General features: G+C 46.7%; 4 protein-coding genes, 1 long non-coding RNA gene and 1 pseudogene across 7 annotated transcripts in view; 4 read left to right on the top strand and 2 right to left on the bottom strand.

Moving 5' to 3' along the window:
• Positions 1 to 21,715, bottom strand: part of SPPL2B (signal peptide peptidase like 2B) — a 99,082-nt gene extending 77,367 nt beyond the window's left edge. For both annotated transcript variants that reach the window (XM_034755333.1, XM_034755334.1), the window contains exon 1: positions 21,554 to 21,715. In XM_034755333.1, coding sequence (XP_034611224.1) covers positions 21,554 to 21,613 — 60 coding nt within the window. In that variant the 5' untranslated portion in view covers positions 21,614 to 21,715. The remainder of the gene's footprint in view (positions 1 to 21,553) is intronic.
• Positions 21,716 to 21,749: 34 nt separating this feature from the next.
• Positions 21,750 to 32,200, top strand: LSM7 (LSM7 homolog, U6 small nuclear RNA and mRNA degradation associated). Its single transcript, XM_034755335.1, has 4 exons — positions 21,750 to 21,835; positions 22,898 to 22,988; positions 26,011 to 26,082; positions 31,950 to 32,200. Exons 1-4 carry the CDS (start codon positions 21,830 to 21,832, stop codon positions 32,090 to 32,092), a joined length of 312 nt encoding a protein of 103 aa, XP_034611226.1. The 5' UTR covers positions 21,750 to 21,829; the 3' UTR covers positions 32,093 to 32,200.
• Positions 32,201 to 33,804: 1,604 nt separating this feature from the next.
• On the top strand, positions 33,805 to 44,088 carry LOC117868934 (kelch-like protein 23). Of its 2 annotated transcripts, XM_034755331.1 has the most exons (4): positions 33,805 to 38,049; positions 39,108 to 39,519; positions 42,584 to 42,785; positions 43,034 to 44,088. In XM_034755331.1, the coding sequence occupies exons 1-4, from the start codon at positions 37,128 to 37,130 to the stop codon at positions 43,250 to 43,252; spliced, it is 1,755 nt and encodes a 584-aa protein (XP_034611222.1). In that variant the 5' UTR covers positions 33,805 to 37,127; the 3' UTR covers positions 43,253 to 44,088. The 2 variants fall into 2 exon arrangements, with proteins under 2 accessions (XP_034611222.1, XP_034611223.1); XM_034755332.1 differs by having other exon boundaries at positions 42,584 to 44,088.
• A 3,842-nt stretch (positions 44,089 to 47,930) lies between these two features.
• Positions 47,931 to 53,462, top strand: LOC117868965. The gene is made up of 3 exons (XR_004643746.1): positions 47,931 to 48,093; positions 50,973 to 51,087; positions 52,917 to 53,462. It is a non-coding gene; the product is annotated as an uncharacterized LOC117868965 (long non-coding RNA).
• Positions 53,463 to 73,363: 19,901 nt separating this feature from the next.
• Positions 73,364 to 130,087, bottom strand: LOC117869001 (ceramide synthase 4-like). Its single transcript, XM_034755452.1, has 11 exons — positions 129,888 to 130,087; positions 109,152 to 109,269; positions 104,055 to 104,173; positions 99,149 to 99,206; positions 98,650 to 98,700; positions 96,043 to 96,135; positions 89,829 to 89,957; positions 87,717 to 87,823; positions 80,324 to 80,477; positions 73,900 to 74,099; positions 73,364 to 73,546 (listed from the first exon to the last, which is right to left on the bottom strand). The coding sequence occupies exons 1-11, from the start codon at positions 130,082 to 130,084 to the stop codon at positions 73,435 to 73,437; spliced, it is 1,338 nt and encodes a 445-aa protein (XP_034611343.1). The 5' UTR covers positions 130,085 to 130,087; the 3' UTR covers positions 73,364 to 73,434.
• A 1,982-nt stretch (positions 130,088 to 132,069) lies between these two features.
• On the top strand, positions 132,070 to 132,247 carry LOC117869116 (annotated as a pseudogene).
• The last annotated feature ends 11,932 nt before the right edge of the window (positions 132,248 to 144,179 follow it).

Genomic DNA, 144,179 nt, shown 5'->3' with positions numbered 1-144,179 from the left:
TGCTGGGGAAGTCTATGAGAGACCGTGTGCTGTCTCTAAGCACAGCGGCACTCACCAGAAGGCTCGTTCAGACGGCAGCAGCTGCCAGCAACTCCGTCCTGCTCCTGAGCTTTGTCCCTCCTCCCCCTCTCTGCGAAGATGGGATACAGGCGGAATGGAAAGGGACACCCTGACATCAGCACCCCCAACCTCCACTCTGCACAACAAGCAGGAAGGTCCCGGGAGCAGCTGGCCAGGGGCTTCAAGGCAGAAGCAACATGGCTGCAGAGCAGCGTGGGAGGAGGGGGGTGGCCAGGAGATGGAACCTGAACACACATCACCGGATGTGCGCAGCCCTGCTAATCAAGTGCATGGCACTAGACTGACTCTTGGGTAGCCTCGCAGCCACGCACCTTACAGCTGTTCAGTATTGAAATTTTAAAAAGCCAACAAAAGCATGAACAAAAATACAGTCAAGCAAAGATGGGTATGCAAGAGAAAGAAAAGAGTAGGGTAGGTTCTGCTATTTGGCTCTCCACCATATGAAAGCACAGCATTTGTTATCCATCTGATTCCTGACATACACTCTTCTCCAGATGACTGGAGGATAGCTAATGTGATGCCAATTTTTTAAAAGAGGCTCCAGAAGCGATTCTGGCAATTACAGGCCAGTTAGCCTAACTTCAATACCGGGCAAAGTTGTTGAAACTATAGTAAAGAACAGAATGATCAGACACATAGATTAACATGATTTGTTGAGGAAGAGTCAACATCGTTTTTGTAAAGGGAAATTATGCCTCACCATTCTACTAGAATTCTTTGAGGGGGTCAACAAACATGTGGACAAGGGTGGTCCAGTGGATATAGTGTACTTAGATTTTCAGAAAGCCTTTGACAAGGTCCCTCACCAAAGGCTCTTAAGCAAAGTAAGCTGTCATGGAATAAGAGGGAAGGTCCTCTCATGGATCCATAACTGGTTAAAAGTTAGGAAACAGTAGGAATAAATGGCCAGTTTTCAGGCCGGAGAGAGGTAAATAGTGATGTCCCGCCCAGGATCTGTACTGGGACCAGTACTGTTCCAACATATTCATAAATTATCTGGAAAAAGCGGTGTGACGAAATTTGCAGATGATACAAAACTACTCAACACAGTTAAGTCCGAAAGTTACAAAGAGAAGAGTTACAAAGGGATCTCACAAAACTGGGTCATTAGGCAAGAAAATGGCAGATGAAATTCAATGCTAATAAATGCACAGTAATGCACATTGAAAAACAATCCCACTATACATATAAAATGATGAGGTCTAAATTAGTTGTTACCACTCAAGATAAGATCTTGTTTTCAGAGAACAATGACTCCATCGACTCAATATGCGGCAACAGGCAAAAAAGCGAACAGAATGTTGGGAATCATTAAGAAAGGGATAAGATAGAGAATATCATATTGCCTCTAGATAAACCCATGGTACGCCCACATCTTGAATACTAAGTGCAGATCTGGTCACCCCAATCTCAAAAAAGATATATTGGAATTGGAAAAGGTTCAGAAAAGGGCAACAAAAAATGATCAGGAGTATGAAACAGCAGGGGCGGCTCTATGTTTTTTTGCCATCCCAAGCACGGCTGTCAGGCAGCTTTCGGTGGCGCGCCTGCGGGCAGTCCGCTGGTCATGCAGATTCGGCGGCATGCCCTGCGGGAAGTCTGCCAGTGCTGCGCCTTCAGCATCCCCACCACCAAATTGCCGCCGAAGCCGCGGGACCGGCGGACCTCCCGCAGGCATGCCGCCAAACACAGCCAGACTGCCACCCTCACAGCGACTGGCAGGCCGCCCCCCGGGGCTTGCCGCCCCAGGCACACGTTTGCTGCGCTGGTGCCTGAAGCCATCCCTGTGAAACAGCTTTCCTATCAGGAGAAATTAAAAAGACTGGGACTTTTCAGCTTGGAAAAGAGATGACTAAGGAGAGGTATGATAGAGGTCTATAAAATCATTACTGGTGTGGAGAAAATAAATAAGGAAGTGTTATTTACTCCTTCTCATAACACAAGAACTAGGTATCACCAAATATCAGGGGGTAGCCGTGTTAGTCTGTATCTACAAAAAACAACAAGGAGTCTGGTGGCACCTTAAAGACTAACAGATTTATTTGGGCATAAGCTTTCGTGAGTAAAAACCTCACTTCTTCGGATATATCCGAAGAAGTGGAGATTTTTACTCACAAAAGCTTATGCCCAAATAAATCTGTTAGTCTTTAAGGTGCCACCAGACTCCTTGTTGTTTTTGTAGATACAGACTAACACGGCTACCCCCTGATACTTGACACCATGCAAGGCACTAAATTTAGCCGTATGGAGTGGAAATCCATCAACCTCAACAAAAAACTTGCACAGATACAGACAGACATCATCTTCCTCTCCAAATGCAAACAGATGGACATCATACCAAAAGGACTGAAGGTAAAAAATCCATTGCAATCAACATACTACACTGAGTATGGTGAGAGATTGTGCCACACACTCTCTCAAAGAAACTGAGGAACCACCTGATCAGCATCCTGTACAGCAGACAGGAGAAGATCAAGAATGAGCTCTCAGAACTGGAGACTCTCATACAATACCAGCCTTCTACACAAACTTCCACGTGGCTGGACTTTACAAAAATGAGACAAGCCATTTACAATGCACACTTCACTTCTCTACAGAGGAAAAAGGACTGTAAGTTATCTAAACTAATACCTGCCACTAGGGGCTATAACAATGGTACCCTCAACTCATCTAACAACATTGTCAATCTTTCCAACCACACACTTAGCCCAGCAGAAGAGTCTGTCCTATCTCGGGGACTCTCTTTCTGTCCCACCGTCCCCACGAACATGATACAGTTCTGCGGTGATCTGGAAGCCTACTTTCCTCGTCTCCGACTCAAGGAATATTTTCAACGCACCACTGAACAGTGCACTGACCCACAGGAACCCTCCTACCAACACTACAAAAAGAAGAATTCTGCGTGGACTCCTCCTGACGGTCGAAATGACAGACTGGACCTCTACATAGAGTGTTTCCGCAGACGTGCACAGGCTGAAATTGTGGACAAACAACATCACTTGTCCCATAACCTCAGCCGTACAGAACGCAATGCCATCCACAGCCTCAGAAACAACTCTGACATTATCATCAAAGGGGCTGACAAAGGAGGTGCTGTAGTCATAATGAACAGGTCAGATTATGAACAGGAGGCTGCCAGGCAACTCTCCAAGACCACATTCTACAGGCCACTATCCTCTGATCCCACTGAGGAATACCAAAAGAAACTACACCATCTGCTCAAGAAACTCCCAGCTACAGTACGGGAACAAATCTACATGGACACACCCCCAGAACCCCGACCAGGGGTATTCTATCTGCTACCCAAGATCCATAAACCCGGAAACCCTGGACGCCCCATCATCTCAGGCATTGGCACTCTGACAGCAGGATTATCTGGCTATTTGGACACTCTCCTCAGACCCTATGCTACCAACACTCCCAGCTATCTTCGAGACACCACCGACTTCCTGAGGAAACTACAGTGCATTGACGTTCTTCCTGAAAACACCATCCTGGCCACCATGGATGTAGAAGCACTTTATACCAATATTCCACATGAGGATGGACTACAAGCTGTCAGGAACAGTATCCCTGATGAGGCCACAGCAAGCCTGGTGGCTGAGCTTTGTGACTTTGTCCTCACCCACAACCACTTCAGATTTGGGGACAACTTATACCTTCAAGTCAGTGGCACTGCTATGGGTACCCGCATGGCCCCACAGTATGCCAACATTTTTATGGCTGACTTAGAACAACGCTTCCTCAGCTCTCGTCCCCTAGTGCCCCTCCTCTACTTGCGCTACATTGATGACATCTTCATCATATGGACCCACGGAAAGGAGGCCCTTGAAGAATTCCACCTGGACTTCAACAATTTCCACCCCACCATCAACCTCAGCCTGGACCAGTCCACACAAGAGATCCACTTCCTGGACACTACAGTACAAATAAGTGATGGTCACATAAACACCACCCTATACCGGAAACCTACTGACCGCTATACGTACCTACATGCCTCCAGCTTCCATCCAAGACACATCATACGATCCATTGTCTACAGCCAAGCCCTAAGATACAACCGAATTTGCTCCAACCCCTCAGACAGAGACAAACACCTACAAGATCTTTATCAAGCATTCGTAAAACTACAATACCCACCTGGGGAAGTGAGGAAACAGATTGACAGAGCAAGACGGGTACCCAGAAATCACCTACTACAGGACAGGCCCAACAAGGACAATAACAGAACACCACTGGCCATCACATACAGCCCCCAGCTAAAACCTCTCCAGCGCATTATCCACGATCTACAACCTATCCTGGAAAATGATCCCTCACTCTCACAGACCTTGGGAGGCAGGCCAGTCCTCGCTTACAGACAACCCCCCAACCTGAAGCAAATACTCACCAGCAACTACACACCACACCACAGAAACACCAACCCAGGAACCTATCCCTGTAGCAAACCTCGTTGCCTACTCTGTCCCCATATCTACTCTGGCAACAGCATCAGAGGACCCAACCACATCAGCCACACCATCAGGGGCTCATTCACCTGCACATCCACTAATGTCATATATGCCATCATGTGCCAGCAATGCCCCTCTGCCATGTACATTGGCCAAACCGGACAGTCCCTCCGCAAAAGAATAAATGGACACAAATCGGACATCAGGAATGGTAACATACACAAGCCAGTAAGTGAACACTTCAATCTCCCTGGTCATTCTATCACAGATTTAAAAGTCACTGTCATTGAACAAAAAAACTTCAGAAACAGACTTCAAAGAGAAACAGCAGAACTAAAATTCATTTGCAAATTCAACACCATTAATCTGGGCTTGAATAGGGATTGGGAGTGGCTGGCTCACTACAGAAGCAGCTTTTCCTCTCCTGGAATTGACACCTCCTCATCTATTATTGGGAGTGGACTACATCCACCCTGATTGAATTGGCCTTGTCAACACTGGTTCTCCACTTGTGAAGTAACTCCCTGCTCTCCATGTGTCAGTATATAATGCCTGCATCTGTAGCTTTCACTCTATGCATCCGAAGAAGTGAGGTTTTTACTCACGAAAGCTTATGCCCAAATAAATCTGTTAGTCTTTAAGGTGCCACCAGACTCTTTGTTGTTTTTGTAGATACAGACTAACACGGCTACCCCCTGATACTTGACACCATGCAAGGCACTAAATTTAGCCGTATGGAGTGGAAATCCATCAACCTCAACAAAAAACTTGCACAGATACAGACAGACATCATCTTCCTCTCCAAATGCAAACAGATGGACATCATACCAAAAGGACTGAAGGTAAAAAATCCATTGCAATCAACATACTACACTGAGTATGGTGAGAGATTGTGCCACACACTCTCTCAAAGAAACTGAGGAACCACCTGATCAGCATCCTGTACAGCAGACAGGAGAAGATCAAGAATGAGCTCTCAGAACTGGAGACTCTCATACAATACCAGCCTTCTACACAAACTTCCACGTGGCTGGACTTTACAAAAATGAGACAAGCCATTTACAATGCACACTTCACTTCTCTACAGAGGAAAAAGGACTGTAAGTTATCTAAACTAATACCTGCCACTAGGGGCTATAACAATGGTACCCTCAACTCATCTAACAACATTGTCAATCTTTCGAACCACACACTTAGCCCAGCAGAAGAGTCTGTCCTATCTCGGGGACTCTCTTTCTGTCCCACCGTCCCCACGAACATGATACAGTTCTGCGGTGATCTGGAAGCCTACTTTCCTCGTCTCCGACTCAAGGAATATTTTCAACGCACCACTGAACAGTGCACTGACCCACAGGAACCCTCCTACCAACACTACAAAAAGAAGAATTCTGCGTGGACTCCTCCTGACGGTCGAAATGACAGACTGGACCTCTACATAGAGTGTTTCCGCAGACGTGCACAGGCTGAAATTGTGGACAAACAACATCACTTGTCCCATAACCTCAGCCGTACAGAACGCAATGCCATCCACAGCCTCAGAAACAACTCTGACATTATCATCAAAGGGGCTGACAAAGGAGGTGCTGTAGTCATAATGAACAGGTCAGATTATGAACAGGAGGCTGCCAGGCAACTCTCCAAGACCACATTCTACAGGCCACTATCCTCTGATCCCACTGAGGAATACCAAAAGAAACTACACCATCTGCTCAAGAAACTCCCAGCTACAGTACGGGAACAAATCTACATGGACACACCCCCAGAACCCCGACCAGGGGTATTCTATCTGCTACCCAAGATCCATAAACCCGGAAACCCTGGACGCCCCATCATCTCAGGCATTGGCACTCTGACAGCAGGATTATCTGGCTATTTGGACACTCTCCTCAGACCCTATGCTACCAGCACTCCCAGCTATCTTCGAGACACCACCGACTTCCTGAGGAAACTACAGTGCATTGACGTTCTTCCTGAAAACACCATCCTGGCCACCATGGATGTAGAAGCACTTTATACCAATATTCCACATGAGGATGGACTACAAGCTGTCAGGAACAGTATCCCTGATGAGGCCACAGCAAGCCTGGTGGCTGAGCTTTGTGACTTTGTCCTCACCCACAACCACTTCAGATTTGGGGACAACTTATACCTTCAAGTCAGTGGCACTGCTATGGGTACCCGCATGGCCCCACAGTATGCCAACATTTTTATGGCTGACTTAGAACAACGCTTCCTCAGCTCTCGTCCCCTAGTGCCCCTCCTCTACTTGCGCTACATTGATGACATCTTCATCATATGGACCCACGGAAAGGAGGCCCTTGAAGAATTCCACCTGGACTTCAACAATTTCCACCCCACCATCAACCTCAGCCTGGACCAGTCCACACAAGAGATCCACTTCCTGGACACTACAGTACAAATAAGTGATGGTCACATAAACACCACCCTATACCGGAAACCTACTGACCGCTATACGTACCTACATGCCTCCAGCTTCCATCCAAGACACATCATACGATCCATTGTCTACAGCCAAGCCCTAAGATACAACCGAATTTGCTCCAACCCCTCAGACAGAGACAAACACCTACAAGATCTTTATCAAGCATTCGTAAAACTACAATACCCACCTGGGGAAGTGAGGAAACAGATTGACAGAGCAAGACGGGTACCCAGAAATCACCTACTACAGGACAGGCCCAACAAGGACAATAACAGAACACCACTGGCCATCACATACAGCCCCCAGCTAAAACCTCTCCAGCGCATTATCCACGATCTACAACCTATCCTGGAAAATGATCCCTCACTCTCACAGACCTTGGGAGGCAGGCCAGTCCTCGCTTACAGACAACCCCCCAACCTGAAGCAAATACTCACCAGCAACTACACACCACACCACAGAAACACCAACCCAGGAACCTATCCCTGTAGCAAACCTCGTTGCCTACTCTGTCCCCATATCTACTCTGGCAACAGCATCAGAGGACCCAACCACATCAGCCACACCATCAGGGGCTCATTCACCTGCACATCCACTAATGTCATATATGCCATCATGTGCCAGCAATGCCCCTCTGCCATGTACATTGGCCAAACCGGACAGTCCCTCCGCAAAAGAATAAATGGACACAAATCGGACATCAGGAATGGTAACATACACAAGCCAGTAAGTGAACACTTCAATCTCCCTGGTCATTCTATCACAGATTTAAAAGTCACTGTCATTGAACAAAAAAACTTCAGAAACAGACTTCAAAGAGAAACAGCAGAACTAAAATTCATTTGCAAATTCAACACCATTAATCTGGGCTTGAATAGGGATTGGGAGTGGCTGGCTCACTACAGAAGCAGCTTTTCCTCTCCTGGAATTGACACCTCCTCATCTATTATTGGGAGTGGACTACATCCACCCTGATTGAATTGGCCTTGTCAACACTGGTTCGCCACTTGTGAAGTAACTCCCTGCTCTCCATGTGTCTGTATATAATGCCTGCATCTGTAGCTTTCACTCTATGCATCCGAAGAAGTGAGGTTTTTACTCACGAAAGCTTATGCCCAAATAAATCTGTTAGTCTTTAAGGTGCCACCAGACTCTTTGTTGTTTTTGTAGATACAGACTAACACGGCTACCCCCTGATACTTGACAACATGCAAGGCACTAAATTTAGCCGTATGGAGTGGAAATCCATCAACCTCAACAAAAAACTTGCACAGATACAGACAGACATCATCTTCCTCTCCAAATGCAAACAGATGGACATCATACCAAAAGGACTGAAGGTAAAAAATCCATTGCAATCAACATACTACACTGAGTATGGTGAGAGATTGTGCCACACACTCTCTCAAAGAAACTGAGGAACCACCTGATCAGCATCCTGTACAGCAGACAGGAGAAGATCAAGAATGAGCTCTCAGAACTGGAGACTCTCATACAATACCAGCCTTCTACACAAACTTCCACGTGGCTGGACTTTACAAAAATGAGACAAGCCATTTACAATGCACACTTCACTTCTCTACAGAGGAAAAAGGACTGTAAGCTATCTAAACTAATACCTGCCACTAGGGGCTATAACAATGGTACCCTCAACTCATCTAACAACATTGTCAATCTTTCCAACCACACACTTAGCCCAGCAGAAGAGTCTGTCCTATCTCGGGGACTCTCTTTCTGTCCCACCGTCCCCACGAACATGATACAGTTCTGCGGTGATCTGGAAGCCTACTTTCCTCGTCTCCGACTCAAGGAATATTTTCAACGCACCACTGAACAGTGCACTGACCCACAGGAACCCTCCTACCAACACTACAAAAAGAAGAATTCTGCGTGGACTCCTCCTGACGGTCGAAATGACAGACTGGACCTCTACATAGAGTGTTTCCGCAGACGTGCACAGGCTGAAATTGTGGACAAACAACATCACTTGTCCCATAACCTCAGCCGTACAGAACGCAATGCCATCCACAGCCTCAGAAACAACTCTGACATTATCATCAAAGGGGCTGACAAAGGAGGTGCTGTAGTCATAATGAACAGGTCAGATTATGAACAGGAGGCTGCCAGGCAACTCTCCAAGACCACATTCTACAGGCCACTATCCTCTGATCCCACTGAGGAATACCAAAAGAAACTACACCATCTGCTCAAGAAACTCCCAGCTACAGTACGGGAACAAATCTACATGGACACACCCCCAGAACCCCGACCAGGGGTATTCTATCTGCTACCCAAGATCCATAAACCCGGAAACCCTGGACGCCCCATCATCTCAGGCATTGGCACTCTGACAGCAGGATTATCTGGCTATTTGGACTCTCTCCTCAGACCCTATGCTACCAGCACTCCCAGCTATCTTCGAGACACCACCGACTTCCTGAGGAAACTACAATGCATTGATGTTCTTCCTGAAAACACCATCCTGGCCACCATGGATGTAGAAGCACTTTATACCAATATTCCACATGAGGATGGACTACAAGCTGTCAGGAACAGTATCCCTGATGAGGCCACAGCAAGCCTGGTGGCTGAGCTTTGTGACTTTGTCCTCACCCACAACCACTTCAGATTTGGGGACAACTTATACCTTCAAGTCAGTGGCACTGCTATGGGTACCCGCATGGCCCCACAGTATGCCAACATTTTTATGGCTGACTTAGAACAACGCTTCCTCAGCTCTCGTCCCCTAGTGCCCCTCCTCTACTTGCGCTACATTGATGACATCTTCATCATATGGACCCACGGAAAGGAGGCCCTTGAAGAATTCCACCTGGACTTCAACAATTTCCACCCCACCATCAACCTCAGCCTGGACCAGTCCACACAAGAGATCCACTTCCTGGACACTACAGTACAAATAAGTGATGGTCACATAAACACCACCCTATACCGGAAACCTACTGACCGCTATACGTACCTACATGCCTCCAGCTTCCATCCAAGACACATCATACGATCCATTGTCTACAGCCAAGCCCTAAGATACAACCGAATTTGCTCCAACCCCTCAGACAGAGACAAACACCTACAAGATCTTTATCAAGCATTCGTAAAACTACAATACCCACCTGGGGAAGTGAGGAAACAGATTGACAGAGCAAGACGGGTACCCAGAAATCACCTACTACAGGACAGGCCCAACAAGGACAATAACAGAACACCACTGGCCATCACATACAGCCCCCAGCTAAAACCTCTCCAGCGCATTATCCACGATCTACAACCTATCCTGGAAAATGATCCCTCACTCTCACAGACCTTGGGAGGCAGGCCAGTCCTCGCTTACAGACAACCCCCCAACCTGAAGCAAATACTCACCAGCAACTACACACCACACCACAGAAACACCAACCCAGGAACCTATCCCTGTAGCAAACCTCGTTGCCTACTCTGTCCCCATATCTACTCTGGCAACAGCATCAGAGGACCCAACCACATCAGCCACACCATCAGGGGCTCATTCACCTGCACATCCACTAATGTCATATATGCCATCATGTGCCAGCAATGCCCCTCTGCCATGTACATTGGCCAAACCGGACAGTCCCTCCGCAAAAGAATAAATGGACACAAATCGGACATCAGGAATGGTAACATACACAAGCCAGTAAGTGAACACTTCAATCTCCCTGGTCATTCTATCACAGATTTAAAAGTCACTGTCATTGAACAAAAAAACTTCAGAAACAGACTTCAAAGAGAAACAGCAGAACTAAAATTCATTTGCAAATTCAACACCATTAATCTGGGCTTGAATAGGGACTGGGAGTGGCTGGCTCACTACAGAAGCAGCTTTTCCTCTCCTGGAATTGACACCTCCTCATCTATTATTGGGAGTGGACTACATCCACCCTGATTGAATTGGCCTTGTCAACACTGGTTCTCCACTTGTGAAGTAACTCCCTGCTCTCCATGTGTCAGTATATAATGCCTGCATCTGTAACTTTCACTCTATGCATCCGAAGAAGTGAGGTTTTTACTCACGAAAGCTTATGCCCAAATAAATCTGTTAGTTTTTAAGGTGCCACCAGACTCCTTGTTGTTTTTGTAGATACAGACTAACACGGCTACCCCCTGATACTTGACTACCCCTCTGAGAAGAGGGGTCTGAGCCCCTCTCCCTGCCCCCTCTGTAGTATATGAAAATGCATCCACACAACCAACCCCATTCTGTTGACTTAAAGGGCTCTTAAAATCAACTTCTGTACTCTTCCCTGATGAGGGGAGTAGCACTAAAATCGACCTTGCTGGGTCAAATTTGGGGTAGTGCGGATGCAAATCGACTGTATTGGCCTCTGGGAGCTATCCCAGAGTGCTCTATTGTGACCGCTCTGGACAGCGCTTTGAACTCTGATACACTAGCCAGGTGCACAGGAAAAGCCTCGGGAACTTTTGAATTTCATTTCCTGTTTGGTCAGCATGGCAAACTCAGCAGCACAGGTGACCACGCAGTCCCCCCAGAATCGTAGAGCATAGAATGTTTCTACGCTCCCCCTATCATCGCCTTCCCTGAGGTTATCGCAGATTAGAAGGTGAAAAAAAACACACTCGTGATGACATGTTTTCCGAGCTCATGCAGTCCTCCTGCACTGATAGGGCACAGCTTAATGCATGGAGGCATACAGTGGCAGAGGCCAGGAAAGAATTAAGTGAGCGCGAAGAGCAGAAGCAGGACACGAAGCGTCTGTTGGGGGAGCAAACGGACACGATGAAGCGTCTGTTGGAGCTGCAGGAAAGCCAACAAGAGCACAGACCCCACTGCATCCACTGTATAGCCGCCTACCCTCCTCCCCATGTTCCATAGCCTCCTCAGCCAGACGCCCAAGAACACGGGGGGCAAAGGGGGAGAGGCTCCAGGCACCCAGCCACTCCATTCCAGTCGATGGCCCAAGCAACAGAAGGCTGTCATTCAAACAGTTTGATTTTTAGTGTGGCTACAATAAGCAATGTGGCCTTGTCCTTCCCTCCTCCCCCACCCCACCCAGGCTACCTTGTCCGTTATCTCATTTTTTTTTAATTAATAAAGAAAGAATGCATGGTTTCAAAACAATAGTTACTTTATTTTGAAGGGGGGAGGGTGGTTGGCTTACAGGGAATTAAAATCAACAAAGGGGGCGAGTTTGCATCAAGGAGAAACACACACAAGTGTCACACCGAAGCTTGGCCAGTCATGAAACTGGTTTTCAAAGCCTCTCTGATGCGCAGCGCGCCTTGCTGTGCTCTTCTAATCACCCTGGTGTCTGGCTGCTCAAAATCAGACACCAGACAATTTGTCTCAACCTCCCACCCCACCATAAACGTCTCCCCCTTACTCTCACAGATATTATGGAGCACACAGCAAGCAGCAATAACAATGGGAATGTTGGCTGCGCTGTGGTCTGACCTAGTCAGCAAACACTGCCTGCGAGCTTTTAAACATCCAAAGGCACATTCTACCACCATTCTGCATTTGCTCAGCCTATAGTTGAACTGCTCCTTACTACTGTCCAGGCTTCATGAGCCATGGGAGCAAATGGTAGGCTGGGGTAGGTGTGACCGCGCGGTGCTGCTGGCTGGGAGAGCAGCCTGAGGCAGAAGCCTCCAGCTTGCATGATATTCCAGGCAGGACTGAATCTCCATGAGATGAAACTTAAAGAAGAGAATGACCTGGAGTCTCTGGCTCCCATTCAGTGCTTTAAGAGGAGGATAGCCATGTCTGTCCAGGCGCCCCTGATCGACCTCACCGAGGTCTGCCAGGAGCACCCAGGAGATGTACGATGGCTACCAGTCCTATTGCACCGTCTGCCACAAAGGCAAGGAACTGCTGCTGGGTAGCAATGCAGTACCGCGTCTGCCAGCAGCACCCAGGAGACATATGGTGACAGTGAGCTGAGCGGGCTCCACACTTGCTGTGGTATGGCGTCTGCATGGGTAACCCAGGAAAAAAAGGCGTGAAATAATTGTCTGCCGTTGCTTTCACGGAGGGAGGGAGGAAGGGGGACCTGACAACATGTATCCAAAACCACCCACGACAATGTTTTTGCCCCATCAAGCATTGGGAGCTTAACCCAGAATTTCAATGGGCAGCGGAGACTGCGGGAACTGTGGGATAGATACCCACAGTGCACCGCTCTGTAAGTCGATGCTAACCACAGTAGTGAGGATGCACTCCGCCGACTTAATGCGCTTAGTGTGGACATACGCAATCAACTGTATAAAATCAGTTTCTAAAAATCGACTTCTATAAAATTGACCTAATTTCGTAGTGTAGACATACCCTTAATGCCTCACAATCTTTAATGCATCTATCCTCACAAAACCCCTTTAGAGAGTGGGAGCTTCACAAAGGAACTTAGGTGTGGTGACACTGAGCATTGCTGTGCCTGGAAAATGATGGAGATTCACAAAGCCTGAGATCAAAGTTATATTGACTCAAAATTACATTAGCATACAGCAGTTAGTACAATGCTTCTGCAAACGCATACATGGCTCCTTGTGTTGGCAGTGTACATATTCACCAGGAGTGCTTGTACCAATGCAGAGCGCAATGCACCTTGGGCCGATATCCCACTACGCAACTTGCCACCATCTAGTGCCCTGCCTTTTGCAAAGTTCTGGCAATGCATGATGGTGCCAAAATGAGTCATGTAGGGGTGACTGGGAGCATGGGGTCAACTTCCCAGTTTGCAACTGTCTCCATCCCATAATGTTATCTTTATCCCATCATTTTCACACCTTTTTTTCCTAAAATCCCACAAACTTGTGTGGCCCTCCTCACTGTCTGCCATCTCTGACAAAAGCATGGAGCCTGCATAGCTCTTCACTATTGTCATAGAATCATATTAAGATTAGGGTTGGAAGAGACTTCAGGAGGTCATCTGGTTCAACTCCCTGCTCAAAGCAGGATCAATCCCAACTAAATCATCCCAGCCAGGGCTTTGTCATGAGCATTGCAAGCTCAGGGAGCACAATCCTGTAGTAATCGCTTCTCGGCTCTCTGTGAGCTAAGGGGTGAAAACATTATCTACAGAGCTGCAAGAGAAACTGAACGAGTAGGGAAAATTATTATTCCTTGGAGAACAGTTTGCTGTTGGACATGGCAAAAACCAATTCAAGGTTGTTGGTGGCATTCATGGAGCAGCTGCAGATGGTGGAGCCCGGGCCTGAGAAACAAGTACTGACTGACTGCATCACTGGGTAATGCAGATTAGGGACGATGAGCAGCAGCTGCAGAACTTTCAGATGTGCACAGCCATGTACCTGGATCTGTATGCTGAGCTTGTCCCAGCCCTCCAGCACAGAGACACCAGAATGAGAGCTGCACTGACAGTGGAGAAGCCAGTAGCAACACCACCCTGCTACTGGTCCGTGGGAAATCAATTTGGAATTGGGAAATGCACCATGGCTGTGACTCTTGGTAATGTGCAGGACCACAGATGGTTTTGAAGCAATCGGGTTTCCAAAATGCAATGGAGTGACAAACAGCACACATATCCCTGTTTTGGCACCAGCCCATCTTGCCACAGAGTACACCAACAGAAAGGGCCACCTCCATTATTCCAATGAGGTAAGAAAGAGTTTTAGGGCCATTTCCACAAAGGTCTGTACTAACTGAAGCCATATCCCCCTACACTGAAAAGTGCTCCAAGGCCTACCGTAACTCATGGACTCAAGCTCCATTTTTTGTTCCTTTTTGCTGCTTCTTTTAGTCTATTTTCATATAACATTTCTGATGCTTTCAGTGAATCAATAGTACTTGATTTGTAGCTGACATTGATCAAACCACACAAATTGCAGATTGAGAGCTTAGTGAGACCTATCACGCTATTTAAAAGAAGGAAGAAAATATACACATGCCATCTAGAATTAATATTCTTTGAGATAACAAAAGGGACCGTAAGAAAGAGTTGCAAGAAGTGTGCACGCACCCACACGTGAGACAAAGGTAAGCTGCACATCCATTTTTAGACTATTTCCAGGATTTGGTCCTCTGCTGTTATGCATGGTCTGTGGAAACTTCAGTTAAGGATGCATTAAGGCAGGGGTCGGCAACCCTTCGGCACACAGCCCATCAGGGTAATCCACTGACGGGCCGCGAGACATTTTGTTTACGTTGACAGTCCGCAGGCATGGCCCCCCTGCAGCTCCCAGTGGCTGCAGTTCACCGTTCCTGGCCAATGGGAGCTGTGGGAAGCGGCAGGCCGCAGGGACGTGCTGGCTGTAAATACCTAGGAAGGACAGATTGTTCAGTAGCTATCAAAAGGTAGGGTAGAGGAAGTTATGGGGAAAAAATGCACGAAGAAGAACTTTGCATTACTAACACTGAAAGTACAGCCCAGGTCAGGTTGACACAACCACAGAAAATCTTAAAGTTCAGGTCTTTCTGAAAAGTGGCTATGTAAAAACCGCATTATCTTACTCAGTAAATCCATTCAGAGTCAAATCTGTTGACATCACATATCTGTTGTTTACCTGCTGAAGGCATTGAGTTAATGACAACATAATTTACCCTGCAGAATTTATTACTGGTGATACTTAAGAAGGTAAAACTTGGACTTGACTCCAGGACCCTTGGGAGAATCTGCAAGGCTGGCAGTTAGAAAGAAAAAAAACATCCTTTTACTTTTATCACCAGCTTCTCTCCTCAATGGCTTGCTGCTCAGAATACCAGGTCTTGATCTTCTGACATATCTAAATTAAAGCCAGGATCTGTTTTACTTCATACTATTCTCTGAACGTCCATAACAAGATCCTGTGACAGACATACTGACAATATCATGTAATTTCCTAAACAAACCTTATGGAATTCAGAAAAAACTTTATTGAAATAATGAGTCTGGATAGCTCAGTTGGTATAGCATCAGACTTTTAATCTGAGGGGCTACAGTTCAAGTCCTCAGTTAGGTATTAGCTTTGAGATATAGTAGCTGAGCAGTTAAGACCCTGGACAACAATTGTCAAGGTTGTGAGCTCAAGTCTCACTTGATCTCACACTGAATGGCCAGCTCCAAAATGGGGCCCAGTCAAAACTGGTTGGATGTGATGCTGAGCACATTACTCCCTTGTGTACTACTGGCTATGAAACTGACTTGCCCTAACTGAAAGAGCCATTAGCTCAGGGGAATCCTGACTTATTGAATTAGGGTTAATATCTTTGTATTAAAACTGTATGTGTTATTGTCACACTGCATATACTGCCTCCGGTATCAAGCCTTTGAATTCCCCAACTCCTCTCCCTCCTCCCCGAGATTTTCGGAATTCCTTTGGGTGAGAGTTTGAAGGACTGTTCCTGCCAGAATCCCTGTTAGGGTTGGGGGTAATTCTCATAAGTTTAATAGCATGCATGTGGGTTCTGCTATTGTTTTTAATGTTCTCTCTGTAATGCTTTTCACCTTAGGACTAAAGTAGGCTTGCATAGGAAGTGACTTGTTAACCATCTCTAAAAAGAAAGCAAACAGTGTCTTTAGGCAACCTGTCTGTGCGAGAAAATACACAGTGAAGGCAAGAAACTGTGCAGCCTGGACATACTCCAGTTGGAAGAGAAAGAAACAAGGATCTCCACCAAGAAAGGCAACAGCTGGGGAGCTGAAAGCATGAGAATGGGTGCCCTTGCTGGACCCCTGAGGGGAAATAAAGGTGCAGTTGCCCTGAACTGTGACTAAGGCAGGATTGGTTTTACTTGATACTATTCTCTGAACATCCATAACAAGATCCCAGGAGAATTTAGGTCATAATAAGAAGGCAAAGAGAGTGATTTTCCTCATTATGTCCAGATGTTACTCAAGAGACAATAGCTGCACAAAACTTGCTTCATGATAACAATAAGCAGGACTGAAACCAGCTGTTTTGTACCCTTAGCAGTCCCCCTGATGTAATGAATTACTAGGGTTATTTATTAATATTTTCATAGCACCTAGGAAGCCCAAGTTATGGACTATGATCTGTGTTTCCTCAGAGCTGCGTGGTCACACGGCCACCCAGGAGTGCTGCACACTTGATTTGCAGAGCCACACATGGCAGCTTGTGTGTTCAGGTGCGCGTTGCTCCTGCCCTCTGCCTTGGAGCCCATTGCCAGCTGCTCCCGGCAGAGCGGGGGTGTGTGTGTGTGTGTGCGTAAGGGGGCGCTGATATCAGGGTGCCCCCCATCCATGTACCCCATCTCTGCAGAGCAAGGGGGGGGGAGATAGGGCTCAGGAGCAGAGAACTCAGCTGCTGCGGTCTGAGCCTTCTGGTGTGAGTGTCTTAAAGAGACAGCACAGGGTCTCTCAGACTTCCCCAGCAGCCAGCACACACACATTCTGTGTCTGTGTGTGTCTCTCTCTCTCACACACATATACAACCACACACACAGTCTCTTTCAAACTCACCTCCCAACACATACTTGTGTTGTTGTTATTGCTTGGTACTTCCTGCAATGCACATATATTCTCTGTAATTTTATTCTTTCAAGGTGCTGTTATTTTAGGTTTTTGACTGATCAATGCATTTCATAATTTTATTTCTCTCTTATGCTTAAATTTAATTCTTTGAGTTCTAAAGTGCCTAACCTGTCATGGCTGGAGTAATTATCCCTATGGTAACTTTTTAAAAATATATACTATATCTAGGTTTTTTGTTTCTACTGGTGGTGCACATTTGCACATTAAATTGATATTGGTGCCCATAACAAAATTCATTCCAGACATGGATGGAAAAAATTAGAGAGAACATGGATTATGACCCCATTGTATTTAGGCATCATACAAACTCAGAACTAAAAAGATAGATTGTAAGCTCTTTGGGGCATGGCCTAAGTATAAGAAAATATACAAGAAATGGTTGCAGACAGGTGGGTGAGTACAAGGAAACAGAGACAATAATGGTCAGTATCATAAGCAGTGGTCTTAGCACATCAGCAACCTAACCATTGTCAAGTTTTTTTGTTTTTTTTTGTAGGCATCACAGCAAAGGAGAAATTTTAACGGGGTTTTGTAGGAGAATAATGACTGTGTTGTGCTGATGTTTATTCGGAGCTCCTCTCAAATGTGAGGGATAGCATGGAAGAAAGCAAGAAGGTGCTTGTTAGAAAATTTAACAAAGACTGAGAATTTCAGAACATCAAGAAAAAATTTCCACTGGTGTACTTGTGCAGGATTAAGTATTCTGATCCACACCTCCTTCTCCCCAGAGTACACAGGCAGGACTCCCATGAGTGGGAAGGGAAGACTATGTTTTCAGGAACTATTGAAAGACATAGAATCATAGACTTTAAGGTCAGAGGGACCATTATAATCGTCTAGTCCGACCACCTGCACAACGCAGGCCACAGAATCTCTCCCACCCACTCCTGTAACAAACCCCTAACCTATGTCTGAGCTATTGAAGTCCTCAAATCATGATTTAAAGACTTCAAGGTGCAGAGAATCCTCCAACACGTGACCCATGCCCCACGCTGCAGAGGAAAGCGAAAAACCCCCAGGGCCTCTGCCAATCTGCCCTGGAGGAAAATTCCTTCCAACTCCAAATATGGCAATCAGCTAAACCCTGAGCATGTGGGCAAGACTCACCAGCCAGACACCCAGGAAAGAATGCTCTGTAGTAACTCAGATCCCACCCCATCTAACATCCCATCACAGGCCATTGGGCATATTTACTGCTAATAGCCTAATTTTGGCAATTAATTGATCTTTGACTATCTCATTATATCATCCCCTCCATAAACTTATGGTTTGTCAACACTAGAAACCTAAGCTGAGGTATATTAGGTTGACTTACAGCCACCGCAGTCGAATGTCCACACTATCCTTCTTGGGACAGTGGTGCACATCCTAACCAGCAACAGAGGGTCCTGTGGCACCTTTGAGACTAACAGAAGTACTGGGAGCATAAGCTTTCGTGGGTAAGAACCTCACTTCTTCAGATGCAAGTAATGGAAATCTCCAGAGGCAGGTATATATCAGTGTGGAGATAACGAGGTTAGTTCAATCAGGGAGGGCGAGGTGCTCTGCATTGGCCAAACTGGACAGTCACTACGCAAGAGGATAAATGGACACAAGTCAGATATCAGGAATGGCAATATACAAAAACCTGTAGGAGAACACTTCAACCTCCCTGGCCACACAATAGCAGATGTAAAGGTAGCCATCTTACAGCAAAAAACTTCAGGACCAGACTCCAAAGAGAAACTGCTGAGCTCCAGTTCATCTGCAAATTTGACACCATCAGATCAGGATTAAACAAAGACTGTGAATGGCTATCCAACTACAGAAACAGTTTCTCCTCCCTTGGTGTTCACACCTCAACTGCTAGCAGAGCACCTCACCCTCCCTGATTGAACTAACCTCGTTATCTCCACACTGATATATACCTGCCTCTGGAGATTTCCATTACTTGCATCTGAAGAAGTGAGGTTCTTACCCACGAAAGCTTATGCTCCCAGTACTTCTGTTAGTCTCAAAGGTGCCACAGGACCCTCTGTTGCTTTTTACAGATTCAGACTAACACGGCTACCCCTCTGATACTTGACATCCTAACCAGGAGCACCTCCACCAACCTAAGATGGGCAGCATGGGCAGAGGTGAAAGTAAGCCAGTATGGTCCGGTACGCTGTGCTGGACTGGACCGGCTTCTTCGGCAGTGATTTAGAGGGCCCAGGGCTCCCCACAAAGGCCGGAGATCCAGGCCCTTTAAATCGCTGCCAGAGCCCTGGGACCCTGGCAGCTGGGCTCTGGCAGGGATTTAAAGGGCCCGGTGCTCCTGCCACTGCAGGGCGCCCCGGGCCCTTTAAATCAATGCGGGAGCCCTGCCGCACCGGGGTAGCGGTGGCAGGGCTCCTGTCATGATTTAAAGGGCCCGGAGCTCCACAGCGGCCAAAGCCCCGGGCCCTTTAAATCGCCCCTGAGCCCTGGGGCTCCCAGCCGCCTCAACCAGAAGAGGCGGGGCCTTTCAATATTTAAAGGCCCTGGGACTCCCAGCCACAGCATGGAGCCCCAGGGCCTTAAAATATTGAAGAGCCCCGCCTCTTCTGGTTGAGGCCCTGCCCTCACTCAGGACTTCGACATACCGGTAAGTCCTTTAAGTTACTTTCACCCCTGAGCATGGGAAGCTGAGAACCTGGTTCTCAGCTCCATTGACAGTTCCCTGCCAGAAGTCTAGCTGCCCCACAGGCTCCCAAGGGGCTGCCCCTCCCCTCTCTGCTCCCCTGCCAACTTCTGGCCCTGACTCCCAGCCGGGAGCAGGGTCCACCCACCCAGCTCTCCAGGGAATCAGGGGCTTTCTTGTCAATTTCACAGCTCCTGCCATGACATTGACAGGACAGGGGATGTCTACACAGTGTCTACCTCACTCAACTATACCAACATAAGCCTTACACCTCTCATGGAGATGGAGTTATTATGTTGGTGTAATAGGGCACTTACATCAGTGGGAGGAAGGCTGGAGTGTAGACACTGACATAGTTGGGTCCACATAAGCTACATTACGTCTACCTCTGTAGCACAGACCAGGCTTAAGAAAACAGTAATAGGATATCCCAAAATGTATATGGCATGACGGAGAAGAGACTTATTGAAGTCCCAGTTTAGCAAGGTCTCTCTTCCCTCCCACATCTAGGCTACCAATATGAGCAGCACCACTGTAAACTCTCTAGTGTAACTGCTCTAAACCAATGGGAGAGAGTTCTCCCATTTACTTAATTAATCCACCCCCCAAAGAACTGCGGTAGCTACGTTGTCGGGAGAGGCTCTTCCGCCAGCATAGCACTATCCACACAAGCGCTTAGGTCAGTGTAACTTATGTCGCTTAAGGGGGTGGCATGAACCCTGAGAAACATAAGTTATACCAACTTAAGTGGTAGTATAGATATAGCCTTACTGTAGTTTTATTATTGCAGTCTGGTGAAGAAGCCGGTCTTTGTACCTGAACCCCATTTTGCAGATGTCTCCACGTTTTTCTGTCTCTGTATAGGACTGTATATGGTTTTCATGGCTTCCTACAAATCAAGGACATTTCAGCTTTGACTGGTCTTGAACAGACATTGGGCACTGAAAATATCGGTCGATTCGGAAGTCTTTTGTTCAGGAAGCGCCCAGTGCTACCAGCTGCGGCAGTGACCCCACGTCACCCACTTGGAAGGGCAGGTCGCGGCCAAGACTCTGGTTTGGAGGGGCAAACCCTGGCTCCCCTCAGGCAGAGCCCTCCGCTGGGTGCACAGCGAGACCCCCGTTCCGGGACAGGGGCTGTAAGCCAAGGACCGAGCTGTTCCCTGCTACGAATCGGGGATTCGCCTGCCCCCTGGGTGCGGGGCCGCCGGGCCAGACGAGGCAGCTGGAGGCCGCGCGAAGGCCGCGGGGGCTGGGGGGGCGAACACAGTCCAAGAGCGAGGGGCTCTGCCAGGCCGGGGGGAGCCCGGTCGGAAGGCGGAGTCCCGCAGCGACAGCGCCCGGGCGCGCCGCACGGAGGGACGGAGCCCTGCGCGCTGCCTCGGGGCCCAGGCAGGGGAAGCGGGGCCCAGGCGCGCCCCGCCTCTGTTCCGTGCCCACAGGCGGAGCCAGGGACTCACCTGGGCGACAAGGAGCAGGAGCAGCCCAGGCTGGACCCGGCTTGTCGGCGCCGCCACCATCCCGAGAGCCGCCGTAGCCCCGGTTGTTCGCGAGCAGAGCCGGGACTGGCACCACTCCGGCCGTGTTACCCAGCAACCCGGCCTCTCAGCCCGGAAGTCCCGCCTCTGGGAGGGGGCAAGCGGGCGAAGCGGCCAATCAGAGGACGGGGCTGTGACCCAGACTCCGGAAGTGTCAGGGTGAAAGAGCAGAGGGCTGAGGTGCTTGGTGGGCGCAAGATGGCGGTGAGTGGCGGGAGAGCCGGGGCTGGCCCGCGGTGGGGACTGTCCTTGTCTCTCCCGAGCGCCGGGGCGGGGCGGGGTTAGTTCGAGCCCTGCTAGGGGAGGCCCGCGGAGCAGCCTGAGCGGGTGGGAGGAGGCTGTGGGAGCTCTGCCCCGCCCGGCTCCTCCATGGAGTGCGGCGGGCCAGACGCGAGTGAAGCCATACGGGGGGCTCGGCCCCGCGCTCTCTCGCTAGGTCGCGCTGGGTGCGAGCGGAGGTGAGTCCGCCTGGGGTCCCGCGGCGAGAGCCTGCCCTGAAAAGCCCCGGCTGTGGGGGGCGAACGCTGAGTTGCGTTACTGGCGGGAGGGCCGCGTGTGGCGGAAGCAGCAGCACGGCGAGTGACTGGTGTGGCACAAGCAGAGATGATGCCAAACACAGGGGGGCGCCGCAAAGCAAACCAGAGTGTAAATTTCCCTTAAGAAAGTTATAAGGGATGAAGAAGAATCCAGTACACTGAAAGTCCCCTTTCCAAAGGTTTAGCACGTGCCATGAGACTCTTATAATCGATCACTACTGTCATTCCTGAAGCTAGTGTGTTGAGGTGTGAGAGTTTTATGGCTCAATTTGGAGATAAAGATGTTACTTGAATACTCCCTCCGTTTGGTAAGTGTATTATATGGTGGGATTGGTTGGTTTGTTGTGTACGTTATACTCCAGAGTGGGGTGAGGCTTTTGGTAGCCTGCCTCGAATTCGAAGGGCCTACTTAATGAAGCAGGTTGCATCTTGCATGGCCTAAAATTCATGCGCTAGTCTATCTAGATCCAAACAAAGGTATGTTTGTGGGGACTTTCAGTTTCCGTGGGCTAATCCATAATTTGAAGGCACTGATAGTTTATGCTGAAGAGCTCCCTTGCAATTAAGCAGGGCACACTTTCACCATTCTTCTTCTAAGTATTAATAATGTATTATTAATTATTTTTATTGCAGGACCCCTTTGTGGCAAGCACTGGCCAAACATGTAACCAAGAGATGGTTCTGGTTTACTTTTTAGTTATGTAAGCTCTGCTTCCTTTTTTTCCCCCAGGATAAAGAAAAGAAGAAGAAAGAGAGCATTTTGGATCTCTCAAAATACATTGACAAAACAATTCGAGTAAAATTCCAAGGTGGTAGGGAAGGTACGTTTCAAACTGAACTATGCTGATAGTTTGCAGATCATCACGCATTTGTGGTATAATGAATCCCACATCCATAATCCTAACTGCTTTTTGCCTCCTATAATCCCTCCATGTGCTCCAGTAACACCACTGCATCTTTAGATCTCCCTGGTGCTCACTCTTATCTCCCCCTCTCCCTTATTCTACTTAACCTCTCACTCTCTCTTTCTCCCATTTTAAAAATATCATCCTTGTCCCCACTTGCCTCTCCAATGACTGCTCTGTTTCCCTTCTCCCTCTCATCTCTAAGCTTGTTGAATGCCTGTCTACAATTGCTGTCTGAAGTTCCTCTCCTCCAGTTCAATCTAAGACTCTTCAATCTGGCTTCCACGCCTTGCACTCAACTGAAACTGCTCTCACCAAAATCTGTAATGACCTTTTCCTAGCAAAAAACTCTGAACCAGTTCTCCATCCTTTTCCTCCTTAACTTGTCATTCATCTTTGACACTGTTGGCCATACTTTTTTTTTTTTATTTTTAAACCTTGTCCTACCCTGGCTTCTGTGACTGTCCTCTCCTCATTCTCCTCCTGCCTCTCTAATTGCTCTTTAAGCATGTCCACTAGATGTCCAGTTGGGGGAGGAGGGACTTTCATAGGTCTCTTTCCTTGATTTCTTTCTCTTCTCTCAATACACCTTATCTCTGAGTAGTCTCATTCACAAACACAAATTCAGCTACTGTCTCTGTGCTCATCTCTCAGATCTACCTCACTACTCCCAACTTCTGTTCTTCTGTCCAAATTAAAATCTTTGCCATCTCCCCAAGGATGTCTAGCCATCCATCCTTTCAAGCTCAACGTGGTTAACAGAGCTCTTAATCGTCCTCTCAAGCCTTCTCCCCCCACCTTCTTTCTCTGTCACTGCAAGCAACATCATCATTCTGCCTGTCACTCATGCCCATGTCACAGGCCTATCATTTTTTATTCAAACCTCTGTCTAGGTACTCTATATCTAGGTGTCAGAGTAGCAACTGTGTTAGTCTGTATCTACAAAAAGAACAGGCGTATTTGTGGCATCTTAGAGACTAACAAATTTATTAGAGCATAAGCTTTCGTGGGCATCCGAAGAAGTGGGCTGTAGCCCACAAAAGCTTATTGCCACAAATACTCCTGTTCTATATCTAGCTGATGCATCTAAATATTGGAGATTCTTTCTGCATAACATCTCTTAAGATAAGCCATATGCATCCAAGCAGCTAAAACTCTTGTCCAGGCTCTCATCATCTCATGTCTCAATTACTATAGCATCCTTTTTTCTCTGGCCTTGACAAATGCAGTCTTGTCCTGTATCCATTCAGAATGCTGCCACAAACATCATTCTCCCAGCCCGTTGCTTTCACCACATCACCCCTCTGTTTGCATCCCTCAACTATGACTCGCCTTTCTCTAACACCTCAAACATCTTGTCTTCACTTTCAAGGGCCTTCACAGCCTATCCATGGTCTACCTATCACCTCTCATTCAGTATCGAAATATTGACTCCCCTCTCTCGTTACCAAAAGATGCCAGCCTCCATCACCCACTTGTTAAATTTTCAAACAAGCATTTTCATTCTTTCTTCCATGCTGCCCCTCACTTGTGGGAGATGCTCACCATAAACCCCCATAGAACTGTCTCATTATCCTGCTTCAAATCTCTCCTTAAAACTCCCCTTTGCTGTGATGCCTATAAAGAACTTGATAACAGTTAGCCCATTAGTGCAGTGAAACTGCTGCCTAGCGTATTTGCTGGTATATGGTTTGTCATTTCCTTGTACTCCCAACTATCTCAGTTTGTCTGCTGCCTTATATTGTAAACTCTTTGGGGCATAGACTATCTTTAGTTCTGTTTTCGTACAGCACCTAGCACAATGGAGTCTTAGCATGACTGGGGGTCTTGGACATTATGGTAATACAAATGGTAAAACTGGCTTTTACAAGGCGGGGAAGTCAACTCATGTGATCCTGCATAATGTATTCATTGCCCAGCCTTGCAAAATCATTACTTTATGTACTTTAGTATGAACAAGGTACTTGGCTCCTTACAGTATATACACATGAAGGCAATGCCTGTGCCACAAGAGCTTACATTCTAGAAAGATGCACAGGAGATGGGATGCATTGGGCTGTTTAGGGGGACTTACTGTTGTCGTTTTTTTGTTTTGTTATAACCAAAATATGAAAATTTACCAGCACAGACACAATCTACTCTGACTTATGATGATGTCAATTAAACAATTACTATCCTACTAAACTACTTTTTTGCTCTAGTAAGAACATGGACAGTTCATTTTGTGAATGAAAGACTGTGCTAATCTACTGACCACACAACTAGAATGTAAAAGTTTCACTAGTTGAAATGGCTTTTTCTTTGCTTTTAATTATCTGAATAACCTGAAAGTTCTAGAAGCAACTTGTCCTGCTTCACTGTCTTTACTAATGACATCTTAATATGAAGAGAAGGGCATCCTCCATTCCCTCTCTCTCTCTCCCAGATCAAGCACTTTTTGGTGGCTGCTCTCATTTGTTTCCCCTTCCCAGTTTGGGAGTGGGATGGAATTTGTTATTTTCTTACATCTTGGCTTTGGGATTTTTCTTCCTGTTGCTACAGCAGGGGTCGGCAATCTTTCAGAAGTGGTGTGCCGAGTCTTCATTTAGTCACTCTAATTTAAGGTTTCGCATGCCAGTAATACATTTTAACATTTTTAGAAGGTCTCTTTCTATAAGTCTATAATAAATAACTAAACTATTGTTGTATGTAAAGTAAATAAGGTTTTTAAAATGTTTAAGAAGCTTCATTTAAAATTAAATTAAAATGCAGAGCCCCCTGGACTGGTGGCTAGGACCCAAGCAGTGTGAGTGACACTGAAAATCAGCTCGTGTGCCGCCTTCGGTTGCCTACCCCTGTGCTACAGTCTTGTAAAAAAAGCTATGTGTATTTTAGTTTCTAACTGTTTTTTTTGTTTTTGTTTTTGTTTTTTTGTTTTATGTGTGTGTGGCATCTTCAGCTAGCGGAGTCTTGAAAGGATTTGACCCTCTTCTAAACCTTGTGCTTGATGGCACTATTGAATATATGAGAGGTATGGAACATGCCATCTGAAAGCTTAGAGTAACTATGGAAGCTGATTTTGTGTTGTCACGGATTCATTTATAGATAAAACGCCCGAGTCTCCAAACTGAATAACCAGGAATAAGGCTGCAAGTTTGTCATGGATTCTCTGACTGTCCGTGACTTCTGCAGTGGTTGGTGCTGGTTCAGGGGCTGCCTGAGCCCAGCAGCAGCAGTTTGGGTGTGTGGGAGGGGGCTCGGGTAGGGGATTGTGGGGGGCGCTTACCTTGGTATCTTGGGGTGAGGGGCCCCACTGCAGCTCCTAGGGGCGGGGGGTTCTCTGCACTGCCTGTGCCTGCACTCCCCTCCCCCCACAGATCCCATTGGCTGCGGTTCACGGCCAATGGGAGCTGCAGCAGCTGGCGCTTGTGGCAGGAGCAGTGGATCCCCTGACTCCACTGCCTAGGAGCTGCAGGGATGGAGCCAGTAGGAAGTCCCACCAACCCCCTCCTTCCCCCAGCACTAGCCGGGGTCCCAGTTCACACGCCGCAGCCCCCCTTCCTTCCCTCCCCAGCACTAACAGGGATTGTGGGGTACATGCTGTGCCCCCCTCCCCTTTCTTCCCCAACACCAGCAGGGGTCCTGGGCCACCTCCCCCAGTACCCATCGTGCTCCCGGACCGTCCCCCTAAAGCACCAGCGGCCCTCCGCCCAAGTTTTAGTCAGGGCGACCCATTAATTTTTGTTTACTGCCTGTGACCTGTCCATGACTTTTACTAAAAATACCCATGACTAAAACGTAGTCTTAACCAGGAATCACTACTAAGGGGCAGATCATCTTAACTGCTGTGAATCAATGTCACAGGTAGTAATTGCTTGATATCACTTCCTCCCACTAAATAAAATAAAACGATTTATTTATTTATTTATTTTAATTTATATCGCTTCCTCCCACAAAATGCCTTTAACACTTCAGGTTGGGATCTTCAAAGAAGCTAATGGAGTTAAACATCCAGGACCTACTGAGATTTCATTAGTCTTCTTTGAAAATTCTGGTCTTAGCTGTCTTATGAACCCTGGGGCACTCTTGTAAAATGACCATCAGCACAAACAGGTGATCCACTACAGCTGACGCCTGCTTCCTCTTTTTGTTTAAAAACAAAACTCTTGCTGTGTTATGATCTTTACCTTGTTCTTTAGCATATCCTGTGATACAGCATAGAATATCAGGGTTGGAAAGGACCTCAGGAGGTCATCCTAGTCCAACCCCCTGCTCAAAGCAGGACCAATCCCCAACTAAATCATCCCAGCCAGAGCTTCGTCAAGCCTGACCTTAAAAACCTCTAAGGAAAGAGATTCCACCACCTCCCTAGGTAACCCATTCCAGTGCTTCACCACCCTCCTAGTGAAAAAGTTTTTCCTGATATCCAACCTAAACTCCCCCACTGCAACTTGAGACCATTACTCCTTGTTCTGTCATCTGCTACCACTGAGAACAGTCTAGATCCATCCTCTTTGGAACCCCCTTTCAGGTAGTTGAAAGCAGCTATCAAATCCCCCCTCATTCGTCTCTTCTGCAGACTAAACAATCCCAGTTCCCTCAGCCTCTCTTCATAAGTCATGTGCTCCAGCCCCCTAATCATTTTTGTTGCCCTCTGCTGGACTCTTTCCAATTTTTCCACATCCTTCTTGTAGTGTGGGGTCCAAAACTGGATACAGTACTCCAGATGAGGCCTCACCAGTGTCAAATAGAGGGGAATGATCATGTCCCTCGATTTGCTGGCAATGCCAGGTCATGAGCATCGTGCTATCTAACTTTCAGGAGCGTACACAGGGTCAAAAGAATGCATGTTTATTGTGTCACAAAGTATCATCTGTCCAGTTGGCCACAGTTTTAGAATAACATTTTAACTTTTCAGAAGTATATTTAAAAAAAAATAAATCTGTGGAATGCTAAAAATAATTGCTAAGTGTGGTGACTACAAAAAAGTATAGTATTTGATGTTGCAATATCCATACACGAGAATGTTCCCCTACTGATGTCTGATCCAGTCCTACAATTCTATGACTGGACTGCAAGGGACTTGAAGAAGTCATCTAGCCCTGCACCCAAGGCAGGACTAAGTATTACCTAGACCATTCCTGACACGTGTGTTTGTCTAACCTGCTTTTAAAAATCCTCCAACAATGAAGATTGCATCACCTCCCTAGGCAATTTATTTCAGTGCTTAACTACCCTGACAGGAAGCTTTTCCTAATGTCCAATTTAAACCGCCCTTGCTGCAATTTAAGCCCATTGTTTCTTGTCCTATCCTCAGAGGTTAAGGAGAACAATTTTTCTCCCTCCGCCATTATGGCTAAATACTAGGGATGTGCAAATGTAATTCTTACTGGGTGAATGAGGAATTTATGTATAGAAAAGTCTGTCTTCCTGTAGTTTTTGGTCGTAGAATCTCTCTGCAAGAGTGACGATTTAGGGATTGGGGAGTTCTTTTGTCATCTGGACACCAGTTCTTAGGTGTCTCATTTGATAAGAGCTTTTAATTTCTACCATCTGAGGAATCTGAATGGTATGACCTTCAAAGTAAAGTTCATAGATTACAAGGCCAGAAGTGATCATTGTGATCATCTAGTCTGAGCTCCTGTATAACATAGTATCATAGAACTTCCCCAAAATAATTCCTAGAGCAGATCTTTTAGAAAAACATACAATCTTGATTTAAAAATAGTCATTGAGGGAGAATCCACCACAACACAGGGTTAATTACTCTAGTTGTTTGGAAATAAGGCGTGTATTTTTAAATCTGAATTTGTCTAGCTTCAACTTCCAGTCATCGGATCATGTTATACTTTTCTCTGCTAGATTGAAGAGTCCCTTATTAAATATTCCCCAAGTAGATACTTGTAGACTGGAATCAAGTCATCCTTTAACCTTCTTTGTTAAGCTATATAGAAGGAGCTCCTTGAGTCTATCATATTAGGCATGTTTTTTATTCCTTTAATAATTCTCATGGCTCGTCCCTGAACTCTCCAGTTTATCAAAACCCTTCTTGAATTGTGGGCACCAGATCTGGACACAGTATTCCAGCAACAATCATACCAGTGCCAATTTATAGAGGTAAAATAACCTCTCTGTTCCTATTCAACATTCCCAGGATAGCATTAGCTGTTTTGCATCCCAGGATAGCATTAGCTGTTTTGGCCACAGCATCAAACTGAGAGCACATGTTCAGCTGATTATCCACTATGACCCCCAAATCTTTTTCAGAGTCACTGCTTCCCAGGATAGAGTTCCCCATCTTGTATGTATGGCCTACATTTTTGTTCCTAGATGCATACATTTAGTTATAGTAGAATGCATAGTGTTTGCTTGTGCCCAGTTTGATCCAGATCGCTCTAAATAAGTGACCTTCTTTATTTACCACTCCTCCAACTTTTGTGTCATGTGCAAACTTTATTGGTGGTGATTTTGTTTTTCTTCCAAGTCATTGATAAAAATTAGGTCTGTCAAGCGATTAAAAAAATTAATCGCGCTGTTAAACAGTAATAGAATACTATTTATTTAAATAGTTTTGGATGTTTTCTACCTTTTCAAATATATTGATTTCCGTTAAAACAGACTACAAAGTGTACAGTGATCACTTAATATTTGTAATCAAAAATAAAAATATTTTTTACCGGAAAAAAAAAAAAATATATATCAATCAATTCACCTAATACAAGTACTGTAGTGCAATCTTTTTATCATAGGGTGCTGTTTACAATCCTTTGCTGCTGTAACTTCTAGTTTGGACTGCTCACAAATAGTCTGCAGCATGCAAGTGACTCCCAGCTGTGTGTGTGTGTGTGCTGCAGTCAGGCAGCCAGCCATACCTTGGCTCTACTGCAGGGTGACCCTACCACACTCCCAGTTGTAGATTTGTTTTCCCCGTGCATATATGTCTTGTATTTCCCAGCCCTCTCCTAAAACCATACAAATTCATATAAAGTTTGTATTTCTTTAATAGGAGTAATATGCACAGACCTGCTTACCCTAAATGGAGTTTCACAGACACTTCAGTGTAAACACACTGTATTAGATAAAACAATAGAATAAGTTTTAAACACAATTTATCTCTTTGTAGTTGAGTACAAGTAATAAGGAATAGAAGTCAAAATGGTTACAAGAAAAATAAAGAATAAAACACAACTGCTGCACAACTTAAACTATATTAAATTCAAAGCAAAGTTTTTCTCACCATATAATCTCAGAAGTCTTACAGACCAACTTTTTAGGTCAGGACCCCTTCCCCTGTTCATTGGTTGCTTCCTTTGTTCCTTTTGGTGCAGTGAATTGATGGGCGCAGAGAGAGAGAGAGAGAGATGATGTACCTTGGGGTGTTTGTCCCTCATTTTTATAGTGTCAGTCCCCCTCTTAGAAAACATTTCCAGCTGAGATTCAGGAGGCAATCTATAGGAAAGGATATTCCCTTCTGCTTGTCCTCACCTATTTGAGGTTTCTTTGTTTACCCTTCCTATACGATGACTCTAATTTGCATTTAAGCAATAAACAAACAGGGCACACATTCCTTTGTTTGAGACAGATGTGTTGGCCAACCTCAGTTTGGAACATGTTAACACCATACAATGGAGTCTTATAACATACAGTCTTAAAACTTCACATACAACGTTGTCGCACGCATTTTATCAGGACATGACAACAAGTAAAGTCTGAGTTTTCAAGTGATCCCTTGCAGGACACACTTTGTACAAAGATTATTACAATAGCGTGTAGGGTGTGGACGTAGGTGCATTCTGTCACACATTGTCATTGTCACAGCACAGGATATGTGCAGCTTTGAATCCTCAGTTATCAGTAACTTCATTTTAAGGTATGTTGCATGTTTGAAGTTACTAACGAGTCAAGATACTCAAATAACAGACTTCAGTGGAATTATTTAAGCAAAGATTATCAGATTAGTACAGCACTATGCAGAATACAGAAAGAATTGATAAATTACCACATTTATGTAAGGGAAAGAGCTGGCCTCTGTTTCTCTCTCCTCGCTCTCTGGTGGGATGCTGATAGTCTGCACTCCCCAACCTGACTTCCAAGACCTGGGTTGTTGTTGTTTTTTATAAGTTATGAGATCAAAAACTCATTATTGGAGGGGGAAAAATACTTTCCCATGATAATTTTACCATGTATTCTTGTTTTTCTACTTACTAATGGAATTTCTTTTGTAGTCCTCAGCTTACCTGACCGAGTAAAAAGGAATCTCTAGTCTTATCACTATTACTAACAGCTATGACAACTGACAGTTCTGAATGAGTTAAAACCTTTTTCAGTGGTCATTATTTCCACCATTACAGAACCAATGTGCCATAACAAATATTCCTTATTGATCACCCAGATTTTTATAACCTACTCCTAGACATTTTTTACTAGCTTGAGAGGTCTTTTCTTTGGACACTTGGATTCCCACAGGCTCGCAGATCCTGAGAAGAATTAGATACAGCCCAGCCCTCAATCACCTAAAATTCCTGAATACCAGTCATTCACAGGTTAAGAACCAACATGCTGGGCCTTAGAACTTAGACACACTCTTGCTAATATTGCAAAGATTTTAGGAGAATAGTTAATATGCAAATGAGTTTAATAAAGAAAGAAAAGAAGAGTAACAGTGAGTGTTTAGAGGTACTAATAGGAATCAAAAGTTATAAGACTAATACTTAGTCCTGCTATTAGTGCATGCGACTGAAGTAGATAACCTCTCAAGGTCCCTTCCAGTCCCATATGATTCTATGAAGAATGATAGAGGAAATTTAATCTGTACTCTATAAAATAATTGTTGAATTCTGTTTCTTTTCTTAATGCTGTCATTGTAATCCTAAACCCTCCTGGATGGTTTTCTTTCAGATCCAGATGACCAATACAAACTAACAGAGGATACCCGTCAGCTGGGACTGGTGGTTTGCAGAGGAACATCCGTGGTTCTTATTTGTCCACAGGATGGAATGGAAGCTATTCCAAACCCTTTCATTCAGCAGCAGGAGGGCTAACGTTTTCTTGGGACTCACTGAAGCCTCAAGGCTGCAAATCATTGGAGATAATGAACAGCGTATGAGAAACCTTCCCATTTTGGGGAATAGATTTTGTTTTTTTTTGTTTTTTTTCGTTTTTTTTTTTTAAATGTTCATTTTATAAAGGGCAGAAGGACCTTGACCTTTTTACTTTGCCATTTCCCACGGTGATAGCAGGAACACTGAATGACAACTGCAAAATAAGATCTAATTTTGTTCAATAAAGAAAAACTTCATTACTGATCTAGTCAGTGTTCAAATTGAAGTCTTAAAGGTACAGGGAACCCTTTCTGTATTCTGGGTTTAAAACGACTGATTGGAAATCATAGTGGTAGCCAGCAGGCACGCGTGAAGATTGGGTCCAAAAGAGTAATTAAATACGCCCAAAACCAAGTTTTCATAGTAGGGAGACAAAGTGGGTGAGGTAATATCTTTTATTGGACCAATGTCTGTTAGCGACAGACAAGCTTACACAGAGAATTTCTTCAGATCTGTTTTTTCCATCCTGTTTTCGTTCCTCTAGGCAGCAGAATTCATAGGCAGAGACCATTTCATAGAGTATCTTAGGCTCTGTACTAGTGATTTCTTACCTGCCTGCCCACCCTGATACTTAGACTAGGTCTACACTACCCGCCTGAATCGGCGGGTAGAAATCGATCTCTTGGGGATCGAATTATCGCGTCTCGTCGGGACGTGACAATCAATCCCCGAATCGACGCTCTTACTCCAACAGTGGAGGTGGGAGTAAGCGCCATCGACGGGGAGCCGTGGAGGTCTATTTTGCCACTGTCCTCACAGCGGGGTAAGTTGGCTCCGATAGGTCGATTTCAGCTACGCTATTTGCATAGCTGAATTTGCGTATCTTAAATACACACACACACACACACACACACACACACACCCCGTAGTGAAGACCTGACCTTATAGGGAAACTAATTTGAGTGTTTACTGACTTGTTACCATTCTTTATAAACACCAGAGCTAAGAAGGGAATCTATTAATTTCTCGCTCTTGTTCCAAATCTTACCTTCTTGGAATTCTTCTACATAGCAGATTGGACAATGGGGAAAGAACATTGGTTTTGTCCTGTATGCTTTATTTTAAAATTTAATTTTCTACTACAGGCAGTCTGGTAGTACTAGGTTACTTTGTAGCTTGCACACATACTCCCACTTGTGATTTCTTCTTGTTGACTTGTAACTATGCATTTCTAAATAGTGGAGAAATTGGAAAGGGTCCAAAGAAGAGCAACAAGAATGATTAAAGGTCTTGAGAACATGACCTATGAAGGAAGGCTGAAAGAATTGGGTTTGTTTAGTTTGGAAAAGAGAAGACTGAGAGGGGACATGATAACAGTTTTCAGGTATCTAAAAGGGTGTCATAAGGAGGAGGGAGAGAACTTGTTCACCTTAGCCTCTAAGGATAGAACCAGAAACAATGGGTTTAAACTGCAGCAAGGGAGGTCTAGGTTGGACATTAGGAACGTTTTCCTAACTGTCAGGGTGGTTAAACACTGGAACAAATTGCCTAGGGAGGTTGTGGAATCTCCGTCTCTGGAGATATTTAAGAGTAGGTTAGATAAATGTCTATCAGGGATGGTCTAGACAGTATTTGGTCCTGCCATGTGGGCAGGGGACTGGACTCGATGACCTCTCGAGGTCCCTTCCAGTCCTATAATCTATGAATAAACTTTATACATGATACATGGGAATACTTCAGAGCAACTGTGAATAAATAAAAGCTCTTATGAGGCTAATTTGCTGCTCTTGTGCTTATATCAATTTTAATCTGGAAAGCCAGTCTTGTAAACTCAATATAGCATATAAAAGTCAGCTAGAGTTCTTTCTGGCTCATGCAGCATCAATAATAACAATGCTGCCCATATATATGAAAGCACAACTTGGTCTGGGCAGCTCCATTGAACGTGATTTTGCATGGTTCTGAAGGTAAACTTCGTTCTTTAATTGGAACTTGGTTATGTAGTCTTGCTAAGGTAGGAGCTGAAATAGAATTTACTCTGTTTTGTAGCTGCATGGACTCTGTATTTTGAAGAGTGGGGACTTCTAAATCTCCCTTTTTTGTCACTAGAACGTTGACAGTCTCTGAATACACATGCGAAACTTCAGGAAGAAGAAATTCCCTGTTGGTGTACCACTAAAAGGCTGTTTACAGAGGGATAAAATGATGAAGGCATTGGATTTTAGTTTTTATAAGCTTTTGCTAGTTCTTGATCAAAGCTGTGCCAATTGTTTTTTTTTTAAGCTCTTTTCTGTAATTGTGATACTTTTCAGTAGTTAACAGGAGTTTTACGTGTATAACATGCTATGTTATAGAACTCACAATGTACTGGGGCTTCTGCAGAAAACCCCCAAAACTGGTTCTGTCCTACAGCCTTATGTAGACTAATACACACACAAAACTTTGGAAACATACGTGATGCAAACCTACCAAAGCAAGGAAATGAAAAGTTAAGTAGCTTAACAGTGCATGCGTACCTTCTCCAACAACAACCAGGTACCTCCCCTGCTGACTGTGCACCAGAACCTTAACTCTGCCACATCTCTGCATCGATCTTGGAAGAGCATGCCAACCATATATGGCAGTGGTGAAGAAGGCATAGAGATGTTTGCGAGCAGAGAGCGTGGAGGGGAAGGTGAAAGGAGACCAAGTCTGATGTACATATGGACTCTGCTGTGGGGCCACCACTCCATTTGGAAATGGAAGTCAGTGAGGAAGGATGGTTCCTATAGTTGCTGAGAACTCCCAGAAATGAGACTTTCCCTGTTTCCTCTGCCCCATCTTCATTCTACATTTGTGGGACTAAGTGAAAGAATAAGGATCACTGCTTCTCCATGACCTTGGCTCTGTTTAATGATGGAAAATGTGGTTTTCCGTGGAAAAAGTTGATTTTTCAGAAATGTCAATTTTGCCTACAACTATCCATTTTCCTAATGGAAAATTAAAACATGTAGTTCCGGGGGGTTCAGTGTTAATTTATATCCGTCTAAACTGCTGCAGTGTGTCATGGTGCATCATGGGATAGTTAGTCTAGCAGGGGACCTTGGCTTGTAAAGAAGAATGGGACCATGAGCCAGGTGAACTACACACTCCTAGGAGATACCAGGGCAACTCAAGCAGGCATCAGTTAATATTGACTCTTAATAATCAGATATTGCCAAATCAAATTTTTTCTGAACTTTTTGATCTGCCAAAAGTTTTGATAGTTTGACTTTTTGTCCCAATTGAGGATGAAAACATGATGAAATACTGGAATTTCCCATGGGACAGAAATTATGTTTTCCAATCAGCTATAACACCTATCCCACCCTGTCCCTTGACATGGATAGATGAAGAAAGTTGGATCAGTGTGTGGAGTACTACCTGGTTCTTTTGAAAGGCTCTCAGATACCATGGTGATGAGCTATAGTATAAGTATTTAGATGGACCTACTAATAGACCAGCAATATGATGACCCAGAGCGCTTCTAGAGAATAATATTGCCTTTGCCAGTGCTACTGGCAACAGCCAATTCCACCTCAGGTCACATATTTTAGAATCTGACCATATCAGCTGGGAGCTTATGCACTTTACATTGACTGACAAATTACAACTGCTCTCTGGGGCAGCCCTTGTGTTATTAATGAGGAGTTGGGTTGGTAGAAAGGGATAGTGTCAATGTTAAAGTGCAGAAACCCAGTCTCTCCAAGCTGTAGTAGCCTGGTATGAGTTCTGCAGTGCACCCGCAGAGCTCAATTTCAAGGATTGGTAAGAAATCTGGAGGCAGACTTACATCAGAGCACCCAGCATCATTTAAATCCATAATGTCAGATTGATTAGAGTGAGGTTCAGAGTAGGAGATAGTTGAGACCTAGTACCAAGGTCCTTAGAAAAGGGCTCTTAACTGCTAAAGAAACATTATTGTGAACCTCATGCTAGGAGACAGTTTCTCCTTAGCTGGAGGAACAGAGGGGGACTTTCTATTGCAGCTGGCTTTCTGAGCCACATTCACTTTGCGGAAATACCCCCATCTGTGAAGACCTAGCTAATTGGGAACAGTGAGGGAGGGCACATTCACACTGTTCTCTGTGAGAAGTAGAGTGGGGTTGGTGGGATCTGGATCCATTCCAGGGCACCTAGATTTGTGCCTCAGTTTAGTTGGTTGCTTGTGTTTATCCAGTATTAAGTTGCAGATTGATCTTCATTTAGAGAAAGATCTGGGAGTTATGACTTATTTCCTGTTTTGTTTTACAACAGACTTTCTGCAGTTGAGAAAACTGGTTGGCTCCTTTTGGTTTTATTTTGTGAAGCCCACATCATTCTGAACTTCCTCTGCTTCCCAGAACTGCAGAGAGATCTGATGGTTTAAAAACACACAATTAATTCCTCAGCTGTAGCTTAGTCAAACCATTTAACCTCATTGTGGTGAAAAGGAGCTGGGAGTTCTGGGCTCTCTTCCTAATCTAAGATTTATCCTGGGGGCCAGGGCAAATCACCTCCCCTCTCTGTGCCTCAGTTTCCTTGGGAGTAGAGATCAGCTGCCTATCCACACACACAGACTGGTTAGGGTTAGTTAACTGGATTTTGTAAAATCTTGAATGAAAGCCACTGTGTAACTGCCAAGTAGGTATTTCTTATTAAATTATGGAATTTGTCTAGGGTGTGCAGGTTTTTTTTCCACTCACTCACCATCAGGCTTCTGAAATCCATCAACCCCTCTGAAGGGGCTTATTACCCCTTGCTCTTAATGTTTATAAACTAGCCACAAAACTTCAGTATTGATTTACAGCCGTACTGCTGCAGCTGCTGAGGGGTCTGAGAGGAGCAAAGTGGTGGCAGAATAAGCTTAGGGAGAGTGGGAAAGACTGAGCCAGACAGGAGCCTAGGAAGCATGGTCTATTTTTAGGACAAGGCTGGCATATCACATATTTATCAAAGTCACAGTTCCAGATGCCTCACATGAGCAAAGGGTGCTGAAGGGCTGAGTTAATTTTAACTCCTCCAGCTGACAACTAACATGGACTGTGCGCAGGAACCAGAAGGGCTGAGACTTCGGGCAGAACCAGTTACCGACACCATTCTTGAGATTGGACAGAGACTTTTCCAGGTCAATCGTGGTGCATTATCTCTCCACAGTCGCTATTTTGAGGCCATGTTTTTTGGGGGCACTAGAGAGAGCTCCGAACACCACATAGTGATCAGAGGAGTAGATGCAGAGACTTTCCAAGCACTTCTCGAGTTCACTCGCACAGCCAAGGTGCTCATAACTCTGCACAATGTCACCCGCCTGCTGGAAACAGCCGACTTCCTCCAGTTTGAGAGAGTGAAAAGGATGTGTGAGAAGTTCCTGGAGAGGGAGCTGCACGTTTCCAACTGTCTGAGCCTGATGGCCTATGCCCAATGCTTTGCCTGTCCAGAGCTTCATGCATCAGCTCTCAGCGTGGCTCTCACGCACTGGACGGAAGTGACTTCTCAGGAAGAATTTAAGAAGCTTCCCAAAGAAATGTTGCTGCAGCTCCTGCAAAACAATGACCTCTTTGTTCCCCAAGAGGATGTCGTTTTTGATACTGTGATGAAATGGATAATGCAGGACCCAGCATCTAGGGAGGAGGCCTTCTTGGACTTGGTGGGGCAGGTCAGGGTAACCTTCCTGAGTCTTTCCTTCCTTGATATCTTGGTGAAACAAAGCAAAAGCCCTGGAGAGAAGGATTCCTCTGCCAGGCTGCTAAAGAAGTTAGACAGCTGCCCTCCGCTCAGATGGAGGAACATGGAGCTGTCTCCTTGCACCAGCAGGAGCTATGAGACCCTATATATTCTGGGAGGGAAGCATGATAAGGAGCAGCAAGAATTATTTCAGTTTCAACCTAAATCTGGCACCTGGCATCTTTGCTCCCCGCTGCAGCGCAGGAACCTCATCCAGTATGCAGTGGCAGCAGTAGGTAACTCTCTCTGAGATGCATGTGTACTCAGAACTCTTTGCAACAAATAGTGCAGGTGGCACCTAGCAAGAACTGGGCAAACTCAGAGGAAGTCAGGGTTTGGAGCCTTGATTGCGGTGGGCTCAGATTCTCCCCCCATTAAACCATCAGTGCTGTTAGTGACTTAACTCAGACCTAAAGTTCTCTTTGGTTCAAAGACCTGTTAGTCCTGGTGGCTTGGCTGTAAGGGGTTTGTATGGGGACTTGACTGAAAAAAGGAAATATTCATTCTTTCTGAATGTGATGATCATGGGGCATAAACATTAAAGCTATGACTCTACTCCCACTTACATCAGTTGTGCAGAGTAACTCTATTGTATAGCTTCCTTCTTAGGGCCAGAGCCCTCTCTGTCACAGTGATGATCTTCGGAATTAACTGCACGGACCTGACTGTGTTACACTGAGTGCATTACTCTTATGGGAGAGTTATTCTATTCTGTTAGTCTGACACATCTGAGCAAATACTGAAACAAATGTAAACTGGTGTGACGTTTAGTGCAAATTAAAGGGCAGATTAACTCTGTCTATCTTTGCAGCCATTTTGTGATGGCTTTGGGGTGATCAAGTTGTAATGGGATGAATACCTGTGGAATGCACATTTTAAGCTTAGTACTCTATAGAAAACCTTATTTTCCAGAGTTAGCTTCCTCCTATCAGGGAAGAGAAACAAGGCCATCTGACTTACATGACCAATCACAATGCAGGCAATGCAGCTAAATTTCAAATACCAAGTGTCAAATATTTGCAGCAAACTGTTCATGTCTCATCCATATTAGAAGCTGAAGGAGAGATTAAGACTCCAGTCCTGCACTCTGATCTACATGGGCAGACCCCATACCTACCTGGAACCCCATTGATTCCAAGGAGAACTTGCTCAGGTGCAAGGGACTCCACACAGATCAGGCTGCAGGAAGGAAGCCTAAATGTGCAAATTGCTTGAGGGGAAGTGGGCAGCAGGATATGCATGAGGATGGCTGAGAGATGCCTCTGCCTGACAGTTCTTTCCATTCTATCCCCAGGGAACTTCCTTTTTGTGACGGGAGGTTATTTCCGAGATGAGTTTGTGTGGTACAGCGTGGACTGGGTGTTGATCTATAATTGCTGGGACAACAACTGGCTGGAAGGGCCTGCTATGAAGCAGTCTCGCAACAGCCATTGTGCCGTAGGGGCTGGGCTCTATCTGTATGTGCTTGGAGGGAGCACAGATGAGGGCATAATCCCAGATGTGGAGCGCCTGGCATTAATGGACTCGCAATGGCAAAGCATGAGCCCCATGGTTCAGCCTGTGGAGAGAGCAGGTGCAGTCAGTGTGGGGACCAGGCTTTACGTGGTCTGTGGCCTGGATGAAAAGGGAGATGTGTATGGTGGAGTGCAGAGACTGGACATGGAGAAGGATGTTTGGGATGTCATCTCCTTCTCACCACTTCCCAGGTGAGGAACTCTGCTCTGGGATGTGACTCCCTGAAAAAGATTTCACGGGGTTTTCATTGAAGTCAATGGCAAAACTCCTACCGACTTCAGTTGCGCTGAATTTCTCCTCTGGTTGGTCTGGTATGATCCATCTGATCATGCTGGTTTCTGTTTGTAACCTTTATTCTCACACTTCTTATCAAACTGTCTGTACTGGGCTAGCTTGATTATCACTTCAAAAGTTTTTTTTTTTTCTCTTAATTAATTGGCCTCTCAGAGTTGGTAAGACAACTCCCACCTGTTTATGCTCTCTGTATGTGTGTGTATATATATCTCCTCAATATATGTTCCATTCTATATGCATCCGAAGAAGTGGGCTGTAGTCCACGAAAGCTTATGCTCTAATAAATTTGTTAGTCTCTAAGGTGCCACAAGTACTCCTGTTCTTCTTTTTTTTGTTTGTAACCTGTATCTCGTCAAGCTGTTCCATCTCTTGAAGGGATAAGGTGATGTCCAGGATAGGTTCACAGCAGCACTTAGATTGGCCCCTATTTTCTAGGGTCGCAACTGTTCCTCTTTTTAAAAGACAAAATTAACTTTATTATTGTTCATACTATTCTCACCTCCTTGTAAAGCACTCGCAGATTAAAAGTGCTATATAAGAACTAGGTATTATTGATTGATTTTATTTATGAATTTCTGTTACAGTGACTCCAGAGGCTGCACTCAGATCAAGCCTCAATGTGCAGGGTGCAGCTCAAACCTATAGTAAGAGGCAACCTCTGCCCTAAAGAGCGTACACTTAATTTAACTCCAGATGCACCAAGTGAGTGTTACAAACAAATGTGTGGAGGGAGCAGGAAAGAGGGGGCATGAGTCAGACACACCTGCTTCTGCCCAGAACAGTGCATGCAGTTTGCTGAGGGTTTATTTCCTTCTCTATTTAAAGATAAACCTACCAGTAGTAGAAGTTCCAGCTCAGCCCCCCGGCCATTGTTGTCTGGCTCTCAAATTAGTGCGAGTCAGAATCAATATAAAAGGGACAATGCCAAGATGAAAATCACATCACAAAGATTTGCAAAGTAAAGAATCGCATAGCATTTAGTTCAAGGGTCCTCAGACATTTCATTGGCTGCCTTGACAGTATTTTAACAGATTCTCTTGTGGCCACATCCTCTATTCACCATCCTGTGAAACATGTCCCCTCCCATTCATGGGTCCATACATTTCATGGCCAGAAGGGACCATTATGGTCGTGTAGTCTGTCCTCCTGCATTGCATAGGCCAGACAACCTCACCACTCCTCCTCATATCTAATCCAGCAACTTTTAGCTGAGCTACAGCATAGTTTTTAGAATGACAGCCAATCCTGATTTAAAGACTAGAAGTAATGGAGGATTTACAACACCCCTTACTGACTTGTTCCAATGGTTATTCATTCATTGTTAAAGTAGGCATTTTATTTCAGTTAGAACTTTGCTAACTTCAGGCAATGGCTTGTGATTGAATTAGAGCATATTTAATAGAAAGATTGATCTTGTCTTCATTTAAAAGCTTCAAATGAAGGCGAATTGACCACATCCCTTGCTAATCTGTTCCAATGGTTAATTACACTCGCTATTAAAAATGTGCATCTTATTTCCAGTTAGAATGTTGCTGACTTCAACTTCCAGCCATTGGATCTTATGTCTTTCTGCTAGACTAAAGAGCCATCTAGTATCAGATGTCTTCTCTTTGTATAAGCCCTCGCTAGATTGTAATTAAATCACATAATCACCTTCTCTTTCATAAATTAAATAGACGGAGCTCTTTTGAGTCTCTGAGTGTAAGGAGTATTTTCCAGACCTTTGTAACATTCAGTTTCCAAGGTGGGGGCTCCTCACTGACTATATGTCCTGGGAAGGTGGTGTGACTCCTTGTAAACTGATACTTGTTTCCCAAAAATTTAAACCTGACTCCTTACAAAGCTTTAGGATCCTTTCCATTCCTACCAGATGTTCTTTCCATGTTTTGTGGGAACAAATGAAGTCCTAGGTATGTTAGTATGTCTTTAATTATCAAAACTTGGGTTAGACCATTAGCTACCCTCTGAAATGTCCTTGATGCATTCATGAGTCTGAAAGGTGTTCTGCAGAACTGAAACACTCCCTAGGGTATCACAAAGGCAGTTTTTTCTCTATGCTCAGGTGCCCCTTTAATCTGATGACAAAGGTTGAAATTTACCTCTGTGCAGGGCCAGCAAAAAGCTGATGCACTGGTGTGAAGGCCTCATGCTGTCCTCTGCACAAGTGAATTTCATTCCAAGAGCAGACCTATTGAGAAAGATTGTAAAAACAGCCCCAAGTTGCTGTTTTGGACAATCACCGCACTTTAAAATATGATCACCAAAGGCTGGCATTATTTCTATTGTTTACTTTTTTACTTTCACTGGACTTGGACAGTTACACTAGACTGCTCAGTTTCTAGTCAGTTTCACTATCTAGTGCTCTTGCCCTAGCATTTCGCTCTTGTTTGGGGCTGCAGGGGGATATTTAAATGCAAAATAAAAGCAGTATTCATTGAATTAAAGAAGAAAAGATAGGCAATTGCTATTAAATCCCAGGCCCTAAACTACCTGACAGTGTTCCAGGAAAGATTAATAACTAATTAAAGGAGTCAAGTATCAGAGGGGTAGCCGTGTTAGTCTGGATCTGTAAAAAGCGACAAAGAGTCCTGTGGGACCTTTTAGACTAACAGAAGTATTGGAGCATAAGCTTTCGTGGGTGAATACCCACTTTGTCAGATGCATGTCTGACCTCTGATATTTAAAGAAGGTGATTTTTCCCTGAAGTGGATGGTTATTATTGAAAGCTAAAGAGTAGCAACATTTCAGTTAACTTCTGATGCAAGTAAAGCAGAGAGTTGATTAGTAAGAATATTGCAGAGAGGGCCTGAGATCTTCACTCACCATCATCAAACTGAGTTATTCTCAGCATCTATACAAATTGTTCAATGGTTTTCCATTTAGAGGAAACTGGATGCATGCTGGGAGTGCTGACCTTTCTCTTTGTGTCCTCCTGAGATCACCAGTTTTCCTTCTCCCTAGGTATGACCTCTGTGTTACAGCTCTGAATGGAGCACTCTACACCATAGGAGGAGGAGCCTTTCGCTTTGATATGGACACAGATGAATGGACCCAAGTGGATGAAGAGTGCCTGACTCAGAAATTCTTCATGGGATGCAGCACTGCGAATGGCCGAATTTATCTCCTGGGACAGAGGAAGGGGAACATGGCTGTCCCCAACATGGTGCTCTTTGACCCTTACACTGACACATGTCAGGTGGTAGATAGCAAACTCCCTTGCCCCGTTCCTATTTATGGGTGTGTCTCTATACGAAGATTTGACACATGAACTTAAGCAAGGCTGGACCCAGGTCACCATACAGAAAGGGAGTCCAGTGTGTTAACACTTACAAGGGCTGATATTTATTGTTTGTAGAACTTGTAGACTCTTGAAAACATCATTTATTCCTCTCCTGATTTTGTCTTTTTCAGTTTGGCAAATGCTGGTGTCCTTTGTCCTCAAGGAGCCTACAGGCAATGGAAGATTTGCTCCTTTCTTTATCAAGACATCTCCACTGGTGTCAGCATGATTCCATGAAAACATTTGTTAGCAAACTCGCTAACTTGGCCTCCGCAGTAGCAGCAGAAGGAATAACAGCATTGCAGGGTCGGTCAGAAACATGGCTGTTGGTTTTTTGTTTGTTATTTTGATTTTACCAAATGACAGGACAGCAGCTTCTCAACTGCTGAAGAGCACTCCAGGCAGCAGCAGGTAGAAGGCATCTGTCCAAAGAAAACCAAATTTCAGTCATTGAAAATTGATTCTTTTATTTTCAGCCCATAGGGATGACAGTACCTAAAATGCAAACAGAGCCATGACTATACAGACCTGAGCTACTTCATGCTTCACTCCTCTGGGTTCCTAAGGAGCCTGGGCAGGGCCCTGATTATATTGGAAGGAAAAGAGCAAGCATATGGTAGGATTTAAACTGATTCTTTATTCAAGCCAGTGCCCTCATCACCTCTGTGCTGACTCAGCTCCATGTGTAGTGTCACTCAGGTTTTAGGTAGCACCTAGGGAACCCTGTTCAGAGCTGCTGTTGATGGCTATGGAGATAGTTCTACAAATGACAAGAGGCCATCGGCTAGCAAATAGGAGTTGAGCCACATTCACTTTGCGTTGTTCTAATCTTATGGTGCTCAGACAGGGGATGAAATCCTGGCCATTGATGTCAATGAAATTTTGCAGTTAGCTACAATGAGGCCAAGATTTCACCCAGGATGGGTACATCGTCCCTCCCCGCTGCAACATTTCTGTTTATTATTATGCATGAGGCTGCTTGCTTCACAGCTGAGTGACATTTTCTGACTGAAACTGTTTCTCTGCAAAAAATGATTTGGTGTCACGGAAATGTTTCAATAATTTGTGAGACAAGATGGGTGAGGTAATATCAACAATTTGTGTTAGTTTCACCGAAGTTTTCATTTTGAAAACAAAGCTAACAAACTCCAAACAAGTCAAAACATTTTCTTTTGACATTTTCAAAACAAAATATTTAAATTTTTTAATTAAAAATAACTTTTTGTTACAAAATTTCCTTCAATTGTATTTTTAAAAAAGTTTTATAAAAATGCTCAAAATCAAAGTGAAATGTTTTGTCTGAGGCCAAATGATTTTTTTAACCTCTCAATTTGCCAAAAGTATCAAAAAATTGTTTTGGGGTCAATTCAACATGATTTTTAAAAATTGGAGCTACCACCAAACCAAAAAATCAGTTATTTGCCCAGCTCTGTCCGCACCATGTATAACGAGAGAAATAAGACTTAATTCCTAGTCATGTTTGAAAATTTACCTGCACTTTGCTTGTGCACTAGCTGCTCCCTAAGAGAGACACTCCAAAGATGGTAGTGTCAGAGCTTATAAATGATATAATTTATAATGACAGGTTTCAGAGTAACAGCCGTGTTAGTCTGTATCCGCAAAAAGAAGAACAGGAGTACTTGTGGCACCTTAGAGACTAACAAATTTATTAGATATCAGAGGGGTAGCCGTGTTCTGCCTCTAGAGATTTCCATTACTTGCATCTGAAGAAGTGAGGTTCTTACCCACGAAAGCTTATGCTCCCAATACTTCTGTTAGTCTCAAAGGTGCCACAGGACCCTCTGTTGCTTTTTACAAATTTATTAGAGCATAAGCTTTCGTGGACTACAGCATATATATGCATCCGAAGAAGTGGGCTGTAGTCCACGAAAGCTTATGCTCTAATAAATTTGTTAGTCTCTCAGGTGCCACAAGTACTCCTGTTCTTCTTTTTATAATTTATAATGTTAAACATTATGATCTAGAGCTATGATGGATAGAAAATTAATTAGCCATAGAGCAACGCATGTGACTGTGAATGCAAGCAGACTTCAGATTGGCTGGGTAAAGAACAAAACCTTCCTTTCTGTATTCTGAATTGTGCTGTATTAATCTTTGGCTAGTAATCTTTGATTAAATAAATTCTGATTGAGATGGTTGTCTGACATCTTGTATTATTATTTTTAAAGTTCAACTATGTAACAGTGGTTTGGAGGGTGGATATCAAAATGTGGTTCTTATCTTACTCATAGACTCATAGACGCATAGACTTTAAGGTCAGAAGGGACCATTATGATCATCTGGTCTGACCCCCTGCATGCTGCAGGCCGCAATACCCTTCCCTGGACTCTTCCGTTGAAGTCCCCAATCCTGTGTTTTAGTGACTTCAATCGGCTGAGACCCTCCTGCTAGTGATCCCTGCCCCATGCTGCGGAGGAAGGCGAAAAACCTCCAGAGGCTGAGCCAATCTACCCTGGAGGAAAATTCCTTCCCGACCCCAAATATGGCAATCAGTAATACCCCGAGCATATAGGCAAGAGTCTCTAGCCTGACCCTTGTTGGCCATTATGCTATTCATGTACCGTTGCTTGGTTTTCCTCGGCTACTATGTTTTACCATTAAACCATTCCCTCCATAAACTTATCCAACTTAATCTTAAAACCAGACAGGTCCGTCGCCCCCACCGTTTCCCTCGGAAGGCCGTTCCAATATTTCACCCCTCTGACGGTCAGAAACCTTCGTCTAATTTCAAGCCTGAACTTCCCCCCGGCCAGTTTGTATCCATTCGTTCTCATGTCCACATTAGTACTAAGCTGGAATAATTCTTCTCCCTCCCTTATATTAACCCCTCTGATATATTTGAAGATAGCAATCATATCCCCCCTCAGCCTTCGCTTTGTCAGACTAAACAACCCAAGCTCCTCTAATCTCTTTTCATACGACAGGTTTTCCATTCCTCTGATCATCTTAGTCGCCCTTCTCTGCACCCGTTCCAGTTTGAGTTCATCTTTTTTAAACATTGGAGACCAGAACTGCACACAGTACTCCAAATGAGGTCTCACCAGCGCCTTATACAACGGAAGCAGGACCTCTCTATCCCTACTAGATATACCTCGCCTAATACATCCCAAGACCGCATTGGCTTTTTTCACCGCCACGTCACATTGTCGACTCATAGTCATCCTGCGGTCCACAAGGACCCCTAGGTCCTTCTCCTCTTCCGTTACTTCTAACCAATGCGTCCCCATCTTGTAATTAAAATTTTTATTAGTCATCCCCAAGTGCATCACCTTACACTTTTCACTATTAAATTTCATCCTATTTCTGACACTCCAATTCACAAGCTCATTCAAGTCTCCCTGCAGAATATCCCTATCCTCCTCCGAGTTTGCAACTCCTCCCACCTTCGTATCATCCGCAAACTTTATCAGCCCACTCTTGCAATCGGTCCCGAGGTCAGTTATAAATAGATTAAATAAAATGGGTCCCAAAACCGAACTTTGAGGCACTCCACTAGTAACCTCCCTCCAACCCGACAATTCACCCTTTAATACGACCCGCTGCATTCTCCCCATTAACCAATTCCTTATCCACCTCTGGATTTTCATATCGATCCCCATGTTTTTCATTTTAACCAATAATTCCTCAGGGGGTACTGTATCAAATGCTTTACTGAAATCCAGGTATATTAGGTCCACTGCATTTCCTTTATCTAATAAGTCAGTTACTTTCTCAAAGAAGGAGATCAGATTCGTTTGGCACGATCTGCCCTTCATAAAACCATGCTGTAATTTATCGCATTTGCCATTAGCCTCAAGGTCCTCAACTAGTTTCTCTTTCAGAATGTTCTCCAGCACCTTGCACACTACTGATGTTAAACTAACAGGCCTATAGTTACCCGGGTCACTTTTTTTCCCTTTCTTGAAAATAGGAACCACATTGGCTATTCTCCAGTCTAACGGGACCACCTCCGAGTTTACAGATTCATTAAATATAGTCGCTAATGGGCCTGCTATTTCCCGCGCCAATTCCTTCAGTATTCTCGGATGAAGATCGTCCGGTCCACCTGACTTAGTCCCATTAAGGCGTACTAGTTTTGTTTCTACCTCGGATGCGGAAATCCCCCATCCTGTATGCCCCTCTGTAACGGTGCTAGTATCCCTAATACCTTCAATGGCCTCATTAAACACCGATGCAAAATATTCATTGAGATATTGCGCCATGCCTAGATTATCTTTAATCTCTAATCTCCTCTCCGGCTATATCTTGGCTCTGCAATTGATTTCTGTTCAATTATGAGCAATTCATGATACATAGTTGAGTCTTATTGACCCCATTTGTACCTAAGGGACCCAAATTGCGTTAGATCCACTGAAAAGAAAAACTTTTTCACTAGGAGGGTGGTGAAGCACTGGAATGGGTTCCCTAGGGAGGTGGTGGAATCTCCTTCCTTAGAGGTTTTTAAGGCCTGGCTTGACAAAGCCCTGGCTGGATTGATTTAGTTGGGGATTGGTCCTGCTTTGATCAGGAGGTGGGACTATATGACCTCCTGAGGTCCCTTCCCAGGGCCGGCTCCAGGCACCAGCTGACCAAGCACGTGCTTGGGGCGGCACCTGAGAAGGGGCGGCCAATGTTGGGGTTGCAGGGGGCGCTCGCGGTGTTTTGTTGTTTGTTCAGCGGGGCGGCACTCGAGGGTTTTTTCTTTTTTTTTTTTTGGCTGGGCAGCGCGGGGGATGTTTCGGTGGCGCGGCGCTGGGGAGTATGGGGGTGGGATTCGGCGGTGCGGCCCAGTGCTCTGGGGGTTTGGGCGGGGCAGGAGTTTGGCCGGCCTCGTGCTCGGGGGGTTTGGCCGGCCCGGCCCGGCGCTCAGGGGGGCAGGGGTTTGGGCGGCACAGCGCTCCGGGGGTTTCAGCGGCCCGGCGCGGCGTTGGGGGGGCACGGGGGTTTGGGCGGCCAGGCACTGGGGGCGGGGGGTTCGGTGGCCCGGTGTGGCGCTTGAGCGGGGGGTTCGGTGGCCCGGTGCGGCGCTCTAAAAAGTTAGAGCCTGCCCTGTCCCTTCCAATCCTGATATTCTATGATTCTATTAAAAGCACAGATGCTAGAAGGCTCCAGCACCTGCACCAGCACCAGGACTTGCCTCATGCTACCATGTCCAACAGTCAATGCAGCTACTGGACAATGCTGGGAGGAGGTGAGTGATGGCTCATCAATGCACTTCTGGGATTGAAATGTACATGGGCCTGTTCACTCAACCCCCATGCATCCATGGGGTCAAGAGAACGGATACCCTGGCAATGGGCAATTCCAGTACCTATGAGATTGCACTGGTCTCTCTGTTAGTTTGCACTTTTCCTGAATATTACAATGGCTCACTTACGAGCAGGGCTGCCTTGGTTTAGTTTTAATACATTATCATTTAACTAAGATTTTCGTTTTACACTTCGCTGCTGTGCAGGTGCTTGGGAAGCAAGAAAGAGGCAGGAAGTTTTAATAAGCTTTTAATAATCTTTTAAATTCTCTTAACATCACATCAAAGCAATAGTAGATAGGTATGTACACTACAACACTCACATTCCCCCATGAAGCAGCTGATATGGGACTCCATTCATAAAGAATGAATAGAGGGTAATGTAATTAATGCAAATCAACATGGGTTTATGGAAAATAGATCCTGTCAAACTAACTTGATACTTTTTTTGATGGGGTTACAAGTCGGGTGATAATGGTAATAGTGTTGACGTAATGCATTTAGATTTCTGTAAGCTGTTTAACTAGGTAGCACATGATATGTTGATTAAAAACTAGAATGATATAAAATTAACATGGCAAATACATTAAAAACACATTAAAAACAAGTGAACGGATAGGTCTCAAAATGTAATGATAAATAGGGAATTGTCATCAAGTGGGTGTGTTTCCAGTTGGGACCTCCAGGGATTAGTTCTTGTCCCTGTTCTATTTTACATTTTTATCAATGACTTGGAAGAAAACATAAAATCATCACTGATGACGTTTGCAGATGACACAATAATTGGGGGGTGGTAAATAATGAAGAGGACAGGTCACTGGTTCAGAGCAATCTGGATCACTTGGTTAAACTGGGCTCAAGCAAACAATACGCTTTATAATGCAGCTATGTGTAAATGTATACATTTAGAAACAAAGAATGGAGGCCATACTTATGTGGTGGGAGACTCTATCCTGGGAAGCAGTGACATTAAAAAAGATTTGGGGGTCATGATGAATAATCAGCTAAACATGAGCTTTCAAAGTGACACTGTGGCCAAAAAAGATGATGCAACCCTGGGATGCATAAACAGGAAACTCAAGTAGGAGTAAAGTGGTTATTTTATCTCTGTATTTGGCACTGCAGGAATACTCTGTCCAATTGTGGGGTACACAATTGAAGAAGGATGTTGGTAAATTGGAGAGGGTTCAGAGAAGAGCCATAACATGGGCAATGGGTACCATAGGCTGGAGGAGGCTGTGCCTCCCCAAACAGCCAGGTGTGGCCCTGCTCATGACCCGCCACCAGCCCCCTCTTGCTTCCTGCTAGGTGTGCGCTGGCAGCTCCAGTCCCGCTGTGTAGTGACCCCGGCTTGGGCTGGGGCAACGCCACCCGCCCTCAGGGCTGCTGGAACAATTTGTATAGTGGGGGTGCTGGGAGCCATTGAACCAAACTGTGGACCCTGTATATGATGGAAACCACTTCAAGCCAGGAGGTGCTGAAGTACCCCCCGCAGCCCTAGTTCCAGCACCTATGCCTGCCCTCCCGGCGCTCTGGGGCTGAGGGGACTGCTGCCACATGTCACCCGCCCTTCCGGGTCTGCGGGGGCCTGTGGTCACACATCCTCCCAGTGCTCCAGAGCTGGGGGAGCTTCAGCCTCTCAGCACTCTGGGGATGCGGGGGTGGGGGAGTTGTGGCCATATGCCACCCACCCTCCCAGTGCTCCAGGGCTAGGGGGGCTAGCCTGGGGTTGGGGTGGGTGGCTGTGGTGGGGGGGCTCTGGGCTCCAGCGGGGAGCACGGAAAGGGGCAGGGTCTCGGGCGGAAGGGACTAGCCTCCCCCAGCTGGTGATTCACAAACCACCCATGAGCCACAAGAATGATTAAAGGATTAGAAAACATGCCTTACAGTGCTAGATTCAAGGAGCTCAATGTATTTAGGTTAACAAAGAGAACGTCAAGGGATGACGTGATTACACTCTCTATGTTGGGAATAAATATTTGTTAATGGACTCTTCAATCTAGCAAAGAAAGTTATAACATGATCTAGTGGCTGGAAGCTGAAGCTCGACAAATTCAGAATGGAAAGAAGTGTACATTTTTGACAGTGAGGATAATTAACCATTGGAACAATTTACCAAGGGTCATAATAATATATTGAGATATACCTCTCTCAGAGAGCTGGAAGGTCATTGGGTCCAGCCCCCTGCCTTCACTAGCAGGACCAAATACTGATTTTTGCCCCACATCCCTAAGTGGCCCCCTCAAGGATTGAGCTCACAACCCTGGATTTAGCAGGCCAATGCTCAAACCACTGAGCTATCCCTCCCTTGAGGGAATTATGGTGGATTCTCCATTACTGACCATTTTAAAATCAAGGTTGGACATTTTTCTGAAAGATCTGCTCAAAGGGTTATGTTGGGGCAGGTCTCTGGCCTGTGTTATCCTCAGGGATCAGATTAGGTGACCACAGCAGTCCATTCTTGCCTTGGAATATATGAATCTCCCAATGTGATGCAAGGTGGTTTGTGCACAAAGCATCCCTCCCTTCCCTTACTCTCCTGGACCCTGCATCAGTGATGGCAGGTGCACTTTCTGGTTGCCTGTACTTGGTCTGCAAACAGCCGTGTCTGAAACCCACTTCTGGTAGGGGACATGACCAAATGTGCCCTGGTGATTCTGCACCCCTGCAAAACTCTATGGGGGACACTGAACCAGGGGCACAAATTAGGGCTGTCCTGAAGTCTGTGTAGAGGTTCACACTGGCTCCCAGCAGTCTCTGTGTACAGATCACACACCTATGGTACTCTGAGGTGTCAATTCTCTCCTCTTACACCCATGCAGCTCCATAGGAGTTACAGAGGGCAGAGTGAGGATTTCCAATGGGCATCAGTAACTGAGGGCATTTCTAGCTGCCAGCTTCAGGAGAAGGAATCAAAAACCAGCTCGCCTGAGAGAGGTAAGGGGTCCAGGGTAATGTGCTAAAATGATTTTACTACTTCCTGGAAGGGGAGACAATGAGTAGAGACATAGGCGCTGACTTCGTGGCTGCTCTGGGGCTGGAGCACCCATGGGGAAAAATTAGTGGGTGCTCTGCACCCACCGGCAGTCAAGCTCCCCTCCCCCACCCCACCTCACCTCCTCTTCTGCCTCCTCCCCCCGCCTGAGCGTGCCGCATCCCTGCTCCTCCACCTACCTCCCAGCGCTTCCCCCCGGCCACCACTAAACAGCAGTTTGGCCGCTCTGGGGGGGAGAGGGAGGAGCGGGAACATGGTGCGCTCAGGGGAGGAGGTGGGGTAGAGGCAGGGCCTAGGTGGGGATTTGAGGAAGGAGTCCTAATAGGGGCAGGGAGGGGGTGAAGTTGGGGTGAGGATTTTGGGGAAGGGGTGGAGTCAGAGTGGGGCCGGGGACAGAGGGGGGTCGAGCACCCACCGGCAGGAGCAGAAGTCGACGCCTATGAGTAGAGATGGGAAACTGCACCTTAACCACTAGATCCCTCACCTTTGGAGTTCTACAAGGCTCAATTCTTTCTTTGCTCCTGTTCAACATCTACACACAGCCACTGAGTGAACGGTCAAATGACATGGACTCGTGCCAGCAGTATGTGGATGACATAGCTCTAGTCCTTCATCACACAGGACCATGTCACTACCACCATAGCCCAATGCTTGGATGAGATCAGCTCTTGGATGAAGACTAGTTGGCTGAAGGCAGAGGGGATGCTGGTGGGAAGAGGAAAGCACTTTGAAGGGTGTGCAGGCACAGTGCAGCCTCCTTTGGCTCACCCAAGGACTCCAAGCTGTCAAGAGGCTGCTGTACAACTATAAAAAAACTCTAGGGCCCTGATCCTTTCCTCTCAGATCTGCTTAAGCTTCATCAGGGCAAGTTTTAGATGCAGGACCGAGGTCTCCAGTCCCATCTAGATCACCTTGATATTGGACACTGCATTGTAACCTATGGACTAATACTAAAAGAGCTTTCTGCAGCTTTAAAGCTCACCATCTATACTATGAAACTAACCCAAGAATCATAGACTATCAGGGTTGGAAGGGACCTCAGGAGTCATGTAGTCCAACCCCCTGCTCAAAGCAGGACCAATCCCCAGACAGATTTTTGCCCCAGATTCCTCAGTGGCCCTCTCAAGGACTGAATTCACAACCCTGGGTGTAGTAGGCCAATGCTCAAACCACCAAGCTATCCCTCCCTCCAAAATTTGACTCTGGTGGGACTTGAACCCACAACCTTGAACGACTTTGATCTAGTGCTACACTAGACTAGACCTCTAATGCACTATCCATTATGCCACAGAGACTTCTTATAGTGAGCTGATTCACGTCTGTATGTAAACTGATCTTTTAACCAATACTTTCTTTTCTTTTTTATTAAAGTTTAGTTTAGTTAATAAGAATTGACTGTAAGCGTGTATTTGGGTAAGAACTGAAATATTCAGTGACCAGGTGGGTAATGTGTCCCATCATTTGGGATTGGTAGAACTTTTTCTATGATTTTCAGTAATCATTATATTTGACTTCGCTGTCTGGCTGGGTTGCTATAAGGGAACTGTGTTTTTGGCTTCTGTGCAACCAGTAAGGTATTGTAGAAACTGTTTTGCACTGGCTTGGTAAATCTAAGTATTGGAATATCCACCAGTTTGGGGGACTGTCTGCCCCAATATTTGCAGTTTGCCCTAATTGAGCAATCTCATCATGGCCGCCCTAGGACTCTGGTTACAGCTGGCTTCCCATAGAATTTCGGATCAAGTTTTAGGTCTTTGTCCTTAACTTCCAGGTATTTGAGAGCCTGGCCTGAGGGTGTCTAAGAGAACCTAGAGCCCTGGGATGAAGACCATGGTCAACAGCTCCACTACTCAGAGAGTTCCATTGTGTCAACCGTAAAGGTAAAGCTCATATGTGTGGGAGCCAGCCCAAGGCTGTGGGATGAACGCCCCAGGAACCAAGGGCCACCACAAATGTCCCCATCTTCATGCAAGGGCAAGGAGCATTTCTTTGACCTTGCCTCCTCTAGCAGAAACAGACAGCAACATGTGTACGTGTGTTCAGAGAAAATATATACAAATTCCAAAACAAGACACTCCCTGCACATCCTTCTCCCCTGGGGCAAGGATGAGAACAGACACATGACCGATGTTAGTAATGTTGCATCATGCCCTGCTGGAGGCACTCAGATACTACTGTGATGAATACCATATAAGAACTAGATAGACTACAACAGGATAGACTGAGCTGGGCCATTCAGAGTGATCACTGATCAGAAACTGATTTTAAAAACCACTCAGGGCTAGACTCAGTGGGCAAAACATATTGTTGATTGTTTTCCTCACACTCATAGATTCTAGGACTGGAAGGGACCTCGAGAGGTCATCGAGTACAGTCCCCTGCCCGCATGGCAGGACCAAATACTGTCTAGACCATCCCTGTTAGACATTTATCTAACCTACTCTTAAATATCTCCAGAGATGGAGATTCCACAACCTCCCTAGGCAATTTATTCCAATGTTTAACCACCCTGACAGTTAGGAACTTTTTCCTAATGTCCAACCTAGACCTCCCTTGCTGCAGTTTAAACCCATTGCTTCTTGTTCTATCCTTAGAGGCTAAGGTGAACAGGTTTTCTCCCTCCTCCTTATGACACCCTTTTAAATACCTGAAAACTGCTATCATGTCCCCTCTCAGTCTTCTCTTTTCCAAATTAAACAAAACCAATTCTTTCAGCCTTTCTTCATAGGTCATGTTCTCAAGACCTTTAATCATTCTTGTTGCTCTTCTCTGGACCCTTTCCAATTTCTCCACATCTTTTTTAAAATGCGGTGCCCAGAACTGGACACAATACTCCAGCTGAGGCCTAACCAGAGCAGAGTAGAGCGGAAGAATGACTTCTCGTGTCTTGCTCACAACACACCTGTTAATACATCCCAGAATCAGGTTTGCTTTTTTTGCAACAGCATCACACTGTTGAGTCATATTTAGCTTGAGGTCCACTATAACCCCTAGATCCCTTTCTGCCGTACTCCTTCCTAGACAGTCTCTTCCCATTCTGTATGTGTGAAACTGATTGTTCCTTCCTAAGTGGAGCACTTTGCATTTGTCTTTGTTAAACTTCATCCTGTTTAACTCAGACCATTTCTCCAATTTGTCCAGATCATTTTGAATTATGACCCTGTCCTCCAAAGCAGTTGCAATCCCTCCCAGTTTGGTATCATCTGCAAACTTAATAAGCGTACTTTCTATGCCAATATCTAAGTCGTTGATGAAGATATTGAACAGAGCCGGTCCCAAAACAGACCCCTGCGGTACCCCACTCGTTATGCCTTTCCAACAGGATTGGGAACCACTAATAACAACTCTCTGAGTACGGTTATCCAGCCAGTTATGCACCCACCTTATAGTAGCCCCATCTAAATTGTATTTGCCTAGTTTATCAATAAGAATATCATGCGAGACTGTATCAAATGCCTTACTAAAGTCTAGGTATACCACATCCACAGCTTCACCCTTATCCACAAGGCTCGTTATCCTATCAAAGAAAGCTATCAGACTGGTTTGACATGATTTGTTCTTCACAAATCCATGCTGGCTGTTCCCTATCACCTTACCACCTTCCAAGTGTTTGCAGATGATTTCCTTAATTACTTGCTCCATTATCTTCCCTGGCACAGAAGTTAAACTAACTGGCCTGTAGTTTCCTGGGTTGTTTTTATTTCCCTTTTTATAGATGAGCACTATATTTGCCCTTTTCCAGTCTTCTGGAATCTCTCCTGTCTCCCATGATTTTCCAAAGATAATAGCTAGAGGCTCAGGCCTGGTCTACACTACGACTTTAATTCGGTTTTATCAGCGTTAATTCGAATTTACCCTGCAATTGTCCACACAACGATGCCATTTATTTCGAAATAAAGGGCCCTTTAAATCGATTTCTGTACTCCACCCCGACGAGCGGAGTAGCGCCAAAATCGATTTTAACATTTCGAATTAGGGATAGTGTGGCCGCAATTCGATGGTATTGGCCTCCGGGAGCTATCCCACAGTGCATCATTGTGACCGCTCTGGACAGCAATCTAAACTCGGATGCACTGGCCAGGTAGACAGGAAAAGCCCCGCGAACATTTGAATTTCATTTCCTGTTTGCCCAGCGTGGAGAGCACAGGTGACCACAGATAGCTCATCAGCACAGGTAACCATGCAGGCCGATAATCGAAAAAGAGCACCAGCATGGACCGTGAGGGAGGTACTGGATCTGATCGCTGTATGGGGAGAGGATTCAGTGCTAGCAGAACTTCGTTCTAAAAGACAAAATGCCAAAACTTTTGAAAAAATCTCCAAGGGCATGATGGAGAGAGGCCACAATAGGGACTCAGATCAGTGCCAAGTGAAAGTCAAGGAGCTCAGACAAGCCTATCAAAAAACAAAGGAGGCAAACGGTTGCTCTAGGTCAGAGCCGCGGACATGCCGCTTCTACGCCGAGCTGCATGCAATTCTAGCGGGGGCCACCACCACTACCCCACCTGTGATCGTGGATTCCGGGTCGGGGATAGTCTCATCAGCTACACCTGAGGATTCTGCCGATGGGGGAGAGGAGGAGGAGGAGGAGGATGAGCTTGCAGAGAGCACACAGCACTCCGTTCTCCCCAACAGCCAGGATCTTTTTCTCAGCCTGACTGAAGTACCCTCCCAACCCTCCCAAGCCAGTATCCAAGACCCTGACCCCATGGAAGGGACCTCAGGTGAGTTTACCTTTTAAAATATAAAACTTGTTTTAAAAGCAAACGGTTTTTAATGATTACTTTGCCCTGAGGACTTGGGATGCATTCGCGGTCAGTTCAGCTACTGGAAAAGTCTGTTAACGTGTCTGGGGATGGAGCAGAAATCCTCCAGGGACATCTCCATGAAGCTCTCCTGGAGGTACTCCAAAAGCCTTGCCACAAGGTTTCTGGGCAGTGCATCCTTATTCTGTCCTCCATGGTAGGACACTTGACCACGCCATGCTTGCAGCAAGTAATCTGGTATCATTGCCTGACAAAGCCTGGCAGCGTATGGTCCCGGTGTTTGCTGGCATTCAAGCAACATCCGTTCTTTATCTTGTTGTGTAATCCTCAGGAGAGTGATATCACTCATGGTAACCTGGTTGAAATATGGGAACTTAATTAAGGGGACAGAAGTGGCCGTTCCTACTGGGCTGTTTGCCTGTGGCGGAAAATAAATCCTTCCCTGCAGTTAGCCAAGCGCAGATGGGAAATTGGCCCTGAGCTTTTCGCGTTTGGCTAGCAGGGATCTTCCCTGTTACCAGCCACGCGGTGGGGGGAGGGGTACCGTGATCATCCCAGAGAATTTATGGCCGGGGGGGGGTTAGTTTGTTTTCTGCTGCTGCTGAATGTTAACAGAAAAACCGCAGCACTCTATGGGCTTTGCTTGGTATGTGGGAAAGGAGGGCGCAGAAGCCGTAAGACAATGGCTTACCATGGCCGCATGCAAGCCGAATTCTGTTGCCCGGACCTGTGATCTCTAGCAGCAAAGCCACAGGCACAGGCACTCAGTATTAAGAGGCAAAATGCGACCTTGCACAGAAATCACATGTGCTATGTAATGTGAATAGTGTTGGTCACCGTGAAAGAGTATAAGCATTGTTCTGCAAAATGTATCTTTTTAAACAATTCTCTCTTCTTTCCCCTCCCTACAGCAGCTGCAAATTCCTCAAGCCTCCCTCCTCCATCCCGAAGGCTATCACAGATAAGGCGTCGTAAGAAGAAGACGCGAGACGAGATGTTTTCAGAAATTATGGAATCCAGCCGCAGAGCTCATCTGAATGAGTGGAAGGAAACGGTTGCAAAGTATAGGAAAGCAGCCAGTGAATGTGAGGACAGGAGGGACCAACGTGAGGACATGAGGGACCAATGTGAGGACAGGAGGGACCAAAGTGAGGAGAGATGCTCAAGATGAGAGGTGGCTGCAGGAAGATCAGAGGAGGCAGGATGCAACGCTGGGGCTGCTGCGTGAGCAAACAGACATGCTCCGGCGTCTGGTGGAGCTTCAGGAATGGCTGCAGGAAAACAGACTGCTGCTACAGCCCCTGTACCCCCCTCCCCATGTTCCGTATCCTCCTCACCCAGACGTGTAAGAACGCGGGGGGGGGGAGGCTCCGTACACCTTCCCATTCCACCCCAGTGGACAGCCCAAGCAAAAGGCTGTCATTTTTTTAACCATTTTTTAGTGGCCTTTTCCTTCCCACCGATCCTCCTCCCAAATCCCACCCGGGTTCCCTCCCTCTTTTTCTAATCTATTAATAAAGAATAAATGATTTTTAAATGATAGTGACTTTATTTGGTTTGAAAGCAAGCTGGGGGAAGGGGGAGGGTGGGTTCCTTACAGAAAATGAGTCAATAAAGAGGGCAGGTATTCATGAAGGAGAAACAAACAGATATTTCACACTGTAGCCTGGCCAGTCATGAAACTGGTTTTCAAAGCTTCTCTGATGCTCAGCGCTTCCTGGTGTGCTCTTCTAATCGCCCTGGTGTCTGGCTGCGCGTAATCAGCAGCCAGGCGATTTGCCTCAGCCTCCCACCCCGCCATAAAGGTCTCCCCCTTACTTTCACAGAGATTGTGGAGCACGCAGCAAGCAGAAATAAAAATGGGGAGATTTCTTTGGCTGAGGTCAGAGCGAGTCAATAATGAACGCCAGCGACCTTTTAAACGGCCAAATGCACATTCTACCACCATTCTGCACTTGCTCAGCCTGTAGTTGAACAGCTCCTGACTCCTGTCCAGGCTGCCTGTGTATGGCTTCATGAGCCATGGCATTAAGGGGTAGGCTGGGTCCCCAAGAATAACTATTGGCATTTCAACATCCCCAATGGTTATTTTCTGGTCCGGAAAGTAAGTCCCTTGCTGCAGCCCTTTAAACAGAGTAGTGTTCCTGAAGACGCGAGCGTCATGAACCCTTCCCGGCCAGCCCGCGTTGATGTTGGTGAAACGTCCCTTGTGATCCACAAGTGCTTGCAGCACCATTGAAAAGTACCCCTTGCGGTTTATGTACTCGGTGGCTTGGTGCTCCGGTGCCAAGATAGGGATATGGGTTCCATCTATCGCCCCACCACAGTTAGGGAATCCCATTGCAGCAAAGCCATCCACTATGGCCTGCACATTTCCCAGAGTCACTAACTTTCGTAGCAGCACCTGAGTGATTGCTTTGGCTACTTGCATCACAGCAGCCCCTACCGTAGATTTGCCCACTCCAAATTGATTCCCGACTGACCGGTAGCTGTCTGGCGTTGCAAGCTTCCACAGGGCTATCGCCACGCGCTTCTCAACTGTGAGGGCTGCTCTCATCTTGGTATTCTGGCGTTTCAGGGCAGGGGACAGCAAGTCACAAAGTTCCATGAAAGTGCCCTTACGCATGCGAAAGTTCCTCAGCCACTGGGAATCGTCCCAGACCTGCAACACTATGCGGTCCCACCAGTCTGTGCTTGTTTCCCTTGCCCAGAATCGGCGTTCCATGGATAGAACCTGCCCCATTAACAACATGATCTCCAAAGCACCGGGGCCCGTGGTTTCACAGAATTCTGTGTCCGTGTCCATGTCCATGTCCTCATCATGCTTGTCGCTGCGCTGCCGCCGCTGCTGCCTCCTCACCTCGTTTTTCTGATCCTGGCTCAGCATAAACTCCACGAGAACGCGCAAGGTGTTTACAATGTTCATGACTGCTGTCTTGAGCTGAGCGGGCTCCATGCTTGCCGTGGTATGGAGTCTGCAGTGTTCACCCAGGAAAAAAGGCGCGAAATGGTTGTCTGCCGTCCGTTGCTTTCATGCAGGGAGGGAGGGAGGGAGGGAGGGGTGAGGCTGTACCCAGAACCACCTGCGACGATGTTTTTTGTCCCATCAGGCACTGGGATCTCAACCCAGAATTCCAATGGGCGCGGGAGACTGCGGGAACTATGGGATAGCTATGGGATAGCTACCCAGAGTGCAATGCTGCAGAAATGGACGCTAGCCCCGGTACTTGGACGCACACCGCCGAATTAATGTGCTTAGTGTGGCCGCATACATTTCGACTTTATACAATCTGTTTCCCAAATTCGAATTATATAAATTCGGATTAATCCCGTAGTGTAGACATACCCTCAGAGAGGATGTGCACAAACACTCATCCCATCACAGCTTGAACTCTGGAGGAAGGGAATAAAAAGCCTGACAAAAAGAAATTGTTATCCCTACGCTGGCTTGGATTTCAGGGAGAGGGCCAGACTTTGAAGCATAAGCAAGGGATCCCCACTATTTAGCTTGAGTTAGCCTAAAAGACATACAGAGCTTGCATGTTACAACAGCAGCTTCTATTACTTTTTGAAACTATGGAAGCAGAGCAAGGCCTGACAGAAATTGGAAGGGAATTTCAAATGCAAACAGTCTTTGTTAGCAAGAGTCAGGCTAACTGTAACCCTAATAATGCAAGATTTGTAGAAGCAAGGATTGTGTGAGGCAAGTGGGAAAGAACTGTGTGAGAAGTTGTTGCGACCTTGTGTAGATAATGTGTAGATAATATTGAATGTAGACTAGAGTCAAAATAAGTGAGAAAAACAAAATATCAGAAGGACCTATGTAGAAACAAAATGCAGCTGTTGCTTATTATTGTCTGTAACAAAGGTATAAATGCTTGCTGTAAATGTTTACCTGTTGAGAGACCTACCTAGGAGGGGGACCCTGTGTCCTAGTGCACTCTCTCCCTTTAGGCAATTGCTTGAGAGAATAAAGTATCTAACTTTGCTGTACCCAACCAAAGAGTGAGAACTGTGTTTTTCTCCAACAATTTGGGGGCTCGTCTGGGATGGAAACGCCCACGAAGACACTGGCAGCTGTTACAGATCTTTCCCCTTCAAACCCCATGGCGCCACAATAGAGGTAAGAGACCTTTTGAAATCTCTATTGGGGTGTCGAAGAAGGATTGTCTGTGGGTCCGTCTGTCCCTGTTGGGCTTACGCCATCTGAACTTATTGACTGTACAGCAAGATCAGATGCAGAGCGGTGCTGGGGAACTGTTTTGCTGCCCCCAATAAGGTAGTTGTATGCGGTACTGGGGACTATAGTTTGGCCGCCCCCAATAAGGTTCATGCATAAGGGAAATGCATTAGGTATGCACCGGTGCTATGGGTTTTTTTACCACCTCAAGAGGGATTGTTACCATCTCATAGTGTATAGAGTCCGGACATAAGGTACAGATGCATCATGGTATTTAGAAATAAAGGCCTTGGTGTGTGTGTGTGTACACTAGTGTGAATGAAAGTTACCGAAAGACGCCCAGAGTATTCTGCTAAGTCGTTTGGCTTGTGACCAGAACTACTCTAACGCAAGCCCAGTAACTAGAGGATCTATAGAAGATCCGACCCACAGTGGGCTGACTTGGCCTGGCATCGTCCGGCGAGGAAGCTACCTGGGTCTAGGAGTGTGTGAACCCATCTTCCCTCCCCTTTTCCTCCTGTGTGAGCCACTGACAGTCTGATCATCTCACTGGATGCAACAGAGTAAGCGGCGCCGTCTCTCTGAGACTAGCCGACGCTCTTTGCTGAAGGGTGTAGGAGGGTCGTGGCCATCCTCGTTAGCCTCTCCCGTGAGTACCCTGTAGGGAGAGATCCTTAGTTTATGAGCCGCTAGCGTGGACAGGGCATCCTCCCTGTGTGTGTAATTGGAAAATGGGTGGGGGACAGTCTAAGCATTCCCTCTCACCCCCTAAGGGTACCCCAGCTTATTTCATGTATGTACATTACGATCCAACAACCTGCAGGTATTTAGAAATTGGAATTATTACACGCGTGCAAATCCATCTAAACAATGCCCGCTAGAAGGTACCTTCGACTTAGATAAACTTACATATCTCAGAGAAACCCTGGCATCACCAAAAGCCTCTGATACGCAGTGGGAGCAATTTGTCTGTTGGTGGGAGGAAGCAACAAAGCGACTCCACGAGTCTCGGGTGCAGAGTCTAAAGGACTCCCAGGAAAAATTAAAAACCCAAGTACAGGATTTAAAACTTAAATGTAAGGCATCCGACTGTCTTCCTGCTCCAGCAATTCCTTCTGCTCCCCTTTATCCCCAATTACTGAAGGCTGAAAGTGAGGAGGAGGAGGCTGCTGAGGACATTGTAGATTTTTTCAGTAACATTCCACGGCTGCAGGCTGTGCCTGCTAGCGAGCTTCACCCGGTAGTGCCAGTTTCACCGCTGCGTGTATCAACTGCACGAATGATTCTTTCTTCTCCTGTGAGAGAATCCTCCTCTTCACACAAAGGGATGATTCTGATCCTTCCAGTAGCTCGCCCGACCCTGGTCCTTCTGAGGAAGGTGCCCATTATTTTACTAGACTCCAGGCACAGACACTCCAGGCTCCTGGGGCTGCAGAACAGTTGGTTACAGTGCATGCCCCTTGGTCACCAGCAGATCTGAGAAACCTGGTAAAGGAATTTCCTAAAGTTAGGGAGGAGCCAGAAAAATTTAGAGAAGAGCTCTGGACAGTGGTTCAGTGTTATAATCCATCTTGGGCAGATATTAATCAACTCTTGCGGATGGTTATGCCAGCTGAAGTTCAACAACGGCTTACCAGACAGGCAGATTGGCCAGGTGCCGACCCTGGAATTGAGCATGAGTTGAGAGAGGCTAGGGACCGTCTCTTAAACTCCATTACGGAGGTTTGCCCTAAGAAAACGGATTGGACAAAGATTACCAACTGTAAACAGAACAAAGGAGAATCCCCTGCTGATTACCTAGATAGACTGACTAAGGTCTTTAAACAGCATTCGGGAATTGCTCAGCCAGCTGAAAGTTCCAGAGAGGCCGGAGGGGCTGCTTTCGTTCAGGGACTCTTACCAAAGGTTCAGCAGCAGTTAAGAACTATCTGTATTGGCTGGCAAACGAAACCCCTTTCTGAACTGGTGACAGTCGCCAATCATTGTGTAGCTTGCATAGAGCAGAAGAAAGAGAATACTGAAACAAAACTGTTGGCCTTGCAGTTAGAAACTTATCAAAACAAGGGCTGTGGGGGAATGAGGGGAGAACGAGGACAAGGTCGCGGACGAGGAAGAGGGAGAGTTCCCTCGTATCCTGCTCCGACAGGGAACACTGCATGCCACTTTTGTGGCCAGGAGGGACACTGGAGAAATGAGTGCCCAAACCGACTATCTCAGAACCCTCCACCTCCTTTCCCAAATCCTGAAGTGCCTGCTTTTACCCCACAGAATACCTCTTACTAGGACAGCCTGGGGGAACGTAACTGCATCATGAATCTTTTGATTCCTATTAACCAAGAAGTCCCATATGTAAATTGTAAAATTGCAGGACAATCTGTTGCTTGTCTTGTGGATACTGGAGCTAGTAGATCTGCTTTAAGATCCTCAGAGTTTCCCTCAGTTCCTTTGTCAACTTTGTCTGTTAATGCCGTTGGCATTTCAAATCAACCTGTTTCGCATCCTGTCACAAAACCCCTTGCTGTCTCACTAGGGCCCCTTGCTGACAAGCATGCATTCTTGCTCAGCCCCTCCTCTCCTGTGAATCTGCTGGGAAGGGATCTTTTGTGCACATTAGGCTGTACTATCTATTGCACACCAGATGGCGTATTCTTACAGGTTCCTGATGAGAATACTAATCTGGTGTTGGCTACACTCCACATAGCACAGCCAGCTAAATTACTGGCAACTCTTAGCCCTGACCTTGTGCATTTGTTATCACAAGTCGTCCCGCCCCCAACATCTCTGGTCTCAGCATGCCAATGAAGTGGGACAGATTCCGACAGCCGAACCAGTTAAGATTTTTATTGATCCTTCTAAAGCTTTGCCAAGGGTTCCACAATACCCTCTGCATCCTGAAGCAGAGGAAGGAATAGCTCCAGTAATGGAGTCTTTATTACAGCAGGGTATTATTGTTCCCACTACTAGTTCTTGTCATACTTCTATCTTTCCTGTAAAGAAGCCAGGAAAGAACACCTATTGTTTTGTTCAAGATCTCCACGCGATTAATGCTGTTGTTTTGCCTTCTTTCCCTGTGGTTCCAAATCCAGCTACAATTCTTTCTTGTATTCCCCCTTCAGCCACCCACTTTACTGTTGTGGACCTTTGTTCAGCTTTCTTTTCTATCCCCATTCACCCTGACAGCCAGTATTTATTTGCCTTCACCTATAAAGGACGCCAGTACACCTGGACCCAGTTACCCCAAGAGTATACTGAGTCCCCATCCTTGTTTTCCCAGATCTTGAAGAAGGATCTGGACGATGTGGTTTTCCCAGGTAAATCAGTGCTTATACAGTGTGGGGATGATCTCTTGCTGGCATCCCTTTCTTTTGAATCTTGTAAAGTGGATACTTTGATTCTTTTAACTGCCTTGACTGCTAAGGGTCACAAAGCATCCCAGGAAAAACTCCAATTGTGTCAGCCCAGGGTTCATTACCTTGGTCATGATATTTCCCCTGGCACTCATCATTTATCAGATTCTTGTATGTCAGCTATTCTAAATATGCCTAAGCCTGGTACTATTTCTCAAATGCATACTTTTCTTGGCATGACTGGGTACTGCAGACAGTGGATTTTAGGTTATGCAACAGTGATTAAACCCTTACAGGATCTGACTAAGTCAGGTACCCCTGAGCCTCTTCCTTGGTCTCCAGAGGCTGAACGAGCTCTTGTTTCTATCAAGCAAAGCCTGTCCAGTGCACCGACCCTGGGACTTCCTGATTATGCTAAACCCTTCACTCTTTTCTGTCATGAGCGTAATGGGTTTGTTTTGGCTGTATTAACGCAAAAACACGGAGATAAACACCGTCCCATTGCTTATTACAGTACTGCCCGAGGTGCTGTGGCAGCTGGATTTCGCCCTTGCCTTCGTGCTGTGGCTGCAGCAGCCCTTGCTGTTCAAGTATCCGAATCTATAGTCTTAGGATCTCCTTTGATTGTTGCTGTCCTCACGCTGTGGCTGCTCTCTTGTTAAAATCTAAGACACAGCATTTATCCACTTCTCATCTTACAAAATATGAGCTTGTCTTGTTGTCTTCATCTCATATTACTTTGGCTCGTTGCCCCGTTCAAAATCCTGCCTCCTCGTTGCCTGGGCCAGAGGACGGAGAACCACATGACTGTGTGTCTGTGATGTCTGTCCTCACCCGTCCAAGAGATGATTTGTTAGATGTGCCTTTGCAAAATCCTGATCTCATTTATTTTTGGATGGTTCGTGCTTGCGAGATTCTAAGGGTAAATTGGTTGCTGGTTATGCTGTGTGCTCTGCCCATGCTGTTATTGACAGTGCTTTTCTTCCTTCTGTGTTTTCTGCTCAAGTGGCCGAACTTGTGGCTTTAACTCGAGCCTGCATTCTAGCTCAGGATCAAGCAGTTACTATTTATACAGACTATCGTTGTGCTTTTGGAGTGGTACATGATTATGGTTTGCTCTGGAAGTATAGAGGTTTTCTTACAACCACGGGTTCTCCTATTAAGAATAGTCTGTATGTCTCTGCTCTTCTGGATGCCCTTTTATTGCCCAAAGCTACAGCTGTTGAAAAGGCACAGCTCACCAGACCCCTCATGATGAAGTTACCCGTGGAAAGGCTTTGGCAGACTCTGCAGCCAAAGCCGCGGCCCTTTCTGCACCTCAGGCTGAATATATTTGTGCTTTAATCGAGCAGCCTCCACTAGCCTCCCTTGAGGATTGGGCCAAGATCCAGGAGGCAGCACCAGAAGCTGAGAAATGTTCTTGGAGTGCTGCTGGATGTATTCTACATATTGATCATCTTTGGCGTGCCCCAGCTGGTCGCCTGGTTGCACCGAAGATGCTAATGCCCTATCTTGCCCATGTATACCACGGAATGACACACATAAGCAAAGGGGGGATGGTTGCTGCAGCTAAACAAGATTGGTGTGCACCCGGTTTCCCAGTCATTGCACATCACTACTGTCAACAATGTGTGATTTGTCAACAGCATAACATTGGTAAAGCTGTTAAGGTTAAGCAGGCAGCTCACCCTCCCCCTTGGGGACCATTTGTAAATATTCAGATTAATTTTATTCAAATGTCTAAATGTTGTGGTTATAAATAAGTTTTAGTGGATGTATATTCACATTGGGTTGAAGCTTTTCCCTGCAGGAAAGCAGATGCCAGGACAGTTGTGAAACTTCTGCTCAAAGATTTTGTACTGCAATTTGGCATCCCTGTGAGTATCAACAGTGACCGTGGAACTCATTTTACGGGACAGATTGTAAAGGAGTTCTGTGCAGCTTTGCAGATCCAGCAGAATCTTCGCTGTCCCCACCACCCGCAGTCTGCCGGGGCAGTGGAACGTCAGAATGGAATTCTGAAAAATAAATTGGCCAAGATTTGTGCTGAAACACACTTAAAGTGGCCAGACGCCCTTCCTCTGGCACTGATGAGTATAAGGGCCACTTCCAATCGAAAGACTGGACTCAGCCCTCATGAGATTTTGACAGGGCACCCGATGCGATTACCAGCTGCGCCCCCACTGACCCTAGCTCAGATGGACATTCATTTAATGGATGACACAATGCTTAAGTATTGTCAGGCACTAATGAAATATGTTAAGTCTTTTTATACACAGGTGAAAGAAGCACTACCCCAGGATCCTGTGCAATCCTGTCACTCACTGGAACCAGGAGACAGGGTCTACACAAAGGTCCATCAGCGAAAGACTGCCCTGGCTCCACGCTGGAAGGCCCTTTCCAAGTCCTGTTAACCACCCAACACTGCTGTGAAGTGCCAAGGACTGCCTGCCTGGACCCATGCTTCTCACTGCAAAAAGACCCCTCCACCAGGAGATGATTCTCCGGCTGATGATCAGCCTATTTCTCCTGCTAGCTCTGCTGTGCCTTCTGGACAGCAGGGAAAGAGGACAAGGTGAAGTGCTGTAACCTCTTCCTTGTCCACTGACAGACCTACAGTCAATCCAATGCCTTTGGATTTTTCTAAAGGAATTACACCAGTACAGGGTGAAGTGCTAGTAACCTCTCCCCTGTATTATGCTGAATCACAATTGCTTTTGGAGAAGAAAAGAAGAAACACTTGCTCTGCTGAAACCACCAAAGTCCAGGAATTCCTGACTACAAAAGACATTAAGAACTGGCCCTGGTGGAAGAAACGGAGCATTGTACATTGGCAGGGAGGAAATTGTGGGTTTTTTTCTTGGGAATGTGGAGTTAAATGGTGGGGTGGGTTTATCCCAGGGGGTGCAAACTGTACTTATGGGCAAGTACCTTCAGCATGCACTGCCCTCCCTAATTGATTTCAAATGATAAATATCAAAAGCGCCTGGCCACCACAAAGATTACTGCCACTAGCCCTTTGACCCTGCCACCGCCACTGTAATTTACCCAGATACAAACAATGCTGTATATTCCAATGAAACCCATTGGCCAAGGCCTTCACATCTTAGTGATTTATTAAAATTTTGTTCAGAAAAAATATTCTTTAAAGTTCAGGATAATTTATATGAGCGAACAATTGAATGGAAAACAAATGGATCAGTGGAGATAGAAATACATGATATCACTACCAGTGAACCCCAAGAATCTGTAATTGCAATTGATGAGTTCTATAGCGAAGTAGATATGATGGCTGTTCCTGAAATTTGCACTGTGTTAAATGAGAGAGGCCCTTATTGTTATTTGGTCACCCAATTAGTGAATAATCAAACGAATACCCAAAAAGTTTGTTCTGCCACTGGAAATTTTACCTGCATAGAAATTATTCCAGTGACTAATAATGTGACCTGTACCTTATTGCAATACACCCCCTCTTATGCCATTAATATTAATGCCTCCCGGAAGTACATAAAGGTGTTCAACCAACAGATGTGGTATAGTACTACACCAAAGAGAGATGTATTAGGATATCGATGGACTGTGATTAACACTACACTAGGGACTATTAAATTTTCATTGCCCTTATCCAGTTTCCAGATCACTCTACATACCCAAATTGTTCAAAGGGGCCTGCCATTAGATTAGCACAACAAAGGACTTGGGTTATTTCCTCTAGAAAGAAGAGAGACTTGACTGGATCCCTATGGGATGGGGCCAATAGTGCAGCAGCAGTTTGGAATATTTTTAAAAACCAAGAACATGATGAAAAATTGGGGCAACTAAAGAAGGTCACTGGCCTTATTTCTGGTACACAGCTAACCCAGGTACAGACTGGAGTTGGTGAGTTACATGTTATTTCCGCCCTTAGTTCAATAACCTAGAAGTTGCTGACAGAGATGGTATTGAATATCACTGAGGCTGGGAAGGCATTGCAGTGGGATCTAACATGTTCAGAAATTCAGGATTTCCTGAATGACCAGCTAATGGCCATTCGGCATGATCTTGAGCATCTGGCTTGGCCCACTGCCCTTACAGACACATCAGGAGTACCATCTGATCTGTGGCCAGGGAGACATACTTGGAGACTTTCTGGGTGGAAGTGTGGACGTTCTCAGTGCTCCTTCCAAGCATATGGACCTGTTAGGGGTGTGTGGGCTCCCACATACCAAATCCTGCCAGGTCCATGGGGAGGATGCATGTGGGATTGGGTAATTCACCGAGACATCTGGGAATTTAAACTACCTGGTATGCCCAATCGATTTTTAGTCAGTGCTTCTGAGATTTCACCTGACATTTGAATGGGGTTAGGAAGTCAATGGACATTTTGGCCGTTAGAACCCCCACAGCGTCAGTGTATCCGTAAACTGAAGCCAGGAGAAGTTGTCACTGTTCATGACTGCGTTTGCTGGGAGGGTAGGGGACAAGGAACTACCCTGACAGGACACTTACTTTTTCAAGCTAATGATAGCTGTATGTATGTTAAAGCCACCATATTGCAAGACATACATTTTAATCTTACTACCACTGCAGGCAATCATATTATTTCCTGGCCTGCAGATAGAATTTTGCAAGTAGCCCTTAAGTTCCAGATACCCTTTAATTGGACCAGCTTAGTGCCTGATCGATTTCAAAAATTGCTTTCATGTTACCCGAGGTTCAGAGAATCTCTGAAGTACAAGGGCAAATCCACATGCTTCAAAATATATATCAAGTTAAAAAGTATGCCTTTTATACAGCTTATAGAGTGTCTACTTTCTGCACTAAGTATGATGTATTGTGCTTTATGACTAAAACTGTACAACCCCTATCATATTATCACTATGGGAATGTTATTGCTTGTGTTGTTATTAGTTATCTTAGGATTATGTTAATGTTGTTGTAAAGGACGTCATAATAGTAACACCTTTCATGTCCATGCTACTCATGCATTGTCATTACATCCAATCAAAACCCCTAAGGTTAAAGCAACTGAGGTAGAATCTGAATTCCAAGACTTAATGCAAATAGAGATTTGAGAATGTTTGTTGTACTAGTAGTACAAAACGGGGGGTTGTGGAAGCAGAGCAAGGCCTGACAGAAATTGGAAGGGAATTTCAAATGCAAACAGTCTTTGTTAGCAAGAGTCAGGCTAACTGTAACCCTAATAACGCAAGATTTGTAGAAGCGAGGATTGTGTGAGGCAAGTGGGAAAGAACTGTGTGAGAAGTTGTTGCGACCTTGTGTAGATAATGTGTAGATAATATTGAATGTAGACTAGAGTCAAAATAAGTGAGAAAAACAAAATATCAGAAGGACCTATGTAGAAACAAAATGCAGCTGTTGCTTATTATTGTCTGTAACAAAGGTATAAATGCTTGCTGTAAATGTTTACCTGTTGAGAGACCCGCCTAGGAGGGGGAGACCCTGTGTCCTAGTGCACTCTCTCTCTTTAGGCAATTGCTTGAGAGAATAAAGTATCTAACTTTGCTGTATACAACCAAAGAGTGAGAACTGTTTTTTTCTCCGACAAAACCTAATACTGTAATTTCTTGTAAATAACTCTCTAATTGCTTTTTCCTAGTTAATAAACCTTTAGTTATTTGTAGCCAACCCGGTAATAAACTATTATCTTTGGTGAGAAATCTAGTGTGCACTTGACTTGGGGTAAGTGACTGGTCCTTTGCGACTGGGAGTAACCTGAATATTGTTGTAAATTTGGAGGTAAGGGACCATCTATCATAAAGGCAGGCTCACTTGAGTGGCAAGATAGTCCACAGTGCCCAAAGGGACTGTCTTTGACTCTGTGTTAAGGTTGTTATAGTGCCTGAGGAGTACACATTTGATACTTGGTTGGTGAAATTTAATCATAGAACACAGAGCCAGTTTGGCATTTGTGCCCTGGTTTGTAGCAGTCTATCCTGAGGCTGTCACCCACATTTGTGAGCCACTCCAGACAGCTTGACAGTCGCAAATCCCTGTTTTAATCCCTTCTTCCACACCATTTCAGGGACTACGTAACCCAGAGATTTCCTACATCCCAAGTGAGTACCCTGAGCACTGGGCTAAGAGATGTGAGACAAGTTGCCCTGTTTTGTGTAAGCTTGCCTATGGGGCCCGATCCAGTAGGTGAGTTCTGAGCATGCCTACTGGATCAGGCCCTGCAAGTGAGTTAGGCGGAGGAATGCCTATCTTCCCCCAGGTCATATATCGCTTTGGGTCATGGGCATCTGGACGCCGGGCATGCCGTGCCCATGCACAGAGGTGCCTAGGAAACTTTACAGCAAAAACAATTGTAGGTGCCTACAGGGTTTGGGGACAGCTGAGCAGTGGTTTTGTGAAGTCCAGTGGGACCTGATTCTGGGATTTAGGTACCTAAGTCCCTTTGTGACTCTGGCCCCCAGTCCCAGCCTTTGATTGTTAACCCTTTCTCCGTGAATGGGGGTTTGGCTCCCCGGCTGCACAGGAAGAGCCAGCACTCTATTGCTGGGACTCCTGACTTTGCCATCCCAAAACACACTGAGATAGTTTAATAATATTTACTCTTGTGGGGCCCTACTCTGCCTTCACCCTGTGCACATTCATCAGCTTCAGTGAGGTAGCTGAATGCAGAATCTGGCCCTAGATTAGCTCTCTATAGTCATATTCACGGTGGGTGAAATTCCCCCTTTCCCCAAGGTCCAGCTCAAAGCTTAAGTGACACTTCATTGGTTCATAGGAGTTAAACTGGCAGAGGTGCTAAGTGTCGGGCATTTGCTGCCTCTCACCGCTCAGGTAGAATGTCAAAGAGACGTGTGTGTGGGGGGAGCTAGCCCTAGAAAATTCTCTTTGCCTTGAGCAAAGGGGCACTGAGCACAGTGTCTACTCTCACGTCTCTTGAAAACTGATGGTATTTCTGTTGGATTCACGCAAGCCTTATCACACTGCCCCTAGAGACAGGCAACAATTACTCTCTCATCTTACCAATAAGGTAACACAAAGTCATTGCAGGAAGAACTACGTATTGAACCCAGATTTCTAATACAACATAGCCCTCGCTTAGGCGCTCAGACAAATCACCTTTCTTAACAGCTGTGCCAGCGGTTTGCATCACCACTCATCAACCCAATAGACTAAGTTCTGCTCACACAGCTATGAATATATATTATTAGTTAGTCATTTGTGTTACTATTGCACCTAGGAATAGAGCTGGTGTTTTCTTCAGGGTGCAGAAACTATTTGGCCAAAAAAACTGGGGAGTGGAGGGGGGAGAAGAATTCTGAAATGTCCAAGTGGTTCATGTCACCATTTTAGTTTGAATGGGGATTTGAAAGGTTTCTTTTGCCCCAACTTGAAATGGTTCACCTTTTCATTTCAGTGAGAAAAAACAAACAAAAAAAATTCAATTTTGGTTCAAAATGAGAAAAAATGAAAGGCCAAAGGAGGCTGGCATCATGGGTGAATCATAGCTGAGTATCAACAGTTCAAGCGTGAATGATGCTGATACATAGAGTAGGGATTGGACGTGAAGCACCTTGGAAGTGAAAAGAAGCAGCTGAGAAATCCTGATACCCGACATTTCATAGCTGCCTCCCTGGCAAAGTCATGTTCTCTCTAAAGGCTGGGCCAGACAGAGGATAACAGACTACTTCTGCTACAAGCTGATCAAGTGGGATGGGTCTGTAAATCCTGCGTTTAAGACCTGCTGATCACCCATGCGGGAAAAATAGTATGTGAATCTGTAATTCAAGACGGTATTAAAATGCATGCACACAAGGGGGCTGAATGAAGATTGAACAGACAGCAGTAATTCTGAGTGCCTGGCAGTGCATCTTAATGTTCTTTTCATGGGTGCCTGCCTCAGGCTGCTGCTTTCTGGGTTTTTTGGTTTAAGTTCAACTAGAAGAGTTTGGCCATTTCTGAGAATGATGTTTGGGGAAAATAAATTGTTTTGCAGATAGTAAAAAGTTCATGTAGCCATTTAATTGAGACGTTCTCATAGCTCTATGCTTTGGCCCCAGGATTTGAACTTTGGGGGCAGGGGGTGTGTGTGTGGACTGGGGGGCACAGATGCTCTGAGGTCAGGGATGTGCCTTTCCTCACAAAAATATATCTCCATTTGGCCAAGTTCACACATGCTCAGTAGGGGTTGTTAGAGGCTGGTGCTATTATTACAATTCTACCGCCAGTGAGCACATGCCATTCTCACACAGCTCTTCCAGGGCAGTAAGTGCCGACCAACACTTCCCTTGCAGCTGTGCTTCCTGGTGACCAAAGGCCAATGTGGAGAATTAAGAGGGCTGAATTAAGGTTTCTTGGACAGCAGAGAAGCCAAGACCTGCCTGGGCCCTGGACACTAAACTACCTGTAGAAGGTGTCGCCCCAGAATAGGGCTGAGCAGGCTGCCAGGGCAGGTAATGGGGCAATGCCTCCTGGCAGGTGAACAAGAGACTCCATTCGCCAGTGCTAAAGCAACACTTGTTTACAAGCTGACACTTATGGCTATATGCAAATTATTTGAAAATATACACATTAACTCATGATGTAATTTTCATAAAATGTCACAAGGAGCTGCACAAAGCCAGGCAGCTCTGTGCTGGCCCTATGCACTGACCTGGGGCACTTTTAACTACCAGCTTATATTGCCTCCCAAATTCATAACCCCTCCCTCCATCACTGCACCGATGACACTCAGACAAGAGTGGGACAAAATTTTTAGAACAAGTAATTTATTTGCTGGAAAATGTAATTTTAGTCAGAAGAATGTTCAAGTGATCTTCTCTGAAACGCTTCCTGTCCCATGAGCAAAAGAAGGAAGAAAATCCCAGAAGTGAGGTGCTGGCTAGGTAAGTCGTATAGTGTGGAGGGTTTTGGTTTTGTGGAACATTGGTCCACCTTCTGTGGGAAGAGGGTGTGGAGCCACTACCTGAACCAATCTTCTTGGGAACAGGCCAGCTAGAATGGTCAGGAGGGTGTTAAACTACCAACAAAAGGGGAGGGTGAACAGAGAGCAGATATTAGCACTAAACTGACATGTTTAGAACAAAATTAATCAAGGAACCACAGAACACAAAGAGAAGAAATTATTTAAGTCCCTATGTACCCATGGTAGGAGCCTGGGTAACAAACAAGAGGAACTGGAATCACTTTTATGAGCATAAATTTGATCTGGTTGGTGTCACCTGGTTGGGATGATTCACATGACTGGCAATGTTAAAATCATGGTTGTAACCTAGTTAGGAAGGATAAAGTGGGCAAGGGAAGAGCGGGAGAGGTATTCTGGCAAAAACCTGTTTCTGAGTCACTGACAACTCAGAAGAAAATGATCTAGCCTGCTTATGAACCAATGTCCTAACAGATAAACCTCAAGATGGGGTATTAGCTGGTGTCTGCTACAGACCATCAAATCACACTAGGGAATAGGATGACCCCTCCTTATATACCTAGCTATAATGTAATAACTTTAATTTGAGTGATATATGATGGAGGTCATGCTACCAGGACTAAAACATTCTTGGAATTTCTAATTTTGTTATAGATGACAATTTCCTAACTCAACAAGTGTTGCATCCAACCCAGGGCAATTCTATATTAGACCTCATCATGACAGATAAACAGGAGTTACTCACAGAACTAAAACTTACTGGTAACTTAGGTACAAGTGATCACGACTTGATCACATTGATAATGAAGTCCAGACCAGGGGGGAGGAGTAGCTCAGTGGTTTGAGCATTGGCCTCCTAAACCCATGGTTGTGAGTTCAATCCTTGAGGGGGCCACTTAGAGATCTGGGGCAAAATAAATACTTGGTCCTGCTAGTGAAGGCAGGGGGCTGGACTTGATGACCTTTCAAGGTCTCTTCCAGCTCTAGGAGATGGGATATTTTTAAAAGGGCCAGTTTCAAAAAGCTGAAAACAATTGTGAGCCAAATCAGCTAGGAGGAAGAATTTAAACAGAAAAGCATGAACAATAATTGGGAATTGCTTAAGAACACTTCACTAACTACCCAAAACCCACACTCCCACAGGTGAGGAAGAAGGCTGTATTGGTTAAGTAAGGGACCTGCTTCTGAAGGGAAGTATTTGCCTGAGATATGTACCTTTCCTCAGCATAGCTCTGGCATTAGTTATGCTCAGTATCAGTTTTGTGGAAAATACTTATCTGCAATAAGACAGCATCATTGTCTTATGGGTTAAAAGATTTGCAACTTTTAGTTGCTAGTCTTAAAACTAACTAGCCAAATGGCTGTATCTCCACTAGGGTGACCAGACAGCAAGTGTGAAGGGGGTGGGGGGTAATAGGAGCCCATATAAGAAAAAAAACCCAAAATCGGGACTGTCCCTATAAAATCAGGACATCTGGTCACCCTAATCCCCACAGGTCTATACAGTGAGCATGACAGTTCCTAAGGACACTGGGCTGCTTTGTTATAGACGGGGGCAGTCAGCCGTTCTGGAGCATTAGCACCCATTAGTGAGATGGGCTCTGCCAGTTAGTTGTTGGGCCACATTACTTTGGCTGGTTTCAGAGTGGTAGCTGTTACTTTGGCTGCAATTGTTTGTGACGTTGCTGAAATGCATGGTCCCATTTTTCTCTTTGTTGTTCTGTTCTTGCACCTCTTCACTCTCATCACTTTCTTCTGTGTCACTTCTTGCATCGTTTTTTATCTGCAGGAGAGAGACATTTTAAATCAGAGGCAATAATACGTGGAAAGCTGCACAAGAAACAGCTGAGCCACTGGATGACGTGTCCAGCTGCCATTTCTGTCCGTGGGCTTTAGCAAACCCTTTCTCGTGTCCTCCCGGGCTGCCCTTTGGAGAGTCTCTCCTTGAAACAGGCTCTGACTGTCCCTCTGTCTCACTCCAGGGGTGACCCAGGGACATTCCTGGGCGAGGCCAGGAACGGCTGTACAGGCTTGAAGCAGCTTGAGGTCAAAGAAGCACATTAAGTTCCTGGGTGGGGAGGATTTACCTTCCAAACACTCACAGCTCGGCTAGACTGGAGGAGGGGCTGAAGGCATGCTGGCCTGTGCTGGCCTGTGGTTTTGCTTGGGCTGCCCTGCTGTGACAGCTGGGGCCCCTGAGCACATTTCCTTTCTAGCTTCAGAGAAGGGTAACAAATCCCTGTTGAATGGGGCTGGAGGAAAGGAAAAAAAGAGCTTTCTACAGCTGGCTGGGCTATGCAGAGCCTCCGTTCCAAGGAGGGGGAAGGATTGTTTGTGTTGGTCTGTGGGTGGAAGAGGAAAGTGGCACAGTTTGTAGCAACGGGCTGAAATTCAGCAAACGAAAGGGTTTCCTAGCACTAGGAGCACATTGGGCCAAACCCCGAGGTCCTTCCATGGCAAGTCTATTGATTGCGGCAGATTTTGTGTGAATAAGGGCTTCAGGAGGCAGTGGATAGAGCATTGGATTGGGTACAGGAGACCTGGCTTCTGCCCATTCCACTCCAGGGTGACCACTTCTGTCCCATCCCCAGAAACCTGTCCCAGTCACAGATCTTCCCCACTCCTGCCTCCTTGTCCCAGTGCCTTTTCCTCATCTAGCCAGTACCAGTCTCATCCCAGTTTCCTTGTCCTGCAAGACTTAATCTCCTTCCACCAGTCCCAGGCTACTTGTCCAGTCATTCCCAATTCCCCTACAACCCCCCAGCTCATTGTTTACTTCCCCAGCCAGTGCCAAGCAGTCTCCCCTTTGACTCCCAGTCTCCCTGCTCTGCCAGTTCCAGTCTCCCCTGGCTCCCAGTCTCCTGCTCAGGTTACAGTTCTAGGGTCTTTTCCCAACCAGTTCCAGTCTCTCCTTCACCCCAACTCCTAGTCAAAATCTGCATCTCCCCCATCAGCCTCCAGACCCAGTCTCCCCATTCTCCTTTTCCCAGTCTGGCCAACCCCTCCACCCCAGGTCAGGCTATCACCTCTCCATTTGAACTGACAGCTTCCTCTTCCATATTGCCTGGGCCCAGCAGAGAGATCACTGAGAGAGCGCAGGAGAGACAGACTCCCTGCTTTCAGTTAAAATGTAAGAACCTAAGAATGGCCATACTGGGTCAGACCAATGGTCCTTCTAGCCCAGTATCCTGACTTCCGACAGTGGCTAGTGCCAGGTGCCCCAGAGGAGATGAACAGAACAGGGCAATTTATCGAATGATCCATCCCCTGTCCTCCAGTCCCAGCTTTGGACAGTCAGATGTTTAGGGACACCTAGAGCATGGGGTTGAGCCCCTGACCATCTTGGCTAATAGCCACTGATGGACCAACCTATCCTCCAGGAACTGATCCAATTCTTTTTTGAACTCTATTAATTTCAGTCAACTCTTTGCCAGAGGATGTTGCGAAGGCCAAGACTGTGAAGACCAAGACGATAACAGGGTTAAAAAAAGAAATAGATAAATTAATGGAGGATAGGTTCATCAATGGCTGTTATTTGGGATGGGCAGGGATGGTGCCCCTAGCATCTGTTTGCCAGAAGCTGGGAATGGGCAACAGAGGATGGATCACTTGATGATTCCCTGTTCTGTTCATTCCCTCTGGGGCACCTGGCATTGGCCATTGTCAGACGACAGGATACTGGGCTAGATGGACCTTTGGTCTGACCCAGTATGGCCGTTCTTATGTTCTTATTGGGTGATCCCTGGTTGTCGTGTTATCTGAAAGGGTAAATAACACTTCCTTGTCAACTTTCTTCACACTATTCATGATTTTATCCCCTGTTAATTGGCTCTTTCTAAGATGAACAGTCCCAGTCTTTTAAATATATCCCTGTAGAAAAGCTGTTCCATAACCGTAATCATTTGTGTTGCCCTTCTCTTTACTTTTTCTGATTCTAATACATATATTTTTGAGCTGGGGCAACCTCAATTGCATGCAATATTCAAGGTGTGGGCGTATTTATATAGTGGCATTATGATATTTTCTGTCTTATTTTCTATCCCTTTCCTAATGGTTCCTAATATTCTCTTAGCTTTTTTGACTGCTACTGCACATTGAGCAAATGTTAGCAGAGAACTATCCATGTTGTCGCCAAGATCTGTCTTGAGTGGTAACAGCAAATTTAGACCCCATTGTTTGGTATGTATAGTCAGGATTAGGTTTTCCAATGTGCATTACTTTACATTTGTCAATATTGAATTTCATCTGATATTTTGTTGCCCAGCCACCAGTTTGATCAGATCCCTTTGTAACTCCTCATAGGGCAGGTCTTCTCTATGGGGGGTGGGTGGGGTGGGGGTCGATTTAAGATACGCAAATTCAGCTACGCGAATAGCGTAGCTGAATTCGACCTATCGGAGCTGACTTACCCCGCTGTGAGGACGGCGGCAAAATCGACCTCCGTGGCTCCCACCTCCGCTGGTGGAGTAAGAGCGTCGATTCGGGGATCGATTGTCGCATCCCGAGGAGACGCGATAATTCGATCCCCGAGAGATCGATTTCTACCCGCCGATTCAGGCGGGTAGTGTAGACCTAGCCCTAGTCTGCTTTGGACTTAACTATGTTGAGTAATTTGTATCATCTGCAAACTTTGCCACCTCACTGTTTACCCCTTTTTCCAGGTCATTTATGAATATGCTGAAGAGCACTTATTCCAGTACAGACCCCTGGGGGACACTACTATTTACCTCTCTCCATTCTGAAAACTGACCATTTATTCCTACCCTTTGTTTCCTATCTTTTAACCGTTTCTGATACATGAGAGGACTTTCCCTCTTATGCTTAAGAGCCTTTGGTGAGAGACCTTGTTAAAGGCTTTCTGAAAGTCCAAGCCAGCTCAAAAGCAGCCGGGAGAGGGCTCGCAGGGCAGGGGCCCAACACAAAGCTCTGGCAGGCCTTGGGAGATGGGAGGACGGGGAACACCCTGCTGCAGGACTCATTGAAGAAAGCTACAGAGGCAGAAGGCAGGGCAGCCTTTTCCTTCCGCAGCACATGGCAGAGGACATGCGGGATGGGCAATCCCATATGCTGGGTGAGCATACCAGAGTCCACTCTGTCCTGTAGTCCAGAAGATCTCCAGTTTTGGAAACACCTGCCAGGACCAACCTCCAGCACAACAAAGGGACCTCCACCACCTGTGCCTCAAGATATGGATTGTGGAACAGGGGTTCAGCAAGGAGCTCTAAACCCTCGTTGGCCACAATAGACTTGGCTTTGGAGACCAACTTCCAGATCCTGAGAAGGTCCTGGCAAAAACTGGCAACAGTGTGCCCTTGTTGCCAAGAAGGCTAATGACATATTGGGCTGCATTAGTAGGAGCAGATCAAGGGAAGTGATTATTCCCCTCTATTCAGCACTGGTGAGGCCACATCTGGAGTATTGCATCAGTTTTGGGCCTACCACTACAGAAAGGATGTGGACAAATTGGAGCGAGTCCAGCGGCGAACAACAAAAATGATTAGGAGACTGGGGCACATGACTTATGAGGAGAGGCTCAGGGAACTGGGCTTGTTTAGTCTGCAGAAGAGAAGAGTGAGGGGGGATTTGATAGCAGCCTTCAACTACCCAAAAGGGAGTTCCAAAGGGAATGGAGATAGGCTGTTCTCAGTGGTGGCAGATGACAGAACAAGGAGCAATGGTCTCAAGTTGCTGTGGGGGAGGTCTAGATTGGATACTAGGAAAAACAATTTCACTAGGAGCGTGGTGAAGCACTGGAATGGGTTCCCTAGGAAGGTGGTGGAATTGTCATCCTTAGAGGTTTTTAAGGTCAGGCTTGACAAAGCCCTGGCTGGGATGATTTAGCTGGGGTTGGTCCTGCTTTGAGCAGGGGGTTGGACTAGATAACCTCCTGAGGTCTCTTCCAACCCTAATCTTCTATGATTCTATGAACTCAGAGAGGTCTTGAGGGAGAGCTCTCAGATGGAGATAAAAGAGCTGCCGGTCATATCACAGCCTTCGGAGGTAGCGGAGGAAGTCATGCTCTAACTGGCTCAGGAAGAGGAGGTTGCCAGGACCAGGACCAAGGGGCACCTTTGAAGTGGGGCTGGGGTCAAGTGCAGAAGGAGAATGGGGGCATCAAAATATGCTTGGCACTAAGATTGGGATCTGGGGGAAGATGGTCATCCCTGTCTAGGTCAGCTGGTGTCAGACCCAGGTTCCAGATCTCCCCCAAGTTTTCTGGAAGGCTCCCAGTCACAAAATCCACCCCACTGGCAACCAAGGAAGCAATCTCAAGCTCGGCACCAACTGTGGGGACTGATGTCGATAACAAGGGAACCCACTGGCAACTTCCTCCACAATGGGCTCCTTTAATGGGGGGAACAGCAGCAACAACATCCCCCCTCCAAACGCCCTCCTCAGCCAGTTCCACCCAGTGAATTTTCCTGGGGACACTAAATGGGGTGTAGCAGAAACAGCAGCATCCCCCCGAGAATGGTGAAGGGGAGGCCTCCCCCAAATCTGAAAGCAGCAGCTGCCCCCCAGCCTGGTGTTTCCCCTTAATGCTGCGCTTGTCCCCCCTCTTCCTGCCCCCCTCCCAGACCATCTCCCAAGCAACACTATCAAGTCAGCAAGCAAGATGGCATTTGCCAGTGGGGCCAATGGCAGCACCTCTGGGTCTCCATCTTCCCTTCCAAGGGGGCACTCTCCATCTCCTGCCATTGCCATCTCCCACTTCAAGCCTGTGCACATTGGCCATAATGCTTGTCTGGGTGCAATGGGGAGGCCATCCCAGGCACCTGGGTGGGCTGAGAGGGAGGCTCTGGGGAAGGGCTGGCCCAGCTATCATGGTTACAGTGGCTCTACTGGTGCACCTCTGCACCTTGGGCGGGGGAGGGGGAAGGGAAGGGATTGAGAAGCAGGGAAGGGGGAGCAAGGGGAAACCTGTCCCCCGCCCCCCCCCCGAGGGAAAAGGGCTCCCTGGGCAGGGGCTGAGGAAGCTGAACAGGGAAGGGAAGTGGAGCACAAGGAAGCCATCTTCCCAACAAAAGGGAAGGGAAAGGCAGGAGGAGACAAAGAGGAATATGGGTGGGACAAACAGACCAAACACACACAAGAGGGGAAGGGAGAACATCAACCAAGGCAAAGCAAACCTACAACGGGAAGGGGCAACACTGCCGCGGACAGGCCTCCTCCCACGCTGGAGCTAGGGAACAAGACAAGAAAGCTGCTGCTGCTGCTGGCAGAATGGAACCAGGTGGGGGGTGAGCGACAGCCACACCACACCTCCCCCAGAAAAGCAGCGGAGCAGAGCAGCCAGGCACCCTCCTCCAGCTCCAGCAGTGGGGGCCAGCTGGAAGCTGGGCCCAGTGCACAGGATGGACAGTGTCACTTAGTGAGCAGCTCTTTGATATCTTGTTTTCTCCTCATTGTTCAATGTGTAGCCCCAGGCTTTCATTACTGCACCCTTGGCAAACCATGCTTCGAAGACAGAATTATTCATTCCCTCGGGGATTTTCCATAGCACTCCTCACTAAAATATCTGAGTGCTTCACCAACATTCACAGCTCCCCTGTGCGATGAAGGGAATATGACCCCCAGTTTACAGATGGGAACTTGAGACACACAGAGATTAAGGTAAAAAATATCCACTAATTTTGGGTGCCTGATTTGAGATGCTTAGGACCTGATTTTCCAGAGTTATATTGCACTTTATCTGTGCCATGGACATCAGCTGCAGCTGTGAGTGCTCATGTCTGTAAGTCAGACCCCAGGGTCTCAAGCTAGACACCTGAAAAATAGGGACCATACAATTAGTGACCACCTGTGAAAAGCGGGGCTCCCACAGACAAAAGTTTTCTTCTCTACGCAGACTTGATTCATGCCTTGAGCAACATCCATTCTGTACCCTGAATGCAGCTGGGGATCTTATGGAAAAAGTAGTATGTGATCCCATAACTACAGACTGTACCATAGCATAATGCATACAATAAGGGGACTGAATTAAGGTTGTACAGGCAATGGCTATACCGTGCCATTGATGAATTTGTAGAGCATGTGAATGACTAGGCTGGCCCAGAAGATGTGCAGCAGCTGCAAAACCATCAGGAGAGTATTCATGAAATAGTATCCGAAGAAGGGCTGGAGGAACTCCATGGAAATATAAAGTGAAGTATACAGCACCCTGCAATATAGCAAGAGACAAACTCAGTCAAGAACAGGTATGAGATCTAAGCAGCAATAGCAAGAGGCTAACCGCAGAGTGTTCAGTTCCAGCTCTGGGTGGAAGTTCAGGTCAGTTCTGTTGTGCCAGTTGTGGCCTTTACACTGGATGAATGTCTTAAATTGTCCAAAACAAATGAAAGGTAACAAACAATTAGGTCACCCTGACATATGAAACTATTTATAAAATAAACAAAAGCTGAAGATACAAAGTCTGATATAAATTAATGCATTTCATAGATTTTACTGCCAAAAGGGACCATTATGATCATCTAGTGCATAGGAAGGCCATAGAAGCTCACTCAGTAAATCCTGTATCACATCCATAACTGACGTGTGCACCTCAGAAAGCCCTCCAATCTTGAGATAAAGACTTTCAGTAATGAAAAATTTATCAACTCTCTAGACAACTTGTTCCAATGGTTAATTATCATCACTTAAATACTGGCACCTTATTTCCAGTTTGAATTTGTCTACGTTCAACTTCCAGCCACTGGATATTATTACACTTTGATCTGTGAGATTTAAGAGCCCTCTGCCATCAGAAATCTTTTCCCCATGTTGGCAATTGTAGACTATGCTCAAATCACCTCTTAATTTCGTCCTTGATAAGATAAATAGATTGAGCTTCTTAAATCTCTTACAGTAAGGCAGATTTTCCAGACCTTGAATCGTTCTTGTGACTCTTTTCTGAACTCTTTCAAATTCTTCAACATCTTTTTGAAGTGAGGACACCAGAACTGGATAGAATATTCCAGGAATGGTCTCATCAATATTGTATGCAGAAGCAATACCACCTCCCTACTCCCTGAAATTCCTATTCATACATTCAAACAGCACATTAGCCATCTTACTCACAGCATCACATTGGGAGTTTAAGCCAAAAGAAATAATTAGGAGTTTTCAAGGCTCTTAGTAAGGTTAGGAAATTGCTATAGCAACAAACCCAGATGGTGAGACAATTACAGGAAGTGTCCAGAGACACTGGATGTGTGTTTTACTTGTTTAATTTTAATGGGACAAGATTGCTAACCCTTCCTGAACATTGATTTTCTGGTGGTCACTTAGGGCTAGTTCCCCAATAGGACAAAGGTACTGAAACACCTTAGTGTTAGGTACCCAGTGGCACCATCAGCCCCAAGCCGGGCACCCAGGCTCCCTATACAAGGTACGAGGAGAGTTAGGCACCTAAGAAAAGGGGACATAGAAGTCAGCAAGCTGAATGGGGATCTACCTAAATTAGCCAGGAGGAAATCCCAGAGAGGGGTGTGACCTAAATCCCACCCGTAAAGATAGTTAGGTGCCTAACTCTAGGCTGGAGGGAGGAGCTTTGCTTGAGGCCCACAATCATGAACCTTCTCCTGGAATTAGGCACCTAAACCAAGTCAGTTCTCTCTCCCCCCAAAAGCGAGAGACTGTTACCCCTACCCCCCTTGTAGCCAACAGCCCAGTGATTAGGGCACTCATCTGGGATATGGGAGATCTGTTTTCAAACATCTGCTCGGCCTTATTTGTAGCAGGGACTGTAATTTGGGTCTCCCATCTCCTGAACACCAGGCTATTGTGGTTTCAGGTATGGTTCTGTATCAATCTCTCCTGTTGAAGTTGTTCCACTTTGAATAGATAGATAGAGCAGGGACTAGACCTTGGGACTCCAACATGTCAGTAATAATGGAGAAAGTCAGAAGTGTTCAATAAATATTTCTGCTCTGTATTTGGGGGGAAAATGGTGTAGTCATGTCATACGATGATGGTGAAAACTTTCAATTTCAGCAGTAACACAGGAAGATATTAAACAGCAGCTACTAAACTTAGACATTTTTTAGTTGGATAACTTCTATCCAAGAATTTTATAAAAGCTGGCTGAGGAGCTTATTGGACCATTAATGTTGATTTTCAGTAAGTTTTGGAACACTGGAGAAGTTCCAGAGACTGGAAGAAACCTAATGTTGTGCCAAAATTTAACGAGAGTAAATGGGATGACCTGGGTAATGATAAGCCTATCAGACAGACATCAATCCTGGGCAAGATGATGGAGAGGCTTATATAGGACTCATTAATAAAAAATTAAAGGAATGTAATACAACTAATGTCAATCAGCATTGGTTTATGGAGAATAGATACTGTCAGACTAACTTGATATAATTTTTATGAGATTACAAGTTTGGTTGATAGTGTTGATGTAAGGTATCTGAGTTGGCATCATATGATATTTGATTAAGAAACTAGAATGATACAAAATTAACATAGCACACATTAAATGGACTACAAACTGGCTCTCTGACATAGCTAAAAGTGTAACTAAGTGAGGAATCATTATCAACTGGGTTATTTCTAGTGGGGTCATGCAGTGATTGGTTTTTGGCCCTGGGCTGTTTAACACTTTCCTCAATAGCCTGTAATAAAACATAAAATCACTGATAAAGTTTGTGGAGGACACAAAAACTGGGGGAAGTGGTAAATAAAGAAGAGACCAGATCACTGATTCAGTGTGATCAGGATCACTTGGGAAGCTGGACACAAACAAACAATGTGCATTTTAATACAGCCAAATGTAAGTTATACAGCTGGGAACAAAGACTGTTGGCCACAGTTACCAGGTGGGGGAATTCCATCCTAAGAAGCAGTGACTCTGAAAAAGGATTTTGGAATCATGGTTAAGGCTGAGAAAAAAATCAGATTTTTTTGTTTAAATTCACGCCAGTGTCCCGAGTGAATGCTGGATTTTCATGGGATATGCACAGCCATTGAGTCCCTGGTGTATTGCTGCATTTTTTCCCCAATAGCAGGAAGGCAGAGTGGGCTTCCCCCTTCCCACCTCCATGCTGAGGCGGTGCCTGTCATGGGGGTTAGCAGGCTGGTTCCCTTGTGGACAGGGTCGGGAGGTGGTAGGCCGATCCTGTCCTGGGGAGTAGCGGTGTGGGTCACTACATGGTGCTGGCTGGCTGGCTCAGCTCGGCTTGGGGCAGGACTTGACTTATGTTCAGCTCCGGCCCAGCCAGCTGCTGCTTCCTGTCCAGTCACAGCTGTAAACAGGGGATTTTGCATGGGAGTTGGGAAAGGGCGGGCGGGGGGGAAGGGGAGAAATGTGTGGTGTCGGTGTTTGGGTTTTTTTGTTTTGCTTCTCTTTTTCCTTGACAGGACTTTAGGTGGGAAGACTATGACAGACACCGAGGCAGAAATGGTAGTGACCCAAGCAATGGAAGAGACAATTAAGAGGACCAGAAGTGGAAGCTACAGGATGTACGTGATCCTGGAGCAGGTACCTGAAAAAAAGAGCTTTGTTTGTATGAAGTGCTGCCTGATAGAGCTGATGGAACAGAAGATCTGAAGTTTGGAGATGCAGGTGGTTGAGTTTCGTAGGGGATTCAGGCAGATGATGAGGGATGGCAAGACGAGACTGAAGGGAAATGTCAAGACTTGCAGATGCAGGCTGGACTGGAGAACTGTGACGGGAGATGGCTGGGTGAGGAAAGGGGCCAGTGGTAGCCCATCACTACAAGAACCAGGCAGAGGAAAAGACTGGCTAGTGAAGGAGAAACAAAGCTCAGGAGCAGGTTTGCTGAGTTGGGGAATGAAGAAGGGGCACAGGAGGCACTAACAGAAGGTCGGAAGGCCAGGAGGAAGAGAAGAGCGGCTAGCCCTACAGAAGAGGGGAGGACTCAATGGAGATAGCCAGAGTTTGGAGCCCTAGGAGGACAGAGGATGACTCACAGAAGATTGGAAATGAGAACAAAAGACAAGAGGACTTGCAGCCTGAAAGAAAACAGGAGGAAGGCTGGAGAATCGCACCATCACCAGGAAGAGGCAGGTCTATGTGACTGGGGACTCCCTACTAAGAAAAACTGGCAGGTGTGTCACCAGAGCTGATCCAGAGAATAGAGGGGTGAGCTATCTGCCAGGAGTGAAGATACAGGATGTGGACCTGAGACGGAAGAGGATCCTAATGGGAGCAGAAAAGAATTCACTGATTTGTTCCCATGTGAAGGACAATGACAGCTAGATTCTCACTGGAACACATCCAGGAAGACTATGCCAGGCTGGGGAAGATGCTTAAGGAAATGGAGGCTCAGGTGATCTTCAGTGGGATTCTACCTGTCCCTGGAGGAGGAGAACAAAGGCAAGACAAGATTATGGTAATCAATAGATGGCTCAGGCATAAGGAGGGCTTTGGGATGTTTGACCACTGGAAGGCATTCATGAACAAACGACTTCTCATGGGATGGACTTCACCTGAATAGGGAGGGAAATAGAATTCTGGGATGGAGGTTGGCACAACTGATTAAAAGAGCTTTAAACTAGGAACTTGGAGGAGATGCTCATGTAATCTTCACGTCTGATTTTAACATTGAGAGGGAGGAAGATCAAGTAAGAGAGGATACAGCAAAGGAGAAAGGAACAGCAATGGGTAGGAGAATGGACATCAAGAGGAAAGGTTGTGCCGATACTAATGACACTAACAGTCAGGTAGGTGATACAAGGTGATTCTGAAGAATGACTGTACCCAAATGGGTGAGGAATGTGAGCGAAGTCAAGCAGCAACAACTAAGATGTCTGTACCCCAGTGCAAGGAGCTTGGGTAACAAAATAGAGGAATTAGAAGTACTGGTGCAGGAAGTGAAACCAGATATTAGAGGGGTAATAGAAACACGGTGGAATAGCAGTCATGGCTGTAGCACAGGTACTGAAGGGTATGTGCTGTTCAGAAAAAACAGAATAAAGGTAAAGATGGTGGAGAAGCTCTGTATATTAATGACGAGAGACTGTAAAAAAATAGAAATGATGGAATGGATAAAACAGTCTGTTTGGGCCAAAATCACTTTGGGGAAGAAAGCTACTAGAGGTTCCCCTGGGCTATGCTTGGGGTGTGCTACAGACCCCCAAGATCTGATCTGGGTCTGGACAGAGACCTCTAATGTTTTTAATGAAATAAATACTACTGGGAATTGTGTGATTATGGGAGACTTTAATTTCCCAAATATAGATTGGAGGACAAGTGCTATTAATAATGGTACGACCCAGATATCTCTGGATGTGATAACTGACAGATTTCTTCACCAAATAGTCACTGAATCAACAAGAAGAGATGCCATTTTAGATTTGGTATTGGTGAGTAGTAAGGACCGGCTTGACAAAGCCCTGGCTGGGATGATTTAGCTGGGAATTGGTCCTGCTTTGAGCAGGGGGTTGGACTAGATGACCTCTTGAGGTCCCTTCCAACTCTGATATTCTATGATTCTATGATTCTATGACCTCACAGAAGAACTGGGGGCAGCCTTGGTTCAAGTGATCATGAGCTAATTCCGTTTAAACTAACTAGAAGGATAAACAAAAATTGGACTGGATAGAAGAACTCCAGGATCTGAATGTGGAGGAGGCTTGGAATTACTTTAAGTCAAAGTTGCAGAAGCTAGCGGAAGCCTGCATCCCAAGCAAGCAGAAAGAATTCACAGGGAAGGGTTGCAGACCAAACTGGATGAACAAGCATTTTAATCACCTGTTCAAGAGAAAGCAGAAAACCTACAAGGAATGGAAGATGGGATAATCAGCAAGGAAAGATACCACTTGGAAGTCAGAAAGCATAGGGGAAAAGTGCCATAAGCCAAGCAGAGCTGGACCTTGCAAAGGAGATTAAAACCAACAGTAAAATGTTCTATACTCAAATAAAACGAAAACAAGGAAAGAAGAAGTGGAACTGCTAATCACTGAGGATGGTAGAGATTAAAGATAATCTAGGCATGGCCCAATACCTAAACAAAGGGATGTTAATAGTAGAGTTCCTCGGGGATCGGCCTTGGAACCAATCTTATTTAACATGTTCATTTTTGTGCCAAGGACATTAAGTGGGAATGTGCGAATAAAATTAGCAGATGACACAAAGTTGGGGGGTATTGTCAATGCGGCGGAGGACCAGAATATCATACAAGAAGATCTGAATGATCTTGTAAACTGGAGTAATAGAAATGTAATAGCACAAAATGCAAGGTCATGCACTTAGGGACTAACAGCAAGGGGGTTTGCTATAAGCTGGGGATGTATCAGTTGGAAGTGACAGAAGAGAAAGACCTGGGTCTATTGGCTGATTACAGGATGACTCTGAACCCCCAATGTGAAGTGGCCGTGAAAAAGGCTAATGAAGTCCTAGGATGCATCAGGCAAAGTATTTCCAGTAGAGACAGGGAAGTGTTGGTACCATTATACAAGGCACTGGTGAGACCTCATCTGGAATATGGTGTGCAGTTCTGGTCTCCCATGTTTAAGGAAGATTAATTTGAACTGGAACAGGTGCAGAGAAGGGATACTAGGATGATCAGAAGAATGGAAAACCTACCTTATCAGAGTATCAGAGGGGTAGCCGTGTTAGTCTGAATCTGTAAAAAGTCTTAAAGGTGCCACAGGACCCTCTGTTGCTTTTTACCTTATCAGAGGAGACTCAAAGAGCTTGGCTTGTTTAGCCTAACCAAACAAAGGAAAGGAAAGGGGGTAGGCAAGTGAGCAGGCAGGGATAGCTCAGAGGTTTGAGCATTGGCCTGCTAAATTCAGGGTTAGGAGTTCAATCCTTGAGGGGGCCATTTAGGGAACTGGGGTAAAAAAGTCTGTCTGGGGATTCATAGATTCTAGGACTAGAAAGGACCTTGAGAGGTCATTGAGTCCAGTCCCCTGCCTCCATGGCAGGGCCAAATACTGTCTAGACTATCCCTGATAGACATTTATCTAACCTACTCTTAAATATCTCCAGAGATGGAGATTCCACAATCTCCCTAGGCAATTTATTCTAGTGTTTCACCACCCTGACAGTTAGGAACTTTTTCCTAATGTCCAACCTAGACCTCCCTTGCTGTAGTTTAATCCCATTGCTTCTTGTTCTATCCTTCGAGGCTAAGGTGAACAAGTTTTCTCCCTTTTCCAGGATTGGTCCTGCTTTGAGCAGGGGGTTGGACTAGATGACCTCCTGAGATCCCTTCCAACCCTGATATTCTGTGTGTTTATTTATCAAAGGGAAAATAAATCAATCATTTTTAAAATTATCCCAGATTCAACAGGGTCAGGACCCAGTGGGATCAACCTTGCCCCCCAAGGAGCTTTGAACTACTCGATGGGAGCTGGGCAAGCCAGGCAAGTCCCTGGTGACTCTGGAATACTCCATGGGAGGCGCATTTGAAGAAAACCTGAAGAAACCTGCAGTAAAGCCAAGGCTCACCTGCATGGGAAAACGACGAGCCGAGTAACAAGGAAAACGAATGAGAAAGTTAAGAAGAGAAGGTGGCTTGCGCGTCTCCAGTTCAAGTAATGAAGCAACTTGGTTAGCTGGGGAGAGAAGAAACAAGCCATTATTGTCAGCCAGTGTTTGACAGCACCATGAACACCCACACAGCGCAGTGAGGCACAGTGTGACATTCAGCCCTCAATCTCAGAGGCCAAAGATGGGTCATAGGAATTTAACTCCCCTTTCAAACCTGCAGGCAGCACATCCTGGACAAGGTGGAGATCCTAAGTAAGTGCAGGAAATTACATTTCCTGAGAGAGGTGGAACTCTTTACATACTATGCCCTGAATTTTATTTAATAAAGTACTTTCAGGTGTTTTCCAGAGAGTTTTTCCTGCTCCAGGGACAATGTTTATCTAGGTCTTTTCAGCAGCGAGAAACTGACTTTCACCTGTGACCTGCTTGTGTCTTCATTTACCCCAGGGCAAAATGAGTTTACAATGCTCTGAGATCAGAATGGCAGCATTTTGCCCACACTTTGCACAGGTATCACTGGAGACACAAGGTGCCAGGCACAGAGAATCAGACCCAATAATAGTAATTCCTTCTAAAGCTGATACTTGTCTAGAAAAAGCATCAAATCATGAACCACCAAACGAGCTGGAGAAGTAGTAATATGTATCCATAAATTTTTACTTGATAAAAAACACAGACTTTACACATTTATAACCTATAAGGCAGATGACAGCCTGGTCATTTTAATTCTAATGCTTGTAAGAGAGAACATGCCCAGGTTTGTAAACTGTGTAAGTGTCTAAACTACAGTGAGTCTGCTGTATAATGTTTGCTTGGGATTGGACTACATGTTCACCCAGCTAACTAGAAACAAGTTTCAAACTCTTGGTGATTGCTAGGTATTCTGAGACTTTGAACTGCATCCATGCAGTATGCGTAAACCCACTCTTTGCGAAGAGGGACTCAAGCCAGCATGCACAGTAAAACAGAAGGAAACATTCCTAAGGCTGCACATAACCAAATTTCCCACTGGCCACTGATTTTGGGCATCCAGCTTGTGACACCAGAGTCTGATTTTCAGAGGTAATGAATGCCCACAGCCCCACGTGAAATCAATGGGAGCTGCAGGGGCTCAGCAACTCTGAAACTGAGGGGTTTAAAGTTAGGCACCCAAAAACCGGGGCATGCAGAGTCAGTGGTGACTTTGGAAAATTTGGGCCCAAGTATCTATATAATCTAATCAAATGTCACCAGAAGCTGTCACTCTTAAAAAGATAGTGACAATAATTTGGAAGTTCTAGTAGAGATTCCATAGTGAAGATTGTGCTGAAGTTTACACTCAAAGCAGGACTAAAATCCCTCTATTTCACAATTTAATAAATAAATAAAATAAAAATAAATAAATTCAATTTCTAAATTTGACATAATTGCTCATCGGAGGACAGTTGAATCATCTAGGTTATTTCTTTGGTGAAATACTCTGACTTTTCCAGAATGAAAGTTGAGTTAGTTGGAAGTGGAGTCACTTGTGTTGCTAAGCACGTGTATAAGAGAGCAGGATCAGAACCCAACATTGTCCGACACAAGAGACTGAACTATTTCACCCAACACAAAATGCTGCTTAGAGTTCTTTTTAAAACTTCTCTTAGCATTTCTTTTTAGAGATAACAAAATAAAATGCAGGGGACTGGACTAGACGACTTCTTGAGGTCCCTGCCAGTCCTCCAATTCTATGAAAATAAACCAAAAAAATGGAGACAGCATGGAAGGGATATTGCAATGTATCCATTACAGTGCAACAGGAGTATATGTTCTAAGAAAGGAAGCCCAAGTGCCATTGCCAGGGCTGGCTCCAGGCACCAGCCTAGCAAGCAGGTTGAAGGGGGGGGCTGCACGTCCGGCCGTTCGGCGGCGGGGCCGTCACTCCCTCTCGGTGTGAAGGACCTGCCACCGAATTGCCGCTGTAGAATGAAGTGGTGCTAGAGCTGCCGCCGCTTGCGATCACAGCTTTTTTTTTCCTCCTGCTTGGGGCGGCAAAAACGCTAGAGCTGGCCCTGGCCACAGCTATTTTATAACCAGTGAATAACCTACCTCTAGGAGAGCAGTGGAAGAAACATGGAGCAACATCACCAAAGACCCAATCCGGAGGTAATTGGCACAGTATGAGTAACTGATCAGGATGATGGTAGTTGCGTGGTGCACCATTTGTTCCTTAAAGTCCTGGAATAAGACGACAGATTGAGTTCCAGTTTTGTGACAAACTGCAGGTACCAGCACAAGGGATACTGCTGCCTTTCCAGTGTTTAGAAACTGTCTCTAGATAATCTAAACTCTCTAGATATATTGGGATCTCACCTGGCTTCCCAGAACATGACATGAGTTAGATGCAGAAAAATGACTGAGAATATGGGCATGGCTACACTTGCAGCTGTAGAGTGCTTTGAGTTAAACCAGCCCTTGGAGACTGCAGCAGGGAAAGCACTGTCAGCTGCAAGTGCACTGGCATGGCCACATTTGCAGTAGCATTGGGAGCAGTGAATTATGGGAAGGTATCCCACAGAGCACCTCTTCCCATTATAGTGTTGTGGCTTGTAGAAAGGGGACACAGGAGGCATGGGGCATTCTAGGTCCTGTTCCAATGTCCCATGATGCATCGCTTTGCATCCCAGTAAAACCTGTGCTTCTGTCCACATTTGGCGCCATCTTTCAATGTTTTTTGTATTGCGTGCTCGGTCTTCCCTTTCTGTTTGCGGGAATGGATCCCGAACTGTTGAGGAATATGCTGATGGGTCTCGCCAGCATGTCATAAATTGCAGTCGAGTTACTACTTAAGCTACAAACTGACATTGAGGAGTCCGATGATGTCGATTCGCATAACACATACAACACAAGATTGCTTGTGGCATTCACAGACATGCTCACCACAGTGGAACGCCACTTTTGGGCTTGGAAACAAGCACTGAGTGGTAGGATCACATCATGCAAGTCTGGGATGATGAGCAGCAGCTGCAGAATTTTTGCATGAGAAAAGCCACTTTCATGGGACTGTGTGGGGAGCTCGCCCCCACCCTGCGGCGCAAGGACATGCGATTGAGAGCTGCCCTGATGGTGGAGAAGTGGGTGGCTATTGCAATCTGAAAGCTGGCAACTCCAGACAGCTACCAATTGGTCATTTACCAGTTTGGAATGGGAAAGTTTACCGTTGGAATTGTTCTGGTACAAGTGTGCAGGGCCATTAATTGCATCCTGCTCAGAAGAACTGTGGGCAAGATGTGTGACATTGTGGCTGGCTTTGCACAAATGGGTTTCCCTAACTGTGAAGGGGCTATAGATGGGACGCATATTCCAATTCTGGCACCAGCCCATCCAGTCTTCGAGTATGTTAATCGGAAGGGGTATTTCTCTATGGTTCTCCAGGCACTTGTGGATCACCATGGGCATTTCATGGACATTAACACAGGTTGGTCTGGAAAGATGCATGATGCACACATCTTTTGGAACACAGGCCTGTTCAGGAAGCTGCAAGCAGGGACTTTCTTCCCAAACCAGAAGATCACCATAGGGGAAGTCGAAATGCCCATTGTGATCCTTGGAGACCCTGCTTACCCTTTAATGCTGTGGCTCATGAAACCCTACACAGGGAGCCTTGACAGCTGCAAGGAGCAGTTCACCAGGCTGAGTCGGTGCAGAATGACTGTGGAGTGTGCTTTTGGCCATTTAAAGGACCGCTGGCGCTGTCGTCTGTATGGGAAGCTGGACCTGGCCAATGACAACATCCCCACGGTTATAACGGCGTGCTGTACTCTACATCACATTTGTAGAGGGAAGGGTGAAAGCTTCACTCAGGCATGGAACTCAGAGGTTCAACACCTGGAGGCTGAATTTGAACAGCCAGAGAGTAGGGCTAAGGGGCTCAGCTGCTCTGTACTTTGGTGCCAGCGATCCACATTCTGCTGGCGGAGCCTCCTTTCACTCTCCTGCCATTCCTGCACTTTTTGATTTTCATTCATTGATTTGTATGCGTTATGCAAGTCGACACTGTTGGACTCCTCACTGTCAGTTTGTAGCTTAAGGAGTAACTTGACTGCAATTCGTGACGTGCTGGCAAGACCCATCAGCATATTCCTCAGCAATTTGGGATCCATTCCTGCAGACAGAAAGGGAAGACAGAGCACGCAGTACAAAAAATGTTGAAAGATGGCACCAAATGTGGAAAGATGGCACAAAATGTGGATGGAAGCACAGGGATTGCTGGGATGCAAAGCAATGCATCACGGGGCATTGGAACAGGACCCAGAATGCCCCGTGCCTCCTGTGCCCCCTTCCCATAAGCCACAGCGCCAGAATGGGAAGAGGTGCTCTGTGGGATAGCTGCCCATAATGCACCACTCCCAATGCCACTGCAAGTGCCGCAAATGTGGCCACACGCCACTGTGCTTGCAGCTGACCATGTGAACACACGGCAGCACTTTCCCTGCTGTGGTCTCCGAGGGTTGGTTTAACTCACAGCGCTCTACATCTGCAAATGTAGCCATGTCCTTAGGTGAAGCCAGTGCAATTTTCCTGTATAGACAAACCCTTAATTCATTTTAAATCAGGCTTATTTTGATTTAACTTAAATGGATTAGTCCTGGTCTAAACACAAAATTGTGTCATAGAATCATAGAATCATAGAATATCAGAGTTGGAAGGGACCTCAAGAGGTCATCTAGTCCAATCCCCTGCTCAAAGCAGGACCAATTCCCAGCTAAATCATCCCAGCCAGGGCTTTGTCAAGTTGGGCCTTAAAAACCTCCAAGGAAGGAGACTCCACCACCTCCCTAGGTAACGCATTCCAGTGTTTCACCACCCTCCTAGTGAAATAGTTTTTCCTGATATCCAACCTGGACCTCCCCCACTGCAACTTGAGACCATTGCTCCTTGTTCTGTCATCTGCCACCACTGAGAACAGCCGAGCTCCATCCTCTTTGGAACCCCCCTTCAGGTAGTTGAAGGCTGCTATCAAATCCCCCCTCATTCTTCTCTTCTGGAGACTAAACAATCCCAGTTCTCTCAGCCTCTCCTCATAAGTCATGTGCTCCAGACCCCTAATCATTTTTGTTGCCCTCCGCTGGACTCTTTCCAATTTTTCCACATCCTTCTTGTAGTGTGGGGCCCAAAACTGGACACAGTATTCCAGATGAGGCCTCACCAATGTCGAATAAAGGGGAACGATCACGTTCCTCGATCTGCTGGCAATGCCCCTACTTATACAGCCCAAAATGCCGTTAGCCTTCTTGGCAACAAGAGCACACTGTTGACTCATATCCAGCTTCTCGTCCACTGTGACCCCTAGGTCCTTTTCAGCAGAACTGCTACCTAGCCATTCGGTCCCTAGTCTGTAGCAGTGCATGGGATTCTTCCGTCCTAAGTGCAGGACTCTGCACTTGTCCTTGTTGAACCTCATCAGGTTTTTTTCTGCCCAATCCTCTAATGTGTCTAGGTCCCTCTGTATCCGATCCCTACCCTCTAGGTGTATCTACCACGCCTCCTAGTTTAGTGTCATCTGCAAACTTGCTGAGAGTGCAGTCCACACCATCCTCCAGATCATTAATAAAGATATTAAACAAAACCGGCCCCAGGACCGACCCTTGGGGCACTCCACTTGAAACCGGCTGCCAACTTGACATGGAGCCATTGATCACTACCCGTTGAGCCCGACGATCTAGCCAGCTTTCTATCCACCTTACAGTCCATTCATCCAGCCCATACTTCTTTACCTTGGTGGCAAGAATACTGTGGGAGACCGTATCAAAAGCTTTGCTAAAGTCAACGAATAACACATCCACTGCTTTCCCCTCATCCACAGAGCTAGTTATCTCATCATAGAAGGCAATTAGGTTAGTCAGGCACGACTTCCCCTTGGTGAATCCATGCTGACTGTTCCTGATCACTTTCCTCTCCTCTAAATGTTTCATAATTGATTCCTTGAGGACCTGCTCCATGATTTTTCCAGGGACTGAGGTGAGGCTGACTGGCCTGTAGTTCCCCGGATCCTCCTTCTTCCCTTTTTTAAAGATGGGCACTACATTAGCCTTTTTCCAGTCATCTGGGACCTCCCCCGATCGCCATGAGTTTTCAAAAATAATGGCTAATGGCTCTGCAATCTCACCCGCCAAATCCTTTAGCACCCTCGGATGCAGCGCATCCGGCCCCATGGACTTGTGCACGTCCAGTTTTTCTAAATAGTCCTGAACCACTTCTTTCTCCACAGAGGGTTGGTCACCTTCTCCCCATGCTGTACTGCCCAGTGCAGCAATCTGGGAGCTGACCTTGTGCGTGAAGACAGAGGCAAAAAAATCATTGAGTACATTAGCTTTTTCCACATCCTCTGTCACTAGGTTGCCTCCCTCATTCAGTAAGGGGCCCACACTTTCCTTGATTTTCTTCTTGTTGCTAACATACCTGAAGAAACCCTTCTTGTTACTCTTAACATCTCTTGCTAACTGCAACTCCAAGTGTGATTTGGCCTTCCTGATTTCACTCCTGCACGCCTGAGCAATATTTTTATACTCCTCCCTGGTCATTTGTCCAATCTTCCACTTCTTATAAGCCTCTTTTTTGCATTTAAGATCAGCAAGGATTTCACTGTTTAGCCAAGCTGGTCGCCTGCCATATTTACTATTCTTTCTACACATCGGGATGGTTTGTTCCTGCAACCTCAATAAGGATTCTTTAAAATACAGCCAGCTCTCCTGGACCCCTTTGCCCTTCATGTTATTCTCCCAGGGGATCCTGCCCATCTGTTCCCTGAGGGAGTCAAAGTCTGCTTTTCTGAAGTCCAGGGTCCGTATTCTGCTGCTCTCCTTTCTTCCTTGTGTCAGGATCCTGAACTCGACCATCTCATGGTCACTGCCTCCCAGGTTCCCATCCACTTTTGCTTCCCCTACTAGTTCTTCCCTGTTTGTGAGCAGCAGGTCAAGAAAAGCTTTGCCCCTCGTTGGTTCCTCCAGCACTTGCACCAGGAAATTGTCCCCTACACTTTCCAAAAATTTCCTGGATTGCCTGTGCACCGCTGTATTGCTCTCCCAGCAGATATCAGGGTGATTAAAGTCTCCCATGAGAACCAGGGCCTGTGATCTAGCAATTTCTGCTAGTTGCCAGAAGAAAGCCTCGTCCACCTCATCCCCCTGGTCTGGTGGTCTATAGCAGACTCCAACCACAACATCACCCTTGTTGCTCCCACTTCTCAACTTTATCCAGAGACTCTCAGGTTTTTCTGCAGTTTCATACTGGAGCTCTGAGCAGTCATTCTCCTCTCTTACATACAACGCAACTCCCCCACCTTTTCTGCCCTGCCTGTCAGTTCACATAAAGGTGTGATTTTAAACCAATGTAGTTAACCTGAGGCCACTTTACTTGTGAACACTCTTAAAGCTATTTAAACCTGATTTATATCAATTTAGCTTGTGCCTGTAAATTACAGGTGCAATGTAAACCCATATATGCCAGGTTTAAAGTGATATAAGTGGATGCAGAGGGGTAAGTACTGGTCTAACTAAATTGTTTTGAAACTGATTTAAGTTAAACTGCTGCAACTTCTGAATGTAGGCTAACCTTTAGGAACAGGTTTAAGTGAAACTGAAATAAGAGTGTCTACACAGGGGTTTGCACTGGCTTAACTAAATTGGTACAAATCTATGTGTAGATTTCTCTAGCTGAAGTGCCCTGTGGAGTGCGGCTGTCTTGGAGGGCCATGAATTGATACACTCTCAAATAAATTTGTTAGTCTTTAAGGGTCTTTAAGCCACAAGTACTCCTCATTCTTTTTGCTGATACAGACTAACACGACTACCACTCTGAAACCTGTCTCTTTGAGTTAGCTCAGTCCCACAGAATTATATATCTTGACATTAAATTAAAAGCTTCTTTGCTGAAATGGATAGATTTGCCCTCCTGTCAACACTGAGTGGGGAAAATTAACCCTCTAAGGAAAGGGATAATTTCTGTCTGCATCTATCTATTGATCCATACTGAACTTACCACACTAGAATCTAAGCATCTCCCAAACTGGCCTTTGAAGGGAGGGTCTATAGGATGCAGAGCGTTTAAAACAGATTGGGGTGAATCTCCCCACAGCCTGAAGTGTGGGTCACTGACAGACTGATGAGGCAGATAGACAGTTGTGAGGGTGCAGAGCTGAAAGAAGTGGGAGGGTGCTGGATAGGTCCCTGACTTTGTTACTTTGGATCGGACCCCAGATAACCTCTGGCTGGCCAGTTATATCTCACACATCGCTGTCTAGAATCTGAGTACTTCCTCTCACCTTTCTTTTCACATCAAAGGCCATGGTGAAAGTCAGTGCCAAGGCAAAGGTGAGTTCCATCATGTAGTACCAGTACATAGAGCGCTGTAGTGGCTGCAACAGCAAAACAAAGAGGCTTAGTTAATGCATAAGCCATGGGGAAGGGCAGATAGTAAACGTATTCAGCTCTGGTTCTCTTTGCAGCGGTGTCGGAAACGATTTACTTGGGCATAGGGAATTCAGTAAGCAGCTATAGCAGTGATTAAAGAGTGAATCAGTAGAGCTGTGTGGGAAATTGTCTATTTGTTCTGTGAAAAATTTTGAGATTTTAAATCCCCCCCCCCCCATCTGTATTGGGATGAACCCGACCTCTTTAGATGGAAAAAATATATTTGAGAAGGAGACACATACCCCCAGCCACAACCCCAGAAGAGCCAACTGCCCAGCAGAGCTCTTCCTTGGAACATGGACGACCCAGATTCAAGTCCCTCCTCTGCTAGATTTAGACCAGGGACTTGAACTAGGGCCTTTTCCACCCCAGCTGAGTGCCCTCACTACTGGCCTCTCATTGTAATCAGAAACTCTAGGATGCACAACATTTTGTTTTTGCCAAATTGGAATTTTCTGTTTTGTTAAATGTTTTGTTGAAAAATTCCCAGCCAGCTCTATGGATCAGAGACTAGTGGTCCAGGGTTTGGCACTGGGATCACTGAGGTCCCAACAGTTGTTTGTTTCAGTACCTACAAGCGGATATGCTACAGCTATTATACTACATGAACCCCCTCCTGCCCCCCCTGCATTAATATGAGGTTAAAGTTCACAGTCAACACTTGAGATTTATTATAGTGCCTTGATTCAGGGGTCTGTCCCCAGGGAACAGCTTGGTTAAGATAAGGAATAGGGCTAGGTTAAGAAGATTCAACAAATTGGTGTAAGAAACAATACAACTGAGGGAACAAAAGAGTAATAATAATAAGGTTATACAATTACATGGTTCAGTAAGGGGTGCAGTTTATTTCTACCAAATCAGTAGGTTGTTTTAAACTTGTTTCTATTCTTTTAAAACACTGCCCAGTTCTGTATATTACACTAAAAAAAAACAACCCTATATTTAAAGGGTTGCAAAGTCAAGCACTCAAAAGTCAGGAAGTGCCAGGATTAAGACTGCCTTTGCAAACTTTCTTCAGCTCCTTTGTATGTATGGATTAAGATAGTCTTTAATTACATGATCACATGCGATTTTTGCCCCAGGAACCCTTTTCAGCACTTCTATAAGTCTAAATAGATAAATAATTTTGCTTTAGATTTAAACTGTTGATATTCAATAATAATATTTAGCATCTGCCTACCAGGTTGCCTCTGCAGACCTCAAAGCATTTTTACAAAGATGTTTATCTGAAGAATCACTTTAAAAGACAGGAAAATTGAGGAGCAGGGAATAGGCACTTGCACCGTGTCACACAGCATGTCTGTAGTAGCTGAAGTCACAGAAAAAGCCCAGGTCTCCTGACTCCTAGTCTCACAGTAGTTCTCCAGCCATGGGGACATGCTGCCTAGAGCTGACTGAGAAAGGAAGGGGATGCAGAACTGACATTTCCATCCAATGAGGCCCTGTTGGGACAGATCATAGCATTCCCAGGTTCCATTCACTTGAATACCCAAGGGCAAAAACTAGTTGTCTCTCAGTAACCATGGTTTCATTAACGACATTGGAAACCACAGCATACATGTTTTAACCCTTATAGATGGGGTATATAGGTTTTGCCCAGTACTGAGAGATTAACAGGTTAAATTCATCTCACTGAATAAGCCAGAGAAGGCACCTGTATCAAGGGAGTGATGCAAGTTAAGCTGTGGGTGCTTCCTCATCAAGAGGACCAAAGCAGATTGGTTTGGGGAAGCCTGTGTCAGGCTCGGGGAAGATGTTAGGCAGAGTGTGCTGAGATGTCCCTAAATCAGACTGGAGAAGCCTGTATCCCTAGCACATCCTCCAGCAGCTGGGAGAGGGCACTGTTTGCCTTCCCATGCTCTAAGAAATCTTTGTGAACCCTGACAAAAGTGACTTGTTGGTGTTTTATTCACCATTAACAGGATCCTTCTTATCACCTCAGATTAGTTTGTCCCCCATTTGCTTGCAGGAGTGCAGAGCTGGCTAAGTCCTGACATGGCCACAGCCCTTTTACAGCTCTCCCCTCTTGTGAATGTCTAAACAGCCATTACACCAATGGGATGCAGACTTACAGAAGGCCCAGCTATGTTTAGCTCCACGGGGGAAATGTACTTGCCCTTGGAGGTGATTCTGCTTTTACCACGTAGGATCTTTTTATTACACTGATTTGAATGAACCGTCTGTGGAAGTGGGTGTCACACATCTGCTGAACTGAAGGGTTAGCCTGCCTGTTAACAGGTGATTGCATTCTTTGGACTCAAACCTAGACCTGCCGTGCTTACCAGTCTGTCCATGGCATATGCTGTAACTCATCTGTAAAGAGCCCTCTGAGGTCTACCTTAAATAGTACAGGATAAGGGGTGCATCCAGCTGCTTGGGACAGGTCCTGATAAAGGCCAAGAGATTATGTGAACCTTCTGAGTTGCTGTTACATGGACCAACACACCTGGATGACTTACCTGCTGTGGATACCCCACCCAGCATTCTCTTGGGTCCCAAAACCAGGGCTTCTGTAAAGAAACAGTGTAATCTAACTGTGAGAATGCTAGAAACATTCCTCTCCCAACCAGCTGCCTAATTAGGCCTGTTCCCATTATAGATTATACAATACAAAATGAGTTGCTTGTTTTGACCCCATCAGAAAGGATGCATTCTGAAACAGTCTTACAAGAAGATTTTCCATTAAACTACATTAAGCTCCTGCTTCTTTTAATATGCGGATGGCCTCACAGGGTGAAATTTCTGTGTTAGCTAATGCCCTTTGAACTTCCTGTGTAGTTTTTGGGGGATTTAAAAATGTCTTCCCTAGCAGATGGACTGGAAAGTACTTCATCATCCTTATGTGACACAAGCACATCTTGCTTCTCTCCAAGAACAGAACAGAAATATGTATTGAACATGTTTGCCTTTTGTGCATCATTGCTAGCAAGGTAGGGTGGGTTCTGATTACATACTCACATCATACAAGACCACAAGTCCAGTGCAGAAGGAAATGAGGTAACACAAAGAACTCCAACTAAAAGCAAGTAAGAAAAGAACAAAGGAAATTAGAAGTTCAGAGGTCAGGCTCAGCTCTTCTGGCCACCCCTAGTGTCAGTCATTTGTGCAACCACTGACCTTAGCTAATACATACTTGCACAGCATATAGCACTCAAATGAGCTCCACTTGATAGCAGAACTCTAGGTGCACTTTATTCCCTCAGTCACAAAAAAGGAGCAACATGTAATACTGTATATAACTGCTTATAATGCACAGTAGTGTATCTTGTATCACTTCCATCAGCCTTGGCCCACTGCTCCATATTCTCTTCTAATAAGCCCAGTCTAAATCTCCTTAGCCCTGGTACATACTGTCAAACTGAAGCACTGCTGATAGGAACTGTCAGTAATGGTTGTGAGCTCACCATGGTTTAAATGGAAGTATAGACTAGAACATCATATTCACCACTGGTTGAGTTGCCACTCATGACAACTATAGCCACCAATAATTCTATTACACAATATAGACAAGGCCTTAGGGGGGCAGTTTGGGGGTAGGGCTTGGTATATTTTGGTTTCAGAAGCACCAGGCAGCCAAGTTTCATTTGTGGAGGATGAGGTGGGAGTGACCATCTGGGTCACAGGCAAGCAGACAGATGAAGGAGATTTGGTGGAGACGATGCTGTTAGGCTTGGCAAGGAGGCAGCAGAGTTTCCTGGGAGCCAAGAACTTCTGTGCTCTAGCGCTGTGCAGCTGCTTACTCCTGCTCAGAGCAGATGGAGCCCAAGCTGGATGGGAGTGCAAGGAATGGGTGATCATGCCCTGGCCAGGACAACTAAGGTGGCACAGGACATGTTGTAATGTGTTGCTGGTAGAGGCCAGTAGTGAATAAGCATTGCTGTGGAGCACACCCTCTGAGGGGGTCTCTGAGGCACCAGCCTTTCTGGGTGGGGTGCAGTTTATGCCGCACCCCCCAGCTCATTGTGAACAGGAGGAGGGAAACAGCTGGTAGTTGGGAAGACAGGTAGGGTCAAGAGAGGGATTTTTCAGGCTACAGGATAGAATGTATGTTTGAACGCAGAACCTGACGAGGAAACTCAATTGAAGGTAAGGTAACCTGAATGAATTATGGGTGAGGAGGGTAAAAGCAGGTGGGAACAGGGCAGGCAGGGCTGGCCTTACCATGAGGCAAACTGAGGCGGCCGCCTCAGGTGCCAGACTGTGTGGGGGGTGCCACAAGGACCCAGAGTGTAGAAAATTGTGTCTGCTGGTGGTGCATATGTATTCTCTCTGCTCTAGATGCACAGAGATGGTGGAGTGATGTGCTGGAGGAAGGAGGGCACAAGAGACATAACAGGCAGGCAGAAGAAAAGTGAGAGGGAACAACAGAAAGCAGCAGGAGCTGCAGGGAGAGAGAGGAGGAGGAGCCTCTTATGTACCTCTCCAGCACCCCCAGGAGCCTGGACTGATTCACACCAGCTTCTCAGGGAGCTTCCTGTTTCCTGCTGCTTCCCTGAACCCACTTGAGGAGAACAGGCAGTCAACTGAAGTAGTAGGAGCTAGTTAAGCCCGTAAGATGCTACCAGCCTGCTTATTTGTCCCCTTCAATTGAGTGTTGAGAGCCACTATAGCTGGTGCAGAACAGCAGTTATGAGTGAAAAGAAAATGCCCTATGGGGCAGCATTCAGAAAAAGAAAGCAAAGGAAGCTTTTCTATCTAAGCAGGAAGGAGCTCTCCTGAGATACATAGACACAAATGTTCATGGTGAGCCTTCTGGCCCCAGTGAGGATGTGAGTGGTGAGGAGATGCCTGATCTTCCAGTTAGTCAGAGTGCAGGTGACCTGGCAGCTACTGCAGCATCCATATCTCCATCTCAGATGGATGTAACCCTGCACATTCCTGAAGAAAAGTGTAGATCAGAGAAGAGTGTGGTGGAGGCGCAAGAAACAGCTGCTGCTGAGTTTAATTCCTTAAGTCTGGATGATCCAGGACTGTGGACCCACTTGAGCAGTAGCCTGAGGGACTTCCTTGTACTGCATGGGCCACAGCAAGTGAAAAATTTCATGTTCCCCAAAGACAATGAAAATAGAAGTTTCCATCCAACACATTACTGGCGTGAAATCCCCAATGATGACAAAGTGGAGAGGCCATGGTTTATGTACTCAAAAACCCAGAACGCTGCATGCTGTTTTTGTTGCAAACTCTTCCAGTCTAATGTTCCAGCCACATTGGGTTCTACAGAAAGAAAGGACTGGAAAAATCTGGCTAGAAATCTGACATGTCATGAGAAGGCAGCAAATCACCAGAGAGCATCCCATAGGTGGAAAGAGCTTGAGATGAAACTATGGTTAAAGGCCACCATAGATGATCAGCATCAAGAGAAGATTGCATCAGAGTCTCTTTACTGGCGAAATGTTCTGAAAAGGCTCATTGCCATTGTGAGAATGCTTGCTACCCAAAACCTAGCACAGCATGGTACTTCAGATCAGCTGTATGTGCCAAACAATGGAAACTTCCTTAAAATTGTGGAGCTGATGGCTGAGTTTGATGCTGTACTCCAGGAGCATCTAAGAAGAGTCACCACCCAAGAAATGTACACACACCACTACATTGGAAAAACAATTCCAAACGAGATCATACAGTTACTGGCAACAAAAGTCAAACAGAAGATTGTGGCTGATCTGAAGTTAGGGTGACCAGATGAGAGGAAGAAAATATCGGGACACATGGGGCGGGGGAGGTCCACTGGCAAAGCAAAAAAAAAAAAAGAGCCAAGTGCTGCTGGAGGAGTGAAATATGTCAGGACGTGGGACAAACACCTAAATATCGGGACAGTCCTTATTTTATCGGTACGTCTGGTCACTCCATCTGAAGTCAGCAAGATATTACTCTGTTACTCTGGATTGCACACCTGACATCAGCCATATGGAACAAATGACTTTAATGACTTTTGTAACGCAAACAGAACCTAGTGAAAATGTCCCTGTAATGGTGACTGTCAGAGATAGTTTTCTAGAATTTGTTGACCTTTATGATACTACAGGAGCTGGTATGACAAATGTGCTTCATTGCAATAGCTGACATAAGGTCAGATAATGGTGCCAACATGAGAGGAAAGAACAGAGGAGTGCAGACACTGATCCGAGAGTTAAACCCTTGAGCTTTTTTGTCCCATGCAGTTCCCATTCATTGAACTTGGTGGTCAGTGATGCAGCGTCAGCTTCCAGGGAGGCTGCTGAATTTTTTAATGTAATTCAAAGCATCTATGTATTTTTTTCTGCATCAACTCATTGATGGCAAATTATGAAGCAACATCTGGGAACATCCTCTGACACTGAAACCACTGAGTGCCACATGATGGGAAAGTTTAGTGGAGGTGATAAAGCCTATAAAACACCAAATTGAGAAGATAGATGATGCCATTATGGTGGATAATGCTATGAGAGAAACTGTTCATGGGAGAACAGTGGCAGAGGGAAATGGAATCACCAGAAATATACATAACTTCAAATTTTGGTGTGGCTTAGTGTTGTGGCATGACATACTGTTTAAAATAAATGTTGTAAGCAAGAGACTCCAAGGTGTTGACCTTGATATATCTGGAGCAATGGAACAACTGGACAAAGCAAAGTCATACCTACAGTCTTACTGTTCAGATGATGGATTTCAAAACATTCTGAAGAGTGCACAGAAGTTGGCAGAGGAACTTCACACTGAAGCTATTTTCCCACCCATTCAAGAATACAAGAGTCACCAAAGAAGACATTTTGATTACGAGGCACGGGATAATCCCATAAGAGACCCCAAACAACAATTCAAAGTTGAATTCTTTATCGAGGTGCTAGGTTGTGCAATACAGTCAGTTGAAGAACGTTTCATGAAGCTCAAGGAACACAGAAGTATATTTGGGATGTTGTATGATATTCCAAAACTCCTCACTATACCTGAAGAAGACCTATACCAGCAATGCAGGGCACTAGAGACAGGGTTGACACATGATGACATGCGAGATATTGATGCGAGTGATTTAGGGGATGAACTGAAAGCCCTTTCAAGATACATTTCAGCAGGATCAACTCCAAAGGCTGTTCTGGAATATATGTGCACAAATAAGATGACCACCCTCTTTCCAAATGCTTTTGTTGCTCTCCGCATACTTATAACACTTCCTGTTGCCAGTGGAGAGCGCAGCTTCTCCAAACTGAAGTTAATAAAAAACACATCTATGCTCCACAATGACACAGGAGAGGCTGGTCAGCCTTGCAACCATCTCAATAGAGCATGAGCTGGCCCAGACTATGGACCTTGAGCAGGAAGCAGTTCAAATCTTTGCAACCAAGAATACACAGAAAGCACCACTTTGAATAATCAAACAGATAAAAATGCCAGTGTTTACTATGCAGAGAAGAAAAGTTACATTTGCTGTTCAGGTGAGTGAAAGTTAAGTCTTTAACTTAAAATACCTTGTTCAAAAATTTTAAGTTAGTTCTCCTTTATTGGTAGATATCAGAGCAGTACCATGAGAGGAGTAGAACAGGAAGAAGGCAGAACTGAGACCTTTCAAAGTTTTGGCCCAAGCAAGGGGGCATGGGGGTGTCATTTGAGCTCCCCGCCTCAGGTGCCAAAATGTTGTGGGCTGTCCCTGAGGGCAGGGGTAGGAGACAGGTCCAAGAGACAGTCCAGGGGCTGAAGGTGGAGGGAAAAACGAGGCCTCTGATTTAGGCTAGGGAGGCAGTACAGGATGGGGGAGGACAAAGCAGAGGGGCAGCGGGAAGGGCACATTCCAGCTGGCACCCGCAGGTGCTGGGAGGCTGTGCACAGACTGCAGAGCTCAGACCCTGCTGGATGGTTGAAGTGACCCAAGGCCTCTGGCCATAGCACTCACCTCACTGAACAGAATTTTGTAGTCAGACTGGGTTTGTCCTGGTTCCGCCGGTATCGGAACCACCTCTCCACCTTTCTGGTAGGCAAGTCACACTGCTTGGATAAACTGATCAGCTGCCCCTGGAAAACAGCCAAGCAAACAGGACTCACTCCCTGATGGCACAAATAGCAGAAGTGCCCAGCCTCCCTCACGAATCCCTCTTCCCACCTGGGGCAGGGGCCGGAATGAGTCCAAAGCTTGGTCAGTCTACATCTACAATCTCAGATCACAGGAATAAAGACACTATCTGTCCCATTCTGCCCAGGGCTCTTTGGGCCTCACCCACGCCTCCTGCTAACTCCAGGCAGCATTCACACCTGCCTGGATGGGAGTCTCCTTAGCAGAGGCTCCAATAGCACCTAACTGTGCAGTGGTTTGCAGTTGGCGTGATTGCGTTCACTTGGACGAGCGGGAGACTTCCTCCGAGAGGCCTGCTGATTTATAGCAGTTTGGTCAGTGGGAGCCCGTCCAAACTCCAGGAACCCACAATGATGTTACCAATCAATCATAAAAACCTAGTTAAGCCACTCTTAAAAACTAAAATGAAAACCCCTCCCAAATCCCTCAGAACTAATATCATCCCCCTGTGCCTTCCACGCACAATCCTCCCCCTGCCCCTTCCAGTCACAATCTATCCCTGACCCTCCACACACAATCTGCCCCCTGCCCTCCCCCCCACAATCGGCCCCCTTCACATTCCCCACACAATCCCCTTGCCACTTCCACACACAATCCTCCTCCCACCCCTTTCAGTCACAATCTCCCACAGCCCCTTCCACACACAACCCTCCCCCTTCCACACACAATCCCCCCCACCCATTCCAGTCTCAATCCCTGCCATCCCTTCCAGTCTCAATCCCCCCTTCCACACACAATCCTGCTGTGACGTTGTGCAGTCTATATGGTTTTATAAAAACTTGATAATAAGTCAATATAATGTAACTGAGATGGTTTTAGAGAAAATACGGTAATAAGTGAATGTAACGTAACTGGGATATGCTTCATGCAAAAGGTCTCTTGTAAGGTATCATTACAAAGCTTATAATCTACTGAGTATGATCATCTGATTTGTATAAATGTACCACTCTTGTATCCAAAACTAGAAATATAAAATGTAACTCTGAGGGCCTATTGTAATTGTGTAAAGTGTGGACCATTAATGATGGTTTGGAATCTTGATGACTCCCATTGTCTGCAGATGGCTGTATTTACCTGTGAGTCTTCCTGTATATGTGTGTGCTGACAAGTGAGCAATGAAGTCTTGCAGTGACATGTGATCATGTCACCTGAACTGGAATCCATCTTTAACCTGGTGCTTTTCCAGTGAGGGGGGGTGGAAAACTAGAGAGACAAAGAGTTCCCGCCTTATGCAAAAGATATATAAAGGGGTGGAAGAGAACAAGGAAGGGGAGAAGCCATCATGAAGAATCCCCTAGCTACCACCTGAGCTGCAACAAGAGCTGTACCAGGGGAAAGAATTGTGCCCAGGCCTGGAAGGTGTCCAGTCTGAGAAAAAGCATCCCTGAGGGTGAGATTATCTGTATTCAGTTTGATTAGGCATAGATTTGCGCATTTTATTTTATTTTGCTTGTGACTTACTTTGTTCTGTCTGTTACTACTTTGAACCACTTAAATCCTACTGTCTGTATTTAATAAAATCACTTTTTATTTAGTAATTCACTCAGAGTATGTATTAATACCTGGGGGAGCAAACAGCTGTGCATATCTCTCTATCAGTGTTATAGAGGGCGAACAATTTATGAGTTTGCCCTGCATAAGCTTTATGCAGGGTAAAACGGATTTATCTGGGTTTAGACCCCATTGGGAGTTGGGCATCTGAGTGCTAAAGACAAGCACACTACTGTGAGCTGTTTACAGGTAACTTGCAGCTTTGGGACAAGTGATTCAGACCCTGGGTCTGTGTTGGAGCCAGACAGGAGTGTCTGGCTCAGCAAGACAGGGTGCTGGAGTCCTGAGCTGGCAGGGAAAACAGGAGCAGGGGTAGTCTTTGCACATCGGGTGGCAGCTCCCAAGGGGGTTTCTGTGATCCAACCCGTCACACCTGCCTCCTGCCCCTTCCACACACAATTATAGAATCAATGAAAATTAGGGTTAGAAGAGACCTCATGAGGTCATCTAGTTCAACCCCCTGCTCAAAGCAGGACCAATCCTAACTAAATCATACCAGCCTGGTCTTTGTAAAGCCAGGCCTTAAAAAAAAATCTTGAAGGCTAGAGATTCCACCCCCTCCCTAGGTAACCCATTCCAGTGCTTCACCACCCTCCTAATGAAATAGTGTTTCCTAATTATGGTGACCAGATGTCCCAATTTTATAAGGACAGTCCCAATATTTGAAGCTTTTTCTTATATAGAAACCTATAACTCCCAACCCCATCCTGATTTTTCAAACTTATCAGATTTATCCAACCTAGACCTCCCCAACTGCAACTTGAGACCATTGCTTCTTGTTCTGTCATCTGCTACCACTGAAAACAGCCGAGCTCCAACCTCTTTGGAACCCCCATTCAGGTAGTTCAAGGCTGCTATCAAATCCCCCCGTCAATCTTCTTTTCTGCAGACTAAACAAGCCCAGTTCCCTCAGCCTCTCCTCGTAAGTCATGTGCCCCAGCCCCCTAATCATTTTCATTGCCCTCCACTGGACTCTCTCCAATTTGTCCACATCCTTTCTGTAGTGGGGGGCCCAAAACTGGACAAAAAACTCCAGGTGTGGCCTCACCAGTGCCTAACAGAGGGGAATAATCACATCCCTCTATCTGCTGGCAATACTCCTTCTAATGCAGCCCAATATGTCGTTAGCGTTCTTGGCAACAAGGGCGCACTGTTGATTCATATCCAGCTTCTTGTTCACTGTAATCCCCAGGTCCTTTTCTGCAGAAGGTCATGTTATCTAGAGCTTTAATAATTGTTGCTCTACTCTAAACTTTCTTCAATTTGTCCACATCTTTCCTGAAATGTGGTGCCCAGAACTGGATACAGTACTCCAGCTGAGGCCTTATCAGTGCTGAGTAGAGTGGAAGAATTACTTCTCATGTCCAGCTTTCCACACTCCTGACATTATATCCCAGAAAGATGTTCACTTTTTTTGCAACAGTATTGCATTGTTGACTCAAGCAGGCCTTGTCACACTGTCCATTACTTATCTAGGTAACGAATGGGTACAGCAACAGATACCTGTTCAATATCTTCATTAATGATCTGGAGGATGGCGTGGACTGCACTCAGCAAGTTTGCAGATGACACTAAACTGGGAGGAGTGGTAAATACGCTGGAGGGTAGGGATAGGATACAAAGGGACCTAGACAAATTAGACGATTGGGCCAAGAGAAACCTGGTGTGGTTCAACAAGGACAAGTGCAGAGTCCTGCACTTAGGATGGAAGAATCCCATGCACTGCTACAGACTAGAGACTGAATGGCTAGGTAGCAGTTCTGCAGAAAAGTACCTACAGTGGACAAGGAGCTGGATATGAGTCAACAGTGTGCCCTCGTTGCCAAGAAGGCTAACGTCATTTTGGACTGTATAAGTAGGGGCATTGCCAGCAGATCGAGGGACGTGATAATTCCCCTCTATTTGACATTGGTGAGGCCTCATCTGGAGTACTGTGTCCAGTTTTGGGCCCCACACTACAAGAAGGATGTGGGAAAATTGGAAAGAATCCAGTAGAGGGGAAAAAAAAAACCCCACACACGATTAGGGGTCTGAAGCACATGACTTATGAGGAGAGGCTGTGGGAACTGGGATTGTTTAGTCTGCAGAAGAGAAGAGTGAGGGGGGATTTGATAGCTGCTTTCAACTACCTGAAGGGGGGGTTCCAAAGAGGATGGAGCTCGGCTGTTCTCAGTGGTGGCAGATGACAGAACAAGGAGCAATGGTCTCAAGTTGCAGTGGGGGAGGTCCAGGTTGGATATTAGGAAACACTATTTCACCAGGAGGGTGGTGAAGCACTGGAATGGGTTACCTAGGGAGGTGGAGTCTCCTTCCTTAGAGGTTTTTTAAGGTCTGGCATGACAATGCCCTGGCTGGGATGATTTAGCTGGGATTAGGTCCTGCTTTGAGCAGGGGATTGGACTAGATGACCTCCTGAGGTTCCTTCCAACCCTGATATTCTATGAACAGCAAAATCTTTATAGAGAATTAGCATTAAACGCAGAGTGAGATGAGACATTACATGCAGGCAGAGCTGGCCAAAATGTTTTGACTGAAACATTTTCCTGCTGAAAATGGGATTTCATCAAAACTTTTTGTGGAAGATCTCATTTTATGATAATTTTCTATAGGAAATTTTCATTTCATTCAGTTTTTGAAAAAAAGGGATTTTAAAGTTTCAGATATTTGTTTTTCTTTGTCCCTGATTTTATCATAACTTCTTCTCACTGAATTCAATAAAATGAAGGATGTGCTCCCCCCCCCCCCGCCTTTTTCCATTCTTTAACTTTTCAAAATGTCTTCAACCTCTGGAAAAGTTACAGAGTGAGAGAGTTCTCTTTTTGCCACTTTGTAACTTTTCTAAAAATTGGAAAAGTTTTGCAGTTAAAGACTAGAAAAAGGAAACAAAATAAAAAAGTGGAAAAATAAAACAGCCTATGCCTCAAAGGTTGGGGAGGGATAGCTCAGTGGTTTGAGTATTAGCCTGCTAAACCCGGGGTTATGAGTTCAATCCTTGAGGGGGCCACTTAGGGATCTAGGACAAAAATCTGTCTGGGGATTGGTCCTATTTTGAGCAGGGGGTTGGACTAGATGATATCCTGAGGTCCCTTCCAACCCTGATATTCTGTGATCATTAACCTTGTTGCAGAAATAGGGAGAACAAAAGGGATAGAGAGAAAATTCAAAATTTGTAAACAAACATTTTATGGAAAAAAATGGTTTTTTCAGCAGTTCTACATGCAGGTGCCACCTGCAATGTACAATATGAATATGGGGATTCATAACTAGCAAATTAGAGATCAGTTCAATTAAATTGTAGCTTGCTAGTGATGAGAAGGTGCCTGGATGCAAGGGTCTGAATCTAGGAGGATGGTAGAAGAAGGAACTCACCTCCTTTGGCTTCTTGCTACGAGTAGCGTAGAAGGTTTCCAGCACAGTATTGGGTGGAGCGTTCAATCTCACCTTGTCCCTCACCCCTAGCTTTCTGCCCAGGGGCCGGGCTATGAATCTGCAAGAGACCACAAGCAGGCTTCAGCCAAGTGAAGTGTCAGTCAGTCCTGTAGGTGTCATGGCATTGCTGATGCACATTTAATCTCACTGATCCGGCATAAAGACACTGTGGTCACCTGGTGATGCCACATAATGTCCAAGCACAAACATCAGGGGGGTAGCCGTGTTAGTTTGAATCTGTAAAAAGCAACAGAGGGTCCTGTGGTACCTTTAAGACTAACAGAAGTATTGGGAGCATAAGCTTTCGTGGGTCAGAACCTCACTTCTTCAGATGCAAGTAATGGAAATCTCCAGAGGCAGGTATATATCAGTGTGGAGGTAACGAGGTTAGTTCAATCAGGGAGGGTGAGGTGCTCTGCTAGCAGTTGAGGTGTGAAAACCAAGGGAGGAGAAACTGTTTCTGTAGTTGGATAGCCATTCACAGTCTTTGTTTAATCCTGATCTGATGGTGTCAAATTTGCAAGTGAACTGGAGCTCAGCAGTTTCTCTTTGGAGTCTGGTCCTGAAGTTTTTTTGCTGTAAGATGGCTACCTTTACATCTGCTATTGTGTGGCCAGGGAGGTTGAAGTGTTCTCCTACAGGTTTTTGTATATTGCCATTCCTGATATCTGACTTGTGTCCATTTATCCTCTTGCGTAGTGACTGTCCAGTTTGGCCAATGTACATAGCAGAGGGGCATTGCTGGCCTATGATGGCATATATAACATTGGTGGACGTGCAGGTGAATGAGCCGGTGATGTTGTATCTGATCTGCTTAGGTCCTGTGATGGTGTTGCTGGTGTAGATGTGGGCAGAGTTGGCATCGAGGTTTGTTGCATGGGTTGGTTCCTGAGTTAGAGTTGTTATGGTGCGATGCGTGGTTGCTGGTGAGAATATGCTTAAGGTTGGCAGGTTGTCTGTGGGCGAGGACTGGCCTGCTTCCCAAGGTCTGTGAAAGTGAGGGATCATTGTCCAGGATGGGTTGTAGATCACTGATGATGCGTTGGAGAGGTTTAAGCTGAGGACTGTAGGTGATGGGCAAAAGGAGAGTCCCCGAGATAACCCAGCAGAAGAGTCTGTCCTATCTCGGGGACTCTCCTTTTGCCCCAGCACCCCCACAAACATGATACAGTTCTGTGGTGATCTGGAAGCCTACTTTCGCCGCCTCCGACTCAAAGAATACTTTCATGATAACACTGAACAGCGCACTGATACACAGATACCCTCCCACCAACAACACAGGAAGAAGAACTCCACATGGACTCCTCCTGAGGGTCGAAATGACAGTCTGGACCTATACATAGAATGCTTCCGCCGACGTGCACAGGCAGAAATTGTGGAAAAACAACATCGCTTGCCTCATAACCTAAGTCGTGCAGAACGCAATGCCATCCACAGCCTCAGAAACCACCCTGACATTATCATCAAAGAGGCTGATAAAGGAGGTGCTGTTGTTATCATGAACAGGTCTGACTACCAGAAGGAGGCTGCCAGACAACTCTCCAATACCAAATTCTACAGGCCGCTTTCTTCAGATCCCACTGAGGAATACACTAAGAAACTGCACCATCTACTCAGGACACTCCCTACACTAACACAGGAACAAATCAACATATCCTTAGAGCCCCGACCAGGGTTATTCTATCTACTACCTAAGATCCACAAACCTGGAAATCCTGGACGCCCCATCATCTCTGGCATTGGCACTCTCACTGAAGGACTGTCTGGATATGTGGACTCCCTACTCAGACCCTACACCACCAGCACTCCCAGCTATCTCCGTGACACCACAGATTTCCTGAGAAAACTACAATGCATTGGTGACCTCCCAGAAAACACCATCCTAGCCACCATGGATGTAGAGGCTCTCTACACAAACATCCCACATACAGATGGAATACAAGCTGTCAGGAACAGTATCCCTGATGACGACACGGCACAACTTATTGCTGAGCTCTGTGACTTTATCCTCACGCACAATTATTTCAAATTTGGTGACAATATATACCTCCAGACCAGTGGCACCGCTATGGGCACCCGCATGGCCCCACAATATGCCAACATTTTTATGGCTGACCTGGAACAACGCTTCTTCAGCTCTCGTCCATTCATGCCCCTTCTCTACCTACGCTATATTGATGACATCATCATCATCTGGACCCATGGGAAGGAGGCCCCGGAAGAATTCCACCATGCTTTCAACAGCTTCCACCCCACCATCAACCGCAGCCTGGACCAATCTACACGGGAGGTCCACTTCCTGGACACCACCGTACAAATAAGCGATGGCCAGATTAACACCACCCTATACCGAAAACCCACCGACCGCTATGCCTACCTTCATGCCTCCAGCTTCCACCCCGGTCACACCACACGATCCATCGTCTACAGCCAAGCACTGAGGTACAATCGCATCTGCTCCAACCCCTCAGACAGAGACCAACACCTACAAGATCTTCACCAAGCATTCTCAAAACTACGATACCCACACAAGGAAATAAAGAAACAAATCAACAGAGCCAGACGTGTACCCAGAAGACTCCTGCTACAAGACAGGCCCAGAAGAGAAACCAACAGAATTCCACTGGCCATCACCTACAGTCCTCAGCTTAAACCTCTCCAACGCATCATCAGTGATCTACAACCCATCCTGGACAATGATCCCTCACTTTCACAGACCTTGAGAGGCAGGCCAGTCCTCGCCCACAGACAACCTGCCAACCTTAAGCATATTCTCACAAGCAACCACGCACCGCACCATAACAACTCTAACTCAGGAACCAACCCATGCAACAAACCTCGATGCCAACTCTGCCCACATATCTACACCAGCAACACCATCACTGGACCTAACCAGATCAGCTACAACATCACCGGCTAATTCACCTATGTTATATATGCCATCATATGCCAGCAATGCCCCTCTGCTATGTACATTGGCCAAACTGGACAGTCACTACGCAAGAGGATAAATGGACACAAGTCAGATATCAGGAATGGCAATATACAAAAACCTGTAGGAGAACACTCCAACCTCCCTGGCCACACAATAGCAGGTAGCCATCTTACAGCAAAAAAACTTCAGGACCAGACTCCAAAGAGAAACTGCTGAGCTTCAGTTCATCTGCAAATTTGACACCATCAGATCAGGATTAAACAAAGACTGTGAATGGCTATCCAACTACAGAAGCAGTTTCTCCTCCCTTGGTGTTCACACCTCAACTGCTAGCAGAGCATCTCACCCTCCCTGATTGAACTAACCTCGTTACCTCCACACTGATATATACCTGCCTCTGGAGATTTCCATTACTTGCATCTGAAGAAGTGAGGTTCTGACCCACGAAAGCTTATGCTCCCAGTACTTCTGTTAGTCTCAAAGGTGCCACAGGACCCTCTGTTGCTCAATATCTAATGTGCACTCAATCAAACATACATATGAAAACAGTATGGCCAACCCCAAGCATTGAAAAATGGTGAGTCAGGCCCTCAAAATTCAAGGTTGGCTTCAAAATCATGAGATTTTTAATACAGATTTGAAGTTTTTTTATTTCCCTTCTGTATTTTGCACACATTTCCCAGCATTTCTCTAAAACCACACAATCTCGATAACCACTGCTAGAAACTTGTTTTAAAAACATGAAAGTGGGGATAATGATGTGTCAATGACTCCAGGGTTATAAGAAAAAAGGACTAAATATCATGAAACCCATGATGAAATCGTGAAGTTTGGAGTAACTGGGTTTACCTGGCCTTTACAGCTCCCTACAGGAGGCCCTTGTTCCTACTACACCCCACCCCAGGAAAGGAACAGTGAAGTTGGGTCTGCCTACAGAGGCCTCACAGAAGCAGGCAGTCAGAGCCCAGCAGGTGCAGATAAAAGGAGCTGCAGGACCGTAGCAGGACAGTTCCTGGCTGAGACCAGAGGGGCAAGGAAGATGCTCCTCTCTGGCCAAAGGAGCTTGAGAGATAACCAGAGTTTAAACTGGGAGAGAGAGGAGTGGAGAACTTTAACCTGAGGTAAGGGGTGGTGATACAGGGGCCAGGTGGGAAGAGGCCCAGGGAAGTATAGCAATGAATTGAAGTGAGCAGTACATGACTGCTGTTTATAGGGTCCCGGAGTTGAACTTGTTGACGTCACTAGGCATAACCCTAGGTAACTTGGGAGGGTGGAAGGCCACTAAGTGTCAATGAAGCCTTCCTGCACTAGGCCTAAGTGAACCAAACTCTATCCTTCTATGTTTAAACTCTAATCAACCTCAAAAGCCAGGTGCAATCGGAATATGTAAGCAACCAGTTATCTGTGTGCAACCCCCTGCTCAAGCGGTAATAATGAGGCCTGCATGTTTCTGGCTGAAGGGAAAAAGGACAAGATAATGGTTTAAAGAAGTTACTAACAAGCTAGGCTTATAGCTGCCAAGAATGACTTAACTGCTTAAATGTAATCGTTATTTGCTTAGTAACTATTACCAGGGACGGGAGGGGTAAAGGGAGGAATGGGGGGGGAGAAAGGGAGGGCTAGAGGGGAAAGGGGGGGTGAGGTTTAACTGCAAAATGTATAAAAGAAGAAAAAAACTGTTCCTGTTAGTGTGCTTGATCTGAGACGTGCCTGTCTCCTAGCACCCCTTTGGGATCCCAAATAAACTTTGTCTGCTTCTCCCCTGGTGTGTTTATTGGCACGAAGCACACCGGGCAACGAACCCCGCTGTTGCTGTCCTCGGGCACTCTGTGCTGGCAACAAACTCAGCATAGTAGGTGGGCCTGCGTTCCTCCAATGATCACTGGTGAAGTGGTGTAAACCCCAAGGAGGATGGGGAACAAGCCTAACTTAACCCCAGAGAAGGGAACAAGGTTTGTTTGGAAGCCTGAGAGAAGGGCTGAATTTAAAGGCCCTACAGCTGGGGCTAAAGACCCTGGTGAGGGAAATAGGACTTCAGTTACACTGGAAGAGGTTCATTTTGAGTGTGTGACCTGGCCAGAGGGCTGAGCCACTGAAAACCAACCAAGCAAGGTTGATAAGCTACAGAGGGCCCCAGGAGTGAGGAAAAGACTGCAGTACTGCACACAGCAGCAGGAAGTGCTCAAGAGATGAGTACTCTTCCACCTTCCCCCCCCCCCCCCCCCCCGATTACAGTTGGTAACATTGAATACAAGTTCAAACATGGATGTACTGCAAACACAGCTGCAAATTGGCAGGATTGTGGCACTCCAGTATGAACAGAGGCAATAGCTTAAATAGGATTAAGAAATAAGAGCATTTGATTAAAACAACAAAGAGTAGTTTAAAAGCTTTGAGTCTTGAACAGACACTATAGTGCCTCATTCAGCTGGTCTACACCACAAAGTTGGGTCAACATAAGTTGCCTTGTCTACCTATTTGTGCACCTGTCTACGCTCCAGTTTGTCTATGGCCAATGTAAGTGCCCCACTACAGTGACACAGTAACGCCACCTCCCTCAATGGTGTGGCACCATGGTTGACCTACTGAGATTGACACAGTGCAAGTGCAAACATTGCACGGCCTGTGTCATCCCTAACAGTCCTCCACAGCTGTCTCACAATGCCCCATCCCCTGTGACAGTGAGCCCTCTAGTCACAATTGTAAACTACACTGGCTAGGGTTCACAGAGCCCAGGAGCCACCCCCACTCTAAAATTGTTTTTGAAATGATTTTTCCCTGATTGCACCCTGGTGAGCAAACCTAGCAGCTTATCCTTGTTGTGTAGAACTGCTCAACCGCCCATGCCAGCTCCATAAACACGAAGAGGTACTAGATGCACTTTTGCTTGGAGTACACATGAAGAATTGGATCTCCTGGGCCTGTGGGAGAAGTGGCAATGCAAGCACAGCTATGGACCAGCCATAGAAATGTGGACATCTATGAGCAGATTGCATGGGGGATGCAGGCAAAGAGGTATGACAGGGATCAGCAGACTTGCTGTGTGAAAGCAAAGGAAAGGCATCGGGGTACTACAAGGCCAGGGAGTGCAGCAATAGTTCTGATGCTAGGCTGCAGCCTGGTGCTTCTACAACAAACTGCATACCATACTTGTCAGAGACCCCACCAGCACTCTGCAGATCCCTGGGGATACCTTGGAGGAGCCTGACACAGAGATCCCTGCCATGAACAGCAAGGATGATGGGGGAAGAGACACAGTGGGGGACTCCAGCCATGATGTGAGCCAGAACGTGCTTGAGACTCACTGCAGATGAGACTGATGAAGTGAAAGGGACCTCAGGTAAGTTTGTGGCATGCATTTTTCCTTACGGTGTTTAAATTTAAAGATGGTGCCCGTCCCATCCCCAAGTTTACAAGATACAAATATCGACTTTGTGGCTTTACTTGTATGAGAAGAGGTAGCAGTACAACAAACAGAGGTAGAGTTGGCATCTGTTCGTTCCCCCAGGCAGGGGGCTTGTGGACCACTTTGTTTATGTGCCTAGGGACAGCCTTTAAGAACATAAAAATGGCTATACTGGGTCAGACCAAAGGTCCATCCAGCCCAGTATCCTGTCTACCGACAGTGGCCATTACCAGGTGCCCCAGAGGGAGTGAACATAACAGGTAATGATCAAGTGATCTCTCTCCTGCCATCCATCTCAACCCGCTGACAAACAGAGGCTAGGGACACCATTCCTTACCCATCCTGGCTAATAGCCATTAATGGACTTAACCTCCATGAATTTATCTAGTTCTATTTTAAACCCTGTTATAGTCCTAGCCTTCACAACTTCCTCAGTCAGGTTAACTGTGTGCAGTGTGAAGAACTTCCTTTTATTTGTTTTAAACCTGCTGCCCATTAATTTCATTTGGTGGCCCCTACTTCTTATATTATAGGAACAAGTAAATAACTTTTCCTTATTCACTTTCTCCAGACCAGTCATGATTTTATATATCTCTATCATATCCCCCCTTAGTCTCCTCTTTTCCAAGCTGAAGAGTCGTAGCCTCTTTAATCTCTCCTCATATGGGACCCGTTCCAAACCCCTAATTGAAGTGCCTTCTCCCAGCCCCTCCACAAACTCAGTCAGAGACCGCTCCGAAGTACATGCACCCAGTGCTCTTTTATTGTTCGTGCCTATCCCCACCACCTAGTATTTACATATCTTACAGACCAACACCCTGGGAGATGCTAGCATCTCCTGCCAGCAGGAATCTATAACTCCTTGCTCCTCCCTTTCCTGTCTCTCCCTTGCTTCCTCCCAGCCAGCTTTATATAGCAGGCTGGCCAATCAGGCCCGCAGGTGCATCCCTTGAGGTGATTAGGGCATGGCCTCCCCAGCCAGTTCTAACTAATCCCCCTTTTAAGCGGAGTTGGGCTAACAGGGGCCTGGCTTGGATCTCCTAGCCAGCACCCTGTTACACCTCTCCCACCTTAAGAGCCGCAAGGCCCGGCCGCCCTCGGCCTGCCTGTCCTTCGGCCTTTTTGCCCTCGACCTTGGGTGGGGCCTTCTGGAGGGAGGCCTCCACCTGTGGCCGGGTGGACCCCAGCCACCTCTGCCGGGGGTCGCTCCATCCCCCGCCTGCAGAAGGTATACTGCGGTGGTAGTGGCTGTCCCCATAACTCTGCCTCTGCGCGCAGGTCATCACACCATGTGCATGACGGCAGGGCCCCCAACCTCCGCTTGTCCCATACTTCAGGTACGGGGTTGGAACCTATCCCCTTTTCTGGCGGGAGCTTCCCTGCCTCAGTTTCACCCGCACCCTCCTGTCGGATTGGGGTCTCATCTGTGGGCACTGCATCCACAGTGCTCTCTGCAGGGGCTGGCCCTTCCTCTGCGGGGCCCAAGCCCGCCAGCTCCCCCAGGTAGACCTCCTGGGGGTCTGCCTGCAATGTGCTCTGTTGTCTAGGAGTTTTGTTGGTCTTGATGGACCCTTGCCATCCTCACATCTCGCAGCCTTCTGGTGCGGGTGGTACGCCCTCCATAACCTGGGTACCCCCACCCTCCCTTCACGGTGGTGGGCCACAGTCCCTGCCCACCACCACCGGATACAGTAGCTCCTCCAAGACCCACATCCGCTTCCACCTGAAGCGGCCCCTCACTTCCAGGGGTACCTGGGTCACCTGGCAAAACTTTTTATCCCCATTTATGCAGCCAAGGGCCATTCTCGCCCCCCTGACCAGCCAATGGTGTTTTACCAACCCTTGCTGCACAAGCATACAGCCGGATGCTGTATCCAGTAGGCTGGCTTGGGGTTTTCTCCCTGCCTGCCCCTCTACCTGGGTCCACCCACAGAACTCGGCCTACCCCCACTCCACCTCCGGGCAGTTCCGTTTTATATGTCCTGGCTTTCCACATTGACAGCAGCTTAGCCTGGCTGCTCATTCGGGTTCCCCTTGGGCCTCGCCCTTCGTCCCCTGGGCCACCCCGGAAACTGGTTCAGATTGTCTTCTCCCACGCAACCTTTCCTTCCAGGGCCGGTCCTCCCTCTGGGGTCCCTCAGCCTTGATGTATTCTTTGGTCAATCTGACCGCTGCCTCCAGAGTACCTGGCTGGTGTCGCCTCACCCAGACCCGTATGGCCTCGGGGAGGCTTTGTAACAATTGTTCCAGGACTAAACTGTCCATAATCTCTGCTGTGGCATGCATCTCTGGCCTTAACCACCGGGTTGCCCAGTCTACTAGCCTCTGGGTAAATGCTCGCGGCCATACGGCCACCATCCAGCGCATGGCCCGGAATTTCTGCCAATAGCACTCGGCTGACAGGCCCACACAGTCCAAAATGGCAGCCCGTACGGTCTCATAAATCCTGGGTGTGCTTCTCACTCAGGACCATGTAGGACGCTTGAGCCTCTCCCACCAAGTACAGCACAAGCTGGAGAGTCCAGGTTGTCTTCTCCCACCTGCCTCCCATAGCTACCCGCTCAAATGTCCCCAGGAACACATCCGGGTCATCCGCCAGGCTCATTTTACACAGCCCCCAGCCCGGGGGTTGGGTGCCTTCGCCCGTCGCAGGACTCACCAGCCACTGGAGGAGCTGTGCTTGTGCATTGGTCTGCTCCCTGACAAAGTCCTTCAGGCTCCGTTGCTGTTCCGCCTGCCAGGTCAGGAATGTCTGCTTCTCCGTCTGGTGGGACAGCTGGACGTTCCACAGAGCCTGCTGCATTACCAGCCATTTTAGGGTCTCCTCCATGTCCAGGGTCGCCAACCACGGTCGCTGGCTCCGAATCCTGGACAAGCCCCAACATGTAGTGGTGCCTTCTCCCAGCCCCTCCACAAACTCAGTCGGAGATCACTCCAAAGTACATGCACCAGTGCTCTTTTATTGTTTGTGCCTATCCCCACCACCTACTATTTACATATCTTACAGACCAACACCTTGGGAGACTGCTAGCTTCTCCTGCCAGCAGGAATCTAGGGCACCTTGCTTCTCCCTTTCCTGTCTCTCCCTTGCTTCCTCCCAGCCAGCTTTATATAGCAGGCTGGCCACTCAGGCCCGCAGGTGCACCCCCTGAGGTGATTAGGGCGTGGCCTCCCCTGCCAGTCCTAACTAATCCTCCTTTTAAGCGGAGTTGGGCTAACAGGGGCCTGGCTTGGATCTCCTAGCCAGCACCCTGTTACATTGCCCTTCTCTGAACCTTTTCTAATGCCAGTATATCTTTTTTGAGATGAGGAAACCACATCTGTACGCAATATTCAAGATGTGGGTGTACCATGGATTTATATAAGGGCAATAAGATATTCTCAGTCTTATTCTCTAGCCCCTTTTTAATGATTCCTAACATCCTGTTCACTTTTTTGACTGCTGCTGCACACTGCGTGGACGTATTCAGAGAACTATCCATGATGACACCAAGATCTCTTTCCTGATTAGTTGTAGCTAAATTAGCCCCGATCATATTGTATGTATAGTTGGGGTTAATTTTTCCAATGTGCATTATTTTATATTTATCCACATTAAATTTCATTTGCCATTTTGTTGCCCAATCACTTAGTTTTGTGAGCTCTTTTTGAAGTTCTTCACAGTCTGCTTCGGACTTAACTATCTTGAGCAGTTTAGTATCATCTCCAAACTTTGCCACCTCACTTTTTACCCTTTTCTCCAGATCATTTATGAATAAGCTGAATAGGATTGGTCCTAGGACTGACCCTTGGGGAACACCACTACTTACCCTTCTCCATTCTGAAAATTTACCATTTATTCCTACCCTTTGTTCCCTGTCTTTTAACCAATTCTCAATCCATGAAAGGACCTTCCCTTTTATCCCATGGCAGCTTAATTTACATAAGATCCTTTGGTGAGGGACCTTGTCAAACGCTTTCTGGAAATCTAAGTACACTATGTCCACTGGATCCCCCTTGTCCACATGTTTGTTGACCCCTTCAAAGAACTCTAATAGATTAGTAAGACATGATTTCCCTTTACAGAAACCATGTTGACTTTTGTTCAACAATTTATGCTCTTCTATGTGTCTGACAATTTTATTCTTTACTAAAAAAAAAAAAATTAATGGAGATATCCTATCTCCTAGAACAGACCTTGAAAGGTTATCAAGGCCAGCCCCCTGCCTTCACTAGCAGGACCAAGTACTATTTTTGCCCCAGATCTCTAAGTGGCCCCCTCAAGGATAGAGCTCACAACCTTGGCTTTAGTAGGCCAATGCTCAAACCACTGAGCTATCCCTTCCCACAAATTGTTTCAATGAATTTGTCCAGTACTGACATTAGACTTAGTGGTCTGTAATTGCTGGGATCACCTCTAGAGACCTTTTTAAATATTGGCATTACATTAGCTATCTTTGGGTACAGAAGCTGATTTAAAGGACAGGTTACAAACCATAGTTAATAGTTCCTCAATTTCACATTTGAGTTCTTTCAGAACTCTTGGGTGATACCATCTGGTCCTGGTGACTTGTTACTGTTAAGTTTATCAATTAATTCCAAAACCTTCTCTAGTGACACCTCAATCTGTGACAGTTCCTCAGATTTGTCACCTACAAATGTCGGCTCAGATTTGGGAATCTCCCTAACATCCTCAGCCGTGAAGACTGAAGCAAAGAATTCATTAAGTTTCTCCACAATTACTTTATCGTCTTTAAGTGCTCCTTTTGTATCTCGATTGTCCAGAGGCCTCACTTGTTGTTTAGCAGGATTCCTGCTTCCCATGTACTTAAAAAACATTTTGTTATTACCTTTTGAGTTTTTGGCTAGCTGTTCTTCAAGCTCCTTTTTGGCTTTTCTTATCACATTTTTACACTTAATTTGGCAGTGTTTATGCTCCTTTCTATTTACTTCACTAGGATTTGACTTCCACTTTTTAAAAGATGCCTTTTTATCTCTCACTGCTTCTTTTACATGGTTGTTAAGCCATGGTGGCTCTTTTTTAGTTCTTTTACTGTGTTTTTTAATTTGGGATATACATTTAAGTTGGGCCTCTATTATAGTGCCTTTGAAAAGTGTCCATGCAGCTTGCAGGGATTTCACTCTAGTCACTGTACCTTTTAATTTCTGTTTAACTAACCCCTTCATTTTTGCATAGTTCCCCTTTCTGAAATTAAATGCCAAAGTGTTGGGCTGCTGAGGTGTTCTTCCCACCACAGGGATGTTAAATGTTATATTACGGTCACTATTTCCAAGCGGTCCTATTACAGTTACCTCTTGGATCAGATCCTTCGCTCCACTCAGAACTAAATAGAGAATTGCCTCTCCCCTTGTGGGTTCCCGTACCAGTTGCTCCAAGAAGCAGTCATTTAAAGTATTGAGAAATTTTGTCTCTGCATTTCGTCCTGAGGTGACATGTACCCAGTCAATATGGGGATCATTGAAATACCCCACTGTTTATTGAGTTCTTTATTTTGATAGCCTCTCTAATCTCCCTTAGCATTTCATCGTCACTATCACTGTCCTGGTCAGGTGGTCAATAATAGATCCCTACTGTTACATTCTTATTAGAGCATAAAATTATTATCCATAGAGATTCTATGGAACATGTGGCTTCATTTAAGATTTTTACTTCATTTGATTTTACATTTTCTTTCACATATAGTGCCACTCCCTTCCCCCGCCCCTGCATGACCTGTTCTGTCCTTCCGATATATTTTGTACCCCCGAATGATTGTGTCCCATTGATTGTCCTCACTCCACCAGGTTTCTGTGATGCCAATTATATCAATACTCTCCTTTAACATGAGGCACTCTAGTTCACCCGTCTTATTGTTTAGACTTCTAGCATTTGTGTACAAGCACTTTAAAAACTTGTCACTGTTTATTTGTCTGCCCTTTTCTGATGTGTCAGATTCTTTTTTATGTGAATGTTTCTCATCTGATCTGGCCCATACTTTATCCTCTTCCATCCTCTCCTCCTGACTAGAACCTAGAGAATCTCTATCAATAGAAAAAAGAACGGGGAGTACTTGTGGCACCTTAGAGACTAACACATTTATTTGGGCATAATAAATTTGTAGTCTCTAAGGTGACACAAGTACTCCTCGTTCTTTTTGCTGATACAGACTAACACGACTAACACTCTGAAATCTATCAATAGACTCTCCTCTAAGAAAAGTCTCTGTCTGATCCATGTGCTCCTCTGCAGCAATCGACTTTCCCCCATCTCTTCGTTTAAAAACTGCTCTGCAACCTTTTTAATGTTTAGTGCCAGCAGTCTGGATCCACTTTGGTTTAGGTGGAGCCCATCCTTCCTGTATAGGCTCTCCCTACCCCAAAAGTTTCCCCAGTTCCTAATAAATCTAAACCACTCCTCTCTACACCATTGTCCCATCCACGCATTGAGATTCTGAAGCTCTGCCTGACTACCTGGTCCTGCACGTGGAACTGGAAACATTTCTGAGAATGCCACCATAGAGGTCCTGGATTTCAGTCTCTTTTCTAGCAGCCTAAATTTGGCCTCCAGGACGTCTCTCCTACCCTTCTCTATGTCATTGGTACCTACATGTACCACGACCACCGGCTCCTCCCCAGCACTACACATAAGTCTATCTAGACATCTCGAGAGATCCTCAGCCTGTGCACCTTGTATCCTCCTGAGAGATTGTGATGAAACTTTCATAGAGTATCTGCAATCCACTCCCAAAGGTTTCAAGGGATGGCTGCCTTGTATCTTCCTCTGCAGCAGGATACTTTCCCACACCACTCTGTGATGAGTTTGGCTGCCACCATTGAAGTACACAGCCTAGTGCCATATAGGTCTGGGAACCTATGGGACACCAGTAGCAGCTGTGTTCTGTTGTGACAATTAGACCTACACATTTACTATAATTGTGAGCCCAACTTTACAAAGTATGTGAAAGTTCACAATATGTCACAATAACCTATAATAACAAATGGTGATGTTGAAAGGTACGAAAGGAAGAAAGACTGAACTAGTCCAACCAAAAAAGCCTACTGATATAATTCAAGGACTATATTAAGATCATGCCTGGCAAGCAAGAACAACGTGGAACCAGAAATCAGTGATCCAAAACTAGTGTGCCGGAAACTAGGCCTAACTGGTGGACAAAATAATGTGGGGGTCCTTTTGTGGGTCCTTAAAGAAAAAGACTTTGGGAGAAAAATTGTTGTCTATTGGAGAGAGCTTCACTGACAGGCCTATCATCATCACTGCCACCCCTATCATCTCCTGCGACCCCGGAGCTTCTTTGTCCTAATCCTCAGAGCTGTCCTGACCTGGTCGGGCCAGACAGAGGGACCCAGATGACACCACCACCTCCAGCGGCTCCAGCTGAATCCCAACCATCACCTGGGATCAGACTCTAACAACAGCAGCAACAACAACAGTTCCAGCCCATCTCGGCTCACTTCTTCTTTCTCCCAAAGGACAGTTCTCACCATCTGTGATACCAACTAAGAGACTGTCTGATGGGGATTTTTCTCCCTTCTAAAGACTCTCCAGCTAAAGGGAGAGGGAACAAGGGATGTTTTTAAAATGAAAGCTTGATATAATACTTTACATTTCAAATGCTTTAACTTGTTTTCCCTGCTTTTCTTTACCCTTAATAAAAGATTAAAAGGATTTTTAATGATGTATTTGCCATGGCATTAAGCAGGCTGAGGTCTCTGTATACCAAGCCCTGGCCAATGTAAACCCTGTGTAGTGTTTTGAATTTCAAAGGACTATTTTAAACAATATGCCACACAAGAAAAAAAAAACTGTTGGGACAAACAAAATTAACTGGATTTCCTAGGAAATATCTGGGGGGAGGTGAGTACAAATTCCCACCTTCAGACTCAATCTTTTGAAGCTACACCCCGAGGAGAGAATCCAACTTTGGCAGAGGACATTACATCTCTCCCCCAGGAGCTCTGGCAGCCACCCCCGGTGGCTGAGCTGGGGCTTGTCACAAGTCCAGCTTTGTAACCACCACAAAGAGAAAATGGCCATCTCTCCTGAGGCATCCTGACTTGAGCCTGAAAGGAAACAATGGGAGATGTAGGCCTTTTTACCAGGGGCAACCTTACTGGCACATGCCCAGGCCTTGGTGAAATAGGAGCCATCTTCCCTGAGGGCATAAATACTTTCAATCTCAATAGATGGCTTCAATCCTATTGTAAGTTATAGGAAATTGTGGCCATTTTGAATAAGGGCAAATTGTGAATTGTGAATTGTGTGGCAAAGACTGGCTACAAGTATCATTAATAAATTGTCAAGTATCAGAGGGGGAGCCATGTTAGTCTGGATCTGTAAAAGCAGCAAAGAGTCCTGTGGCACCTTATAGACTTAGGCCTGGTCTACACTACGGGTTTAGGTCGACTTTAGCAGCGTTAAACCGAATTAAGCCTGGACACGTCCACACAACGAGGCCCTTTCTTTCGACTAAAAGGGCCCTTTAAACCGGTTTCTTTACACCACCTCCGACGAGGGGATTAGCGATAAAACCGGCCTTTGCGGGTCGGAATTGGGGTAGTGTGGACGGAATTCGATGTTATTGGCCTCCGGGAGCTATCCCACAGTGCTTCATTGTGACCGCTCTGGACAGCGCTCTCAACTCAGATGCACTGACCAGGTAGACAGGAAAAGACCCGCGAAGGTTTGAATTTCATTTCCTGTTTGCCCAGCGTGGAGAGCACAGGTGACCACGCAGAGCTCATCAGCACAGGTAACCGTCATGGAGTCCTCCCAGGATCGCAAAAGAGCTCCAGCATGGACCGAACGGGAGGTACGAGATCTGCTCGCCATATGGGGAGATGAAGCAGTGATAGCTGAACTCCGTAGCAGTAAAAGAAATGGAAAAGTATTAGAAAAGATCTCCAAGGCCATGAAGGACGGAGGCCATAACAGGGACACACAGCAGTGCCGCGTGAAAATTAAGGAGCTACGGCAAGCCTACCACAAAGCCAGAGAAGCAAACGGAAGGTCCGGGGCAGAGCCGCAAACTTGCCGCTACTACGCGGAGCTGCATGCGATCCTAGGGGGTGCAGCCACCACTACCCCAACCGTGTGCTATGACTCTCTCACTGGAGAAACACACAGGGAAGACGGTTCGGGGAACGAGGAAGATGACGATGGAGGTACTGTAGGTAGCTCACAGCAGCAAGGAAGCGGAGAAACCGGTTTCCCCAACAGCCAGGATATGTTTGTGACCCTGGACCTGGAACCAGTAACCCCCGAACTCACCCAAGACCCTCAGGGCACACAGGAGACCTCTGGTGAGTGTAACTTTGTAAATATTTGTAAACATTACAAAAAAAAAGCAAGCAAGTCTGTTAACGTGTATGGGGATGGAGCGGAAATCCTCCAGGAACATCTTCAGAAAGCTCTCCTGGTTGAAATGGGGTGATTTTATTAAGGGGACATTCAGAGGCGCCCGTTCCTGCTCTTCTGACCAGAAATGTTCCCCGCTGTTAACCACGCGGTGGGGGGGAGGGGTGAAGTGATCATCCCAGAGAATCGTGTGTGTGTGTGTGGGGGGGGGGGGGGTTTACTTGTGTTTGTGCCGCATGTTAACTGGGAAACCGCAGCCCCCTCCTTTTACATTGAAACCCCATTTTAAATGGACAACCCAATTCATCCTTGATATGGGAAATGCGCTGCTGTTTGCAACCTTTCCCTCATGTTAAGAAGGTTAAAAAAGCCAAAACACTGTGGCCTACGATGGCTGCCTGCAAGCCGAAATATGCGACCTTGTAATGAAAGAGTGTACCCATTGTTCCCTAAAATGTGTCTTTTTTAACCACCTCTCCCTTCTCCTCCACCAGCTGCAAATGTTTCTCCTTCGCAGAGGCTTGTGAACATTAGAAAGAGAAAACGTAAGACGAGGGACGAGATGTTCACGGAGCTGCAGATGTCCGCCCAGGCTGATAGAGCACAGCAGAATGCGTGGAGGCAGTCAATGTTGGAGATGAGAAAAGCCCAATATGAACGAGAGGAGAGGTGGCGGGCTGAATCGCGGGAAGAACAGAGCAAGTGGCGGGCTGAAGACGATAGGTGGCGTCAGCTTGCAGACAGACGGCAAGAGGCAATGCTCCGTCTGCTGGAGCATCAAAGTTATATGCTCGAGCGTATGGTTGAGTTGCAGGAAAGGCAGCAGGAGCAGAGACCGCCGCTACAGCCCCTGTGTAACCAACAGCCCTCCTCCCCAAGTTCCATAGCCTCCTCACCCAGACGCCCAAGAACACGGTGGGGGGGCCTCCGTCCACCCAGTCACTCCACCCCAGATGATCGCCCAAGCATCAGAAGGCTGGCCTTCAATAAGAGTTAAAGTTTTAAAATGCAGTGTGTCCTTTTCCATCCCTCCTCCCCCACCCATCCCAGGCTACCTTGGCAATTATCCCCCTACCTCTGTAAGGAACTAATAAAGAATGCATGAATGTGAAAAAACAATGACTTTATTGCCTCTGCAAGCGGGAGGGGAGGGGAGGGTGGGGTGGGGTGGTTGGTTTACAGGGAAGTAGAGTGAACCGGGTCGGGGGGGGGGTTGGAGGGTTCATCAAGGAGAAACAAACAGAAGTTTCACACAGTAGCCTGGCCAGTCACAAAACTCGTTTTCAAAGCTTCTCTGATGCGCACCGCGCTCTGCTGTGCTCCTCTAACCGCCCTGGTGTCTGGCTGCGCGTAATCAGCGGCCAGGCGAGTTGCCTCAACCTCCCACCCCGCCATAAAGGTCTCCCCCTTACTCTCACAGATATTGTGGAGCGCACAGCAAGCAGCAATAACAATGGGGATATTCTTTTCGCTGAGGTCTGAGCGAGTCAGTAAGCTGCGCCAGCGCGCTTTTAGACGTCCAAATGCACATTCCACCACCATTCGGCACTTGTTCAGCCTGTAGTTGAACAGGTCCTGACTCCTGTCCAGGCTGCCTGTGTATGGCTTCATGAGCCATGGCATTAAGGGGTAGGCTGGGTCCCCAAGGATCACGATAGGCATTTCAACATCCCCAATGGTCACTTTCTGGTCCGGGAAGAAAGTCCCTTCCTCCAGCTTTCGAAACAGAGCAGAGTTCCTGAAGACGCGAGCATCATGTACCTTTCCCGGCCATCCCACGTTGATGTTGGTGAAACGTCCCTTGTGATCCACCAGGGCTTGCAGCAGCATTGAAAAGTACCCCTTGCGGTTTACGTAGTCGGTGGCTTGGTGCTCCGGTGACAAGATAGGGATATGGGTTCCGTCTATGGCCCCGCCACAGTTTGGGAATCCCATTTCAGCAAAACCATCCACTATTGACTGCACGTTGCCCAGAGTCACTACCCTTGCTATCACCAGGTCTTTCATTGCCCTGGCAAATTGGATCACAGCAGCCCCCACCGTAGATTTGCCCACTCCAAATTGATTCCCGACTGACCGGTAGCTGTCTGGCGTTGCAAGCTTCCACAGGGCTATCGCCACTCGCTTCTCAACTGTGAGGGCTGCTCTCATCTTGGTATCCTGGCGTTTCAGGGCAGGGGAAAGCAAGTCACAAAGTTCCATGAAAGTGGCCTTACGCATGCGAAAGTTTCGCAGCCACTGGGAATCGTCCCATACCTGCAGCATGATGCGATCCCACCAGTCTGTGCTTGTTTCCCGGGCCCAGAATCGGCGTTCCACGGTATCAACCTGCCCCAGTGACACCATGATTTCCACATTGCTGGGGCCTGTGCCTTGTGAGAGGTCTATGTCCATGTCAATTTCCTCATCACTCTCGTCGCCGCGCTGCAATCGCCTCCTCGCCTGGTCCGGGTTTTGCCTTGGCATGTTCTGGCTCTGCATATACTCCAGGACAATGCGCGTGGTGTTCATAGTGCTCATAATTGCCGCGGTGATCTGAGCGGGCTCCATGATCCCAGTGCTAGCTATGGCGCCTGGTCAGAAAAAAGGCGCGAAAGTAGTATCTGATGGACCAGGAGAAGGACGGCGGGAGGGAGGGAGGGAGGGAGGGCCGAGTGACGACATGGCGTACAGGTACAGGAACAGGGAGAAACACAAACAACTGTCACACAGAATGGTCCCCCCAAAGATTAAACTGGGAACCCTGGGCTTAGCAGGCCGTTGATTTCACGGAGGAAGGGGAAGCAAATGAACACAGAACAAATCTATTTTTTACATCTTAAGGTGGCAGCCGACGCTGCAGCATGAGTGACAGCCATACCAGTATGATGATGATGGGTACCAATCATAATATACCATCATCTGCCAAAAGGCAAGGGGCTGCTGCTGTGTAGCAATGCAGCCCCACGTCTGCCAGCCCCACGTCCGCCAGCACCCAGCATCGCCCTCGGCCTCTTCTGGGTGCTTAGCAGACAATATTGGGCAATTGGCAGAAAATAGTATATTATGACTGGTAACCGTCATCATCAAAACAGTAGCATGTCTGCCCAGGTGGCCATGATTGACAGCCATACCAGTATGATGATGACGGATACCAGTCATAATATACCATCGCCTGGAAGGGGCTGGTGCAATGCAGCACTACGGCTGCCAGCCCCACGGCTATCACTCATGCTACACCGTCTACCGCCAAAAGGCAGTTAGCAGCTGCTGCTGTGTAGCAATGCAGTCCCACGTCTGCCGGCACCCAGAGGACATATGGTGACGGTGAGCTCAGCTGAGCTGAGCGGGCTCCATGCTTGCCGTGGTATGTTGTCTGCACAGGTAACCCAGGTAAAAAGGCGCGAATCTATTGTCTGCCGTTGCTGTGACGAGGGGGGAGGGGCCTGACGACATGTACCCAGAACCGCCCGCGACACTGTTTTGCATCATCCGGGCATTGGGATCTCAACCCAGAATTCAAAGAAAAGGCGCGAACCGCTTCTCGGCTCGAGCTGTGGTGCAAACGTAGTATCTGACGGCCTAGGGGAAGGAGGGAGGGGGGCCGAGTGACGACATGGCGTACAGGCACAGGGAATTAAAATAAAGAACGGTGACTGTGCATCAGGGAGAGACACAAACAACTGTCACAGACTGGTCCCCCCCCAAAGATTAAACTGAAAACCCTGGGTTTAGCAGGCCGTTGATTTGACGGAGGGAGGGGGAAGCAAATGAATACAGAGAAAATCTATTTTTTTACATCTTAAGACGACGGTGCAGCGTGACTGATAGCCCTCGGCATCTTTCTGGGTGCTTGGCAGCAAATACGGGGCGGTGTATGACGATGGTCTTCAGGCCTATTGCACGAGCTGCTGCTCAGGGAAGACTCTGCTAACGTGCGATGACCCGACTTGTAATAGGCCGGCTAACAGTCATAATACACCATTTACTCCCAAAAGGCAAGCCCCACGGCTGCCAGCACCCAGATCGCCGATGAAGGCTACCAGTCTACTGCACCGTCTACCGCCAAAAGGCAGTTAGCAGCTGCTGCTGTGTAGCAATGCAGTCCCACGTCTGCCGGCACCAAGAGGACATATGGTGACGGTGAGCTCAGCTGTGCTGAGCGGGCTCCATGTTGTCTGCACAGGTAACCCAGGTAACCCAGGTAAAAAGGTGCGAATCTATTGTCTGCCGTTGCTGTGACGGGGGAGGGAGGGGCCTGACGACATGTACCCAGAACCGCCCGCGACACTGTTTTGCATCATCCGGGCATTGGGATCTCAACCCAGAATTCCAAGGGGCGGCGGAGACTGCGGGAACTGTGGGATAGCTGTGGGATAGCTACCCATAGTGCAATGCTCCGGAAGTCGACGCTAGCCTCGTACTGTGGACGCGGTCTGCCGACTAGAGCACCTAGAGCATTTTATTGTGTGGACATACACAATCGGCTGTATACAACCGATTTCAATAAAACCGGCTTCTATAAATTCGAACTAATTTCGTAGTGTAGACATACCCTAACAGATATATTGGAGCATGAGCTTTCGTGGGTGAATACCCGCTTCGTCGGATGCATGTAGTGGAAATTTCCAGAGGCAGGTATAAATATGCAAGCAAAAGTGAGTCAGGCTAGAGATAATGAGGTTAGTTCAATCAGGGGGGATGAGTGTAGTAGTTTTTGTTGTCAGAAGGAGGTCACGGTGCAATGAAGTTTGAGAATCCCTGCTTTAGAGCATTGAGGTGCATATGCACAATGGACTTTGCTGTTCAGTTTCTATGCTGACTGTAAACAGCTTCGAACACTAGGGTTGTCTGAGTCACTTTAGCTTAATATAAACTACTGAGGACTCAATTCTGCCATGCAATCACCACCGAGCAGTGGAAAAGGAGTGTCCTGAAGAAAAGCTAGCAGTAAAATGCTAGATGAATCAAGAAAGTGCAATGGGAAAAAAACTGGCTTACCTTTGAAAGAGATATCGGACACCAACTAAGAGCAGGGCATAGGGCACGATGTGCAGGAGATCTCGAGGTTTGGGGTATGAGATACTCCCAGATTCCTTTATGTCCTCCCAGGTGAATCCTGGTGGGAACCAGTATTCGTGCCACCAAAACCATTTATCTAGAGACAGCACCATCCTAGATGGAACAGAAAACAGCATGAGCTGCGTCAGATCACACAATCACCTGCAGTGAGACGGGAGATATTACTGTATGGGAATGTAACAACCAATCATCCCTTTAAAGGAAAACAGGTGGGTGCAGTCAGCTCTCAACACACTGTTGAGTCATTAGTAGATTTTCATCAGACAGATATTTTACAGAAAGTTATTGGCTCACGGCCTAAAATGCTTGAGTTGCATCATGCAAGTGTCCTGATTTTGGCAGAACCAGGCTATCATTATCTCCAGCATGAGCAAAGGCGCATTGATTACAATAACCCTCACTCTCTAGAACAACATGTCCCAAACTTTTTTGAAAGCTAAGATTACCCCAACCTCTTCAACGCCTCTGTGTTAGCAGAACAGCAAGGGGGACTTGAACCGCTGCTGTTCTGTGCTTCCCCTGCCCCCGCAACTCTTCGAGAGGCACACCCTGCTCTTTGGGACCTGCTGTTCTAGATTAGCAATTCCCAAACTTTTGCTGCCAGAGCTCTAACTAAGCAGTGGCTGGTGTCCTCTTCATCCCTTCAAGCCCCATGCCTGCATGGGTAGCTGTTCTCTCTCCTTTTCTCTGTCTAGTAGCTCGCTCCTTTTTGTTTTTTTTTAATATCCCAAACAAAACAATGTTGTTGGCAGACAGTTCAGTCTGCTCCCCAATCAGCACAGACATCTCAGCCCTCAAATGCAGATAAATTTACAGTCAAGTAGTGTTTTCAAAGGTGCAGAGGACAGTGAGGTGCCCATAGAGAGTTGCATTGCCTAAGTCTCCCTCATGCATTTACTTTGTAATGGCTCGGTAAGTCAGGCCAGAAGAGGGGGAGTGGTATTTTATAACTCCTAGGTGTGTATGGGTTTAATGGAGAGCTAAACTGGAAAATGAAGCAGGATGACTGTAGAGTCCCTCTGTGGGTGGGGTGGGGTGCGGTGCCTGGGGCCAACACCCTGCAAAGCCAACCAATATATTCATCTCTGCACATTATAATTTCTACACATTTATACACCCATTCCCCAAGGTATCCAGCACTTCCCTGTTAATCCCCCACACTTTCACAGTCATCCAACAGCAATAACTCTGCCTAGAAAGGTTGACGTGTGGAGGGTGTTTATTTTATTAATTCCTTCACATTTTTAAAATACAACTATAGGCACCAGCCAATGCTCTGGGTATCTACCCCAAGAACTAAAATCCCCAAATATAGAGAGGACTGCCCAGGAATATTTCACCTCAGCACACGTGCGCCTCAGCAGCCTTAGAGGAGAAAGAGAGGAGGAGGATGCAGCATTCCCGGAATGGTAACACATCCGGGTTCCAGAAGAGGCTCCAGAGCAATTACTGTAAGGCAGGTTCTCCAGACCTTGAACCCTCTTGGAGCTCTGCTCCGAATCCTTTGCCATTTTTCCACCTTCTTTCTGAAGTGTGAACACTAGAACTGGACACAGTATTCAGGTAATGGTCTCATTAATGCCTTACACCCAAGTAATACTACCTTCCTACTCCTCTTTGCTATTCCCGTTTCTACATTCACAAATCATGTTCACCCTGTTAGGCCATCACACTGGGAGCTCATGGTCAGTCGATTTCCACCGTTCTCTCTACATCCTCTTCAGAGTCGCTACTTTCCAGGATACCGTCCCCGATCTTGTAGGTGTGATCTACATACTTTGTCCCTAGATGCATCATCTTGCATTTGGCTGTATTAAAACACATATTAATTTTTAATTCATCATCAGTAAAAAACATCCATATCTTTACATTCCTTATGCTGCCAATGGAGTTTTTAGTTTCTTAATTTTAATGAATGCTGGGCTAGTTGAAGCAGATCTCTGCAAAGGAGGATGTGACTCTTAGCAAACTGAGTATTGGGATCAGTATTCATTGTGTCCTGCAGACCTACATGAATAAAGGAAAAGCATGAGATTTTTAAACTATGCTAACCATGTCTGCAAATGAAATTGCTATATCTGACATGATTGCTGTCAAGTGCAAAGTAATACAGTGGTAGTATCACAGCCAATGAGGTTAATCTGAGGTGTGATTATTGCTAGTTGAAATCTTTCATTGTTATCATATATCCCACTCACTTATAGAGCTGGCTGGAAAACAAGGATTAAACTTCATGAAAAATGTTGAGGGTTTGAAATTTGTTTTCATTCCACATTGGAACGAAACAGAGACCTTTCAGAGCAATGTTATTTTCTGCCAAAGATGAGGGCCAGAGAAGTCCAGGGTGCTCACGTGGGATATGGGAGACCCGGAGTCAAGTCCTTGCTCTGCTGGAGATGGAGGAGGAACTTTAAGTGGGGTCTCCCTACATCCTGGGGGAGTGTCCTACCCACCAGGATGTAGAATTTCTCTTAATCACTCCTCCTGGAGCTTTTTCATTCTGGGTAAATTATTAAACATTCACTGGGCCAGAAAGAGAGAGAGACTGCATCTGGGACGGGGACTTTAAATCCTTGCTCCTGAAGAGCTGGGAGGTGAAGCTCACAGGTGAGGCCCCTAACCAGCTGGCTAGTCTGAGGTGTGCACACTCCCTTTCTTTCCACTTTGAGCAGAAACTCCATCTTGGTCCTGAGGAACCTTCCCAAGGGAACATTAATCAAAACTGGTAATATGTCCACAAAAAGTTTCAGTTTTGACAAACTGGCATTTTCTGACAAAAAAAGTTTAGTCAAGAAGTTCCCAACCAGCTCTAGTCACTTCCCGTGTTCACCAGGAGCAGGTGATATAAAGTGATGCTGCCAACATTTTATGCTTCTAGACTGTAAGACCATGGGTCAAACTCTTGTAGATTTTTCATAAGTTTGCGTGAGCTTGTGAAATACAGTATGACAGTTGCAGTCACCCGTCAGAATGAAAACTCTGATGCATCCCAAACTGTGCTGTCACTGCGTCTGCAAGACCAGAGCTTAGGCCAGGGGGCTGATGCCTGAGCCTGCAGCCCTGTATATAAACTCCCTTAGCCAGCACCATCAAGCTGTCCTGGGAGGAGGGAGGGAAAATGGGTGGCTTCCAAGGAGTCACCACCTGCATTATCTGAAGACACAAGATCATGCAGCTTCCTCCCATCTATGCACCCTGGATTAGATGAGCAGCCTGCCCCCACACCGGGAAACACATTAGATGCTCTCGTGCCTCGTGACATGAGACAACCCAATGTTTCCACCTCTGTCTGTCTACTGCCATGTTTCTTGCTCCATTGTAGTCTGGTTCCCTGACAGCAATATCTTTCTCAATGGATTTTAATATGTCATCTGTTCTCCTCCTCTTTTCTATCTTCCACCAAGTGGGATCCAGTCAAGGGCTTGTCTAGGAATATGTTTTGACATCTGTACAACATGCCCAAACCACTTCAACCTTTTATCTTGAATCATTGTCTCTACAGTCTGTTGGCCTGTCACACTGAGCCCTGGTCTACACTATGCGTTAGGTCAATTTTAAAATGAATGCGTCTACACAACCAACCCCGTTCCGTCGACCTAAAGGGCTCTTAAAATTGACTTCTGTACCCCTCCCCAGCGAGGGGAGTAGTGCTAAAATTGACCTTGCTTGGTCGAATTTGGGGTAGTGAAGATACAATTTGACAGTATTGGCCTCCGGGAGCTATCCCAGAGTGCTCCAATGTGACCGCTCTGGACAGCACTTTGAACTCCAATGCACTAGCCAGGTACACAGGAAAAGCCCCAGGAAATTTTGAATTTCATTTCCTGTTTGGTCAGCATGGCGAGCTTAGCAGCACAGGTGACCATGCTGTCCCCCCAGAATCGCAAACGAGCTCCTGCATGGACCGAAAGGGAGACACTGGATCTGAGTGCAGTATGGGGAGAAGAATCTGTACAGGCCAAACTCTGATCAAAAAGAAGAAATGCTAATATATATGCCAAAATCGCACAGGGCATGGTGGAGAGAGGCAGTGCTGCGTGAAAGTCAAGGAGCTCAGGCAAGCCTACCAAAAGATAAAGGAGGCAAATAGTCACTCCGGGTCAGAGCCCCATACATGCTGCTTCTATGATCAGCTGCATGACATTCTGGGGGGGGACCCTACCACTACCCCACCACTGTCCGTGGATACCTGCAAGGGGGTGAGCCTCACACAACAGGGAGGAGGATTTTGTGGATGAGGAAGAGGAGGAGGAGGAGAATGCGCAGCAGGCAACCGGTGAATCTGTTCTCCCTGGCAGCCAGGACTTTTTCATCACCCTGGAGCCAATACCCTCCCAAGGCGGGATCTCCGACCCTGAAGCTGGAGAAGGCACCTCTGGTGAGTGCACATTTGTAACTACACTACAGGGTTTAAAAGCAATAGTGTTTAATGTTTGATTTTCCCTGAAGAATTGGGATGCATTTGCGGCCAGTACAGCTACTGGAAAAGTCTGTTAACGTGTCTGAGGATGGAGCGGGAATCCTACAGGGACTCCATGAAGCTCTCCTGGAGGTACTCTGAAAGTCTTTGCAGAAGATTTCTGAGGAGGGCTGCCTTATTTCGCCCTCCATGGTAGGACACTTTATTACACCAAGCCAGTAGCAAGTAGTCTGAAATCATTGCAGCACAAAGCATAGCAGCAAATGGTCCGGGGTTTTGGTCGCATTCAAGCAACATTTGGTCTTTATTTTTCTGGTCAGCCTCAGGACAGTGATATCATTCATTGTCACCTGGTTGAAATAGGGGAATTTTTGTAAGGGAATAGTAAAAGGACCCCGTTCATGGTGGGCTGTTTGTGCTTGGCTAAAAGGGATCATCCCTGAGAATAACCACACAGTCGGGGGAGGGGTGAAGGGATCATCCCAGAGAATAGCCATACGGTGGGATGGGGGGAGGTGTGTGCTGCACATCCACCCGAAAACCACAGCCCCTCCTTTAAAATGTGAAACACAACCAGCATTGCTTGCTATGGGAAAGGAGGGTGCTGCAGTTTGAAACCATTCCCACATGTTATAAAGGCGTTAGAAGCCAAACCCGCGTACCCTTTAGTTTACCATGGCTGCCTGGAAACCAAATTCTGTTGCCCAGCCCTGTGTGATGTGTCACCATACTGGCAGGTATTCAATATAAAAGGCAAAATGCGACCTTGTACCTAAAGCACATGTGCTCTCTGCTATGAATTGCTTGATTCACTATGAAAGAGTCTCCCTTTTGTTCTCAGAAATGTATCTTCTTAAATTCTACTCTCCCTTTTTATCCCCCCGCAGATGCAAATGTTTCTATGCTCCCCCTATCATCTCCATCCCTGAGGTTATCGCAGCTTAGAAGGCAAAAAAAATGCACTCATGATGACATGTTTTCCGAGCTCATGCAGTACTCCTGCACTGATAGGGCACAAATGAATGCATGGAGGCATTCAGTGGCAGAGTCCAGGAAAGCATTAAGTGAGTGCGATGAGAAGAGGCTAATGGGGGAGCAAACGGACATGCTCAAGCATCTAGGGGAGCTGCAGGAAAGCCAACAAGAGCACCCTCCCCTGCATCTACTGTATAATCGCCTGTTCCGTATCCTCCTCATCCAGCCACTCCACTCCAGAGGATGGCCCAAGCAACAGAAGGCTGTCATTCAAACAGTTTTGATTTGTAGTGTGGCTACAATAAGCAATGTGGCCTTGTCCTTCCCTCCTCCCCCCACTCGGGCTACCTTGTCAGTTCTCTCACTTTTTTTTTAATTAATAAAAAAAGAATGCATGGTTTCAAAACAATAGTTACTTTATTTCCTTTGCCAGCTGTGATCGAAGGGGGGAGGGTGGTTGGCTTAAAGGGAATTAAAATCAACAAAGGGGGCGGGTTTGCATCAAGGAGAAACACACACAAGTGTCACACCATAGCCTGGCCAGTCATGAAACTGGTTTTCAAAGCCTCTCTGATGCGTAGCGCGCCCAGCTGTGCTCTTCTAATCGCCCTGGTGTCTAGCTGCTCAAAATCGGCCGCCAGGCAATTTGCCTCAACCTCCCACCCCACCATAAACGTCTCCCCCTTACTCTCACAGATATTATGGCTCAGACAGCAATAACAATGGGAATGTTGGTTGCACTGAGGTCTAACCTAGTCAGCAAACACTGCCAGTGAGTTTTTAAATGTCCAAAGACACATTCTACCACCATTCTACTTGCTCAGCCTATAGTTGAACTGCTCCTTACTACTGTCCAGGCTGCCTGTGTGAGGCTTCATGAGCCGTGGGAGCAAGGGGTAGGCTGGGTCTCCAAGAATAACTATTGGCATTTCAACATCCCCAACGGTAATTTTCTGGTCTGGGAAGTAAGTCCCTTCTTGCAGCTGCTCGAACAGCCCGGAGTTCCTAACGATGCAAGCATCATGCACCTTTCCCGGCCATCCCACGTTGATGTCGGTGAAATGTCCTTTGTGATCCACCAGTGCTTGCAGCACCATTGAGAAGTACCCCTTGCGGTTTACGTACTGGCTGCCAATCTGGTCCGGTGCCAAGATAGGGATATGGGTTCCGTCTATCGCCCCACCACAGTTAGGGAACCCCATTGCAGCAAAGCCATCCACTGTGACCTGCACATTTCCCAGAGTTAGGGTGACCAGATCACCCAAGACAAATATCAGGACGCGGGGGGAGGGAGGGTGACGCGGGGGGGGGCGGGGCGGGGGGCGTAGCCAAAAAAAAAAAACCTTCCTCCGCAAGTGCTGGAGGGAGGCCCGGGAGACTCAGGGGAAGCGCGGGGCCAGGGTGAGTAAGAGTCCGGCCTGGTCCCGAGCAGGCAGGACTCAGTTGGGTGGTAGGGCGAGGAGGGGGGCGGCCCGCGGGGCCAGGCGGCGGCTGTTGTTCTCCCCCCCGGGCCGCGGGGGGAGGAAGCGGCCATGGCGCTCGGCGGCTGCGGCTCTGGCGCCCCCGAACCCCCGAGCCGGGACCTGTAGCGGGGACCCAGCAGTGTGCACGCTGGGCCCAGCCCCTGGCCAGTTGCGTCTGGGCTGCTGCCCAGCTGGTGCTATCCCGCGGCGGCCCCGGCCCCCCCGTCCCGCTCGGGTCCCGCAGGGGGTGGGTTTGGGGGGGGGGGGGGTGGGAAATGTTGTTTTGCTCCTGCTAAAACTTCTTCCAGTCACTGACTTGAGAAGCTCTGGCACTACAGTTGCCAACTCTCCAGGTCTGCTTCGTCAGACGCATTCACCCACGAAAGCTTATGCTCCCAATTCTTCTGTTAGTCTTAAAGGTGCCACAGGACCCTCTGTTGCTTTTTACAGATTCAGACTAACACGGCTATCCCTCTGATACAGGAATTAAAGGTTCATCTTTACATAAAGATTATGTCATGTGATGAAACCTCCAGGAATATGGCCAATGAAAGTTGGCAACTATATCTGGCGCCTTGATGCTTTGGAGCAGGGACCTGACATTTGGTGGGAGACAGGGGTTGCCCTAGTGTCAGGGAGATCCCTTTCATCTTCCCTGTGAAAATTCATCCAAATTTGGCCAAATTATAAGCCTCTGAAAAAATCTTCATTTGCACATGCCCAGTAGAGGTTTGTTAGAGGCTGGCAGTGTTATTCTGCACTGAGCATGCTCCATTGCAGGCCGCAGGGGCAGAGCAGGAGTTTCACTGCAATTTCTCTTCTTGGCTTCCGGGGGCTTCTGTGGTGTTGGGCACTTTAACTGTGAGCAGGGAGACTGCTAGCTCCACTCTCCCTGCTCAGACTCAGACAACGTGTATGAGAAAGATGATTATGAAGGAGCCTGCCTTTTTCAAATAATGAGGGATAAGGAGTGAGGAGAAGAGGACAGGGGCAGGATGAGATGGACCAGGGTAACCTAGCAGAAGCCGGTTGCATGTGGGGAGACCATCTTTGTTATGTGTTTGTACGGTGCCTACCACAACACAGCTTTGGATTCTGGATACTATGGATATGGTAGTTGGAGCTGGAAGCCCCATCTGTTATTAAGGTTGTCCAGCACTTACCTGTTTTCAATTGCTTGTAACTTTGCCTCACTTTAACAGTTTGAGTTAAAGATTTCCATGCTGGTTGTCTGCCTCAAGCTGAATATATTTTTGAAAACTTCAGTGAAAACAGTTCAGCTGTTTCTGAGAATGAGACTAGGGCAAAATATGTTGTTTTGACTTCTTAAAAAATTCTAGACACCCTTTCTTTGTCCAGATATAGCACCCAAACCATGCTGCAAGGCAAAGATTTGAAATCTGGCAAGGGGTGGCCTTTGTGTCAGAGATGTGCCGTGTGCCATTCCCATGAACACACTGAAATTTCTACATGTTCAGTTGAGTCTTGTTAGAATGTAGCAGCTAAAATTTCTGAAGATTCTGTCCTCACTGAGTATGCTCCATCCCCTGACAGCTCCTAGTGCTGACCAGACTGTGCATGCAGCACCCCACAGAGCAACTGAGCATGCTCCGTCCTGGGGCTGGAGGGACTGAGCAGGACTTTCCCTGTAACAACTGCTCCCAGCTTGGGTGGTGTAGGTACTGGAACTGAGAGCAGGGAGACTGTCTCTCCTGGCAATCAGTGACCCCTCTGCTGGCACCTGGGCAGTATGCAGGAGGAAGCAGTCTGATTCAAATCCAGAGGGGACAAGAATTGGACCTGGGGTACAGGAAAGAAGTAGATTGAGACAAGGCATTTGGTGCAATTGGAACTGGAGTGTAGACTAGAGGCTGGGAGAAAGGGGAGGCTGGGACTGCTTGGGCAAGGAGACAGGGAATGGGACTTGGTGAGGGGACTCGGTACCCATTGGGTGGGTGGGTGGGTGGTGGGAACAGTGAGATCAGATGAAGAGCTGAGGATGGGACTGAAACTGGAATTAGCCAGGCCAGGAGATAGGAACTAGGAACCTGTTGGGGGAGGGGAGAGAATGGTGATGGGAGGAGGACTGCAGACAGCTCTGACAAGAAGGTTTGGATAGGACAGGAACTGGGACTGTCCTGGAGAAGGAATCAGAGAGTGGGGAGATTGGGGCAAGGAGCTGGGGTGGGGTGGGAGAGGAGCCTGAGTATCAGAGGGGTAGCTGTGTTAGTCTGGATCTGTAAAAAGCAACAGAGAGTCCTGTGGCACCTTATAGACTAACAGATATATTGGAGCATAAGCTTTCGTGGGTGAATGCGTCTGACGAAGAGGATATTCACCCACGAAAGCTTATGTTCCAATACATCTGATAGTCTTAAAGGTGCCACAGGACTCCCTGTTGCTTTTTACAGTGGTGGAAGAGCGATCAGACAAAGAGCTGCAGGAGGGCAGTGAGACTGGCTAAGGAAGGAGACTGGGACTGAATGTGCAGTGGGAGGTTAAGGCTTGGACAGCAAGCCCCAAGGAGGAGATTGAAACTGGCTGGGCAAGGAGCAGGAAACTGGGACAAGGAGCCAGAGTGGCGAAGAGACAGGACTGGAAAAGGGATGGGCTGCATAGGATGAGCAGAAGGGTCAAGCTCGGGGGGGGAAACAGGTGGAAGAGTCTGTGGCCACTAAAGCACACGCTCCTCCAGACCCCAGAATGGAACCCAAGCTTCCTGAGTCTCACCATTCCTCTGCCATTAGCAAATAGCTTTGAAACCCACTGGCAAAGGGCCCCATCCCCCACTAGTGCTCGGCCATATAGAGGTTGACAACTCCATTAGCTTAAGTGGCAGAGGTCTGGGTGTTGGAACTGAAGGTTCCAGCCCTGCTGATGACCCATGTGGGGGGTCTACCTGGTGGAATTTTTTTATTGACTTTTCTAAAAATCTAGGAAATTACACACATAGACAATATTATTAAGATTGTAAAGTCAAACACTCAGATGTATTAAGGTCGCCTGTGCTCCCTTGGGTTTATACAGTAGTCTGTTTTCTCCACAGGACCCCTGCCTCATTCAGTGCACAGGAGGCACCCACTCTGGATTGTGCAGTGAAGAAAACTGTTGTCTGTAGGCTCCTGCCTCATCTGCTGCAGAAGTTGGAAGGTGTGTAGTGACGGAGGCAGGGGACGGCCATGGTTAAAGCAGCTGAATGCTGCTCTGGGGCACTAGATTCTGGCCCTGCTCTTCCAAAGAGTTGCTACATGATGCCAGGCAAGTCATTTACATCACATTTTTCACAGGTGGCAACTACTTATGTGTACCTCATTTCCTGGGTTCCCTCCTGGGGCTCAATTTTCTGAGTATAGACAACCTTAATTCTGGCCTGTCCTAACTTGTGTGTGCTTCACTTTGCAACCTTAACAATGGTGTAATGTATTTTTGGCATGTCATGTAGATTATAATGTTGCTAGGCCAGTACAACTCTGGTGTAAGCCCATTGTCTCAAAGATAGTACGCTAGGGGTCAGGTTGGCCCAGTATAGTGTATGTTACTAGCCCGAGTGCAGCATGGCACATCTGGGATAAATTAAAATGCCCGGAGGCTTTAGAAGCAAACAGGTGGTTAACTCTGGGTCTTTTGCACCTTTCCAAAGAAAGGTGTGAAACATTTCAGTGAATGCAAATCCCTCTGTTCTAATGGCTGGGAAAGAGATCATCCACTATGTATATTTGGGGGGCAGTACATTCATTTTCAGTCAGATGACACAGCTGCACTTGAACAAGGCGCAAGGCAGCAAGCGCCACGGGAGATCAGTTTTAATTTGGTCGAATAGGCTTTTCCATTGTCCCTTGGAAAGGCTGATACAGTGTCTCTTGGAAGGGGTCGGGGTGAGCACTGGCTTTTGTTGTGGTTAGGTGGGTCACCAGTAGTGGCATGCGGGGGCTGTTAGGCTACGTCTACACTACAATGTGCCAGTGCAGGTAGGCAGACAGGTGCTAGCTCTGTTCGAGTGAGGGCATTAAAAGCAGCAGTGGGGCCATGGCAGCATGGGCTGTGGCTTGGGCTAGCCACTTGCACATGTACCAGGGGGATTGGACTGGATTGGGCAGCTAGCCCATGCCGCCACCCAGCTCGCTGCAGCCACACTGCTATTTTAGTTCATCCTTAGAGACATATTGTTGACCCTGCAAACATAGCCTGTGGGTCAGCAGCTCACCCCCTGCACACAGTACCCAAATGAGGAGCCCTAGTGTCTCTCCCTGGCCAGTCCCCAGATCTTTGCCTCTTAGGTTAAGACTTGAGACCGTTCAACTACAAAACCTGTCCCTGGTGAGCAGGTGGTAGCTGCAAACAATTCACGTCAATAGCAGTACCCCACTTACACTTGTGGAGCCATTGCAATCAGCCAGGATTATCCTGAGGTTTCAGGAGACGCTAGAGCCTGTCAGGTAATCAGGGGAACTGTAGGCTGAGGTCTAGCCCTAAGCACACATTTCAAAACCTGCTGGATCAGCTACCCAAAGACTAGCCAGCTTGGTGCGTTGCTGCGCAGCAAGATTTCATAGAATCATAGAATCTCAGGGTGGGAGGGACCTCAGGAGGTATCTAGTCCAACCCCTGCTCAAAGCAGGACCAATCCCCAACTAGATCATCCCAGCCAGGGCTTTGTCAAGCCTGACCATAAAAACCTCTAAGGAAGGAGATTCCACCACCTCCCTAGGGAACCCATTCCGGTGCTTCACCACCCCCTTAGTGAAAACGTTTTTCCTAATATCCAACCTAAACCTCCCCCACTGCAACTTGAGACCATTACTTCTTGTTCTGTCATCTGCTACCACTGAGAACAGTCTAGATCCATCCTCTTTGGAACCCCCTTTCAGGTAGTTGAAAGCAGCTATCAAATCCCCCCTCATTCTTCTTTTCTGCAGACTAAACAATCTCAGTTCCCTCAGCCTCTCCTCATAAGTCATGTGCTCCAGCCCCCTAATCATTTTTGTTGCCCTCCGCTGGACTCTTTCCAATTTTTCCACATCCTTCTTGTTGTGTGGGGCCCAAAACTGGACACCGTACTCCAGATGAGGCCTCACCAATGTCGAATAGAGAGGAATGATCACGTCCCTCGATCTGCTGGCAATGCCCCTACTTATACAGCCCAAAATGCCGTTAGCCTTCTTGGCAACAAGGGCACACTGTTGACTCATATCCAGCTTCTCGTCCACTGTAACCCCAAGGTCCTTTTCTGCAAAACTGCTGCCTAGCCCTTCAGTCCCTAGTCTGTAGCAGTGTATGGGATTCTTCCATCCTAAGTGCAGGACTCTGCATTTGTCCTTGTTGAACCTCATCAGATTTTTTTTGGCCCAATCCTCTAATTTGTCTAGGTCCCTCTATATCCTATTCCTACCCTCCAGCGTATCTACCACTCCCCCCAGCTTAGTGTCATCTGCAAACTTGCTGAGAGTGCAGTCCACGCCATCCTCCAGATCATTAATGAAGATATTGAACAAAACCAGCCCCAGGACCGACCCTTGGGGCATTCCGCTTGATACCGGCTGCCAACTAGACATGGAGCCATTGATCACTACCCATTGAGCCTGACGATCTAGCCAGCTTTCTATCTACCTTATAGCCCATTCATCATATTTCGGTGCATAAGTTCCTCAGCAGCAGCTGGAATAATAACAGAACCCATCCACAAACTCCCCCCAGACTAGATGTAGGGACATCCCACTTTCAGGGGCTCCAGGCCCCAGGTAGACTCCCCTCCCCCTCCCCCCCCACATAGCTATGTGGGCTATGGAAAGGCAGAACCAGGTCTAGAAGCCAGGGCTCCTGAGACCCTAGCCACTGGACAAAACTGTCATTTAGCTACTAAATTACCACTCACATCGTTACATTCCTTGTGTCTAGTCACAACTAGGGTGACCAGACGTCCTGATTTTATCGGGACTGTCCCAATATTTCCTTGTTTGTCCCGCGTCCCGACGGACATGCGGTCGGGACTCTGGACAAACAAGGAAATGCTCCGGAGCCCGGAAGTGCTTGTGCCCCCCCCCACGCCCCGACTCCACCCCCTCCTCCCCCGATTGGCTCCCTCCCCAAATCCCCGCCTCTTCCCCAGGCTCACCATTCCTCCCCCCCTCCGCAAGCGCTGGAGGGAGGCCCGGCAGACGCAGGGGAAGCGCGGGACCAGGGTGAGTGAGAGTCCGGCCTGGTCCCGAGCAGGCAGGACTCAGTTGGGTGGTAAGGAGAGGAGGGGGGCGGCCCGCGGGGCCAGGCGGCGGCTGTTCTCCCCCCCAGGGCAGCAGGACTTGGGAGCAGCCGCTGCTGCAGCTCCCACTGCCGCGGGGGAGGAAGCGGCCATGGCACTTGGCGGCTGCGGCTCTGGCGCCCCCGAACCCCCCGAGCCTGTTCCCCTGCGGGACCCGAGCAGGACGGGGGGGCTGGGGCCTGCTGCCCCCACTCCGGGGCCGCCGCGGGATTGCACCAGCTGGGCAGCAGCCCAGACACGACTGGCCAGGGGCTGGGCGCAGCGTGCGCACTGCTGGGTCCCCGCAGCTCGGGGGTTCGGGCCCAGGCGCCAGAGCCACAGCCGCCGAGCTTGGCCATCGGCCGCTTCCTCCCCCCGCAGCAGTGGGAGCTGCAGCAGCGACTGCTCCCGAGTCCCGCTGCCCGGGGGGGGGAGAACAACAGCCGCCGCCTGGCCCCGCGGGCCGCCCCCCTCCTCTTCCTACCACCCAACTGAGTCCTGCCTGCTCGGGGCCAGGCCGGACTCTCACTCACCCTGGCCCCGCGCTTCCCCTGCGTCTCCCGGGCCTCCCTCCAGCACTTGTGGAGGAAGGGTGGTTTTTTGTTTGTTTTTGGCCCTGCCCCCCCGTTGTCATGCCCCCCCCACTGCGTCTCGCCAATCCCCCTCCCCCCCCGCATCCCGATATTTGACTTGTGTGATCTGGTCACCCTAGTCACAACTTTGAAAGATTAGCCTGGTATGCTCCCATTTCTGAAAGTCCTGACGCAGAGGCCATTATTAAAGATGGCTTATGTGAATGAATTAGTGGTTTCACTCCACCTTGTAACAGACATGGGTTCCTGTCACAAAAATACAGCAGCCATGATCTCACACTGAGCTTTGGCTGGCCATTGCAGCAGAAAAGCCAAGGGTTGAATGTAGGGTTGCCAGTCAAAAACGGATCCTGGCAGCTCCACTCAGCACCACTGACCAGGCCGTTAAAAGTCAGGTCAGCGGCGTAGCGGGGCTAAGGCAGGCTCCCTGCCTGCCATGGCTCCATGCGGCTCCCGGAAGCAGTGGCATGTCCCCCTCTGGCTCCTAGGGACAGCTTGGGGGCTCCATGAGCTGCCCCAACCCCA

This window comes from Trachemys scripta, chromosome 22 (genome assembly GCF_013100865.1).
Source record: "Trachemys scripta elegans isolate TJP31775 chromosome 22, CAS_Tse_1.0, whole genome shotgun sequence".
Classification (NCBI taxonomy): domain Eukaryota; kingdom Metazoa; phylum Chordata; order Testudines; family Emydidae; genus Trachemys; species Trachemys scripta.
Note: the sequence above shows the minus strand (reverse complement) of the source record. Positions and strands in the feature narration are given on the sequence as shown.

Coding starts and splice junctions, on each gene's coding strand:
- LSM7 (XM_034755335.1), top strand. Junction 22,989..26,010: donor ATTCCAAGGTGGTAGGGAAG/GTACGTTTCAAA, acceptor TGGCATCTTCAG/CTAGCGGAGTCTTGAAAGGA. Junction 26,083..31,949: donor CACTATTGAATATATGAGAG/GTATGGAACATG, acceptor GTTTTCTTTCAG/ATCCAGATGACCAATACAAA.
- LOC117868934 (XM_034755331.1), top strand. CDS start 37,128: ATGGACTGTGCGCAGGAACCAGAAGGGCTGAGACTTCGGGCAGAACCA. Junction 39,520..42,583: donor TCCTTCTCACCACTTCCCAG/GTGAGGAACTCT, acceptor CCTTCTCCCTAG/GTATGACCTCTGTGTTACAG. Junction 42,786..43,033: donor ACATGGCTGTCCCCAACATG/GTGCTCTTTGAC, acceptor TGTCTTTTTCAG/TTTGGCAAATGCTGGTGTCC.
- LOC117869001 (XM_034755452.1), bottom strand. CDS start 130,084: ATGCTGTTTTCTGTTCCATCTAGGATGGTGCTGTCTCTAGATAAATGG. Junction 99,207..104,054: donor ACAAAATTCTGTTCAGTGAG/GTGAGTGCTATG, acceptor ACTTGCTTTTAG/TTGGAGTTCTTTGTGTTACC. Junction 74,100..80,323: donor ACAAATTCATCAATGGCACG/GTATAGCCATTG, acceptor TCTCTCCTGCAG/ATAAAAAACGATGCAAGAAG.